The following is a 144,179-nucleotide window of genomic DNA, read 5'->3' on the forward strand; positions in this document are numbered from 1 at the left end:
TCTTCGGGTGGGCGGGAGTAGCTCAGATGGTAGAGCGCTCGCTTAGTATGCGAGAGGTACTGGGACCAATATCCAGTGCCTCCAGAATTTTTAACACACCTACATGCGCACCTTGCCATGCAAGTGGAATAATTCACAACCAGCAGATGTGTCTAGGAAGATACAAGCGAATGATTAGCATCCACAATTGACAAGCGTGCTGTTATTAGTGCGCAGGAAGCACCCTCCTCCCACGCCTACACTTAATTTAGAAACAGTACAAGTGTTCCCGTAAGATTCTCAAGCCTATGTCGGAAAGATCTGCCTTGCGCTGAGTTCACGTAAATCCCACTGCACATTCCTATTCTTTGCGTGCAGGCAGCTGCTACTGGTGTTGCTAGTTGTGACTGCTGATAACAGATGCCGTAGCAATCAATTCATGGAGTGAGTTGTATGTTTTGCGATAGTCTGTCTCTGACAAGCAAGCACAGGTGACATAGGTGCGAACACAGGAAGCTTGCAGACCCTCGCTGCCTGCAGACACCGAGCAGCCACACTAGGAGGGCGGCCTAAGCCGTAGGCGAAATGTGCTCATTCGCTTTGGCGCGACGTCGAACTATAAATAATGCTGTCACTAGCGTGAGCGTCGTGGAAAGTCGGAAAAGTCGGCTGCGAGGGTGAGTGCCAAGTTTGGGGAGCGATTCGTAGTATGTGCAGTGCAATGGAGACGCGGAAACTTGTTGTGGCCCAGTGTTTTGCAGTTGGACGACAAGATGGGTACACAGTAGTAAAGAGCGATGCACTGAGTCGGCATGAATAATGGAGTGCACAATGGGGCTCGAGATGTGTTTGTTACCTCAGGTGCTGTATGATTGTCGACAAGGAGTGAAAATGGAGCAATTTGTGACGGCTCTTTCAATTTAAGACGTTAAAAACAGACGGAATTTGCATTTGTAATACCAGAGCATCGAAACTACTTGGAACTTTTGTGTATATTAACGGGTCCGCGCCTTTGTACTCTGCTCCCTTCACCGCTACAAACCAATAACCATCGTGTCCGTGCGCATCTGAGTCGCAAAGAATGGGGAATAGCGCAGTTTGCTCGTGCATGGGGCGTAGCTCAGTTGGTAGAGCGTTCGCTTGGCATGTGAAAGGTCCAGGGTTCAAGCCGCGGCGCCTCCATTTTTTGTGGTCAGTGCATGGTAAGTGTTGGTCGCGGCGAACCTAAAGGCACGCAAGATGTTGCAAAGCCAGCGTCACAGACTGATATGATGTATACTGACGTAAGGAGAGCAAGATGTAAGTGTGGGGACCGGCTGTTATCGAGGTGTCATCGAGTGCAGATCTGTCTTAGGTATCGCGGCTTAACCTCATTGAAGTCTAGAGGGTGGACAACACGTTGGTCTTACTCAGAGCGGTGTCCGAATTCTATTTTCGACGTTATACGTGCCACTTTCATTGTGGCCAACTACGAGTCGATACAGAATGCACGAAACCTGAAAGACACCCTAACGGATACATAGAGAGTAGTGTTTGTCTGCTGAATAATGGGAGTGCAAGGGACTGTGTCGTCTATATGGCTGTATGTAGCACCATTTGTCTTCGGGGAGGCGGGCGTAGCTCAGATGGTAGAGCGCTCGCTTAGTATGCGAGAGGTACTGTGACCAATACCCAGTGCCTCCAGAATTTTTAACACACCTACATGCGCACCTTGCCATGCAAGTGGAATAATTCACAACCAGCAGATGTGTCTAGGAAGATACAAGCGAATGATTAGCATCCACAATTGACAAGCGTGCTGTGATTAGTGCGCAGGAAGCACCCTCCTCCCACGCCTACACTTAATTTAGAAACAGTACAAGTGATCCCGTAAGATTCTCAAGCCTATGTCGGAAAGATCTGCCTTGCGCTGAGTTCACGTAAATCCCACTGCACATTCCTATTCTTTGCGTGCAGTCAGCTGCTACTGGTGTTGCTAGTTGTGACTGCTGATAACAGATGCCGTAGCAATCAATTCATGGAGTGAGTTGTATGTTTTGCGATAGTCTGTCTCTGACAAGCAAGCACAGGTGACATAGGTGCGAACACAGGAAGCTTGCAGACCCTCGCTGCCTGCAGACACCGAGCAGCCACACTAGGAGGGCGGCCTAAGCCGTAGGCGAAATGTGCTCATTCGCTTTGGCGCGACGTCGAACTATAAATAATGCTGTCACTAGCGTGAGCGTCGTGGAAAGTCGGAAAAGTCGGCTGCGAGGGTGAGTGCCAAGTTTGGGGAGCGATTCGTAGTATGCGCAGTGCAATGGAGACGTGGAAACTTGTTGTGGCCCAGTGTTTTGCAGTTGGACGACAAGATTGGTACACAGTAGTAAAGAGCGAGGCACTGAGTTGGCATGAATAATGGAGTGCACAATGGGGCTCGAGATGTGTTTGTTACCTCAGGTGCTGTATGATTGTCGACAAGGAGTGAAAACGGAGCAATTTGTGACGGCTCTTTCAATTTAAGACGTTAAAAACAGACGGAATTTGCATTTGTAATACCAGAGCATCGAAACTACTTGGAAGTTTTGTGTATATTAACGGGTCCGCGCCTTTGTACTCTGCTCCCTTCACCGCTACAAACCAACCAACCATCGTGTCCGTGCGCATCTGAGTCGCAAAGAATGGGGAATAGCGCAGTTTGCTCGTGCATGGGGCGTAGATCAGTTGGTAGAACGTTCGCTTGGCATGTGACAGGTCCAGGGTTCAAGCCGTGGCGCCTCCATTTTTGTGGTCAGTGCATGGTAAGTGTTGGTCGCGGCGAACCTAAAGGCACGCAAGATGTTGCAAAGCCAGCGTCACAGACTGATATGATGTATACTGATGTAAGGAGAGCAAGATGTAAGTGTTATCGAGGTGTCATCGAGTGCAGATCTGTCTTAGGTATCGCGGCTTAACCTCATTGAAGTCTAGAGGGTGGACAACACGTTGGTCTTACTCAGAGCGGTGTCCGAATTCTATTTTCGACGTTATACGTGCCACTTTCATTGTGGCCAACTACGATTCGATACAGAATGCACGAAACCGGAAAGACACCCTAACGGATACATAGAGAGTAGTGTTTGTCTGCTGAATAATGGGAGTGCAAGGGTCTGTGTCGTCTATATGGCTGTATGTAGCACCATTAGTCTTCGGGGGGGCGGGCATAGCTCAGATGGTAGAGCGCTCGCTTAGTATGCGAGAGGTACTGGGATCAATACCCAGTGCCTCCAGAATTTTTAATACACCTACATGCGCACCTTGCCATGCAAGTGGAATAATTCACAACCAGCAGATGTGTCTAGGAAGATACAAGCGAATGATTAGCATCCACAATTGACAAGCGTGCTGTTATTAGTGCGCAGGAAGCACCCTCCTCCCACGCCTACACTTAATTTAGAAACAGTACAAGTGTTCCCGTAAGATTCTCAAGCCTATGTCGGAAAGATCTGCCTTGCGCTGAGTTCACGTAAATCCCACTGCACATTCCTATTCTTTGAGTGCAGTCAGCTGCTACTGGTGTTGCTAGTTGTGACTGCTGATAACAGATGCCGTAGCAATCAATTCATGGAGTGAGTTGTATGTTTTGCGATAGTCTGTCTCTGACAAGCAAGCACAGGTGACGTAGGTGCGAACACAGGAAGCTTGCAGACCCTCGCTGCCTGCAGACACCGAGCAGCCACACTAGGAGGGCGGCCTAAGCCGTAGGCGAAATGTGCTCATTCGCTTTGGCGGGACGTCGAACTATAAATAATGCTGTCACTAGCGTGAGCGTCGTGGAAAGTCGGAAAAGTCGGCTGCGAGGGTGAGTGCCAAGTTTGGGGAGCGATTCGTAGTATGCGCAGTGCAATGGAGACGCGGAAACTTGTTGTGGCCCAGTGATTTGCAGTTGGACGACAAGATTGGTACACAGTAGTAAAGAGCGATGCACTGAGTTGGCATGAATAATGGAGTGCACAATGGGACTCGAGATGTGTTTGTTACCTCAGGTGCTGTATGATTGTCGACAAGGAGGGAAAACGGAGCAATTTGTGACGGCTCTTTCAATTTAAGACGTTAAAAACAGACGGAATTTGCATTTGTAATACTAGAGCATCGAAACTACTTGGAACTTTTGTGTATATGAACGGGTCCGCGCCTTTGTACTCTGCTCCCTTCTCCGCTACAAACCAACAACCATCGTGTCCGTGCGCATCTGAGTCGCAAAGAATGGGGAATAGCGCAGTTTGCTCGTGCATGGGGCGTAGCTCAGTTGGTAGTGCGTTCGCTTGGCGTGTGAAAGGTGCAGGGTTCAAGCCGCGGCGCCTCCATTTTTTGTGGTCAGTGCATGGTAAGTGTTGGTCGCGGCGAACCTAAAGGCACGCAAGATGTTGCAAAGCCAGCGTCACAGACTGATATGATGTATACTGACGTAAGGAGAGCAAGATGTAAGTGTGGGAACCGGCTGTTATCGAGGTGTCATCGAGTGCAGATCTGTCTTAGGTATCGCGGCTTAACCTCATTGAAGTCTAGAGGGTGGACAACACGTTGGTCTTACTCAGAGCGGTGTCCGAATTCTATACTCGACGTTATACGTGCCACTTTCATTGTGGCCAACTACGATTCGATACAGAATGCACGAAACCTGAAAGACACCCTAACGGATACATAGAGAGTAGTGTTTGTCTGCTGAATAATGGGAGTGCAAGGGACTGTGTCGTCTATATGGCTGTATGTAGGACCATTTGTCTTCGGGTGGGCGGGAGTAGCTCAGATGGTAGAGCGCTCGCTTAGTATGCGAGAGGTACTGGGACCAATATCCAGTGCCTCCAGAATTTTTAACACACCTACATGCGCACCTTGCCATGCAAGTGGAATAATTCACAACCAGCAGATGTGTCTAGGAAGATACAAGCGAATGATTAGCATCCACAATTGACAAGCGTGCTGTTATTAGTGCGCAGGAAGCACCCTCCTCCCACGCCTACACTTAATTTAGAAACAGTACAAGTGTTCCCGTAAGATTCTCAAGCCTATGTCGGAAAGATCTGCCTTGCGCTGAGTTCACGTAAATCCCACTGCACATTCCTATTCTTTGCGTGCAGGCAGCTGCTACTGGTGTTGCTAGTTGTGACTGCTGATAACAGATGCCGTAGCAATCAATTCATGGAGTGAGTTGTATGTTTTGCGATAGTCTGTCTCTGACAAGCAAGCACAGGTGACATAGGTGCGAACACAGGAAGCTTGCAGACCCTCGCTGCCTGCAGACACCGAGCAGCCACACTAGGAGGGCGGCCTAAGCCGTAGGCGAAATGTGCTCATTCGCTTTGGCGCGACGTCGAACTATAAATAATGCTGTCACTAGCGTGAGCGTCGTGGAAAGTCGGAAAAGTCGGCTGCGAGGGTGAGTGCCAAGTTTGGGGAGCGATTCGTAGTATGCGCAGTGCAATGGAGACGCGGAAACTTGTTGTGGCCCAGTGTTTTGCAGTTGGACGACAAGATGGGTACACAGTAGTAAAGAGCGATGCACTGAGTCGGCATGAATAATGGAGTGCACAATGGGGCTCGAGATGTGTTTGTTACCTCAGGTGCTGTATGATTGTCGACAAGGAGTGAAAATGGAGCAATTTGTGACGGCTCTTTCAATTTAAGACGTTAAAAACAGACGGAATTTGCATTTGTAATACCAGAGCATCGAAACTACTTGGAACTTTTGTGTATATTAACGGGTCCGCGCCTTTGTACTCTGCTCCCTTCACCGCTACAAACCAATAACCATCGTGTCCGTGCGCATCTGAGTCGCAAAGAATGGGGAATAGCGCAGTTTGCTCGTGCATGGGGCGTAGCTCAGTTGGTAGAGCGTTCGCTTGGCATGTGAAAGGTCCAGGGTTCAAGCCGCGGCGCCTCCATTTTTTGTGGTCAGTGCATGGTAAGTGTTGGTCGCGGCGAACCTAAAGGCACGCAAGATGTTGCAAAGCCAGCGTCACAGACTGATATGATGTATACTGACGTAAGGAGAGCAAGATGTAAGTGTGGGGACCGGCTGTTATCGAGGTGTCATCGAGTGCAGATCTGTCTTAGGTATCGCGGCTTAACCTCATTGAAGTCTAGAGGGTGGACAACACGTTGGTCTTACTCAGAGCGGTGTCCGAATTCTATTTTCGACGTTATACGTGCCACTTTCATTGTGGCCAACTACGAGTCGATACAGAATGCACGAAACCTGAAAGACACCCTAACGGATACATAGAGAGTAGTGTTTGTCTGCTGAATAATGGGAGTGCAAGGGACTGTGTCGTCTATATGGCTGTATGTAGCACCATTTGTCTTCGGGGAGGCGGGCGTAGCTCAGATGGTAGAGCGCTCGCTTAGTATGCGAGAGGTACTGTGACCAATACCCAGTGCCTCCAGAATTTTTAACACACCTACATGCGCACCTTGCCATGCAAGTGGAATAATTCACAACCAGCAGATGTGTCTAGGAAGATACAAGCGAATGATTAGCATCCACAATTGACAAGCGTGCTGTTATTAGTGCGCAGGAAGCACCCTCCTCCCACGCCTACACTTAATTTAGAAACAGTACAAGTGATCCCGTAAGATTCTCAAGCCTATGTCGGAAAGATCTGCCTTGCGCTGAGTTCACGTAAATCCCACTGCACATTCCTATTCTTTGCGTGCAGTCAGCTGCTACTGGTGTTGCTAGTTGTGACTGCTGATAACAGATGCCGTAGCAATCAATTCATGGAGTGAGTTGTATGTTTTGCGATAGTCTGTCTCTGACAAGCAAGCACAGGTGACATAGGTGCGAACACAGGAAGCTTGCAGACCCTCGCTGCCTGCAGACACCGAGCAGCCACACTAGGAGGGCGGCCTAAGCCGTAGGCGAAATGTGCTCATTCGCTTTGGCGCGACGTCGAACTATAAATAATGCTGTCACTAGCGTGAGCGTCGTGGAAAGTCGGAAAAGTCGGCTGCGAGGGTGAGTGCCAAGTTTGGGGAGCGATTCGTAGTATGCGCAGTGCAATGGAGACGCGGAAACTTGTTGTGGCCCAGTGTTTTGCAGTTGGACGACAAGATTGGTACACAGTAGTAAAGAGCGAGGCACTGAGTTGGCATGAATAATGGAGTGCACAATGGGGCTCGAGATGTGTTTGTTACCTCAGGTGCTGTATGATTGTCGACAAGGAGTGAAAACGGAGCAATTTGTGACGGCTCTTTCAATTTAAGACGTTAAAAACAGACGGAATTTGCATTTGTAATACCAGAGCATCGAAACTACTTGGAACTTTTGTGTATATGAACGGGTCCGCGCCTTTGTACTCTGCTCCCTTCACCGCTACAAACCAACCAACCATCGTGTCCGTGCGCATCTGAGTCGCAAAGAATGGGGAATAGCGCAGTTTGCTCGTGCATGGGGCGTAGCTCAGTTGGTAGAGCGTTCGCTTGGCATGTGAAAGGTCCAGGGTTCAAGCCGCGGTGCCTCCATTTTTTGTGGTCAGTGCATGGTAAGTGTTGGTCGCGGCGAACCTAAAGGCACGCAAGATGTTGCAAAGCCAGCGTCACAGACTGATATGATGTATACTGACGTAAGGAGAGCAAGATGTAAGTGTGGGGACCGGCTGTTATCGAGGTGTCATCTGTCTTAGGTATCGCGGCTTAACCTCATTGAAGTCTAGAGGGTGGACAACACGTTGGTCTTACTCAGAGCGGTGTCCGAATTCTATTTTCGACGTTATACGTGCCACTTTCATTGTGGCCAACTACGATTCGATACAGAATGCACGAAACCTGAAAGACACCCTAACGGATACATAGAGAGTAGTGTTTGTCTGCTGAATAATGGGAGTGCAAGGGTCTGTGTCGTCTATATGGCTGTATGTAGCACCATTAGTCTTGGGGGGGGGGGGGGCGTAGCTCAGATTGTAGAGCGCTGGCTTAGTATGCGAGAGGTACTGGGATCTATACCCACTGCCTCCAGAATTTTTAACACACCAACATGCGCACCTTGCCATGCAAGTGGAATAATTCACAACCAGCAGATGTGTCTAGGAAGATACAAGGGAATGATTAGCATCCACAATTGACAAGCGTGCTGTTCTTAGTGCGCAGGAAGCACCCTCCTCCCACGCCTACACTTAATTTAGAAACAGTACAAGTGTTCCCGTAAGATTCTCAAGCCTATGTCGGAAAGATCTGCCTTGCTCTGAGATCATGTAAATCCCACTGCACATTCCTATTCTTTGCGTGCAGTCAGCTGCTACTGGTGTTGCTAGTTGTGACTGCTGATAACAGATGCCGTAGCAATCAATTCATGGAGTGAGTTGTATGTTTTGCGATAGTCTGTCTCTGACAAGCAAGCACAGGTGACATAGGTGCGAACACAGGAAGCTTGCAGACCCTCGCTGCCTGCAGACACCGAGCAGCCACACTAGGAGGGCGGCCTAAGCCCTAGGCGAAATGTGCTCATTCGATTTGGCGCGACGTCGAACTATAAATAATGCTGTCACTAGCGTGAGCGTCGTGGAAAGTCGGAAAAGTCGGCTGCGAGGGTGAGTGCCAATTTGGGGAGCGTTTCGTAGTATGCGCAGTGCAATGGAGACGTGGAAACTTGTTGTGGCCCAGTGTTTTGCAGTTGGACGACAAGATTGGTACACAGTAGTAAAGAGCGAGGCACTGAGTTGGCATGAATAATGGAGTGCACAATGGGGCTCGAGATGTGTTTGTTACCTCAGGTGCTGTATGATTGTCGACAAGGAGTGAAAACGGAGCAATTTGTGACGGCCCTTTCAATTTAAGACGTTAAAAACAGACGGAATTTGCATTTGTAATACCAGAGCATCGAAACTACTTGGAACTTTTGTGTATATGAACGGGTCCGCGCCTTTGTACTCTGCTCCCTTCACCGCTACAAACCAACAACCATCGTGTCCGTGCGCATCTGAGTCGCAAAGAATGGGGAATAGCGCAGTTTGCTCGTGCATGGGGCGTAGCTCAGTTGGTAGAGCGTTCGCTTGGCATGTGGAAGGTCCAGGGTTCAAGCCGCGGCGCCTCCATTTTTTGTGGTCAGTGCATGGTAAGTGTTGGTCGCGGCGACCCTAAAGGCACGCAAGATGTTGCAAAGCCAGCGTCACAGACTGATATGATGTATACTGACGTAAGGAGAGCAAGATGTAAGTGTTGGGACCGGCTGTTATCGAGGTGTCATCGAGTGCAGATCTGTCTTAGGTATCGCGGCTTAACCTCATTGAAGTCTAGAGGGTGGACAACACGTTGGTCTTACTCAGAGCGGTGTCCGAATTCTATATTCGACGTTATACATGCCACTTTCATTGTGGCCAACTACGATTCGATACAGAATGCACGAAACCTGAAAGACACCCTAACGGATACATAGAGAGTAATGTTTGTCTGCTGAATAATGGGAGTGCAAGGGTCTGTGTCTTCTATATGGCTGTATGTAGCACCATTAGTCTTCGGGAGGGCGGGCGTAGCTCAGATGGTAGAGCGCTCGCTTAGTATGCGAGAGGTACTGGGATCAATACCCAGTGCCTCCAGAATTTTTAACACACCTACATGCGCACATTGATATGCAAGTGGAATAATTCACAGCCAGCAGATGTGTCTAGGAAGATACAAGCTTGCGCCGAGTTCACGTAAATCCCACTGCACGTTCCTATTCTTTGCGTGCAGTCAGCTGCTACTGGTGTTGCTAGTTGTGACTGCTGATAACAGATGCCGTAGCAATCAATTCATGGAGTGAGTTGTATGTTTTGCGATAGTCTGTCTCTGACAAGCAAGCACAGGTGACATAGGTGCGAACACATGAAGCTTGCAGACCCTCGCTGCCTGCAGACACCGAGCAGCCACACTAGGAGGGCGGCCTAAGCCGTAGGCGAAATGTGCTCATTCGCTTTGGCGTGACGTCGAACTATAAATAATGCTGTCACTAGCGTGAGCGTCGTGGAAAGTCGGAAAAGTCGGCTGCGAGGGTGAGTGCCAAGTTTGGGGAGCGATTCGTAGTATGCGCAGTGCAATGGAGACGCGGAAACTTGTTGTGACCCAGTGATTTGCAGTTGGACGACAAGATTGGTACACAGTAGTAAAGAGCGATGCACTGAGTTGGCATGAATAATGGAGTGCACAATGGGACTCGAGATGTGTTTGTTACCTCAGGTGCTGTATGATTGTCGACAAGGAGGGAAAACGGAGCAATTTGTGACGGCTCTTTCAATTTAAGACGTTAAAAACAGACGGAATTTGCATTTGTAATACTAGAGCATCGAAACTACTTGGATCTTTTGTGTATATGAACGGGTCCGCGCCTTTGTACTCTGCTCCCTTCACCGCTACAAACCAACAACCATCGTGTCCGTGCGCATCTGAGTCGCAAAGAATCTGGAATAGCGCAGTTTGCTCGTGCATGGGGCGTAGCTCAGTTGGTAGAGCGTTCGCTTGGCATGTGAAAGGTGCAGGGTTCAAGCCGCGGCGCCTCCATTTTTTGTGGTCAGTGCATGGTAAGTGTTGGTCGCGGCGAACCTAAAGGCACGCAAGATGTTGCAAAGCCAGCGTCACAGACTGATATGATGTATACTGACGTAAGGAGAGCAAGATGTAAGTGTGGGGACCGGCTGTTATCGAGGTGTCATCGAGTGCAGATCTGTCTTAGGTATCGCGGCTTAACCTCATTGAAGTCTAGAGGGTGGACAACACGTTGGTCTTACTCAGAGCGGTGTCCGAATTCTATATTCGACGTTATACGTGCCACTTTCATTGTGGCCAACTACGATTCGATACAGAATGCACGAAACCTGAAAGACACCCTAACGGATACATACAGAGTAGTGTTTGTCTGCTGAATAATGGGAGTGCAAGGGACTGTGTCGTCTATATGGCTGTATGTAGGACCATTTGTCTTCGGGTGGGCGGGAGTAGCTCAGATGGTAGAGCGCTCGCTTAGTATGCGAGAGGTACTGGGACCAATACCCAGTGCCTCCAGAATTTTTAACACACCTACATGCGCACCTTGCCATGCAAGTGGAATAATTCACAACCAGCAGATGTGTCTAGGAAGATACAAGCGAATGATTAGCATCCACAATTGACAAGCGTGCTGTTATTAGTGCGCAGGAAGCACCCTCCTCCCACGCCTACACTTAATTTAGAAACAGTACAAGTGTTCCCGTAAGATTCTCAAGCCTATGTCGGAAAGATCTGACTTGCGCTGAGTTCACGTAAATCCCACTGCACATTCCTATTCTTTGCGTGCAGTCAGCTGCTACTGGTGTTGCTAGTTGTGACTGCTGATAACAGATGCCGTAGCAATCAATTCATGGAGTGAGTTGTATGTTTTGCGATAGTCTGTCTCTGACAAGCAAGCACAGGTGACATAGGTGCGAACACAGGAAGCTTGCAGACCCTCGCTGCCTGCAGACACCGAGCAGCCACACTAGGAGGGCGGCCTAAGCCGTAGGTGAAATGTGCTCATTCGCTTTGGCGCGACGTCGAACTATACATAATGCTGTCACTAGCGTGAGCGTCGTGGAAAGTCGGAAAAGTCGGCTGTGAGGGTGAGTGCCAAGTTTGGGGAGCGATTCGTAGTATGCGCAGTGCAATGGAGACGCGGAAACTTGTTGTGGCCCAGTGTTTTGCAGTTGGACGACAAGATGGGTACACAGTAGTAAAGAGCGATGCACTGAGTCGGCATGAATAATGGAGTGCACAATGGGGCTCGAGATGTGTTTGTTACCTCAGGTGCTGTATGATTGTCGACAAGGAGTGAAAACGGAGCAATTTGTGACGGCTCTTTCAATTTAAGACGTTAAAAAACAGACGGAATTTGCATTTGTAATACCAGAGCATCGAAACTACTTGGAACTTTTGTGTATATTAACGGGTCCGCGCCTTTGTACTCTGCTCCCTTCACCGCTACAAACCAATAACCATCGTGTCCGTGCGCATCTGAGTCGCAAAGAATGGGGAATAGCGCAGTTTGCTCGTGCATGGGGCGTAGCTCAGTTAGTAGAGCGTTCGCTTGGCATGTGAAAGGTGCAGGGTTCAAGCCGCGGCGCCTCCATTTCTTGTGGTCAGTGCATGGTAAGTGTTGGTCGCGGCGAACCTAAAGGCACGTAAGATGTTGCAAAGCCAGCGTCACAGACTGATATGATGTATACTGACGTAAGGAGAGCAAGATGTAAGTGTGGGGACCGGCTGTTATCGAGGTGTCATCGAGTGCAGATCTGTCTTAGGTATCGCGGCTTAACCTCATTGAAGTCTAGAGGGTGGACAACACGTTGGTCTTACTCAGAGCGGTGTCCGAATTCTATATTCGACGTTATACGTGCCACTTTCATTGTGGCCAACTACGATTCGATACAGAATGCACGAAACCTGAAAGACACCCTAACGGATACATAGAGAGTAGTGTTTGTCTGCTGAATAATGGGAGTGCAAGGGACTGTGTCGTCTATATAGCTGTATGTAGCACCATTAGTCTTTGGGGGGGCGGGCGTAGCTCAGATGGTAGAGCGCTCGCTAAGTATGCGAGAGGTACTGCGATCAATACCCAGTGCCTCCACAATTTTTAACACACCTACATGCGCACCTTGCCATGCAAGTGGAATAATTCACAACCAGCAGATGTCTCTAGGAAGATACAAGCGAATGATTAGCATCCACAATTGACAAGCGTGCTGTTATTAGTGCGCAGGAAGCACCCTCCTCCCACGCCTACACTTAATTTAGAAACAGTACAAGTGTTCCCGTAAGATTCTCAAGCCTATGTCGGAAAGATCTGCCTTGCGCTGAGTTCACGTAAATCCCACTGCACATTCCTATTCTTTGCGTGCAGTCAGCTGCTACTGGTGTTGCTAGTTGTTACTGCTGATAACAGATGCCGTAGCAATCAATTCATGGAGTGAGTTGTATGTTTTGCGATAGTCTGTCTCTGACAAGCAAGCACAGGTGACATAGGTGCGAACACAGGAAGCTTGCAGACCCTCGCTGCCTGCAGACACCTAGCAGCAACACTAGAAGGGCGGCCTAAGCCGTAGGCGAAATGTGCTCATTCGCTTTGGCGCGACGTCGAACTATAAATAATGCTGTCACTAGCGTGAGCGTCGTGGAAAGTCGGAAAAGTCGGCTGCGAGGGTGAGTGCCAAGTTTGGGGAGCGTTTCGTAGTATGCGCAGTGCAATGGAGACGCGGAAACGTGTTGTGGCCCAGTGTTTTGCAGTTGGACGACAAGATTGGTACACTGTAGTAAAGAGCGAGGCACTGAGTTGGCATGAATAATGGAGTGCACAATGGGGCTCGAGATGTGTTTGTTACCTCAGGTGCTGTATGATTGTCGACAAGAAGTGAAAACGGAGCAATTTGTGACGGCTCTTTCAATTTAAGACGTTAAAAACAGACGGAATTTGCCTTTGTAATACCAGAGCATCGAAACTACTTGGAACTTTTGTGTATATGAACGGGTCTGCGCCTTTGTACTCTGCTCCCTTCACCGCTACAAACCAACAACCATCGTGTCCGTGCGAATCTGAGTCGCAAAGAATGGGGAATAGCGCAGTTTGCTCGTGCATGGGGCGTAGCTCAGTTGGTAGAGCGTTCGCTTGGCATGTGAAAGGTCCAGGGTTCAAGCCGCGGCGCCTCCATTTCTTGTGGTCAGTGCATGGTAAGTGTTGGTCGCGGCGAACCTAAAGGCACGCAAGATGTTGCAAAGCCAGCGTCACAGACTGATATGATGTATACTGACGTAAGGAGAGCAAGATGTAAGTGTGGGGACCGGCTGTTATCGAGGTGTCATCGAGTGCAGATCTGTCTTAGGTATCGCGGCTTAACCTCATTGAAGTCTAGAGGGTGGACAACACGTTGGTCTTACTCAGAGCGGTGTCCGAATTCTATTTTCGACGTTATACGTGCCACTTTCATTGTGGCCAACTACGATTCGATACAGAATGCTCGAAACCTGAAAGACACCCTAACGGATACATAGAGAGTAGTGTTTGTCTGCTGAATAATGAGAGTGCAAGGGTCTGTGTCGTCTATATGGCTGTATGTAGCACCATTTGTCTTCGGGGAGGCGGGCGTAGCTCAGGTGGAAGAGCGCTCGCTTAGTATGCGAGAGGTACTGGGACCAATACCCAGTGCCTCCAGAATTTTTAACACACCTACATGCGCACCTTGCCATGCAAGTGGAATAATTCACAACCAGCAGATGTGTCTAGGAAGATACAAGCGAATGATTAGCATCCACAATTGACAAGCGTGCTGTTATTAGTGCGCAGGAAGCACCCTCCTCCCACGCCTACACTTAATTTAGAAACAGTACAAGTGTTCCCGTAAGATTCTCAAGCCTATGTCGGAAAGATCTGCCTTGCGCTGAGTTCACGTAAATCCCACTGCACATTCCTATTCTTTGCGTGCAGTCAGCTGCTACTGGTGTTGCTAGTTGTTACTGCTGATAACAGATGCCGTAGCAATCAATTCATGGAGTGAGTTGTATGTTTTGCGATAGTCTGTCTCTGACAAGCAAGCACAGGTGACATAGGTGCGAACACAGGAAGCTTGCAGACCCTCGCTGCCTGCAGACACCTAGCAGCAACACTAGCAGGGCGGCCTAAGCCGTAGGCGAAATGTGCTCATTCGCTTTGGCGCGACGTCGAACTATAAATAATGCTGTCACTAGCGTGAGCGTCGTGGAAAGTCGGAAAAGTCGGCTGCGAGGGTGAGTGCCAAGTTTGGGGAGCGTTTCGTAGTATGCGCAGTGCAATGGAGACGCTGAAACTTGTTGTGGCCCAGTGTTTTGCAGTTGGACGACAAGATTGGTACACAGTAGTAAAGAGCGAGGCACTAAGTTGGCATGAATAATGAAGTGCACAATGGGGCTCGAGAGGTGTTTGTTACCTCAGGTGCTCTATGATTGTCGACAAGGAGTGAAAACGGAGCAATTTGTGACGGCTCTTTCAATTTAAGACGTTAAAAACAGACGGAATTTTCATTTGTAATACCAGAGCATCGAAACTACTTGGAACTTTTGTGTATATGAACGGGTCCGCGCCTTTGTACTCTGCTCCCTTCACCGCTACAAACCAACAACCATCGTGTCCGTGCGCATCTGAGTCGCAAAGAATGGGGAATAGCGCAGTTTGCTCGTGCATGGGGCGTAGCTCAGTTGGTAGAGCGTTCGCTTGGCATGTGAAAGGTCCAGGGTTCAAGCCGCGGCGCCTCCATTTTTTGTGGTCAGTGCATGGTAAGTGTTGGTCGCGGCGAACGTAAAGGCACGCAAGATGTTGCAAAGCCAGTGTCACAGACTGATATGATGTATACTGACGTAAGGAGAGCAAGATGTAAGTGTGGGGACCGGCTGTTATCGAGGTGTCATCGAGTGCAGATCTGTCTTAGGTATCGCGGCTTAACCTCATTGAATTCTAGAGGGTGGACAACACGTTGGTCTTACTCAGAGCGGTGTCCGAATTCTATTTTCGACATTATACGTGCCACTTTCATTGTGGCCAACTACGATTCGATACAGAATGCACGAAACCTGAAAGACACCCTAACGGATACATAGAGAGTAGTGTTTGTCTGCTGAATAATGGGAGTGCAAGGGACTGTGTCGTCTATATGGCTGTATGTAGCACCATTAGTCTTCGGGGGGGCGGGCGTAGCTCAGATGGTAGAGCGCTTGCTTAGTATGCGAGAGGTACTGGGATCAATACCCAGTGCCTCCAGTGCTCAATACCCAGTGCTGATATAGCAGCTCCTACTTCTGTTTCTGCTTTAGTTCATTCTTCTACTCTTGTTACTGCTGGTGTTTGTTTATTAATTCGTTTTAGACCAATATTAGATACTTATAATTGTGGTTGATTTTTACTTTTAATTGGTTGTATAACTATATTTATGGCTGGATTGGGCGCTAATTTTGAATTTGATTTGAAGAAGGTTATTGCTCGTTCTACTTTAAGACAACTTGGTTTAATAATAAGAATTTTGGCTATGGTTTATCCAAAGCTTGCATTTTTTCATTTATTGGCTCATGCTTTATTTAAGGCATTATTATTTATATGTGCAGGTTCAATAATTCATAATTTGAAGGATTCTCAGGATATTCGTTTTATAGGGTTAATTGTTAATTTCATATCTTTAACTTCAGTTTGTTTTAATGTTTCTAGTTTATCTTTGTGTGGAATACCTTTTTTAGCGGGATTTTATTCAAAGGATTTAATTCTTGAGATGGTTTGTTTAAGATGAATTAATTGTTTAATTGTTTTTCTTTATTTTTTTTCTACTGGTTTAACTGCTTCTTATTCTTTTCGTTTGTTTTATTATTCAATATCTGGTGATAATAATTTTTATTCTAGATTTTCTTTTGATGATAAGGGTTATTATATTTCATTTGGAATAATTGGTCTATTGTTTGTTGCTGTTTTTGGTGGTAGTCTTTTATCTTGATTAATTTTTCCTATTCCTCATGTGATTGCTTTACCTTATTATTTAAAGTTTTTAACTATTACAGTTGTTATTTCAGGTGCTTATTTAGGTTACCTTATTTCTAATTTTGATTTTTCTCATAATTTATTTTCTTTAAGTATACTTTCTTTTGTCAGATTTGCTGGTTCTATATGTTTTATACCTTGTCTTTCAACTAAGTTTATTAGATATATTCCTTTAAAAATAGGTTATTATTCATCTAAGTCATTTGATTATGGTTGGGGTGAATTACTTGGTGGTCAAGGTTTATATAGATTATTTATTTATTTAATTGGTTATATCCAAGGTTGATATGATTCTAATTTCAAGATTTATCTTTTATCTTTTATTTTTTGAATATTTATTTTGGTAATATTATTTTTCGTTTACAAAATAGCTTATAATTAGAGCGTGACACTGAAGATGTTAAGGAAGTATTTTTACTTTTAGGTATTTATAAATATAGATATATTATTTTTACAGTGAAAATGTAATGTTTTATTTAAACTATATAAATTTTAGAAATGTTAATGGAGTTTAACCGCTAATATAAAAAGTTAGCAGCTTTCATATTGGCTTTACATTTCCTTAATTGGAACTATTATTGTTCAATTATATTATTAACAGTAATACGCCTCTTTTTGGCTTCAATTAATAAGAATAAGGGTAGTATATACCAATCTTCCAGGTCGAAACTGACTGCAATATTTCGCTTCTTATTCTATTTAAGGTTGATTGATATTATCAATACTTTTTGAATGCAACCCAAATGTTATGTTTAACTACAACCCTTTATTCTGCTCATTGTAATGCTCCTTGATTTCATTCATGGTATAGTCCACCTAGTAGAACTAGAATAAAAAATATTGATGATACTGTTCAGATTATAATGTCTGATGTTTTAAAAATAATTACAATTGGTAGAATTAGTGCAATTTCTACATCAAAAATTAAAAAGATTACTGCGATTAGGAAGATTCGTAGCGAGAATGGTATTCGTGCTGATCTTTTTGGATCAAACCCACATTCAAATGGTGATCTTTTTTCTCGATCATTAATTAATTTTTTTGATAGTGTTGTTGCCAGGATTATAACAATTATTGGAATAATAAATCTAATGAAAACTCTTGTGGATAGAATTAGAATTGTTTTTCTTGATTTATATCAAGCTTTCTGATTGGAAGTCAAATGTACTATTTATACTAGAAAAACAATTATCTACCTCATCAATAAATAGAGATATATAAGAATAATCATACTACGTCTACGAAGTGTCAGTATCATGCTGCTGCTTCAAATCCAAAGTGGTGTCATGGTGAGAATTGATTTATTGAGTGTCGAAGTAGACATGTTGATAAAAAGATTGTTCCAATAATTAAGTGTAAACCATGGAATCCTGTTGCAACAAAGAATGTTGACCCATAAACTGCATCTGCAATGGTAAAAGGGGCTTCTCAATATTCATATGCTTGGAGTATTGTAAAGTATAGTCCTAATAACACTGTGAAGAATAATGCTTGTAGTGCTTGAGTATGATTAGATTCCATTAAACTATGATGTGCTCATGTTACTGTTACTCCTGATGCTAAAAGAATAGCTGTATTAAGTAATGGAATTTGTATAGGGTTAAAGGGTTGAATTCCTATTGGAGGTCATAGTATTCCTAGTTCAATTGTTGGTGCTAATCTTCTTCTAAAGAATGCTCAAAAAATAGAAACGAAAAATAATACCTCTGATACAATAAATAAAATTATTCCTTATCGTAATCCAATTGATACAAATCCTGTATGTAATCCTTGATATGTTCCTTCTCGTACTACATCTCGTCATCATTGAATTATGGTTAGTAGGGTAATTCCAAATCCAATTATAAATAAGTTAATATTAAATAGGCGGAATCATTTTGCTAGTCCTGATACTAGGACTATTGCTCCAATTGCTCCTGTTAATGGTCAAGGTCTATAGTCTACTAAGTGGAATGGGTGGTTTGAGTGAGTTGTTAACATAGGTTTAATATACTTCTCTAGAATATAGAGTTCTTAGAATTGAGAAAACATAGGCTTGAATTATTGCTACTGCTCATTCTAGAATTAACAGAAGTATTTGTCCAATAATTCGTAATGAGATTAAGTTTATTGCTATAGATGGTCCTGTGTTTCCTAATAAGGTTAATAATAAGTGTCCTGCAATTATATTTGCTGCTAACCGTACTGCTAAATTACCTGGTCGAATAACATTACTAATTGTTTCAATTAGTACTATAAATGATATTAATGCGGGTGGTGTACCTTGTGGTACAAGGTGTGTAAATATATGATTAGTATGGTTAATTCATCCAAATAATATAAATCTTAGTCATATAGGTAGGGCAATTGCAAATGTTAATGCTAAATGTCTTGTTCTAGTAAAAATATAAGGGAATAATCCTATGAAATTGTTAAATAATATTATAATAAGAATTGAGATGAAAATGAATGTTGTTCCATTAAATGATTTTGGTCCAAGTAGTGTTTTAAATTCATTATGTAAGGTTAAATTTAGTTTATTTCAGATAATGTTAATTCGTGATGGTGTAAGTCAAAATAGTGATGGGATTAATAATAGTCCTAGAAATGTTCTAGTTCAATTTAATGATAAATTAAAGATGTTAGTTGATGGGTCAAATGTTGAGAATAGATTTGTTATCATTTTCAATTTAAGTTTTTTATTTCAATTGTTCCTTTTTCTGCTCTTTTAATAAGGTTAGGTTTAAATGAGAAGAAGTTTATTTGATTAAACAAGATTAATGTAGCTGAAAATATAATGAATAGTGAGAATCATATAAGAGGGGATATTTGAGGGATTTGGATATAATTTCCCCATCAGAAGTAGTCGTTAATTTACTATTATTTGGTTTAAGAGACCATTACTTACTTTCAGTCATCTGATGAATTTCAAGGTGTACTAATTTTTTTAGTTACTTTAGATTGACACTCTAATGTTATTTATTTTAACTAACTCCTTAAATTATCTTAGATAATCACTTAATAAATAAATTTACTGAAGTTCTTTCAATTACAATTGGTATAAATCTGTGGTTTGCTCCACAGATTTCTGAGCATTGTCCAGAGAATAATCCAGGTCGATTTATTGTGAATGTTCCTTGATTTAACCGACCTGGCGTTGCATCAATTTTAACCCCTAATGCAGGAACTGCTCATGAGTGTAGAACATCTGATGCTCTTGTTAATACTCGTACTTCTGTATTTATTGGTAGGATTGTTCGGTTATCTACATCTAGCAGTCGAAATCCATCATTTTCTAGGTCTTGTTCTGGTGTTATATAAGTGTCAAATTCTACGTCTATGAAGTCTGAATATTCATATCTTCAATATCATTGTCGTCCAATGGTTTTAATTGTGATTATTGCATCTACTGAATCATCAAGTAAATATAATAGTCGTAATGATGGAAGGGCATTAAAAATTAATGTAATTGCTGGTAAAGCTGTTCAGATTGTTTCAATTAAATGTCCATGAAGTATATTACGGTTAGTATAGGCAATAAATAATATATAACTTAAGGCATAACCTACAATTACTGTAATTAATAATAATATGACCATAGTATGATCATGAAAGAATGATAATTGTTCCATTAATGGTGAAGCTCCATCTTGAAGAGATAAATTTGATCATGTTGCCATTAATAAATATTTTCTAATAAAAGGTCAAACCTTTATTTGTAGAGCTTAAATCTACTGCACTAATCTGCCATATTAGAATCTAGAGATTAATGGTAATTCTGAGTAACTATGTTCTGCAGGAGGGTTATTTTGTAGTCATTCTGTTGATCTTCTTATGTTAGCTCTAAATATAATTGCTCGGTTTGTAACCATTCTTTCTCATATAATTACAATGAATATAATGATTCCTACAATAGAAATTGTAGACCCAATTCTTGATACTACGTTTCATGATGTATATGCGTCTGGGTAGTCTGAGTATCGTCGAGGTATTCCTGCTAATCCTAGGAAGTGTTGAGGAAAGAATGTTAAGTTTACTCCAATGAATATAATTGTAAATTGGATTTTTAATCATGTATTATTCATAGTTAATCCTGTAAATAGTGGATATCATTGAATGACACCTCCTATAATTGCAAATACTGCTCCTATAGATAATGCATAATGAAAGTGGGCTACTACATAATATGTATCATGTAATACAATATCGAGTGATGAATTTGCCAATACTAATCCTGTTAATCCACCAATTGTAAATAGGAAAATAAATCCTAGAGCTCATAATAATGGTGGATTGAACTTGAATTTAGTTCCATATAATGTAGCTAATCATCTAAATACCTTAATTCCTGTAGGTACAGCAATAATTATTGTTGCTGATGTAAAATATGCTCGTGTGTCAACATCCATTCCTACTGTAAATATATGATGTGCTCATACAATAAATCCTATTAGTCCAATTGATAGTATAGCATAAATTATACCTAATGTTCCAAATGATTCAATTTTTCCTCTTTCTTGACATACAATATGTGAAATATTTCCGAACCCCGGTAGAATTAAAATATAAACTTCTGGGTGTCCAAAGAATCAAAATAGATGTTGATACAGAATTGGGTCACCCCCTCCTGCAGGGTCAAAGAATGATGTATTTAAATTTCGATCTGTTAATAATATAGTAATAGCTCCTGCTAAAACTGGAAGTGAAAGAAGGAGAAGTAATGCTGTAATAGCTAGAGATCATACAAATAAAGGTGTTTGATCTAAAGTTATACTTTCTGATCGTATATTAATTGCTGTTGTAATGAAATTTACTGCACCAAGAATAGATGATACACCTGCTAAGTGTAGTGAAAAAATAGCTAGATCTACAGATGCACCCCCGTGTGCAATAGCTCCTGCTAGAGGAGGGTAAACTGTTCATCCTGTACCAGCACCATTATCTACTATAGAAGATGTAAGAAGAAGGGTTAGTGAAGGTGGTAGTAATCAAAAACTTATATTATTTATTCGTGGAAATGCTATATCTGGTGCACCAATTATTAGTGGAACAAGTCAATTACCAAATCCACCAATTATAATAGGTATTACTATAAAGAAAATTATTACGAATGCGTGAGCTGTAATAATAACATTATAAATCTGGTCATCCCCAATTAGAGATCCGGGTTGACCAAGTTCAGCACGAATAAGTATTCTTATTGATGTTCCTACTGTTCCTGCTCATGCTCCAAATAGAAAATATAAAGTACCAATGTCCTTATGGTTTGTTGAGAATAATCATTTTTGCGGTAAGATGGCTGAATTTTAGGTGGTAGACTGTAAATCTACTTATGAGATGTTTTCTCTCTTATCATATTTAGGTCTTATATTCAATTATGATTCTAGACTGCAATTCTAGAGGTGTAAAATTTTACTAAGGCCTAAAAGATTATTCTTTTAATTATAACTTTGAAGGTTATTAGTTTGATTAACTTAAGTCCTTAGTATAATGAAATTAAGGTTGATGTTGAAATCAATCCTGTTGTTGAAATTATTACTGTTATAGGAAGAATGATTCTTGATTTTTGGGACTTTATCTTTATAGATCACGAATTGTCTGTGTATGATATAATTAGAGCTGAGAACCTAATACGTATATACTAGTAGAGTGTAATTGTAGTTAATACAACTATAATAGTTATAATAGTTGTTATATTGTTTTCTATTAACGATTGTATTACAATTGATTTTGGTAAGAATCCAAGGAATGGTGGTAGTCCACCTAAAGATAATAAAGATAAGAATATTATGAATTTAATTTCGGTTTTTATATTTCTGGGTGAATAAATTTGATTTATGAGAAATAAATTTATTTGCTTTTTACGTTTTAAAAATAAAGGTTTGACCTTTTATTAGAAAATATTTATTAATGGCAACATGATCAAATTTATCACTTCAAGATGGAGCTTCACCATTAATGGAACAATTATCATTCTTTCATGATCATACTATGGTCGTATTATTATTAATTACAGTAATTGTAGGTTATGCCTTAAGTTATATATTATTTATTGCCTATACTAACCGTAATATACTTCATGGACATTTAATTGAAACAATCTGAACAGCTTTACCAGCAATTACATTAATTTTTATTGCCCTTCCATCGTTACGACTATTATATTTACTTGATGATTCAGTAGATGCAATAATCACAATTAAAACCATTGGACGACAATGATATTGAAGATATGAATATTCAGACTTCATAGACGTAGAATTTGACACTTATATAACACCAGAACAAGACCTAGAAAATGATGGATTTCGACTGCTAGATGTAGATAACCGAACAATCCTACCAATAAATACAGAAGTACGAGTATTAACAAGAGCATCAGATGTTCTACTCTCATGAGCAGTTCCTGCATTAGGGGTTAAAATTGATGCAACGCCAGGTCGGTTAAATCAAGGAACATTCACAATAAATCGACCTGGATTATTCTTTGGACAATGCTCAGAAATCTGTGGAGCAAACCACAGATTTATACCAATTGTAATTGAAAGAACTTCAGTAAATTTATTTATTAAGTGATTATCTAAGATAATTTAAGGAGTTAGTTAAAATAAATAACATTAGAGTGTCAATCTAAAGTAACTAAAAAAATTAGTACACCTTGAAATTCATCAGATGACTGAAAGTAAGTAATGGTCTCTTAAACCAAATAATAGTAAATTAACGACTACTTCTGATGGGGAAATTATATCCAAATCCCTCAAATATCCCCTCTTATATGATTCTCACTATTCATTATATTTTCAGCTACATTAATCTTGTTTAATCAAATAAACTTCTTCTCATTTAAACCTAACCTTATTAAAAGAGCAGAAAAAGGAACAATTGAAATAAAAAACTTAAATTGAAAATGATAACAAATCTATTCTCAACATTTGACCCATCAACTAACATCTTTAATTTATCATTAAATTGAACTAGAACATTTCTAGGACTATTATTAATCCCATCACTATTTTGACTTACACCATCACGAATTAACATTATCTGAAATAAACTAAATTTAACCTTACATAATGAATTTAAAACACTACTTGGACCAAAATCATTTAATGGAACAACATTCATTTTCATCTCAATTCTTATTATAATATTATTTAACAATTTCATAGGATTATTCCCTTATATTTTTACTAGAACAAGACATTTAGCATTAACATTTGCAATTGCCCTACCTATATGACTAAGATTTATATTATTTGGATGAATTAACCATACTAATCATATATTTACACACCTTGTACCACAAGGTACACCGCCCGCATTAATATCATTTATAGTACTAATTGAAACAATTAGTAATGTTATTCGACCAGGTACATTAGCAGTACGGTTAGCAGCAAATATAATCGTAGGACACTTATTATTAACCACATTAGGAAACACAGGACCATCTATAGCAATAAACTTAATCTCATTACTAATTATTGGACAAATACTTCTATTAATTCTAGAATCAGCAGTAGCAATAATTCAAGCCTATGTTTTCTCAATTCTAAGAACTCTATATTCTAGAGAAGTATATTAAACCTATGTTAACAACTCACTCAAACCACCCATTCCACTTAGTAGACTATAGACCTTGACCATTAACAGGAGCAATTGGAGCAATAGTCCTAGTATCAGGACTAGCAAAATGATTCCACCTATTTAATATTAACTTATTTATAATTGGATTTTAAATTACCCTACTAACCATAATTCAATGATGACGAGATGTAGTACATGAAGGAACATATCAAGGATTACATACAGGATTTGTATCAATTGGATTACGATGAGGAATAATTTTATTTATTGCATCAGAGGTATTATTTTTCGTTTCTTTATTTTGAGCATTCTTTAGAAGAAGATTAGCACCAACAATTGAACTAGGAATACTATGACCTCCAATAGGAATTCAACCCTTTAACCCTATACAAATTCCATTACTTAATACAGCTATTCTTTTAGCATCAGGAGTAACAGTAACATGAGCACATCATAGTTTAATGGAATCTAATCATACTCAAGCACTACAAGCATTATTCTTCACAGTGTTATTAGGACTATACTTTACAATACTCCAAGCATATGAATATTGAGAAGCACCTTTTACCATTGCAGATGCAGTTTATGGGTCAACATTCTTTGTTGCAACAGGATTCCATGGTTTACACGTAATTATTGGAACAATCTTTTTATCAACATGTCTACTTCGACACTCAATAAATCAATTCTCACCAAGACACCACTTTGGATTTGAAGCAGCAGCATGATACTGACACTTCGTAGACGTAGTATGATTATTCTTATATATCTCTATTTATTGATGAGGTAGATAATTGTTTTTCTAGTATAAATAGTACATTTGACTTCCAATCAGAAAGCTTGATATAAATCAAGAAAAACAATTCTAATTCTATCCACAAGAGTTTTCATTAGATTTATAATTCCAGTAATTGTTATAATCCTGGCAACAACACTATCAAAAAAATTAATTAATGATCGAGAAAAAAGATCACCATTTGAATGTGGGTTTGATCCAAAAAGATCAGCACGAATACCATTCTCACTACGATTCTTCCTAATCGCAGTAATCTTTTTAATTTTTGATGTAGAAATTGCACTAATTCTACCAATTGAAATTATTTTTAAAACATCAGACATTATAATCTGAACAGTATCATCAATATTTTTTATTCTAGTTCTACTAGGTGGACTATACCATGAATGAAATCAAGGAGCATTACAATGAGCAGAATAAAGGGTTGTAGTTAAACATAACATTTGGGTTGCATTCAAAAAGTATTGATAATATCAATCAACCTTAAATAGAATAAGAAGCGAAATATTGTAGTCAGTTTCGACCTGGAAGATTGGTATATACTACCCTTATTCTTATTAATTGAAGCCAAAAAGAGGCGCATTACTGTTAATAATATAATTGAACAATAATAGTTCCAATTAAGGAAATGTAAAGCCAATATGAAAGCTGCTAACTCTTTATATTAGCGGTTAAACTCTGTTAACATTTCTAAAATTTATATAGTTTAAATAAAACATTACATTTTCACTGTAAAAATAATATATCTATATTTATAAATACCTAAAAGTAAAAATACTTCCTTAACATCTTCAGTGTCACGCTCTAATTATAAGCTATTTAAGTAAACGAAAAATAATATTACCAAAATAAATATTCAAAAAATAAAAGATAAAAGATAAATCTTGAAATTAGAATCATATCAACCTTGAATATAACCAATTAAATAAATAAATAATCTATATAAACCTTGACCACCAAGTAATTCACCCCAACCATAATCAAATGACTTAGATGAATAATAACCTATTTTTAAAGGAATATATCTAATAAACTTAGTTGAAAGAAAAGGTATAAATCATATAGAACCAGCAAATCTGACAAAAGAAAGTATACTTGAAGAAAATAAATTATGAGAAAAATCAAAATTAGAAGTAAGATAACCTAAATAAGCACCTGAAATAACAACTGTAATAGTTAAAAACTTTAAATAATAAGGTAAAGCAATCACATGAGGAATAGGAAAAATTAATCAAGATAAAAGACTACCACCAAAAACAGCAACAAACAATAGACCAATTATTCCAAATGAAATATAATAACCCTTATCATCAAAAGAAAATCTAGAATAAAAATTATTATCACCAGATATTGAATAATAAAACAAACGAAAAGAATAAGAAGCAGTTAAACCAGTAGAAAAAAAATAAAGAAAAAAAATTAAACAATTAATTCATCATAAACAAACCATCTTAAGAATTAAATCCTTTGAATAAAATCCCGCTAAAAAAGTATTCCACACAAAGATAAACTAGAAACATTAAAACAAACTGAAGTTAAAGGTATGAAATTAACAATTGATCCTATAAAACGAATATCCTGAGAATCCTTCAAATTATGAATTATTGAACCTGCACATATAAATAATAATGCCTTAAATAAAGCATGAGCCAATAAATGAAAAAATGCAAGCTTTGGATAACCCATAGCCAAAATTCTTATTATTAAACCAAATTGTCTTAAAGTAGAAAGAGCAATAATCTTCTTCAAATCAAATTCAAAATTAGCGCTCAATACAGCCATAAATATAGTTATACAACCAATTAAAAGTAAAAATTAACCACAATTATAAGTATCTAATATTGGTCTAAAACGAATTAATAAATAAACACCAGCAGTAACAAGAGTAGAAGAATGAACTAAAGCAGAAACAGGAGTAGGAGCTGCTATAGCAGCAGGAAGTCATGAAGAGAAAGGAATCTGAGCTCTCTTAGTTATAGCTGCTAAAACAATTAATATAGTAATGAGCTTTATTTCAAAAGAATTAGAAATAAAATCATAATAATAAATATAATTTCAACCACCAAAATTTAACATTCATGCAATAGAAATTAAAATAGCAACATCGCCAATACGATTAGAAAGTGCAGTTAATATACCAGCACTATAAGATTTTACATTTTGATAATAAATAACTAAACAATAAGAAACTAAACCTAAACCATCTCAACCTAATAAAATTCTAATTAAATTAGGACTAATAATTAAAAAACCTATAGAAAGAATAAATATTAAAACAATAATAATTAAACAATTTATATTCTTTTCACCAGATATATAATCCTCTCTATAATAAATAACCAAAGAAGAAATATATATAACAAAAGATATAAAAATAAGAGATATTCAATCCAAAATTAAAGTTATAACAACTATAGAACCATTTAAATTGAAAAGCTCTCACTCAACAAAAACTCTATAATCAATTATTAAATAATAAATACCTAAAATAAAAATTATAGTTCTCGAAAAAAACAAAGATCAAATAGAAAATAAATTCACGGCCTAAGATGAAAAACTTCATATCATTGATTCCACAAAACAATATTTTTAATTAAAATACTTAAGCAAACTAAACAAAGAAATATTCACCCTTAAACAGAGAATATTTAAAGGCAATCAATGTAAAAGTAAAAGATAATATTCACGAAAATAACCAAGAGAACAAGTATAAACACCAGAATAATAATTTCCATGCTGAGAATAAGAGTATATATACAAAGTATAAACAGCTCTAAAAAAAGATAAAAAAATCAAAGCAAAGAATCTAAAAGAAGATCAAGATATAATTCTATTTAATAATCTAATTTCACCTACCAAATTTAAAGAAGGAGGAGCAGCCATATTTGATGATCTTAAAAGAAATCATCATAAAGCCATTCTTGTCATCAAATTAATTACACCCTTGTTAATTGATAATCTTCGTCTACCTAAACGTTCATAAATAATATTAGATAAACTAAATAAACCAGAACAACATAAACCATGACCAACCATTAGAGAAAGAGAACCTACACAACCTCATCAATTCATAGTCATCAATCCACCAATAACCATTCTTATATGAGCAACAGAAGAATATGCAATTAAAGACTTTAAATCAACCTGACGAAAACAAATAAATCTTACAATAACACCCCCAGATAAACCCAAAGATAATCAAAAATAATTAAACTTTAAACCCAAATAAGAAATAACATTTATAACACGAAAAATACCAGAACCACCTAACTTTAATAAAACACCAGCAAGAATCATTCTACCTGAAATAGGGGCCTCTACATGAGCCTTAGGAAGTCATAAATGAACCAAAAACATAGGTATCTTAACTAAAAAAGCCAAAATTATAAATACATAAAACATAAAATAATAAGAACCAAAATCATCTAATAAAGGAAAATATGAAGTATTAGAAAAATCATAAACCATAAATAAAACTAATAATAAAGGTAATCTAGCAACCAAAGTATAAAAAATTAAATAAACACCACCCTGCAAACGCTCAGGTTGATAACCCCAACCCAAAATTAAAAGTAAAGTAGGAACTAATCTAGCCTCAAAAAAATATAAATAGAAAGAAGACTTAATCTAGCAAATGAACAGTAAAGCATAATTATTAAAATCAAAACCATAAAAACAAAAAAATTAGAATGATATGAACTTAAATAAACTGAACCTCTAGCAGTGATTATTAAAGAACAAATCCAAAAACTAAGCAAAATAAAACTAAAAGAAAAATAATCAATACCAAAATAATATCTAATTATATTCAAATCAGCATATGAATAAACACAAATTATAAACACAAAACTCGACAGAAACATTAAAGAATGAACCAACCATCAACAATTATTTAATAAACAAAGAGGGATCAAAAAAATAGTTATAAATAAATATTTTAACATAAAGATAAACCAAAAGAATTAAAAAAATCATTACCATGAGAACGAATTATTGAAACTAAAATAGAAAGACCTAAAGCACCCTCACAAACAGAAAAACTAAAAAAATAACAGGAAAAAAATAATCATAATCAAACTCAATAAGAAAAACAATAACTAATATAAATAAAGATAGAACAACAATATTCTAATCTCAAAAGAACCATTAATAAATGTTTACGTTTAGAAGAAAAAACATAAACACCAGCAAAATAAATCAATAAAGAAGTAAAAATAGAGAATATAAACATTAGTTTTAATAGTTTAAAAAAAACGCTGGTCTTGTAAACCGGAAATAAGTCCAGCCCCCACTTTTAAAACTTCAGAGGTTGAAAAGCTTCCATCATCGGTCCCCAAAACCGATATTTTAAATAAACTAACCCCTGAAATGATCAAAATAATAATTATATCATTATCAAATGTAATAAATATTAATTTTATTAAATTAAGACACCCAATATCAATAATGCTTTTTATTATCCTTCAAAACTTCCTAGTTGGATTAATAACAGGAACACTAATAGAAAGATATTGATTATCATATATTTTATTTTTAACATTTCTTGGTGGTATACTAGTATTATTTATTTACATTACAAGAATTGCATCAAACGAAATATTTCAGCCTAAATCAATTACTATAATTATTACATTAATAATGTGAGTATTTATCATATCAATATTAATTATTCTAGATATATCTATATTTATAGACTTTTTCAAAAACACCAAAACTATAAAAATTGATAATTCAATCAATTATCAAGAAATAACAATATCTTTAGAAAAATTATATAACAGACCAACATTCATTATTACAATAATAATAATAATTTATTTATTTTTAGCACTACTAGCAGTTGTTAAAATCACTAATATTAATCAGGGACCTATTCGTAAAATAAGATAATTACTTATGAATAAACCCTTACGATTAAGACATCCTTTACTTAAAATTATTAATAACTCTTTAATTGACTTACTTGCCCCAACAAATATTTCATTTTGATGAAATTTTGGATCCCTAATAGGGTAATGTTTGGTAATTCAAATCGTAACTGGACTATTTTTAGCTATATATTATACATCAAATATTGAAATAGCATTCAGTAGTGTAGTACACATCTGCCGAGACGTAAATAATGGTTGAATTATCCGAACCTTACATGCAAATGGAGCATCTATATTTTTTATTTCTATTTACTTACATGTAGGATGGGGAATTTACTACGGATCTTATATATATATACATACCTGAATAATTGGTACAGTGATTTTATTTTTAGTTATAGCAACTGCATTTATAGGATATGTCTTACCCTGAGGCCAAATATCTTTTTGAGGTGCAACAGTAATTACTAGTTTATTATCAGCAATCCCATACTTAGGAACAGATTTAGTCCAATGAGTATGAGGAGGATTCGCTGTTGATAATGCAACATTAAATCGATTCTTCACATTCCATTTTGTATTACTATTTATTATTGCTGCTATAGCAGCAATTCATTTATTTTTTCTTCACCAAACAGTATCTAATAATCCTCTTGGACTAAATGGAGATATTGAAAAAATTCCATTCCATCCATACTTTACCTTTAAGGATTCTATTACATTTGTAATAATAACATCATTATTAATTATACTATGTTTAATCAATCCTTACCTATTAGGAGATCCAGATAACTTTGTACCTGCCAACCCATTAGTAACACCAGTTCACATTCAATATGCAATATGCAATTCTACGATCTATCTCTAATAAATTAGAACTTGTTATTGCATTATTATTATCAATTAGAATCTTAATAATTTTACCATTTTATAATAAAACACCATTCCGAGGCATTCAATTTTACCCTATTAATCAAATTTTATTCTGAATTATAGTAGTTGTTGTATGCTTACTAACGTGATTTGGTAAACGACCTGTTGAAGAACCTTATATTATAACAGGTCAAATCTTAACAATTATCTACTTTACATATTTCTTAATTAATGTCCATGTCGCAATCGCATGAGATAAATTAATTAAGGAATAAAGTTAATTAGTTTAGGAAAAGCATATGTTTTGAAAACATAAAATTAGAAGTTTAACTCTTCTATTAACATTTCTCAAAAAATTTCACTAAACAAATGAGATAAATAAAATCTTTAAACCAACAAAGAAAATAAAAAAATTCAAAGATAAAGGTAAAAAACTTTTTCAAGCTAAGTACATTAATTTATGATAACGAAACCTTGGTAATGTTCCACGAACCCAAATAAAACCAAAAGATATAATAGCAAGCTTAATAAAAAATATAAAAGAATAAAAATCACCACCTAAAAAAATTAAAGCCAATAATATTCTTATGAAGACTATTCTAGTATATTCAGCTAAAAAAATTAAAGTAAAACCACCCGCACCATACTCAATATTAAATCCTGAAACTAACTCAGATTCCCCTTCAGCAAAATCAAAAGGAGTACGATTAGTTTCAGCTAAACGAGAAGCAAATCAAGCTAAAGCTAAAGGAAAAGAAATAATAATAAATCAACAATAAAGCTGATAGTTTATAAAATCAAACATATTAAAACTACCAATTAAAATAATTAAAGACAATTAAATTAAAGCTAAACTAACTTCATAAGAAATTGTTTGAGCAACAGAACGAAGAGAACCTAATAATGAATAAATAGAATTAGAAGATCAAGCAGCAATTATAACAGTATAAACACCTAATCTAGTACAACATAAAAAAAAATAAATATCCATAAGAAAAAGAACACATATAAGTTAAATAAGGAAAAATTACTCAAACGGCTAAAGAAATCATTAAATTAAAAACAGGGGAAAATAATAAAGTAGGTAATTAGATATAATAGGAATTGGCTGCTCCTTACAAATTAACTTAATAGCATCTTTAAATGGCTGAGGAATTCCAACAAAACATACCTTATTTGGACCCTTTCGAATCTGAATATAACCTAAAACCTTACGCTCTAATAAAGTTAACAAGGCAACACTAATTAAAACACAAATAACCAATAAAAGAACATTCAAAATAAATATATATAAATCATAAAGTATCAATACTATTTGTAGAAAAAATCTACATAAATGAATTCTAAATTCAACACATTAATCTGTCAAAATAGTAAATAAATTAATATTAATCAATATAACAAAAAATATTTTAACCATATGGTCCTTTCGTACTAATATGGATTAATAATCTTAGGATAGAAACCGACCTGGCTCACGCCGGTCTGAACTCAGATCATGTAAGAATTTAAAGGTCGAACAGACCTAATCATTGGGCTCCTGCACCCAAAATTTTTCTTAATCCAACATCGAGGTCGCAATCTGCTTTGTCGATATGAGCTCTCAAAAACAATTACGCTGTTATCCCTAAGGTAACTTAATCTTATGATCATAAATTATGGATCAAAATAACAAACATAAATAAATGATTTAATAATGAAGAGTTTATCTATTCTTCATGTCACCCCAACAAAACATCATCATTAAATATAGAAAGACAAACAAAAAACTATATAAAAGTAAAATGTCAAGCTCTATAGGGTCTTCTCGTCCTAAAGAAGAATTTAAGCCTTTTGACTCAAAAGTTAAATTCAAAAATTTATTAAGAGACAGTTGATTTCTCGTCAAGCCATTCATTCCAGCCACTAATTAAGAGACTAATGGTTATGCTACCTTTGCACGGTCAAAATACCGCGGCTCTTTAAAAATACGCTCAGTGAGCAGGCCACACCTCAAAGTATAAACAAGAGGACATGTTTTTGATAAACAGGCAGAAATCAATTTTGCCTAGTTCCTTATAATAAGTTCACAAGGTAAAAATTTCATACAAATAAATATACTAATTGTATCATTATTACAATAATTTTAAAATTAAATTAATAATCTTAATAAAAAAAGCTAAAATATTTATAAAATCAAAATAAAAAATACTGAACTAAAACGTAATCTTAAAGATAGCTGGTTTAAAGCTTACTATTATATTTCTATAAAATAAATTATAGGTTATTAACTTCAAAGCTTATCCCTTAAAGAATAAATAAGTTAATATTTTTACTTAAAAAATTAAATAAAAACAAATAACTTTAAAAAATTAAATTTTTTCTTAAGAAACTAGATATCTTGGGAAACGATTAACATCTCTTTTCTATAAATAATTTAATAATAATTATGATACATTAACTATAAATTATTTATAAATCAACCCAAATCGAGACAAGTAAAATAAATACTAAAATTTTGATAAACCCTGTTACAAAAGGTACAATAAATAAAATCTACTTAAAAAAATTTAAAATAATATTTCATAAAACACTTACATTACCAATACACTATAATTTAAAAAATCAATTCTATAAAATACAATAAAATTATTTATATTAAATAATTAAATAAACAATAAATAAATATAATAAAATAAATAATCAAGATATCCTGATTTGCACAGAAAAATTTTCAGTGTAAATGAAACACTTTACTAATAAGTTATATCTTGAAACTCTTCCTAGATACACTTTCCAGTACATCTACTATGTTACCACTTATCTCATCTAAATTGAAGCTACTTTAAAATAGAATAGAATAATCAATAATGAGAGCGACGGGCGACGTGTACACATCTCAGAGCCAATATCAGTTAAAATAAATAAATTAAATTACTATCAAATCCACCTTCATTAACAGTATTTCACTATCAAATCCGTTATAAACAAAAATCTATTGTAACCCACCTCCTCTTAACTATAAGCTGCACCTTGACCTGAAATATTTTATAATTATAAATCTTGAGAATTATAACTCTTAAAAGATTCTCTGATAACGGAGATATACAAACAAATAAATTAAGTAGAGTAAATCGTGTATTATCAATCATGGGGTAGGTTCCTCTGAATGGAATGAGATACCGCCAAATTCTTTGGGTTTGAAGACCTTAACTAATAGTACCCTGGTAAATATAATTAACATTTAAAATAATAGGGTATCTAATCCTAGATTATTATTTAAATTTCACAGATTCATAAAAAGGGCCACAAATAAATTTTAACATTTCACCTTACAAATTTATATTTCAACCCTAATAGTATAAACAACTGTTTTAACCAATAATATTCACTTGTATCAATCGTATAACCGCGGCTGCTGGCACGAATTATGCCGATACTAAATCAAATGCTAAATCCAAAATCACTTGATAATTAAATCAAATTACTGCAAAAAGAACATTTAGTCTAACAAAACTTACATATAATACAAAGAAAAAGTGAATAAACAAGCAAGAATAAAACTTTTAAAAATAAAAAATTAGAAATTTTTAAATTTATTAAATATGGAAAAAGTTAAAGATTCAAATATTTAAAGAAAAAAAAAGAAAAAAACCACAAACATTAACAAAAAAAAAGAAACGCTCCCCTGTATGACCACAACTTCTCTATTATATATAAATAAAGATTAATATGGAACATGTATAGCAATAAATGTATTATATTCTTTCTTATTTAATCTTTCTTTTCACTATTAAATAAATAAACATTAAATAATATAATAAATATATTTTATACAATTATGTAATTTAATATAATATATTATTAATATGAATTCTTTTTTTATATTAAGTTAACTTATATATATATATTAGTTAAATAATCTAATTATAGATAATTTATGTTAATTATATTATTATAATTAATATAATTATTTATATTATTATAATACTTTATATTTAATATTAATAATTTTATTTATTATATCCAATTTTTATAATATTAAATATTAAATTACATATTATTATATATATTATATTATAATAACCTATTTTAAGCTAAAAACATAAGTAGCTATAATCCTAGGTAAATGAATGTATTATAATAATCAATTAATAATAATAAGATGAACTTATAATCTTTTAATTTTAATAAATGTAATATATTAATATAAATTATTTATTAAATATATATATATATATATAAATAAAAGGAGCAGGATAAATTAATTCTAATTAAACAAAATAATACATAAAAGAATTTAAAAAAAACTTTCGATTTATATATTAAATAAATGAAGTGCCTGATTAAAGGGTTACCTTGATAGGGTAAATAAAGTAAATAAAATTACCTTCATTAAAATTACATAAGATAAAATTAAACTACCTCCTTTAGTATCAAAAACTAACGTGCATCATACACCTTAATGTAAAAAGGTAAGCTAAACAAGCTAATGGGTTCATACCCCATTTATAGAGGTATCAATCCTCTCCTTTTTAATGACCAACAGCTCTACAAAACTTCACTTCCTATCAACATTAATGATAGGAACGATCCTGTCCATTTCATCAAATTCCTGATTTGGGGTTTGATTAGGACTCGAGATCAACTTACTTTCATTTCTTCCGCTCCTAACAATAAATAAAAATATAATAATAAACGAATCATCAATTAAATATTTTATTGTCCAAGCAATAGCATCGACAATATTATTATTTTCAATTTTGCTGATTCAAATAAAATATCCCATGGGATGGGAAACAGAATTTATCCCATCAATAATAATTAGATCTAGACTATTATTAAAGATTGGAGCTGCACCTTTCCATATCTGATTTCCAGAAGTTATAGGAGCATCAAGATGAAATAATTGTTTAACATAAATAAAAAATCGCCCCAATAATGGTCTTATCCTATTGTATTCAATTAAGAACTTTTATTTGAACAATTATTATCTTAAGAATTATTATTGGGGCAATAGGAGGTTTAAATCAAACATCCTTACGACAACTTTTAGCATATTCATCAATCAGACATCTAGTTTGAATAATTGAATCATTAACAGTCAGAGAAAAAATCTGAGAACTATACTTCATTATTTACTCACTATTAAGATTAATTATAGTTTTATTATTTAAGCAAATAAATTTATTTTTCATAAATCAAATTTATTCAGCCAGAAATATAAAAACCGAAATTAAATTCATAATATTCTTATCTTTATTATCTTTAGGTGGACTACCACCATTCCTTGGATTCTTACCAAAATCAATTGTAATACAATCGTTAATAGAAAACAATATAACAACTATTATAACTATTATAGCTGTATTAACTACAATTACACTCTACTACTATATACGTATTAGATTCTCAGCTCTAATTATATCATACACAGAAAATTCGTGATCTAGAAAGATAAAGTCCCAAAAATCAAGAATCATTCTTCCTATAACAGTAATAATTTCAACAATAGGATTGATTTCAACATCAACCTTAATTTCATTATACTAAGGACTTAAGTTAATCAAACTAATAACCTTCAAAGTTATAATTAAAAGAATAATCTTTTAGGCCTTAGTAAAATTTTACACCTCTAGAATTGCAGTCTAGAATCATAATTGAATATAAGACCTAAATATGATAAGAGAGAAAACATCTCATAAGTAGATTTACAGTCTACCACCTAAAATTCAGCCATCTTACCGCAAAAATGATTATTCTCAACAAACCATAAGGACATTGGTACTTTATGTTTTCTATTTGGAGCATGAGCAGGAATAGTAGGAACATCAATAAGAATACTTATTCGTGCTGAACTTGGTCAACCAGGATCTCTAATTGGGGATGACCAGATTTATAATGTTATTATTACAGCTCACGCATTCGTAATAATTTTCTTTATAGTAATACCTATTATAATTGGTGGATTTGGTAATTGACTTGTTCCACTAATAATTGGTGCACCAGATATAGCATTTCCACGAATAAATAATATAAGTTTTTGATTACTACCACCTTCACTAACCCTTCTTCTTACATCTTCTATAGTAGATAATGGTGCTGGTACAGGATGAACAGTTTACCCTCCTCTAGCAGGAGCTATTGCACACGGGGGTGCATCTGTAGATCTAGCTATTTTTTCACTACACTTAGCAGGTGTATCATCTATTCTTGGTGCAGTAAATTTCATTACAACAGCAATTAATATACGATCAGAAAGTATAACTTTAGATCAAACACCTTTATTTGTATGATCAGTAGCTATTACAGCATTACTTCTCCTTCTTTCACTTCCAGTTTTAGCAGGAGCTATTACTATATTATTAACAGATCGAAATTTAAATACATCATTCTTTGACCCTGCAGGAGGGGGTGACCCAATTCTATATCAACATCTATTTTGATTCTTTGGACACCCAGAAGTTTATATTTTAATTCTACCGGGGTTCGGAATTATTTCACATATTGTATGTCAAGAAAGAGGAAAAATTGAATCATTTGGAACATTAGGTATAATTTATGCTATACTATCAATTGGACTAATAGGATTTATTGTATGAGCACATCATATATTTACAGTAGGAATGGATGTTGACACACGAGCATATTTTACATCAGCAACAATAATTATTGCTGTACCTACAGGAATTAAGGTATTTAGATGATTAGCTACATTATATGGAACTAAATTCAAGTTCAATCCACCATTATTATGAGCTCTAGGATTTATTTTCCTATTTACAATTGGTGGATTAACAGGATTAGTATTAGCAAATTCATCACTTGATATTGTATTACATGATACATATTATGTAGTAGCCCACTTTCATTATGTATTATCTATAGGAGCAGTATTTGCAATTATAGGAGGTGTCATTCAATGATATCCACTATTTACAGTATTAACTATAAATAATACATGATTAAAATCCAATTTACAATTATATTCATTGGAGTAAACTTAACATTCTTTCCTCAACACTTCCTAGGATTAGCAGGAATACCTCGACGATACTCAGACTACCCAGACGCATATACATCATGAAACGTAGTATCAAGAATTGGGTCTACAATTTCTACTGTAGGAATCATTATATTCATTGTAAATATATATGAGAAAGAATGGTTACAAACCGAGCAATTATATTTAGAGCTAACATAAGAAGATCAACAGAATGACTACAAAATAACCCTCCTGCAGAACATAGTTACTCAGAATTACCATTAATCTCTAGATTCTAATAGTGCAGTAGATTTAAGCTCTACAAATAAAGGTTTGACCTTTTATTAGAAAATATTTATTAATGGCAACATGATCAAATTTATCTCTTCAAGATGGAGCTTCACCATTAATGGAACAATTATCATTCTTTCATAATCATACTATGGTCATATTATTATTAATTACAGTAATTGTAGGTTATGCCTTAAGTTATATATTATTTATTGCCTATACTAACCGTAATATACTTCATGGACATTTAATTGAAACAATCTGAACAGCTTTACCAGCAATTACATTAATTTTTATTGCCCTTCCATCATTACGACTATTATATTTACTTGATGATTCAGTAGATGCAATAATCACAATTAAAACCATTGGACGACAATGATATTGAAGATATGAATATTCAGACTTCATAGACGTAGAATTTGACACTTATATAACACCAGAACAAGACCTAGAAAATGATGGATTTCGACTAATAGATGTAGATAACCGAACAATCCTACCAATAAATACAGAAGTACGAGTATTAACAAGAGCATCAGATGTTCTACACTCATGAGCAGTTCCTGCATTGGGGGTTAGTTAAAATAAATGCAACGCCAGGTCGGTTAAATCAAGGAACATTCACAATAAATCGACCTGGATTATTCTTTGGACAATGCTCAGAAATCTGTGGAGCAAACCACAGATTTATACCAATTGTAATTGAAAGAACTTCAGTAAATTTATTTATTAAGTGATTATCTAAGATAATTTAAGGAGTTAGCTAAAATAAATAACATTAGAGTGTCAATCTAAAGTAACTAAAAAAATTAGTACACCTTGAAATTATCAGATGACTGAAAGTAAGTAATGGTCTCTTAAACCAAATAATAGTAAATTAACGACTACTTTTGATGGGGAAATTATATCCAAATCCCTCAAATATCCCCTCTTATATGATTCTCACTATTCATTATATTTTCAGCTACATTAATCTTGTTTAATCAAATAAACTTCTTCTCATTTAAACCTAACCTTATTAAAAGAGCAGAAAAAGGAACAATTGAAATAAAAAACTTAAATTGAAAATGATAACAAATCTATTCTCAACGTTTGATCCATCAACTAACATCTTTAATTTATCATTAAATTGAACTAGAACATTTCTAGGACTATTATTAATCCCATCACTATTGTGACTTACAGCATCACGAACTAACATTATCTGAGATAAACTAAATTTAACCTTACATAATGAATTTAAAACACTACTTGGACCAAAATCATTTAATGGAACAACATTCATTTTCATCTCAATTCTTATTATAATATTATTTAACAATTTCATAGGATTATTCCCTTATATTTTTACTAGAACAAGACATTTAGCATTAACATTTGCAATTGCCCTACCTATATGACTAAGATTTATATTATTTGGATGAATTAACCATACTAATCATATGTTTACACACCTTGTACCACAAGGTACACCGCCCGCATTAATATCATTTATAGTTCTAATTGAAACAATTAGTAATGTTATTCGACCAGGTACATTAGCAGTACGGTTAGCAGCAAATATAATTGCAGGACACTTATTATTAACCTTATTAGGAAACACAGGACCATCTATAGCAATAAACTTAATCTCATTACTAATTATTGGACAAATACTTTTATTAATTCTAGAATCAGCAGTAGCAATAATTCAAGTCTATGTTTTCTCAATTCTAAGAACTCTATATTCTAGAGAAGTATATTAAACCTATGTTAACAACTCACTCAAACCACCCATTCCACTTAGTAGACTATAGACCTTGACCATTAACAGGAGCAATTGGAGCAATAGTCCTAGTATCAGGACTAGCAAAATGATTCCACCTATTTAATATTAACTTATTTATAATTGGATTTGGAATTACCCTACTAACCATAATTCAATGATGACGAGATGTAGTACGAGAAGGAACATATCAAGGATTACATACAGGATTTGTATCAATTGGATTACGATGAGGAATAATTTTATTTATTGCATCAGACGTATTATTTTTCGTTTCTTTTTTTGAGCATTCTTTAGAAGAAGATTAGCACCAACAATTGAACTAGGAATACTATGACCTCCAATAGGAATTCAACCCTTTAACCCTATACAAATTCCATTACTTAATACAGCTATTCTTTTAGCATCAGGAGTAACAGTAACATGAGCACATCATAGTTTAATGGAATCTAATCATACTCAAGCACTACAAGGATTATTCTTCACAGTGTTATTAGGACTATACTTTACAATACTCCAAGCATATGAATATTGAGAAGCACCTTTTACCATTGCAGATGCAGTTTATGGGTCAACATTCTTTGTTGCAACAGGATTCCATGGTTTACACGTAATTATTGGAACAATCTTTTTATCAACATGTCTACTTCGACACTCAATAAATCAATTCTCACCAAGACACCACTTTGGATTTGAAGCAGCAGCATGATACTGACACTTCGTAGACATAGTATGATTATTCTTATATATCTCTATTTATTGATGAGGTAGATAGTTGTTTTTCTAGTATAAATAGTACATTTGACTTCCAATCAGAAAGCTTGATATAAATCAAGAAAAACAATTCTAATTCTATCCACAAGGGTTTTCATTAGATTTATTATTCCAATAATTGTTATAATCCTGGCAACAACACTATCAAAAAAATTAATTAATGATCAAGAAAAAATATCACCATTTGAATGTGGGTTTGATCCAAAAAGATCAGCACGAATACCATTCTCACTACGATTCTTCCTAATCGCAGTAATGTTTTTAATTTTTGATGTAGAAATTGCACTAATTCTTCCAATTGTAATTATTTTTAAAACATCAGACATTATAATCTGAACAGTATCAACAATATTTTTTATTCTAGTTCTACTAGGTGGACTATACCATGAATGAAATCAAGGAGCATTACAATGAGCAGAATAAAGGGTTGTAGTTAAACATAACATTTGGGTTGCATTCAAAAAGTATTGATAATATCAATCAACCTTAAATAGAATAAGAAGCGAAATATTGCAGTCAGTTTCGACCTGGAAGATTGGTATATACTACCCTTATTCTTATTAATTGAAGCCAAAAAGAGGCGTATTACTGTTAATAATATAATTGAACTATAATAGTTCCAATTAAGGAAATGTAAAGCCAATATGAAAGCTGCTAACTTTTTATATTAGCGGTTAAACTCCGTTAACATTTCTAAAATTTATATAGTTTAAATAAAACATTACATTTTCACTGTAAAAACACCTAAAAGTAAAAATACTTCCTTAACATCGTCAGTGTCACGCTCTAATTATAAGCTATTTAAGTAAACGAAAAATAATATTACCAATATAAATATTCAAAAAATAGAAGTTAAAAGATAAATCTTGAAATTAGAATCATATCAACCTTGAATATAACCAATTAAATAAATAAATAATCTATATAAACCTTGACCACCAAGTAATTCACCCCAACCATAATCAAATGACTTAGATGAATAATAACCTATTTTTAGAGGAATATATCTAATAAACTTAGTTGAAAGTAAAGGTATAAATCATATAGAACCAGCAAATCTGACAAAAGAAAGTATACTTAAAGAAAATAAATTATGAGAAAAATCAAAATTATAAATAAGATAACCTAAATAAGCACCTAAAATAACAACTGTAATAGTTAAAAACTTTAAATAATAAGGTAAAGCAATCACATGAGGAATAGGAAAAATTAATCAAGATAAAAGACTACCACCAAAAACAGCAACAAACAATAGACCAATTATTCCAAATGAAATATAATAACCTTTATCATCAAAAGAAAATCTAGAATAAAAATTAATATCACCAGATATTGAATAATAAAACAAACGAAAAGAATAAGAAGCAGTTAAACCAGTAGAAAAAAAATAAAGAAAAAAAATTTAACAATTAATTCATCTTAAACAAACCATCTCAAGAATTAAATCCTTTGAATAAAATCCCGCTAAAAAAGGTATTCCACACAAAGATAAACTAGAAACATTAAAACAAACTGAAGTTAAAGGTATGAAATTAACAATTGATCCTATAAAACGAATATCCTGAGAATCCTTCAAATTATGAATTATTGAACCTGCACATATAAATAATAATGCCTTAAATAAAGCATGAGCCAATAAATGAAAAAATGCAAGCTTTGGATAACCCATAGCCAAAATTCTTATTATTAAACCAAGTTGTCTTAAAGTAGAAAGAGCAATAATCTTCTTCAAATCAAATTCAAAATTAGCGCCCAATCCAGCCATAAATATAGTTATACAACCAATTAAAAGTAAAAATCAACCACAATTATAAGTATCTAATATTGGTCTAAAACGAATTAATAAATAAACACCAGCAGTAACAAGAGTAGAAGAATGAACTAAAGCAGAAACAGGAGTAGGAGCTGCTATAGCAGCAGGAAGTCATGAAGAGAAAGGAATCTGAGCTCTCTTAGTTATAGCTGCTAAAACAATTAATATAGTAATGAGCTTTATTTCAAAAGAATTAGAAATAAAATCATAATAATAAATATAATTTCAACCACCAAAATATAACATTCATGCAATAGAAATTAAAATAGCAACATCACCAATACGATTAGAAAGTGCAGTTAATATACCAGCACTATAAGATTTTACATTTTGATAATAAATAACTAAACAATAAGAAACTAAACCTAAACCATCTCAATCTAATAAAATTCTAATTAAATTAGGACTAATAATTAAAACACCTATAGAAAGAATAAATATTAAAACAATAATAATAAAACGATTTATATTCTTTTCACCAGATATATAATCCTCTCTTTAATAAATAATCAAAGAAGAAATATATATAACAAAAGAGATAAAAATAAGAGATATTCAATCCAAAATTAAAGTTATAACAACTATAGAACCATTTAAATTGAAAAGCTCTCACTCAACAAAAACTCTATAATCAATTATTAAATAATAAATACCTTAAATAAAAATTATAGTTCTCGAAAAAAACAAAGGAAAAAAACTCAAAGAACAAATAGAAAATAAATTCACGGCCTAAGATGAAAAACTTCATATCATTGATTCCACAAAACAATATCAAGATATAATTCTATTTAATAATCTAATTTCACCTACCAAATTTAAAGAAGGAGGAGCAGCCATATTTGATGATCTTAAAAGAAATCATCATAAAGCCATTCTTGGCATCAAATTAATTATACCCTTGTTAATTAATAATCTTCGTCTACCTAAACGTTCATAAATAATATTAGCTAAACAAAATAAACCAGAAGAACATAAACCATGACCAACCATTAGAGAAAGAGAACCAACACAACCTCATCAATTCGTAGTCATCAATCCACCAATAACCATTCTTATATGAGCAACAGAAGAATATGCAATTAAAGACTTTAAATCAACCTGACGAAAACAAATAAATCTTACAATAACACCCCCAGATAAACCCAAAGATAATCAAAAATAATTAAACTATAAACCCAAATACGAAATAAGCTTTATAACACGAAAAATACCATAACCACCTAACTTTAATAAAACACCAGCAAGAATCATTCTACCTGAAATAGGGGCCTCTACATGAGCCTTAGGAAGTCATAAATGAACCAAAAACATAGGTATCTTAACTAAAAAAGCCAATATTAGAAATACATAAAACATAAAATAATAAGAACCAAAATCAACTAATAAAGGAAAATATAAAGTATTAGAAAAATCATAAACCTCAAATAAAACTAATAATAAAGGTAATCTAGCAACCATAGTATAAAAAATTAAATAAACACCAGCCTGCAAACGCTCAGGTTGATAACCCCAACCAAAAATTAAAAGTAAAGTAGGAACTAATCTAGCCTCAAAAAAAAATATAAAAAGAAGACTTAATCTAGCAAATGAACAGTAAAGCATAATTATTAAAATCAAAAAAATTAGAATGATATGAACTTAAATAAACTGAACCTCTAGCAGTGATTATTAAAGAACAAATCCAAAAACTAAGCAAAATTAAACTAAAAGAAAAATAATCAATACCAAAATAATATCTAATTATATTCAAATCAGCATATGAATAAACACAAATTATAAACACAAAACTCGACAGAAACATTAAATAATGAACCAACCATCAACAATTATTTAATAAACAAAGAGGGATCAAAAAAATAGTTATAAATAAATACTTTAACATAAAGATAAACCAAAAGAATTAAAAAAATCATTACCATGAGAACGAATTATTGAAACTAAAATAGAAAGACCTAAAGCACCCTCACAAACAGAAAAAACTAAAAAAATAACAGGAAAAAAATAATCATAATCAAACTCAATAAGAAAAACAATAACTAATATAAATAAAGAAAGAACAATATATTCTAATCTCAAAAGAACCATTAATAAATGTTTACGTTTAGAAGAAAAAACATAAACACCAGCAAAATAAATCAATAAAGAAGTAAAAATAGAGAATATAAACATTAGTTTCAATGGTTTAAAAAAAACGCCGGTCTTGTAAACCGGAAATAAGTCCAGCCCCCACTTTTAAAACTTCAGAGGTGGAAAAGCTTCCATCATCGGTCCCCAAAACCGATATTTTAAATAAACTAACCCCTGAAATGATCAAAATAATAATTATATCATTATCAAATGTAATAAATATTAATTTTATTAAATGAAGACACCCAATATCAATAATGCTTTTTATTATCCTTCAAACCTTCCTAGTTGGATTAATAACAGGAACAATAATAGAAAGATATTGATTATCATATATTTTATTTTTAACATTTCTTGGTGGTATACTAGTATTATTTATTTACATTACAAGAATTGCATCAAACGAAATATTTCAGCCTAAATCAATTACTATAATTATTACATTAATAATGTGAGTATTTATCATATCAATATTAATTATTCTAGATATATCTATATTTATAGACTTTTTCAAAAACACTGAAACTATAAATATTGATAATTCAATCAATTATCAAGAAATAACAATATCTTTAGAAAAATTATATAACAGACCAACATTCATTATTACAATAATAATAATAATTTATTTATTTTTAGCACTACTAGCAGTTGTTAAAATCACTAATATTAATCAGGGACCTATTCGTAAAATAAGATAATTACTAATGAATAAACCCTTATGATTAAGACATCCTTTAATGAAAATTATTAATAACTCTTTAATTGACTTACCTGCCTCAACAAATATTTCATTTTGATTAAATTTTGGATCCCTATTAGGGTTATGTTTGGTACTATTTTTAGCTATACATTATACATCAAATATTGAAATAGCATTCAGTAGTGTTGTACACATCTGCCGAGACGTAAATAATGGTTGAATTATCCGAACCTTACATGCAAATGGAGCATCTATATTTTTTATTTGTATTTACTTACATGTAGGACAGGGAATTTACTACGGATCTTATATATATATACATACCTGAATAATTGGTACAGTGATTTTATTGGTAAACGACCTGTTGAAGAACCTTATATTATAACAGGTCAAATCTTAACAATTATCTACTTTACATATTTCTAAATTAATGTACATGTCACAAACGCATGAGATAAATTAATTAAGGAATAAAGTTAATTAGCTTAGGAAAAGCATATGTTTTGAAAACATAAAATTAGAAGTTTAACTCTTCTATTAACTTTTCTCAAAAAATTTCACTAAACAAATGAGATAAATAAAATCTTTAAACCAACAAAGAAAATAAAAAAATTCAAAGATAAAGGTAAAAAACTTTTTCAAGCTAAGTACATTAATTTATGATAACGAAACCTTGGTAATGTTCCACGAACCCAAATAAAACCAAAAGATATAATAGCAAGCTTAATAAAAAATATAAAAGAATAAAAATCACCACCTAAAAAAATTAAAGCCAATAATATTCTTATGAAGACAATTCTAGTATATTCAGCTAAAAAAATTAAAGTAAAACCACCCGCACCATACTCAATATTAAATCCTGAAACTAACTCAGATTCCCCTTCAGCAAAATCATAAGGAGTACGATTAGTTTCAGCTAAACGAGAAGCAAAACAAGCTAAAGCTAAAGGAAAAGAAATAATAATAAATCAACAATAAAGCTGATAGTTTATAAAATCAAACATATTAAAACTACCAATTAAAATAATTAAAGACCATAAAATTGAAGCTAAACTAACTTCATAAGAAATTGTTTGAGCAACAGAACGAAGTGAACCTAATAATGAATAATTTGAATTAGAAGATCAACCAGCAATTATAACAGTATAAACACCTAATCTAGTACAACATAAAAAAAATAAAAATCCATAAGAAAAAGAACATATATAAGTTAAATAAGGAAAAATTACTCAAACGGCTAAAGAAATCATTAAATTAAAAACAGGGGAAAAATAATAAAGTAGGTAATTAGATATAATAGGAATTGGCTGCTCCTTACAAATTCACTTAATAGCATCTCTAAATGGCTGAGGAATTCCAACAAAACCTACCTTATTTGGACCATTTCGAATCTGAATATAACATAAACATTACGCTCTAATAAAGTTAAAAAGGCAACACTAATTAAAACACAAATAACCAATAAAAGAAAGTTCAAAATAAATATAAATAAATCATAAAGTATCAATACTATTTGTAGAAAAAATCTACATAAATGAATTCTAAATTCAACACATTAATCTGTCAAAATAGTAAATAAATTAATATTAATCAATATTACAAAAAATATTTTAACCATATGGTCCTTTCGTACTAATATGGATTAATAATCTTAGGATAGAAACCGACCTGGCTCACGCCGGTCCGAACTCAGATCATGTAAGAATTTAAAGGTCGAACAGACCTAATCATTGGGCTCCTGCACTCAAAATTTTTCTTAATCCAACATCGAGGTCGCAATCTGCTTTGTCGATATGAGCTCTCAAAAACAATTACGCTGTTATCCCTAAGGTAACTTAATCTTATGATCATAAATTATGGATCAAAATAACAAACATAAATAAATGATATAATAATGAAGAGTTTATCTATTCTTCATGTCACCCCAACAAAACATCATCATTAAATATAGAAAGACAAACAAAAAACTATATAAAAGTAAAATGTCAAGCTCTATAGGGTCTTCTCGTCCTAAAGAAGAATTTAAGCCTTTTGACTCAAAAGTTAAATTCAAAAATTTATTAAGAGACAGTTGATTTCTCGTCAAGCCATTCATTCCAGCCACTAATTAAGAGACTAATGATTATGCTACATTTGCACGGTCAAAATACCGCGGCTCTTTAAAAATACGCTCAGTGAGCAGGCCAGACCTCAAAGTATAAACAAGAGGACATGTTTTTAATAAACAGGCGGAAATCAATTTTGCCTAGTTCCTCATAATAAGTTCACAAGGTAAAAATTTCATACAAATAAATATACTAATTGTATCATTATTACAAAAATTTTAAAATTAAATTAATAATCTTAATAAAAAACCTAAAATATTTATAAAATCAAAATAAAAAATAATGAACTGAAACGTAATCTTAAAGATAGCTGGTTTAAAGCTTACTATTATATTTCTATAAAATAAATTATAGGTTATTAACTTCAAAGCTTATCCCTTAAAGAATAAATAAGTTAATATTTTTACTTAAAAAAATTAAATAAAAACAAATAACTTTAAAAAATTAAATTTTTTCTTAAGAAACTAGATATCTTGGGAAACGATTAACATCTCATTTCTATAAATAATTTAATAATAATTATGATACATTAACTATAAATTACTATTACCAATACACTATAATTTAAAAAATCAATTCTATAAAATATACTAAGACAAAAATACAATAAAATTATTTATATTAAATAATTAAATAAACAAAAAATAAATATAATAAAATAAATAATCAAGATATCCTGATTTGCACAGAAAAATTTTCAGTGTAAATGAAACACTTTACTAATAAGTTATATCTTGAAACTCTTCCTAGATACACTTTCCAGTACATCTACTATGTTACCACTTATCTCATCTAAATTGAAGCTACTTTAAAATAGAATAGAATAATCAATAATGAGAGCGACGGGCGATGTGTACACATCACAGAGCAAATATCAGTTAAATTAAAAAAATTAAATTACTATCAAATCCACCTTCATTAACAGTATTTCACTATCAAATCCGTTATAAACAAAAATCTATTGTAACCCACCTCCTCTTAACTATAAGCTGCACCTTGACCTGAAATATTTTATAATTATAAACCACCCATTCCACTTAGTAGACTATAGACCTTGACCATTAACAGGAGCAATTGGAGCAATAGTCCTAGTATCAGGACTAGCAAAATGATTCCACCTATTTAATATTAACTTATTTATAATTGGATTTGGAATTACCCTACTAACCATAATTCAATGATGATGAGATGTAGTACGAGAAGGAACATATCAAGGATTACATACAGGATTTGTATCAATTGGATTACGATGAGGAATAATTTTATTTATTGCATCAGAGGTATTATTTTTCGTTTCTTTTTTTTGAGCATTCTTTAGAAGAAGATTAGCACCAATAATTGAACTAGGAATACTATGACCTCCAATAGGAATTCAACCCTTTAACCCTATACAAATTCCATTACTTAATACAGCTATTCTTTTAGCATCAGGAGTAACAGTAACATGAGCACATCATAGTTTAATGGAATCTAATCATACTCAAGCACTACAAGGATTATTCTTCACAGTGTTATTAGGACTATACTTTACAATACTCCAAGCATATGAATATTGAGAAACACCTTTTACCATTGCAGATGCAGTTTATGGGTCAACATTCTTTGTTGCAACAGGATTCCATGGTTTACACGTAATTATTGGGACAATCTTTTTATCAACATGTCTACTTCGACACTCAATAAATCAATTCTCACCAAGACACCACTTTGGATTTGAAGCAGCAGCATGATACTGACACTTCGTAGACGTAGTATGATTATTCTTATATATCTCTATTTATTGATGAGGTAGATAATTGTTTTTCCAGTATAAATAGTACATTTGACTTCCAATCAGAAAGCTTGATATAAATCAAGAAAAACAATTCTAATTCTATCCACAAGAGTTTTCATTAGATTTATTATTCCAATAATTGTTATAATCCTGGCAACAACACTATCAAAAAAATTAATTAATGATCGAGAAAAAAGATCACCATTTGTATGTGGGTTTGATCCAAAAAGATCAGCACGAATACCATTCTCACTACGATTCTTCCTAATCGCAGTAATCTTTTTAATTTTTGATGTAGAAATTGCACTAATTCTACCAATTGTAATTATTTTTAAAACATCAGACATTATAATCTGAACAGTATCAACAATATTTTTTATTCTAGTTCTACTAGGTGGACTATACCATGAATGAAATCAAGGAGCATTACATTGAGCAGAATAAAGGGTTGTAGTTAAACATAACATTTGGGTTGCATTCAAAAAGTATTGATAATATCAATCAACCTTAAATAGAATAAGAAGCGAAATATTGCAGTCAGTTTCGACCTGGAAGATTGGTATATACTACCCTTATTCTTATTAATTGAAGCCAAAAAGAGGCGTATTACTGTTAATAATATAATTGAACTATAATAGTTCCAATTAAGGAAATGTAAAGCCAATATGAAAGCTGCTAACTTTTTATATTAGCGGTTAAACTCCGTTAACATTTCTAAAATTTATATAGTTTAAATAAAACATTACATTTTCACTGTAAAAATAATATATCTATATTTATAAATACCTAAAAGTAAAAATACTTCCTTAACATCTTCAGTGTCACGCTCTAATTATAAGCTATTTAAGTAAACGAAAAATAATATTACCAAAATAAATATTCAAAAAATAAAAGGTAAAAGATAAATCTTGAAATTAGAATCATATCAACCTTGAATATAACCAATTAAATAAATAAATAATCTATATAAACCTTGACCACCAAGTAATTCACCCCAACCATAATCAAATGACTTAGATGAATAATAACCTAATTTTAAAGGAATATATCTAATAAACTTAGTTGAAAGAAAAGGTATAAATCATATAGTACCAGCAAATCTGACAAAAGAAAGTAAACTTAAAGAAAATAAATTATGAGAAAAATCAAAATTAGGAATAAGATAACCTAAATAAGCACCTAAAATAACAACTGTAATAGTTAAAAACTTTAAATAATAAGGTAAAGCAATCACATGAGGAATAGGAAAAATTAATCAAGATAAAAGACTACCACCAAAAACAGCAACAAACAATAGACCAATTATTCCAAATGAAATATAATAACCCTTATCATCAAAAGAAAATCTAGAATAAAAATTATTATCACCAGATATTGAATAATAAAACAAACGAAAAGAATAAGAAGCAGTTAAACCAGTAGAAAAAAAATAAAGAAAAAAAATTTAACAATTAATTCATCTTAAACAAACCATCTCAAGAATTAAATCCTTTGAATAAAATCCCGCTAAAAATGGTATTCCACACAAAGATAAACTAGAAACATTAAAACAAACTGAAGTTAAAGGTATGAAATTAACAATTGATCCTATAAAACGAATATCCTGAGAATCCTTCAAATTATGAATTATTGAACCTGCACATATAAATAATAATGCCTTAAATAAAGCATGAGCCAATAAATGAAAAAATGCAAGCTTTGGATAACCCATAGCCAAAATTCTTATTATTAAACCAAGTTGTCTTAAAGTAGAAAGAGCAATAATCTTCTTCAAATCAAATTCAAAATTAGCGCCCAATCCAGCCATAAATATAGTTATACAACCAATTAAAAGTAAAAATCAACCAAAATTATAAGTATCTAATATTGGTCTAAAACGAATTAATAAATAAACACCAGCAGTAACAAGAGTAGAAGAATGAACTAAAGCAGAAACAGGAGTAGGAGCTGCTATAGCAGCAGGAAGTCATGAAGAGAAAGGAATCTGAGCTCTCTTAGTTATAGCTGCTAAAACAATTAATATAGTAATGAGCTTTATTTCAAAAGAATTAGAAATAAAATCATAATAATAAATATAATTTCAACCACCAAAATATAACATTCATGCAATAAAAATTAAAATAGCAACATCACCAATACGATTAGAAAGTGCAGTTAATTTACCAGCACTATAAGATTTTACATTTTGATAGTACATAACTAAACAATAAGAAACTAAACCTAAACCATCTCAACCTAATAAAATTCTAATTAAATTAGGACTAATAATTAAAACACCTATAGAAAGACTAATATTAAAACAATAATAATAAAACGATTTATATTCTTTTCACCAGATATATAATCCTCTCTTTAATAAATAACCAAAGAAGAAATATATATAACAAAAGAGATAAAAATAAGAGATATTCAATCCAAAAATAAAGTTATAACAACTATAGAACCATTTAAATTGAAAAGCTCTCACTCAACAAAAACTCTATAATCAATTATTAAATAATAAATACCTAAAATAAAAATTATAGTTCTCGAAAAAAACAAAGAAAAAAACTCAAAGAACAAATAGAAAATAAATTCACGGCCTAAGATGAAAAACTTCATATCATTGATTCCACAAAACAATATTTTCAATTAAAATACTTAAGCAAACTAAACAAAGAAATATTCACCCTTTAAACAGAGAATATTTAAAGGCAATCAATGTAAAAGTAAAAGATGATATTCACGAAAATAACCAAGAGAACAAGTATAAACACCAGAATAATAATTTCCATGCTTAGAATAAGAATATATATACAAAGTATAAACAGCTCTATAAAAAGATAAAAAAATCAAAGCAAAGAATCTAAAAGAAGATCAAGATATAATTCTATTTAATAATCTAATTTCACCTACCAAATTTAAAGAAGGAGGAGCAGCCATATTTGATGATCTTAAAAGAAATCATCATAAAGCCATTCTTGGCATCAAATTAATTATACCCTTGTTAATTAATAATCTTCGTCTACCTAAACGTTCATAAATAATATTAGATAAACAAAATAAACCAGAACAACATAAACCATGACCAACCATTAGAGAAAGAGAACCTACACAACCTCATCAATTCATAGTCATCAATCCACCAATAACCATTCTTATATGAGCAACAGAAGAATATGCAATTAAAGACTTTAAATCAACCTGACGAAAACAAATAAATCTTACAATAACACCCCCAGATAAACCCAAAGATAATCAAAAATAATTAAACTTTAAACCCAAATAAGAAATAACCTTTATAACACGAAAAATACCATAACCACCTAACTTTAATAAAACACCAGCAAGAATCATTCTACCTGAAATAGGGGCCTCTACATGAGCCTTAGGAAGTCATAAATGAACCAAAAACATAGGTATCTTAACTAAAAAAGCCAATATTATAAATACATAAAACATAAAATAATAAGAACCAAAATCAACTAATAAAGGAAAATATAAAGTATTAGAAAAATCATAAACCTCAAATAAAACTAATAATAAAGGTAATCTAGCAACCAAAGTATAAAAAATTAAATAAACACCACCCTGCAAACGCTCAGGTTGATAACCCCAACCCAAAATTAAAAGTAAAGTAGGAACTAATCTAGCCTCAAAAAAATATAAAAAGAAGACTTAATCTAGCAAATGAACAGTAAAGCATAATTATTAAAATCAAAAAAATTAGAATGATATGAACTTAAATAAACTGAACCTCTAGCAGTGATTATTAAAGAACAAATCCAAAAACTAAGCAAAATTAAACTAAAAGAAAAATAATCAATACCAAAATAATATCTAATTATATTCAAATCAGCATATGAATCAACACAAATTATAAACACAAAACTCGACAGAAACATTAAAGAATGAACCAACCATCAACAATTATTTAATAAACAAAGACGGATAAAAAAAATAGTTATAAATAAATACTTTAACATAAAGATAAACCAAAAGAATTAAAAAAATCATTACCATGAGAACGAATTATTGAAACTAAAATAGAAAGACCTAAAGCACCCTCACAAACAGAAAAAACTAAAAAAATAACAGGAAAAAATAATCATAATCAAACTCAATAAGAAAAACAATAACTAATATAAATAAAGAAAGAACAATATATTCTAATCTCAAAAGAACCATTAATAAATGTTTACGTTTAGAACAAAAAACATAAACACCAGCAAAATAAATCAATAAAGAAGTAAAAATAGAGAATATAAACATTAGTTTTAATAGTTTAAAAAAAACGCCGGTCTTGTAAACCGGAAATAAGTCCAGCCCCCACTTTTAAAACTTCAGAGGTGGAAAAGCTTCCATCATCGGTCCCGGAAACCGATATTTTAAATAAACTAACCACTGAAATGATCAAAATAATAATTATATCATTATCAAATGTAATAAATATTAATTTTATTAAATTAAGACACCCAATATCAATAATGCTTTTTATTATCCTTCAAACCTTCCTAGTTGGATTAATAACAGGAACAATAATAGAAAGATATTGATTATCATATATTTTATTTTTAACATTTCTTGGTGGTATACTAGTATTATTTATTTACATTACAAGAATTGCATCAAACGAAATATTTCAGCCTACATCAATTACTATAATTATTACATTAATAATGTGAGTATTTATCATATCAATATTAATTATTCTAGATATATCTATATTTATAGACTTTTTCAAAAACACCAAAACTATAATTATTGATAATTTAATCTATTATCAAGAAATAACAATATCGTTAGAAAAATTATATAACAGACCAACATTCATTATTACAATAATAATAATAATTTATTTATTTTTAGCACTACTAGCAGTTGTTAAAATCACTAATATTAATCAGGGACCTATTCGTAAAATAAGATAATTACTAATGAATAAACCCTTACGATTAAGACATCCTTTAATGAAAATTATTAATAACTCTATAATTGACTTACCTGCCTCAACAAATATTTCATTTTGATTAAATTTTGGATCCCTATTAGGGTTATGTTTGGTAATTCAAATCGTAACTGGACTATTTTTAGCTATACATTATACATCAAATATTGAAATAGCATTCAGTAGTGTAGTACACATCTGTCGAGACGTAAATAATGGTTGAATTATCCGAACCTTACATGCAAATGGAGCATCTATATTTTTTATTTGTATTTACTTACATGTAGGACAGGGAATTTACTACGGATATTATATATATGTACATACCTGAATAATTGGTACAGTGATTTTATTGGTAAACGACCTGTTGAAGAACCTTATATTATAACAGGTCAAATCTTAACAATTATCTACTTTACATATTTCTAAATTAATGTACATGTCGCAAACGCATGAGATAAATTAATTAAGGAATAAAGTTAATTAGCTTAGGAAAAGCATATGTTTTGAAAACATAAAATTAGAAGTTTAACTCTTCTATTAACTTTTCTCAAAAAATATCACTAAACAAATGAGATAAATAAAATCTTTAAACCAACAAAGAAAATAAAAAAATTCAAAGATAAAGGTAAAAAACTTTTTCAAGCTAAGTAGGTTAATTTATGATAACGAAACCCTGGTAATGTTCCACAAACCCAAATAAAACCAAAAGATATAATAGCAAGCTTAATAAAAAATATAAAAGAATAAAAATCACCACCTAAAAAAATTAAAGCCAATAATATTCTTATGAAGACAATTCTAGTATATTCAGCTAAAAAAATTAAAGTAAAACCACCCGCACCATACTCAATATTAAATCCTGAAACTAACTCAGATTCCCCTTCAGCAAAATCAAAAGGAGTACGATTAGTTTCAGCTAAACGAGAAGCAAAACAAGCTAAAGCTAAAGGAAAAGAAATAATAATAAATCAACAATAAAGCTGATAGTTTATAAAATCAAACATATTAAAACTACCAATTAAAATAATTAAAGACCATAAAATTGAAGCTAAACTAACTTCATAAGAAATTGTTTGAGCAACAGAACGAAGAGAACCTAATAATGAATAATTTGAATTAGAAGATCAACCAGCAATTATAACAGTATAAACACCTAATCTAGTACAACATAAAAAAAATAAAAATCCATAAGAAAAAGAACATATATAAGTTAAATAAGGAAAAATTACTCAAACGGCTAAAGAAATCATTAAATTAAAAACAGGGGAAAAATAATAAAGTAGGTAATTAGATATAATAGGAATTGGCTGCTCCTTACAAATTAACTTAATAGCATCTCTAAATGGCTGAGGAATTCCAACAAAACCTACCTTATTTGGACACTTTCGAATCAGAATATAACCTAAAACCTTACGCTCTAATAAAGTTAAAAAGGCAACACTAATTAAAACACAAATAACCAATAAAAGAAAGTTCAAAATAAATATAAATAAATCATAAAGTATCAATACTATTTGTAGAAAAAAATCTACATAAATGAATTCTAAATTCAACACATTAATCTGTCAAAATAGTAAATAAATTAATATTAATCAATATAACAAAAAATATTTTAACCATATGGTCCTTTCGTACTAATATGGATTAATAATCTTAGGATAGAAATCGACCTGGCTCACGCCAGTCCGAACTCAGATCATGTAAGTATTTAAAGGTCGAACAGACCTAATCATTGGGCTCCTGCACCCAAAATTTTTCTTTATCCAACATCGAGGTCGCAATCTGCTTTGTCGATATGAGCTCTCAAAAACAATTACGCTGTTATCCCTAAGGTAACTTAATCTTATGATCATAAATTATGGATCAAAATAACAAACATAAATAAATGATATAATAATGAAGAGTTTATCTATTCTTCATGTCACCCCAACAAAACATCATCATTAAATATAGAAAGACAAACAAAAAACTATATAAAAGTAAAATGTCAAGCTCTATAGGGTCTTCTCGTCCTAAAGAAGAATTTAAGCCTTTTGACTCAAAAGTTAAATTCAAAAATTTATTAAGAGACAGTTGATTTCTCGTCAAGCCATTCATTCCAGCCACTAATTAAGAGACTAATGATTATGCTACCTTTGCACGGTCAAAATACCGCGGCTCTTTAAAAATACGCTCAGTGAGCAGGCCAGACCTCAAAGTATAAACAAGAGGACATGTTTTTAATAAACAGGCGGAAATCAATTTTGCCTAGTTCCTCATAATAAGTTCACAAGGTAAAAATTTCATACAAATAAATATACTAATTGTATCATTATTACAAAAATTTTAAAATTAAATTAATAATCTTAATAAAAAACCTAAAATATTTATAAAATCAAAATAAAAAATAATGAACTAATACGTAATCTTAAAGATAGCTGGTTTAAAGCTTACTATTATGTTTCTATAAAATAAATTATAGGTTATTAACTTCAAAGCTTATCCCTTAAAGAATAAATAAGTTAATATTTTTACTTAAAAAAATTAAATAAAATCAAATAACTTTAAAAAATTAAATTTTTTCTTAAGAAACTAGATATCTTGGGAAACGATTAACATCTCATTTCTATAAATAATTTAATAATAATTATGATACATTAACTATAAATTACTATTACCAATACACTATAATTTAAAAAATCAATTCTATAAAATATACTAAGACAAAAATACAATAAAATTATTTATATTAAATAATTAAATAAACAAAAAATAAATATAATAAAATAAATAATCAAGATATCCTGATTTGCACAGAAAAATATTCAGTGTAAATGAAACACTTTACTAATAAGTTATATCTTGAAACTCTTCCTAGATACACTTTCCAGTACATCTACTATGTTACCACTTATCTCATCTAAATTGAAGCTACTTTAAAATAGAATAGAATAATCAATAATGAGAGCGACGGGCGATGTGTACACATCTCAGAGCCAATATCAGTTAAATTAAAAAAATTAAATTACTATCAAATCCACCTTCATTAACAGTATTTCACTATCAAATCCGTTATAAACAAAAATCTATTGTAACCCACCTCCTCTTAACTATAAGCTGCACCTTGACCTGAAATATTTTATAATTATAAACCACCCATTCCACTTAGTAGACTATAGACCTTGACCATTAACAGGAGCAATTGGAGCAATAGTCCTAGTATCAGGACTAGCAAAATGATTCCACCTATTTAATATTAACTTATTTATAATTGGATTTGGAATTACCCTACTAACCATAATTCAATGATGACGAGATGTAGTACGAGAAGGAACATATCAAGGATTACATACAGGATTTGTATCAATTGGATTACGATGAGGAATAATTTTATTTATTGCATCAGAGGTATTATTTTTCGTTTCTTTTTTTTGAGCATTCTTTAGAAGAAGATTAGCACCAACAATTGAACTAGGAATACTATGACCTCCAATAGGAATTCAACCCTTTAACCCTATACAAATTCCATTACTTAATACAGCTATTCTTTTAGCATCAGGAGTAACAGTAACATGAGCACATCATAGTTTAATGGAATCTAATCATACTCAAGCACTACAAGGATTATTCTTCACAGTGTTATTAGGACTATACTTTACAATACTCCAAGCATATGAATATTGAGAAGCACCTTTTACCATTGCAGATGCAGTTTATGGGTCAACATTCTTTGTTGCAACAGGATTCCATGGTTTACACGTAATTATTGGGACAATCTTTTTATCAACATGTCTACTTCGACACTCAATAAATCAATTCTCACCAAGACACCACTTTGGATTTGAAGCAGCAGCATGATACTGACACTTCGTAGACGTAGTATGATTATTCTTATATATCTCTATTTATTGATGAGGTAGATAATTGTTTTTCCAGTATAAATAGTACATTTGACTTCCAATCAGAAAGCTTGATATAAATCAAGAAAAACAATTCTAATTCTATCCACAAGAGTTTTCATTAGATTTATTATTCCAATAATTGTTATAATCCTGGCAACAACACTATCAAAAAAATTAATTAATGATCGAGAAAAAAGATCACCATTTGTATGTGGGTTTGATCCAAAAAGATCAGCACGAATACCATTCTCACTACGATTCTTCCTAATCGCAGTAATCTTTTTAATTTTTGATGTAGAAATTGCACTAATTCTACCAATTGTAATTATTTTTAAAACATCAGACATTATAATCTGAACAGTATCAACAATATTTTTTATTCTAGTTCTACTAGGTGGACTATACCATGAATGAAATCAAGGAGCATTACATTGAGCAGAATAAAGGGTTGTAGTTAAACATAACATTTGGGTTGCATTCAAAAAGTATTGATAATATCAATCAACCTTAAATAGAATAAGAAGCGAAATATTGCAGTCAGTTTCGACCTGGAAGATTGGTATATACTACCCTTATTCTTATTAATTGAAGCCAAAAAGAGGCATATTACTGTTAATAATATAATTGAACTATAATAGTTCCAATTAAGGAAATGTAAAGCCAATATGAAAGCTGCTAACTTTTTATATTAGCGGTTAAACTCCGTTAACATTTCTAAAATTTATATAGTTTAAATAAAACATTACATTTTCACTGTAAAAATAATATATCTATATTTATAAATACCTAAAAGTAAAAATACTTCCTTAACATCTTCAGTGTCACGCTCTAATTATAAGCTATTTAAGTAAATGAAAAATAATATTACCAAAATAAATATTCAAAAAATAAAAGTTAAAAGATAAATCTTGAAATTAGAATCATATCAACCTCGAATATAACCAATTAAATAAATAAATAATCTATATAAACCTTGACCACCAAGTAATTCACCCCAACCATAATCAAATGACTTAGATGAATAATAACCTATTTTTAAAGGAATATATCTAGTAAACTTAGTTGAAAGACAAGGTATAAATCATATAGTACCAGCAAATCTGACAAAAGAAAGTATACTTAAAGAAAATAAATTATGAGAAAAATCAAAATTAGAAATATGATAACCTAAATAAGCACCTAAAATAACAACTGTAATAGTTAAAAACTTTAAATAATAAGGTAAAGCAATCACATGAGGAATAGGAAAAATTAATCAAGATAAAAGACTACCACCAAAAACAGCAACAAACAATAGACCAATTATTCCAAATGAAATATAATAACCCTTATCATCAAAAGAAAATCTAGAATAAAAATTATTATCACCAGATATTGAATAATAAAACAAACGAAAAGAATAAGAAGCAGTTAAACCAGTAGAAAAAAAATAAAGAAAAAAAATTTAACAAAAGCAAAATAAATCAATAAAGAAGTAAAAATAGAGAATATAAACATTAGTTTTAATAGTTTAAAAAAAACGCCGGTCTTGTAAACCGGAAATAAGACCAGCCCCCACTTTTAAAACTTCAGAGGTGGAAAAGCTTCCATCATCGGTCCCCAAAACCGATATTTTAAATAAACTAACCCCTGAAATGATCAAAATAATAATTATATCATTATCAAATGTAATAAATATTAATTTTATTAAATTAAGACACCCAATAACAATAATGCTTTTTATTATCCTTCAAAACTTCCTAGTTGGATTAATAACAGGAACAATAATAGAAAGATATTGATTATCATATATTTTATTTTTAACATTTCTTGGTGGTATACTAGTATTATTTATTTACAGTACAAGAATTGCATCAAACGAAATATTTCAGCCTACATCAATTACTATAATTATTACATTAATAATGTGAGTATTTATCATATCAATATTAATTATTCTAGATATATCTATATTTATAGACTTTTTCAAAAACACCGAAACTATAAATATTGATAATTCAATCTATTATCAAGAAATAACAATATCTTTAGAAAAATTATATAACAGACCAACATTCATTATTACAATAATAATAATAATTTATTTATTTTTAGCACTACTAGCAGTTGTTAAAATCACTAATATTAATCTGGGACTTTCCGTAAAATAAGATAATTACTAATGAATAAACCCTTACGATTAAGACATCCTTTAATTAAAATTATTAATAACTCTTTAATTGACTTACCTGCCCCAACAAATATTTAATTTTGATGAAATTTTTGATATCTATTAGGGTTATGTTTGGTAATTCAAATCGTAACTGGACTATTTTTAGCTATACATTATACATCAAATATTGAAATAGCATTCAGTAGTGTAGTACACATCTGCCGAGACGTAAATAATGGTTGTATTATCCGAACCTTACATGCAAATGGAGCATCTATATTTTTTATTTGTATTTACTTACATGTAGGACGGGGAATTTACTACGGATCTTATATATATATATACATACCTGAATAATTGGTACAGTGATTTTATTTTTAGTTATAGCAACTGCATTTATAGGATATGTCTTACCCTGAGGCCAAATATCTTTTTGAGGTGCAACAGTAATTACTAATTTATTATCAGCAATCCCATACTTAGGAACAGATATAGTCCAATGCGTATGAGGAGGATTCGCTGTTGATAATGCAACATTAAATCGATTCTTCACATTCCATTTTGTATTACCATTTATTATTGCTGCTATAGCAGCAATTCACTTATTTTTTCTTCACCAAACAGGATCTAATAATCCTCTTGGACTAAATGGAGATATTGAAAAAATTCAATTCCATCCATACTTTCTTTTAAGGATTCTATTACATTTGTAATAATAACATCATTATTAATTATACTATGTTTAATCAATCCTTACCTATTAGGAGATCCAGATAACTTTGTACCTGCCAACCCATTAGTAACACCAGTTCACATTCAACCAGAGTGATATTTCCTATTTGCATATGCAATTCTAAGATCAATCCCTAATAAATTAGGAGGTGTTATTGCATTATTTTTATCAATTAGAATCTTAATAATTTTACCATTTTATAATAAAACACCATTCAGAGGCATTCAATTTTACCCTATTAATCAAATTTTATTCTGAATTATAGTAGTTGTTGTATGCTTACTAACGTGAATTGGTAAACGACCTGTTGAAGAACCTTATATTATAACAGGTCAAATCTTAACAATTATCTACTTTACATATTTCTTAATTAATGTCCATGTCGCAAACGCATGAGATGAATAAATTAAGGAATGAAGTTAATTAGCTTAGGTAAAGTATATGTTTTGAAAGCATAAAATTAGAAGTTTAACTCTTCTATTAACTTTTCTCAAAAAATTTCACTAAACAAATGAGATAAATAAAATCTTTAAACCAACAAAGAAAATAAAAAAATTCAAAGATAAAGGTAAAAAACTTTTTCAAGCTAAGTACATTAATTTATCATAACGAAACCGTGGTAATGTTCCACGAACCCAAATAAAACCAAAAGATATAATAGCAAGCTTAATAAAAAATATAAAAGAATAAAAATCACCACCTAAAAAAATTAAAGGCAATAATATTCTTATGAAGACAATTCTAGTATATTCAGCTAAAAAAATTAAAGTAAAAACACCCGCATCATAGTCAATATTAAATCCTGAAACTAACTCAGATTCCCCTTCAGCAAAATCAAAAGGAGTACGATTAGTTTCAGCTAAACAAGAAGCAAAACAAGCTAAAGCTAAAGGAAAAGAAATAATAATAAATCAACAATAAAGCTGATAGTTTATAAAATCAAACATATTAAAACTACCAATTAAAATAATTAAAGACAATAAAATTAAAGCTAAACTAACTTCATAAGAAATTGTTTGAGCAACAGAACGAAGAGAACCTAATAATGAATAATTTGAATTAGAAGATCAACCAGCAATTATAACAGTATAAACACCTAATCTAGTACAACATAAAAAAAATAAAAATCCATAAGAAAAAAAACACATATAAGTTAAATAAGGAAAAATTACTCAAACGGCTAAAGAAATCATTAAATTAAAAACAGGGGAAAAATAATAAAGTAGGTAATTAGATATAATAGGAATTGGCTGCTCCTTACAAATTAACTTAATAGCATCTCTAAATGGCTGAGGAATTCCAACAAAACCTACCTTATTTGGACCCTTTCAAATCTGAATATAACCTAAAATTTTACGCTCTAATAAAGTTAAAAAGGCAACACTAATTAAAACACAATAACCAATAAAAGAAAATTCAAAATAAATATAAATTAATCATAAAGTATCAATACTATTTGTAGAAAAACATAAATGAATTCTAAATTCAACACATTAATCTGTCAAAATAGTAAATAAATTAATATTAATCAATATAACAAAAAATATTTTAACCATAAGTCCTTTCGTACTAATATGGATTAATAATCTTAGGATAGAAATCGAGGTCGCAATCTGCTTTGTCGATATGAGCTCTCAAAAACAATTACGCTGTTATCCCTAAGGTAACTTAATCTTATGATTATAAATTATGGATCAAAATAACAAACATAAATAAATGATGTAATAATGAAGAGTTTATCTATTCTTCATGTCACCCCAACAAAACATCATCATTAAATATAGAAAGACAAACAAAAAACTATATAAAAGTAAAATGTCAAGCTCTATAGGGTCTTCTCGTCCTAAAGAAGAATTTAAGCCTTTTGACTCAAAAGTTAAATTCAAAAATTTATTAAGAGACAGTTGATTTCTCGTCAAGCCATTCATTCCAGCCACTAATTAAGAGACTAATGATTATGCTACCTTTGCACGGTCAAAATACCGCAGCTCTTTAAAAATACGCTCAGTGAGCAGGCCAGACCTCAAAGTATAAACAAGAGGACATGTTTTTGATAAACAGGCGGAAATCAATTTTGCCTAGTTCCTTATAATAAGTTCACAAGGTAAAAATTTCATACAAATAAATATACTAATTGTATCATTATTACAAAAATTTTAAAATTAAATTAATAATCTTAATAAAAAACCTAAAATATTTATAAAATCAAAATAAAAAATAATGAACTAAAACGTAATCTTAAAGATAGCTGGTTTAAAGCTTACTATTATATGTCTATAAAATAAATTATAGGTTATTAACTTCAAAGCTTATCCCTTAAAGAATAAATAAGTTAATTTTTTTACTTAAAAAATTAAATAAAAACAAATAACTTTAAAAATTAAATTTTTTCTTAAGAAACTAGATATCTTGGGAAACGATTAACATCTCATTTCTATAAATAATTTAATAATAATTATGATACATTAACTATAAATTATTTATAAATCAACCCAAATCGAGACAAGTAAAATAAATTCTAAAATTGTGATAAACCCTGATACAAAAGGTACAATAAATAAAATCTACTTAAAAAAATTTAAAATAATATTTCATAAAACACTTACATTACCAATACACTATAATTTATAAAATCAATTCTATAAAATATACTAAGACAAAAATACAATAAAATTATTTATATTAAATAATTAAATAAACAAAAAATAAATATAATAAAATAAATAATCAAGATATCCTGATTTGCACAGAAATATTTTCAGTGTAAATGAAACACTTTACTAATAAGTTATATCTTGAAACTCTTCCTAGATACACTTTCCAGTACATCTACTATGTTACGACTTATCTCATCTAAATTGAAGCTACTTTAAAATAGAATAGAATAATCAATAATGAGAGCACGGGCGATGTGTACACATCTCAGAGCCAATATCAGTTAAATTAAATAAATTAAATTACTATCAAATCCACCTTCATTAACAGTATTTCACTATCAAATCCGTTATAAACAAAAATCTATTGTAACACACCTCCTCTTAACTATAAGCTGCACCTTGACCTGAAATATTTTATAATTATAAATCTTGAGAATTATAACGCTAAAAAGATTCTCTGATAACGGAGATATACAAACAAATAAATTAAGTAGAGTAAATCGTGTATTATCAATCATGGGGTAGGTTCCCCTGAATGGAATGAGATACCGCCAAATTCTTTGGGTTTAAAGACCTTAACTAATAGTACCCTGGTAACTATAATTAACATTTAAAATAATAGGGTATCTAATCCTAGTTTATTATTTAAATTTCACAGATTCATAAAAAGGGCCACAAATAAATTTTAACATTTCACCTTACAAATTTATATTTCAACCCTAATAGTATAAACAACTGTTTTAACCAATAATATTCACTTGTATCAATCGTATAACCGCGGCTGCTGGCGCGAATTATGCCGATACTAAATCAATTGCTAAATCCAAAATCACTTGATAATTAAATCAAATTACTGCAAAAAGAACATTTAGTCTAACAAAACTTACATATAATACAAAGAAAAAGTGAATAAGTAAGCAAGAATAAAACTTCTAAAAATAAAAAATAAGAAATTTTTAAATTTTTTTTTAAATCAGGAAAAACAAAAGATTCAAATATTTAGAGAAAAAAAAGAAAAAACCACAACCATTAACAAAAAAAAAGAAATGCTCCCCTGTATGACCACAACAACTTCTCTATTATATATAATTAAAGATTAATATGGAACATGTATAGCAATCTTTCTTTTCACTAATAAATAAAGAAAGATTAAATAATATAATAAATATATTTTATACAATTATGTAATTTAATATAATATGTTATTAATATGAATTCTTTTTTTTTAAATTAAGTTAACTTATATATATATTAGTTAAATAATCTAATTGTTGATAATTTAGGTTAATAATAATATTATAATTAATATAATTATTTATATTATTATAATATTTTATATTTAAAATTAATAATTTTATTTATTATATCCAATTATAATAATATTAAATATTAAATAACATATTATTATATATATTATATTATAATAACCTATTTTAAGCTAGAAACATAAGTAGTTATAATCCTAGGTAAATGAATGTATTATAATAATCAATTAATAATAATAAGATGAACTTATAATCTTTTAATTTTAATTAAATGTAATATATTAATTTACATTATTATATATATATATATATATATATATATATATATATATATATATATATATATATATATATATATATAAAAGGAGAAGGATAAATTAATTCTAATTAAACAAAATAATACATAAAAGAATATGAAAAAAAACTTTCGATTTATATATTAAATAAATGAAGTGCCTGATTAAAGGCTTACCTTGATAGGGTAAATAAAGTAAATAAAATTACCTTCATTAAAATTACATAAGATAGAATTAAACTACCTCCTTTAGTATCAAAAACCAACGTGCATCATACACCTTAATGTAAAAAGGTAAGCTAAACAAGCTAATGGGTTCATACCCCATTTATAGAGGTATCAATCCTCTCCTTTTTAATGACCAACAACTCTACAAAACTTCTCTTCCTATCAACATTAATGATAGGAACGCTCCTGTCCATTTCATTAAAAACTCCTGATTTGGGGTTTGAATAGGACTTGAGATCAACTTACTTTCATTTATTCCGCTCCTAACAAGAAATAAAAATATAATAATAAACGAATCATCAATTAAATATTTTATTGTCCAAGCAATAGCATCGACAATATTATTATTTTCAATTTTGCTGATTCAAATAAAATATCCCATGGGATGGGAAACAGAATTTATCCCATCAATAATAATTAGATCTAGACTATTATTAAAGATTGGAGCTGCACCTTTCCATTTCGATTTCCAGAAGTTATAGGAGCATCAAGATGAAATAATTGTTTAACACTAATAACATGACAAAAAATCGCCCCAATAATGGTCTTATCCTATTGTATTCAATTAAGAACTTTTATTTGAACAATTATTATCTTAAGAATTATTATTGGGGCAATAGGAGGTTTAAATCAAACATCCTTACGACAACTTTTAGCATATTCATCAATCAGACATCTAGGTTGAATAATTAGATCATTAACAGTCAGAGAAAACATCTGAGAACTATACTTCATTATTTACTCACTATTAAGATTAATTATAGTTTTATTATTTAAGCAAATAAATTTATTTTTCATAAATCAAATTTATTCAGCCAGAAATATAAAAACCGAAATTAAATTCATAATATTCTTATCTTTATTATCTTTAGGTGGACTACCACCATTCCTTGGATTCTTACCAAAATGAATTGTAATACAATCGTTAATAGAAAACAATATAACAACTATTATAACTATTATAGTTGTATTAACTACAATTACACTCTACTACTATATATGTATTAGATTCTCAGCTCTAATTATATCATACACAGAAAATTCGTGATCTATAAAGATAAAGTCCCAAAATCAAGAATCATTCTTCCTATAACAGTAATAATTTCAACAATAGGATTGATTTCAACATCAACCTTAATTTCATTATACTAAGGACTTAAGTTAATCAAACTAATAACCTTCAAAGTTATAATTAAAAGAATAATCTTTTAGGCCTTAGTAAAATTTTACACCTCTAGAATTGCAGTCTAGAATCATAATTGAATATAAGACCTAAATATGATAAGAGAGAAAACATCTCATAAGTAGATTTACAGTCTACCACCTAAAATTCAGCCATCTTACCGCAAAAATGATTATTCTCAACAAACCATAAGGACGTTGGTACTTTATATTTTCTATTTGGAGCATGAGCAGGAATAGTAGGAACATCAATAAGAATACTTATTCGTGCTGAACTTGGTCAACCCGGATCTCTAATTGGGGATGACCAGATTTATAATGTTATTATTACAGCTCACGCATTTGTAATAATTTTCTTTATAGTAATGCCCATTATAATTGGTGGATTTGGTAATTGACTTGTTCCACTAATAATTGGTGCACCAGATATAGCATTTCCACGAATAAATAATATAAGTTTTTGATTACTACCACCTTCACTAACCCTTCTTCTTACATCTTCTATAGTAGATAATGGTGCTGGTACAGGATGAACAGTTTACCCTCCTCTAGCAGGAGCTATTGCACATGGGGGTGCATCTGTAGATCTAGCTATTTTTTCACTACACTTAGCAGGTGTATCATCTATTCTTGGTGCAGTAAATTTCATTACAACAGCAATTAATATACGATCAGAAAGTACAACTTTAGATCAAACACCTTTATTTGTATGATCAGTAGCTATTACAGCATTACTTCTCCTTCTTTCACTTCCAGTTTTAGCAGGAGCTATTACTATATTATTAACAGATTGAAATTTAAATACATCATTCTTTGACCCTGCAGGAGGGGGTGACCCAATTCTATATCAACATCTATTTTGATTCTTTGGACACCCAGAAGTTTATATTTTAATTCTACCGGGGTTCGGAATTATTTCACATATTGTATGTCAAGAAAGAGGAAAAATTGAATCATTTGGAACATTAGGTATAATTTATGCTATACTATCAATTGGACTAATAGGATTTATTGTATGAGCACATCATATATTTACAGTAGGAATGGATGTTGACACACGAGCATATTTTACATCAGCAACAATAATTATTGCTGTACCTACAGGAATTAAGGTATTTAGATGATTAGCTACATTATATGGAACTAAATTCAAGTTCAATCCACCATTATTATGAGCTCTAGGATTTATTTTCCTATTTACAATTGGTGGATTAACAGGATTAGTATTAGCAAATTCATCACTTGATATTGTATTACATGATACATATTATGTAGTAGCCCACTTTCATTATGTATTATCTATAGGAGCAGTATTTGCAATTATAGGAGGTGTCATTCAATGATAGCCACTATTTACAGGATTAACTATAAATAATACATGATTAAAAATCCAATTTACAATTATATTCATTGGAGTAAACTTAACATTTTTTCCTCAACACTTCCTAGGATTAGCAGGAATACCTCGACGATACTCAGACTACCCAGACACATATACATTATGAAATGTAGTATCAAGAATTGGGTCTACAATTTCTATTGTAGGAATCTTTATATTCATTGTAATTATATGAGAAAGAATGGTTACAAACCGAGCAATTATATTTAGAGCTAACATAAGAAGATCAACAGAATGACTACAAAATAACCCTCCTGCAGAACATAGTTACTCAGAATTACCATTAATCTCTAGATTCTAATATGGCAGATAAGTGCAGTAGATTTAAGCTCTACAAATAAAGGTTTGACCTTTTATTAGAAAATATTTATTAATGGCAACATGATCAAATTTATCTCTTCAAGATGGAGCTTCACCATTAATGGAACAATTATCATTCTTTCATGAGGATACTATGGTCATATTATTATTAATTACAGTAATTGTAGGTTATGCCTTAAGTTATATATTATTTATTGCCTATACTAACCGTAATATACTTCATGGACATTTAATTGAAACAATCTGAACAGCTTTACCAGCAATTACATTAATTTTTATTGCCCTTCCATCATTACGACTATTATATTTACTTGATGATTCAGTAGATGCAATACTCACAATTAAAACCATTGGACGACAATGTTATTGAAGATATGAATATTCAGACTTCATAGACGTAGAATTTGACACTTATATAACACCAGAACAAGACCTAGAAAATGATGGATTTCGACTGCTAGATGTAGATAACCGAACAATCCTACCTATAAATACAGAAGTACGAGTATTAACAAGAGCATCAGATGTTCTACACTCATGAGCAGTTCCTGCATTAGGGGTTAAAATTGATGCAACGCCAGGTCGGTTAAATCAAGGAACATTCACAATAATTCGACCTGGATTATTCTTTGGACAATGCTCAGAAATCTGTGGAGCAAACCACAGATTTATACCAATTGTAATTGAAAGAACTTCAGTAAATTTATTTATTAAGTGATTATCTAAGATAATTTAAGGAGTTAGTTAAAATAAATAACATTAGAGTGTCAATCTAAAGTAACTAAAAAAATAGTACACCTTGAAATTCATCAGATGGCTGAAAGTAAGTAATGGTCTCTTAAACCAAATAATAGTAAATTAACGACTACTTCTGATGGTGAAATTATATCCAAATTAGTAATGTTATTCGACCAGGTACATTAGCAGTACGGTTAGCAGCAAATATAATTGCAGGACACTTATTATTAACCTTATTAGGAAACACAGGACCATCTATAGCAATAAACTTAAACTCATTACTAATTATTGGACAAATACTTCTATTAATTCTAGAATCAGCAGTAGCAATAATTCAAGCCTATGTTTTCTCAATTCTAAGAACTCTATATTCTAGAGATGTATATTAAACCTATGTTAACAACTCACTCAAACCACCCATTCCACTTAGTAGACTATAGACCTTGACCATTAACAGGAGCAATTGGAGCAATAGTCCTAGTATCAGGACTAGCAAAATGATTCCACCTATTTAATATTAACTTATTTATAATTGGATTTGGAATTACCCTACTAACCATAATTCAATGATGACGAGATGTAGTACAAGAAAGAACATATCAAGGATTACATACAGGATTTGTATCAATTGGATTACGATGAGGAATAATTTTATTTATTGCATCAGAGGTATTATTTTTCGTTTCTTTTTTTTGAGCATTTTTAGAAGAAGATTAGCACCAACAATTGAACTAGGAATACTATGACCTCCAATAGGAATTCAACCCTTTATCCCTATACAAATTCCATTACTTAATACAGCTATTCTTTTAGCATCAGGAGTAACAGTAACATGAGCACCTCATAGTTTAATGGAATCTAATCATACTCAAGCACTACAAGGATTATTCTTCACAGTGTTATTAGGACTATACTTTACAATACTCCAAGCATATGAATATTGAGAAGCACCTTTTACCATTGCAGATGCAGTTTATGGGTCAACATTCTTTGTTGCAACAGGATTCCATGGTTTACACGTAATTATTGGGACAATCTTTTTATCAACATGTCTACTTCGACACTCAATAAATCAATTCTCACCAAGACACCACTTTGGATTTGAAGCAGCAGCATGATACTGACACTTCGTAGACGTAGTATGATTATTCTTATATATCTCTATTTATTGATGAGGTAGATAACTGTTTTTCTAGTATAAATAGTACATTTGACTTCCAATCAGAAAGCTTGATATAAATCAAGAAAAACAATTCTAATTCTATCCACAAGAGTTTTCATTACATTTATTATTCCAATAATTGTTATAATCCTGGCAACAACACTATCAAAAAAATTAATTAATGATCGAGAAAAAAGATCACCATTTGAATGTGGGTTTGATCCAAAAAGATCAGCACGAATACCATTCTCACTACGATTCTTCCTAATCGCAGTAATCTTTTTAATTTTTGATGTAGAAATTGCACTAATTCTACCAATAGTAATTATTTTTAAAACATCAGACACTATAATCTGAACAGTATCAACAATATTTTTTATTCTAGTTCTACTAGGTGGACTATACCATGAATGAAATCAAGGAGCATTACAATGAGCAGAATAAAGGGTTGTAGTTAAACATAACATTTGGGTTGCATTCAAAAAGTATTGATAATATCAATCAACCTTAAATAGAATAAGAAGCGAAATATTGCAGTCAGTTTCGACCTGGAAGATTGGTATATACTACCCTTATTCTTATTAATTGAAGCCAAAAACAGACGTATTACTGTTAATAATAAAATTGAACTATAATAGTTCCAATTAAGGAAATGTAAAGCCAATATGAAAGCTGCTAACTTTTTATATTAGCGGTTAAACTCCGTTAACATTTCTAAAATTTATATAGTTTAAATAAAACATTACATTTTCACTGTAAACATAAAATATCTATATTTATAAATACCTAAAAGTAAAAATACTTCCTTAACATCTTCAGTGTCACGCTCTAATTATAAGCTATTTAAGTAAACGAAAAATAATATAACCAAAATAAATATTCAAAAAATAAAAGTTAAAAGATAAATCTTGAAATTAGAATCATATCAACCTTGAATATAACCAATTAAATAAATAAATAATCTATATAAACCTTGACCACCAAGTAATTCACCCCAACCATAATCAAATGACTTAGATGAATAATAACCTATTTTTAAAGGAATATATCTAATAAAATTAGTTGAAAGAAAAGGTATAAATCATATAGAACCAGCAAATCTGACAAAAGAAAGTATACTTGAAGAAAATAAATTATGAGAAAAATCAAAATTAGAAATAAGATAACCTAAATAAGCACCTGAAATAACAACTGTAATAGTTAAAAACTTTAAATAATAAGGTAAAGCAATCACATGAGGAATAGGAAAAATTAATCAAGATAAAAGACTACCACCAAAAACAGCAACAAACAATAGACCAATTATTCCAAATGAAATATAATAACCCTTATCATCAAAAGAAAATCTAGAATATAAATTATTATCACCAGATATTGAATAATAAAACAAACGAAAAGAATAAGAAGCAGTTAAACCAGTAGAAAAAAAATAAAGAAAAAAAATTAAACAATTAATTCATCATAAACAAACCATCTTAAGAATTAAATCCTTTGAATAAAATCCCGCTAAAAAAGTATTCCACACAAAGATAAACTAGAAACATTAAAACAAACTGAAGTTAAAGGTATGAAATTAACAATTGATCCTATAAAACGAATATCCTGAGAATCCTTCAAATTATGAATTATTGAACCTGCACATATAAATAATAATGCCTTAAATAAAGCATGAGCCAATAAATGAAAAAATGCAAGCTTTGGATAACCCATAGCCAAAATTCTTATTATTAAACCAAGTTGTCTTAAAGTAGAAAGAGCAATAATCTTCTTCAAATCAAATTCAAAATTAGCGCCCAATCCAGCCATAAATATAGTTATACAACCAATTAAAAGTAAAAATCAACCACAATTATAAGTATCTAATATTGGTCTAAAACGAATTAATAAATAAACACCAGCAGTAACAAGAGTAGAAGAATGAACTAAAGCAGAAACAGGAGTAGGAGCTGCTATAGCAGCAGGAAGTCATGAAGAGAAAGGAATCTGAGCTCTCTTAGTTATAGCTGCTAAAACAATTAATATAGTAATGAGCTTTATTTCAAAAGAATTAGAAATAAAATCATAATAATAAATATAATTTCAACCACCAAAATTTAACATTCATGCAATAGAAATTAAAATAGCAACATCACCAAAACGATTAGAAAGTGCAGTTAATATACCAGCACTATAAGATTTTACATTTTGATAATAAATAACTAAACAATAAGAAACTAAACCTAAACCATCTCAACCTAATAAAATTCTAATTAAATTAGGACTAATAATTAAAACACCTATAGAAAGAATAAATATTAAAACAATAATAATAAAACGATTTATATTCTTTTCACAAGATATATAATCCTCTCTATAATAAATAACCAAAGAAGAAATATATATAACAAAAGATATAAAAATAAGAGATATTCAATCCAAAATTAAAGTTATAACAACTATAGAACCATTTAAATTGAAAAGCTCTCACTCAACAAAAACTCTATAATCAATTATTAAATAATAAATACCTAAAATAAAAATTATAGTTCTCGAAAAAAACAAAGAAAAAAACTCAAAGAACAAATAGAAAATAAATTCACGGCCTAAGATGAAAAACTTCATATCATTGATTCCACAAAACAATATTTTCAATTAAAATACTTAAGCAAACTAAACAAAGAAATATTCACCCTTTAAACAGAGAATTTTTAAAGGCAATCAATGTAAAAGTAAAAGATGATATTCACGAAAATAACCAAGAGAACAAGTATAAACACCAGAATAATAATTTCCATGCTGAGAATAAGAATATATATACAAAGTATAAACAGCGCTAAAAAAAGATAAAAAAATCAAAGCAAAGAATCTAAAAGAAGATCAAGATATAATTCTATTTAATAATCTAATTTCACCTACCAAATTTAAAGAAGGAGGAGCAGCCATATTTGATGATCTTAAAAGAAATCATCATAAAGCCATTCTTGGCATCAAATTAATTATACCCTTGTTAATTAATAATCTTCGTCTACCTAAACGTTCATAAATAATATTAGATAAACAAAATAAACCAGAAGAACATAAATCATGACCAACCATTAGAGAAAGAGAACCTACACAACCTCATCAATTCATAGTCATCAATCCACCAATAACCATTCTTATATGAGCAACAGAAGAATATGCAATTAAAGACTTTAAATCAACCTGACGAAAACAAATAAATCTTACAATAACACCCCGAGATAAACCCAAAGATAATCAAAAATAATTAAACTTTAAACCCAAATAAGAAATAACCTTTATAACACAAAAAATACCATAACCACCTAACTTTAATAAAACACCAGCAAGAATCATTCTACCTGAAATAGGGGCCTCTACATGAGCCTTAGGAAGTCATAAATGAACCAAAAACATAGGTATCTTAACTAAAAAACCCAAAATTATAAATACATAAAACATAAAATAATAAGAACCAAAATCAACTAATAAAGGAAAATATAGAGTATTAGAAAAATCATAAACCTTAAATAAAACTAATAATAAAGGTAATCTAGCAACCAAAGTATAAAAAATTAAATAAACACCAGCCTGCAAACGCTCAGGTTGATAACCCCAACCCAAAATTAAAAGTAAAGTAGGAACTAATCTAGCCTCAAAAAAATATAAAAAGAAGACTTAATCTAGCAAATGAACAGTAAAGCATAATTATTAAAATCAAAACCATAAAAACAAAAAAATTAGAATGATATGAACTTAAATAAACTGAACCTCTAGCAGTGATTATTAAAGAACAAATCCAAAAACTAAGCAAAATTAAACTAAAAGAAAAATAATTAATACCAAAATAATATCTAATTATATTCAAATCAGCATGTGAATAAACACAAATTATAAACACAAAACTCGACAGAAACATTAAAGAATGAACCAACCATCAACAATTATTTAATAAACAAAGAGGGATCAAAAAAATAGTTATAAATAAATACTTTAACATTAAGATAAACCAAAAGAATTAAAAAAATCATTACCATGAGAACGAATTATTGAAACTAAAATAGAAAGACCTAAAGCACCCTCACAAACAGAAAAAACTAAAAAAAATAACAGGAAAAAAATAATCATAATCAAACTCAATAAGAAAAACAATAACTAATATAAATAAAGAAAGAACAATATATTCTAATCTCAAAAGAACCATTAATAAATGTTTACGTTTAGAAGAAAAAACATAAACACCAGCAAAATAAATCAATAAAGAAGTAAAAATAGAGAATATAAACATTAGTTTTAATAGTTTAAAAAAACGCCGGTCTTGTAAACCGGAAATAAGTCCAGCCCCCACTTTTAAAACTTCAGAGGTGGAAAAGCTTCCATCATCGATCCCCAAAACCGATATTTTAAATAAACTAACCCCTGAAATGATCAAAATAATAATTATATCATTATCAAATGTAATAAATATTAATTTTATTAAATTAAGACACCCAATATCAATAACGCTTTTTATTATCCTTCAAACCTTCCTAGTTGGATTAATAACAGGAACAATAATAGAAAGATATTGATTATCATATATTTTATTTTTAACATTTCTCGGTGGTATACTGGTATTATTTATTTACATTACAAGAATTGCATCAAATGAAATATTTCAGCCTAAATCAATTACTATAATTATTACATTAATAATGTGAGTATTTATCATATCAATATTAATCATTCTAGATATATCTATATTTATAGACTTTTTAAAAAACACCGAAATTATAAATATTGATAATTCAATCAATTATCAAGAAATAACAATATCTTTAGAAAAATTATATAACAGACCATCATTCATTATTACAATAATAATAATAATTTATTTATTTTTAGCACTACTAGCAGTTGTTAAAATCACTAATATTAATCAGGGACCTATTCGTAAAATAAGATAAATACTAATGAATAAACCCTTATGATTAAGACATCCTTTAATTAAAATTATTAATAACTCTTTAATTGACTTACCTGCCCCAACAAATATTTCATTTTGATGAAATTTTTGATCCCTATTAGGGTTATGTTTGGTAATTCAAATCGTAACTGGACTATTTTTAGCTATACATTATACATCAAATATTGAAATAGCATTCAATAGTGTAGTACACATCTGCCGAGACGTAAATAATGGTTGAATTATCCGAACCTTACATGCAAATGGAGCATCTATATTTTTTATTTGTATTTACTTACATGTAGGACGGGGAATTTACTACGGATCTTATATATATATACATACCTGAATAATTGGTACAGTGATTTTATTTTTAGTTATAGCAACTGCATTTATAGGATATGTCTTACCCTGAGGCCAAATATCTTTTTGAGGTGCAACAGTAATTACTAATTTATTATCAGCAATCCCATACTTAGGAACAGATTTAGTCCAATGAGTATGAGGAGGATTCGCTGTTGATAATGCAACATTAAATCGATTCTTCACATTCCATTTTGTATTACCATTTATTATTGCTGCTATAGCAGCAATTCATTTATTTTTTCTTCACCAAACAGGATCTAATAATCCTCTTGGACTAAATGGAGATATTGAAAAAATTCCATTCCATCCATACTTTACCTTTAAGGATTCTATTACATTTGTAATAATAACATCATTATTATTGATACTATGTTTAATCAATCCTTACCTGTTAGGAGATCCAGATAACTTTGTACCTGCCAACCCATTAGTAACACCAGTTCACATTCAACCAGAGTGATATTTCCTATTTGCATATGCAATTCTATGATCTATCCCTAATAAATTAGGAGGTGTTATTGCATTATTTTTATCAATTAGAATCTTAGTAAATTTACCATTTTATAATAAAACACCATTCTGAGGCATTCAATTTGACCCTATTAATCAAATTTTATTCTGAATTATAGTAGTTGTTGTATGCTTACTAACGTGAATTGGTAAACGACCTGTTGAAGAACCTTATATTATAACAGGTCAAATCTTAACAACTATCTACTTTACATATTTCTTAATTAATGTCCATGTCGCAAACGCATGAGATGAATAAATTAAGGAATGAAGTTAATTAGCTTAGGTAAAGTATATGTTTTGAAAACATAAAATTAGAAGTTTAACTCTTCTATTAACTTTTCTCAAAAAATTTCACTAAACAAATGAGATAAATAAAATCTTTAAACCAAAAAAGAAAATAAAAAATTCAAAGATAAAGGTAAAAAACTTTTTCAAGCTAAGTACATAAATTTATCATAACGAAACCATGGTAATGTTCCACGAACCCAAATAAAACCAAAAGATATAATTTGATTTAGAAGATCAAAGAGCAATTATAACAGTATAAACACCAAATCTAGTACAACATAAAAAAATGAAAATCCATAAGAAAAAGAACACATATAAGTTAAATAAGGAAAAATTACTCAAACGGCTAAAGAAATCATTAAATTAAAAACAGGGGGAAAATAATAAAGTAGGTAATTAGATATAATAGGAATTGGCTGCTCCTTACAAATTAACTTAATAGCATCTCTAAATGGCTGAGGAATTCCAACAAAATCTACCTTATTTAGACCCTTTCGAATCTGAATATAACCTAAAACCTTACGCTCTAATAAAGTTAAAAAGGCAACACTAATTAAAACACAAATAACCAATAAAAGAAAATTCAAAATAAATATAAATAAATCATAAAGTATCAATACTATTTGTAGAAAAAAATCTACATAAATGAATTCTAAATTCAACACATTAATCTGTCAAAATAGTAAATAAATTAATATTAATCAATATAAAAAGATATTTTAACCATATGGTCCTTTCGTACTAATATGGATTAATAATCATAGGATAGAAACCGACCTGGCTCACGCCGGTCTGAACTCAGATCATGTAAGAATTTTAAGGTCGAACAGACCTAATCATTGGGCTCCTGCACCCAAAATTTTTCTTAATCCAACATCGAGGTCGCAATCTGCTTTGTCGATATGAGCTCCCAAAAACAATTACGCTGTTATCCCTAAGGTAACTTAATCTTATGATCATAAATTATGGATCAAAATAACAAACATAAATAAATGATGTAATAATGAAGAGTTTATCTATTCTTCATGTCACCCCAACAAAACATCATCATTAAATATAGAAAGACAAACAAAAAACTATATAAAAGTAAAATTTCACGCTCTATAGGGTCTTCTTGTCCTAAAGAAGAATTTAAGCCTTTTGACTCAAAAGTTAAATTCAAAAATTTATTAAGAGACATTTGATTTCTCGTCAAGCCATTCATTCCAGCCACTAATTAAGAGACTAATGATTATGCTGCCTTTGCACGGTCAAAATACCGCGGCTCTTTAAAAATACGCTCAGTGAGCAGGCCAGACCTCAAAGTATAAACAAGAGGACATGTTTTTGATAAACAGGCGGAAATCAATTTTGCCTAGTTCCTCATAATAAGTTCACAAGGTAAAAATTTCATACAAATAAATATACTAATTCTATCATTATTACAAAAATTTTAAAATTAAATTAATAATCTTAATAAAAAACATAAAATATTTATAAAATCAAAATAATAATAATGAACTAAAACGTAATCTTAAAGATAGCTGGTTTAAAGCTTACTATTATATTTCTATAAAATAAATTATAGGTTATTAACTTCAATGCTTATCCCTTAAAGAATAAATAAGTTAATTTTTTTACTTAAAAAGTTAAATAATTAAATTTTTTCTTAAGAAACTAGATATCTTGGGAAACGATTAACATCTCATTTCTATAAATAATTTAATAATAATTATGATACATTAACTATAAATTATTTATAAATCAACCCAAATCGAGACAAGTAAAATAAATACTAAAATTTTGATAAACCCTGATACAAAAGGTACAATAAATAAAATCTACTTAAAAAAATTTAAAATAATATTTCATAAAACACTTACATTACCAATACACTATAATTAAAAAAATCAATTCTATAAAATATACTAAGACAAAAATACAATAAAATTATATATATTAAATAATTAAATTAACAAAAAATAAATATAATAAAATAAATAATCAAGATATCCTGATTTGCACAGAAAAATTTTCAGTGTAAATGAAACACTTTACTAATAAGTTATATCTTGAAACTCTTCCTAGATACACTTTCCAGTACATCTACTATGTTACGACTTATCTCATCTAAATTGAAGCTACTTTAAAATAGAATAGAATAATCAATAATGAGAGCACGGGCGATGTGTACACATCTCAGAGCCAATATCAGTTAAATTAAATAAATTAAATTACTATCAAATCCACCTTCATTAACAGTATTTCACTATCAAATCCGTTATAAACAAAAATCTATTGTAACACACCTCCAATTAACTATAAGCTGCACCTTGACCTGAAATATTTTATAATTATAAATCTTGAGAATTATAACTCTAAAAAGATTCTCTGATAACGGAGATATACAAACAAATAAATTAAGTAGAGTAAATCGTGTATTATCAATCATGGGGTAGGTTCCCCTGAATGGAATGAGATACCGCCAAATTCTTTGGGTTTAAAGACCTTAACTAATAGTACCCTGGTAACTATAATTAACATTTAAAATAATAGGGTATCTAATCCTAGTTTATTATTTAAATTTCACAGATTCATAAAAAGGGCCACAAATAAATTTTAACATTTCACCTTACAAATTTATATTTCAACCCTAATAGTATAAACAACTGTTTTAACCAATAATATTCACTTGTATCAATCGTATAACCGCGGCTGCTGGCGCGAATTATGCCGATACTAAATCAATTGCTAAATCCAAAATCACTTGATAATTAAATCAAATTACTGCAAAAAGAACATTTAGTCTAACAAAACTTACATATAATACAAAGAAAAAGTGAATAAGTAAGCAAGAATAAAACTTCTAAAAATAAAAAATAAGAAATTTTTAAATTTTTTTTTAAATCAGGAAAAACAAAAGATTCAAATATTTAGAGAAAAAAAAAGAAAAAACCACAACCATTAACAAAAAAAAGAAATGCTCCCCTGTATGACCACAACAACTTCTCTATTATATATAATTAAAGATTAATATGGAACATGTATAGCAATCTTTCTTTTCACTAATAAATAAAGAAAGATTAAATAATATAATAAATATATTTTATACAATTATGTAATTTAATATAATATGTTATTAATATGAATTCTTTTTTTTAAATTAAGTTAACTTATATATATATTAGTTAAATAATCTAATTGTTGATAATTTATGTTAATAATAATATTATAATTAATATAATTATTTATATTATTATAATATTTTATATTTAAAATTAATAATTTTATTTATTATATCCAATTATAATAATATTAAATATTAAATAACATATTATTATATATATTATATTATAATAACCTATTTTAAGCTAGAAACATAAGTAGTTATAATCCTAGGTAAATGAATGTATTATAATAATCAATTAATAATAATAAGATGAACTTATAATCTTTTAATTTTAATTAAATGTAATATATTAAAATAAATTATTTATTATATATATATATAAAAAAAATAAAAGGAGCAGGATAAATTAATTCTAATTAAACAAAATGATACATAAAATAACTTCAAAAAAAAACTTTCGATTTATATATTAAATAAATGAAGTGCCTGATTAAAGGGTTACCTTGATTTATCAAATTACTGCAAAAAGAACATTTAGTCTAACAAAACTTACATATAACACAAAGAAAAAGTGAATAAACAAGCAAGAATAAAACTTTTAACAATAAAAAATAAGAAATTTTTAAATTTATTAAATCAGGAAAAAATATAAGATTCAAATATATAAAGAAAAAAAAGAAAAAACCACAAACATTAACAAAAAAAAAAAAGATCGCTCGCCTGTATGACCACAACAACGTCTCTATTATATATAATGAAAGATTAATTGGAACATGTATAGCAATAAATGTATTATATTCTTTCTTATTTAATCTTTCTTTTCACTAATAAATAAAGAAAGATAAAATAATATAATAAATATATTTTATACAATTATGTAATTTAGTATAATATGTTATTAATATGAATTCTTTTTTTTATATTAGGTTAACTTATATATATAATAGTTAAATAATCTAATTATAGATAATTTATGTTAATTATATCATTATAATTAACATAATAATTTATATTATTATTATATTTTATATTTAAAATTAATAATTTTTTTTATTATATCCAATTATAATAATATTAAATATTAAATTACATATTATTATATATATTAAATTATAATAACCTATTTTAAGCTAAAAACATAAGTAGCTATAATCCTAGGTAAATGAATGTATTATAATAATCAATTAATAATAATAAGATGAACTTATAATCTTTTAATTTTAATTAAATGTATTATATTAAAATAAATTATTTATTATATATATATAAAAAAAATAAAAGGAGCAGGATAAATTAATTCTAATTAAACAAAATATACATAAAAGAATTTCAAAAAAAAACTTTCGATTTATATATTAAATAAATGAAGTGCCTGATTAAAGGGTTACCTTGATAGGGTAAATAAAGTAAATAAAATTACCTTCATTAAAATTACATAAGATAGAATTAAACTACCTCCTTTAGTATCAAAAACTAACGTGCATCATACTCCTTAATGTAAAAAGGTGGGCTAAACAAGCTAATGAGTTCATACCCCATTTATAGAGGTATCAATCCTCTCCTTTTTAATGACCAACAACTCTACAAAACTTCTCTTCCTATCAACATTAATGATAGGAACGATCCTGTCCATTTCATCAAATTCCTGATTTGTGGTTTGAATAGGACTTGAGATCAACTTACTTTCATTTATTCTGCTCCTAACAAGAAATAAAAATATCATAATAAACGAATCATCAATTAAATATTTTATTGTCCAAGCAATAGCATCGACAATATTATTATTTTCAATTTTAATGATTCAAATAAAATATCCCATGGGATGGGAAACAGAATTTATCCCATCAATAATAATTAGATCTAGACTATTATTAAAGATTGGAGCTGCACCTTTCCATTTCTGGTTTCCATAAGTTATAGGAGCATCAAGATGAAATAATTGTTTAACATTAATAACATGACAAAATATCGCCCCAATAATGGTCTTATCCTATTGTATTCAATTAAGAACTTTTATTTGAACAATTATTATCTTAAGAATTATTATTGGGGCAATAGGAGGTTTAAATCAAACATCCTTACGACAACTTTTAGCATTTCATCAATCTGACATCTAGGTCGAATAATTAGATCATTAACAGTCAGAGAAAACATCTGAGAACTATACTTCATTATTTACTCACTATTAAGATTAATTATAGTTTTATTATTTAAGCAAATAAATTTATTTTTCATAAATCAAATTTATTCAGCCAGAAATATAAAAACCGAAATTAAATTCATAATATTCTTATCTTTATTATCTTTAGGTAGACTACCACCATTCCTTGGATTCTTACCAAAATGAATTGTAATACAATCGTTAATAGAAAACAATATAACAACTATTATAACTATTATAGTTGTATTAACTACAATTACACTCTACTACTATATACGTATTAGATTCTCAGCTCTAATTATATCATACACAGAAAATTCGTGATCTATAAAGATAAAGTCCCAAAAATCAAGAGTCATTCTTCCTATAACAGTAATAATTTCAACAATAGGATTGATTTCAACATCAACCTTAATTTCATTATACTAAGGACTTAAGTTAATCAAACTAATAACCTTAAAAGTTATAATTAAAAGAATAGTCTTTTAGGCCTTAGTAAAATTTTACACCTCTAGAATTGCAGTCTAGAATCATAATTGAATATAAGACCTAAATATGATAAGAGAGAAAACATCTCATAAGTAGATTTACAGTCTACCACCTAAAATTCAGCCATCTTACCGCAAAAATGATTATTCTCAACAAACCATAAGGACATTGGTACTTTATATTTTCTATTTGGAGCATGAGCAGGAATAGTAGGAACATCAATAAGAATACTTATTCGTGCTGAACTTGGTCAACCCGGATCTCTAATTGGGGATGACCAGATTTATAATGTTATTATTACAGCTCACGCATTTGTAATAATTTTCTTTATAGTAATGCCCATTATAATTGGTGGATTTGGTAATTGACTTGTTCCACTAATAATTGGTGCACCAGATATAGCATTTCCACGAATAAATAATATAAGTTTTTGATTACTACCACCTTCACTAACCCTTCTTCTTACATCTTCTATAGTAGATAATGGTGCTGGTACAGGATGAACAGTTTACCCTCCTCTAGCAGGAGCTATTGCACACGGGGGTGCATCTGTAGATCTAGCTATTTTTTCACTACACTTAGCAGGTGTATCATCTATTCTTGGTGCAGTAAATTTCATTACAACAGCAATTAATATACGATCAGAAAGTATAACTTTAGATCAAACACCTTTATTTGTATGATCAGTAGCTATTACAGCATTACTTCTCCTTCTTTCACTTCCAGTTTTAGCAGGAGCTATTACTATATTATTAACAGATCGAAATTTAAATACATCAGTCTTTGACCCTGCAGGAGGGGGTGACCCAATTCTATATCAACATCTATTTTGATTCTTTGGACACCCAGAAGTTTATATTTTAATTCTACCGGGGTTCGGAATTATTTCACATATTGTATGTCAAGAAAGAGGAAAAATTGAATCATTTGGAACATTAGGTATAATTTATGCTATACTATCAATTGGACTAATAGGATTTATTGTATGAGCACATCATATATTTACAGTAGGAAGGGATGTTGACACACGAGCATATTTTACATCAGCAACAATAATTATTGCTGTACCTACAGGAATTAAGGTATTTAGATGATTAGCTACATTATATGGAACTAAATTCAAGTTCAATCCACCATTATTATGAGCTCTAGGATTTATTTTCCTATTTACAATTGGTGGATTAACAGGATTAGTATTAGCAAATTCATCACTTGATATTGTATTACATGATACATATTATGTAGTAGCCCACTTTCATTATGTATTATCTATAGGAGCAGTATTTGCAATTATAGGAGGTGTCATTCAATGATATCCACTATTTACAGGATTAACTATAAATAATACATGATTAAAAATCCAATTTACAATTATATTCATTGGAGTAAACTTAACATTCTTTCCTCAACACTTCCTAGGATTAGCAGGAATACCTCGACGATACTCAGACTACCCAGACACATATACATCATGAAACGTAGTATCAAGAATTGGGTCTACAATTTCTATTGTAGGAATCTTTATATTCATTGTAATTATATGAGAAAGAATGGTTACAAACCGAGCAATTATATTTAGAGCTAACATAAGAAGATCAACAGAATGACTACAAAATAACCCTCCTGCAGAACATAGTTACTCAGAATTACCATTAATCTCTAGATTCTAATATGGCAGATTAGTGCAGTAGATTTAAGCTCTACAAATAAAGGTTTGACCTTTTATTAGAAAATATTTATTAATGGCAACATGATCAAATTTATCTCTTCAAGATGGAGCTTCACCATTAATGGAACAATTATCATTCTTTCATGATCATACTATGGTCATATTATTATTAATTACAGTAATTGTAGGTTATGCCTTAAGTTATATAATATTTATTGCCTATACTAACCGTAATATACTTCATGGACATTTAATTGAAACAATCTGAACAGCTTTACCAGCAATTACATTAATTTTTATTGCCCTTCCATCATTACGACTATTATATTTACTTGATGATTCAGTAGATGCAATAATCACAATTAAAACCATTGGACGACAATGATATTGAAGATATGAATATTCAGACTTCATAGACGTAGAATTTGACACTTATATAACACCAGAACAAGACCTAGAAAATGATGGATTTCGACTGCTAGATGTAGATAACCGAACAATCCTACCAATAAATACAGAAGTACGAGTATTAACAAGAGCATCAGATGTTCTACACTCATGAGCAGTTCCTGCATTAGGGGTTAAAATTGATGCAATGCAGGTCGGTTAAATCAAGGAACATTCACAATAAATCGACCTGGATTATTCTTTGGACAATGCTCAGAAATCTGTGGAGCAAACCACAGATTTATACCAATTGTAATTGAAAGAACTTCAGTAAATTTATTTATTAAGTGATTATCTAAGATAATTTAAGGAGTTAGTTAAAATAAATAACATTAGAGTGTCAATCTAAAGTAACTAAAAAATTAGTACACCTTGAAATTCATCACATGACCGAAAGTAAGTAATGGTCTCTTAAACCAAATAATAGTAAATTAACGACTACTTCTGATGGGGAAATTATATCCAAATTCCTCAAATATCCCCTCTTATATGATTCTCACTATTCATTATATTTTCAGCTACATTAATCTTGTTTAATCAAATAAACTTCTTCTCATTTAAACCTAACCTTATTAAAAGAGCAGAAAAAGGAACAATTGAAATAAAAAACTTAAATTGAAAATGATAACAAATCTATTCTCAACATTTGATCCTATCAACTAACATCTTTAATTTATCATTAAATTGAACTAGAACATTTCTAGGACTATTATTAATCCCATCACTATTTTGACTTACACCATCACGAATTAACATTATCTGAAATAAACTAAATTTAACCTTACATAATGAATTTAAAACACTACTTGGACCAAAATCATTTAATGGAACAACATTCATTTTCATCTCAATTCTTATTATAATATTATTTAACAATTTCATAGGATTATTCCCTTATATTTTTACTAGAACAAGACATTTAGCATTAACATTTGCAATTGCCCTACCTATATGACTAAGATTTATATTATTTGGATGAATTAACCATACTAATCATATATTTACACACCTTGTACCACAAGGTACACCGCCCGCATTAATATCATTTATAGTACTAATTGAACCAATTAGTAATGTTATTCGACCAGGTACATTAGCAGTACGGTTAGCAGCAAATACAATTGCAGGACACTTATTATTAACATTATTAGGAAACACAGGACCATCTATAGCAATAAACTTAATCTCATTACTAATTATTGGACAAATACTACTATTAATTCTAGAATCAGCAGTAGCAATAATTCAAGCCTATGTTTTCTCAATTCTAAGAACTCTATATTCTAGAGAAGTATATTAAACCTATGTTAACAACTCACTCAAACCACCCATTCCACTTAGTAGACTATAGACCTTGACCATTAACAGGAGCAATTGGAGCAATAGTCCTAGTATCAGGACTAGCAAAATGATTCCACCTATTTAATATTAACTTATTTATAATTGTATTTGGAACTACCCTACTAACCATAATTCAATGATGACGAGATGTAGTACGAGAAGGAACATATCAAGGATTACATACAGGATTTGTATCAATTGGATTACGATGAGGAATAATTTTATTTATTGCATCAGAGGTATTATTTTTCGTTTCTTTTTTTGAGCATTCTTTAGAAGAAGATTAGCACCAACAATTGAACTAGGAATACTATGACCTCCAATAGGAATTCAACCCTTTAACCCTATACAAATTCCATTACTTAATACAGCTATTCTTTTAGCATCAGGAGTAACAGTAACACGAGCACATCATAGTTTAATGGAATCTAATCATTCTCAAGCACTACAAGGATTATTCTTCACAGTGTTATTAGGACTATACTTTACAATACTCCAAGCATATGAATATTGAGAAGCACCTTTTACGATTGCAGATGCAGTTTATGGGTCAACATTCTTTGTTGCAACAAGATTCCATGGTTTACACGTAATTATTGGAACAATCTTTTTATCAACATGTCTACTTCGACACTCAATAAATCAATTCTCACCAAGACACCACTTTGGATTTGAAGCAGCAGCATGATACTGACACTTCGTAGACGTAGTATGATTATTCTTATATATCTCTATTTATTGATGAGGTAGATAGTTGTTTTTCTAGTATAAATAGTACATTTGACTTCCAATCAGAAAGCTTGATATAAATCAAGAAAAACAATTCTAATTCTATCCACAAGAGTTTTCATTAGATTTATTATTCCAATAATTGTTATAATCCTGGCAACAACACTATCAAAAAAATTAATTAATGATCGAGAAAAAAGATCACCATTTGAATGTGGGTTTGATCCAAAAAGATCAGCACGAATACCATTCTCACTACGATTCTTCCTAATCGCAGTATCTAATAAACTTAGTTGAAAGAAAAGGTATAAATCATATAGAACCAGCAAATCTGACAAAAGAAAGTATACTTAAAGAAAATAAATTATGAGAAAAATCAAAATTAGAAATAAGATAACCTAAATAAGCACCTGAAATAACAACTATAATAGTTAAAAACTTTAAATAATAAGGTAAAGCAATCACATGAGGAATAGGAAAAATTAATCAAGATAAAAGACTACCACCAAAAACAGCAACAAACAATAGACCAATTATTCCAAATGAAATATAATAACCCTTATCATCAAAAGAAAATCTAGAATAAAAATTATTATCACCAGATATTGAATAATAAAACAAACGAAAAGAATAAGAAGCAGTTAAACCAGTAGAAAAAAAAATAAAGAAAAAAAATTAAACAATTAATTCATCTTAAACAAACCATCTCAAGAATTAAATCCTTTGAATAAAATCCCGCTAAAAAAGGTATTCCACACAAAGATAAACTAGAAACATTAAAACAAACTGAAGTTAAAGGTATGAAATTAACAATTGATCCTATAAAACGAATATCCTGAGAATCCTTCAAATTATGAATTATTGAACCTGCACATATAAATAATAATGCCTTAAATAAAGCATGAGCCAATAAATGAAAAAATGCAAGCTTTGGATAACCCATAGCCAAAATTCTTATTATTAAACCAAGTTGTCTTAAAGTAGAAAGAGCAATAATCTTCTTCAAACCAAATTCAAATTTAGCGCCCAATCCAGCCATAAATATAGTTATACAACCAATTAAAAGTAAAAATCAACCACAATTATAAGTATCTAATATTGGTCTAAAACGAATTAATAAATAAACACCAGCAGTAACAAGAGTAGAAGAATGAACTAAAGCAGAAACAGGAGTAGGAGCTGCTATAGCAGCAGGAAGTCATGAAGAGAAAGGAATCTGAGCTCTCTTAGTTATAGCTGCTAAAACAATTAATATAGTAATGAGCTTTATTTCAAAAGAATTAGAAATAAAATCATAATAATAAATATAATTTCAACCACCAAAATTTAACATTCATGCAATAGAAATTAAAATAGCAACATCACCAATACGATTAGAAAGTGCAGTTAATATACCAGCACTATAAGTTTTTACATTTTGATAATAAATAACTAAACAATAAGAAACTAAACCTAAACCATCTCAACCTAATAAAATTCTAATTAAATTAGGACTAATAATTAAAAAACCTATAGAAAGAATAAATATTAAAACAATAATAATAAAACGATTTATATTCTTTTCACCAGATATATAATCCTCTCTATAATAAATAACCAAAGAAGAAATATATATAACAAAAGATATAAAAATAAGAGATATTCAATCCAAAATTAAAGTTATAACAACTATAGAACCATTTAAATTGAAAAGCTCTCACTCAACAAAAACTCTATAATCAATTATTAAATAATAAATACCTAAAATAAAAATTATAGTTCTCGAAAAAAACAAAGGAAAAAACTCAAAGAACAAATAGAAAATAAATTCACAGCCTAAGATGAAAAACTTCATATCATTGATTCCACAAAACAATATTTTTAATTAAAATACTTAAGCAAACTAAACAAAGAAATATTCACCCTTCAAACAGAGAATATTTAAAGGCAATCAATGTAAAAGTAAAAGATGATATTCACGAAAATAACCAAGAGAACAAGTATAAATACCAGAATAATAATTTCCATGCTGAGAATAAGAATATATATACAAAGTATAAACAGCTCTAAAAAAAGATAAAAAAATCAAAGCAAAGAATCTAAAAGAAGATCAAGATATAATTCTATTTAATAATCTAATTTCACCTACCAAATTTAAAGAAGGAGGAGCAGCCATATTTGATGATCTTAAAAGAAATCATCATAAAGCCATTCTTGGCATCAAATTAATTATACCCTTGTTAATTAATAATCATCGTCTACCTAAACGTTCATAAATAATATTAGATAAACAAAATAAACCAGAAGAACATAAACCATGACCAACCATTAGAGAAAGAGAACCTACACAACCTCATCAATTCATAGTCATCAATCCACCAATAACCATTCTTATCATAATAAACGAACAATTAGTAATGTTATTCGACCAGGTACATTAGCAGTACGGTTAGCAGCAAATATAATTGCAGGACACTTATTATTAACCTTGTTAGGAAACACAGGACCATCTATAGCAATAAACTTAATCTCATTACTAATTATTGGACAAATACTTCTATTAATTCTAGAATCAGCAGTAGCAATAATTCAAGCCTATGTTTTCTCAATTCTAAGAACTCTATATTCTAGAGAAGTATATTAAACCTATGATAACAACTCACTCAAACCACCCATTCCACTTAGTAGACTACAGACCTTGACCATTAACAGGAGCAATTGGAGCAATAGTCCTAGTATCAGGACTAGCAAAATGATTCCACCTATTTAATATTAATTATTCAACCTAGATGTCTGATTGATGAATATGCTAAAAGTTGTCGTAAGGATGTTTGATTTAAACCTCCTATTGCCCCAATAATAATTCTTAAGATAATAATTGTTCAAATAAATGTTCTTAATTGAATACAATAGGATAAGACCATTATTGGGGCGATTTTTTGTCATGTTATTAATGTTAAACAATTATTTCATCTTGATGCTCCTATAACTTCTGGAAATCAGAAATGGAAAGGTGCAGCTCCAATCTTTAATAATAGTCTAGATGTAATTATTATTGATGGGATAAATTCTGTTTCCAATCCCATGGGATATTTTATTTGAATCAGCAAAATTGAAAATAATAATATTGTCGATGCTATTGCTTGGACAATAAAATATTTAATTGATGATTCGTTTATTATGATATTTTTATTTCTTGTTAGGAGCGGAATAAATGAAAGTAAGTTGATCTCAAGTCCTATTCAAACCCCAAATCAGGAATTTGATGAAATGGACAGGATCGTTCCTATCATTAATGTTGATAGGAAGAGAAGTTTTGTAGAGTTGTTGGTCATTAAAAAGGAGAGGATTGATACCTCTATAAATGGGGTATGAACCCATTAGCTTGTTTAGCTTACCTTTTTACATTAAGGTGTATGATGCACGTTAGTTTTTGATACTAAAGGAGGTAGTTTAATTCTATCTTATGTAATTTTAATGAAGGTAATTTTATTTACTTTATTTACCCTTTCAAGGTAACCCTTTAATCAGGCACTTCATTTATTTAATATATAAATCAAAGTTTTTTTTTTGAAATTCTTTTATGTATTATTTTGTTTAATTAGAATTAATATATCCTGCTCCTTTTATTTTTTATATATATATATATATATATAAAATAAATAATGTATATTAATATATTACATTTAATTAAAATTAAAAGATTATAAGTTCATCTTATTATTATTAATTGATTATTATAATACATTCATTTACCTAGGATTATAGCTACATATGTTTTTAGCTTAAAATAGGTTATTATAATTTAATATATATAATAATATGTAATTTAATATTTAATATTATTATAATTGGATATAATAAATAAAATTATTAATTTTAAATATAAAATATAATAATAATATAAATAATTTTGTTAATTAAAATGATATAATTAACATAAATTATCTATAATTAGATTATTTAACTAATATATATATATATAAGTTAACTTAATATAAAAAAAAGAATTCATATTAATAACATATTATATTAAATTACATAATTATATAAAATATATTTATTATATTATTTTATCTTTCTTTATTTATTAGTGAAAAGGAAGATTAAATAAGAAAGAATATAATACATTTATAGCTATACATGTTCCATATTAATCTTTAATTATATATAATAGAGAAGTTGTTGTGGTCATACAGGGGAGCGTTTCATTTTTTTTGTTAATGTTTGTGGTTTTTTTCTTTTTTTTCTTTAAATATTTGAATCTTTTATTTTTTCCTGATTTAATAAATTTAAAAATTTCTTATTTTTTATTATTAAAAGTTTTATTCTTGCTTGTTTATTCACTTTTTCTTTGTAGTATATGTAAGTTTTGTTAGACTAAATGTTCTTTTTGCAGTAATTTGATTTAATTATCAAGTGAATTTGGATTTAGCAATTGATTTTGTATCGGCATAAGTCGTGCCAGCAGCCGCAGTTATACGATTGATACAAGTGAATATTATTGTTTAAAACAGTTGTTTATACTATTAGGGTTGAAATATAAATTTGTAAGGTGAAATGTAAAAATTTATTTGTGGCCCTTTTTATGAATCTGTGAAATTTAAATAATAAACTAGGATTAGATACCCTATTATTTTAAATGTTAATTATAGTTACCAGGGTACTATTAGTTAAGGTCTTTAAACCCAAAGAATTTGGCGGTATCTCATTCCATTCAGATGAACCTACCCCATGATTGATAATACACGATTTACTCTACTTAATTTATTTGTTTGTATATCTCCGTTATCAGAGTATCTTTTTAGAGTTATAATTCTCAAGATTTATAATTATAAAATATTTCAGGTCAAGGTGCAGCTTATAGTTAAGAGGAGGTGGGTTACAATAGATTTTTGTTGATAACGGATTTGATAGTGAAATACTGTTAATGAAGGTGGATTTGATAGTAATTTAATTTATTTAATTTAACTGATATTGGCTCTGAGATGTGTACACATCGCCCGTCGCTCTCATTATTGATTATTCTATTCTATTTTAAAGTAGCTTCAATTTAGATGAGATAAGTCGTAACATAGTAGATGTACTGGAAAGTGTATCTAGGAAGAGTTTCAAGATATAACTTATTAGTAAAGTGTTTCATTTACACTGAAAATTTTTCTGTGCAAATCAGGATATCTTGATTATTTATTTTATTATATTTATTTTTTGTTAATTTAATTATTTAATATAAATAATTTTATTGTATTTTTGTCTTAGTATATTTTATAGAATTGGTTTTTTAGATTATAGTGTATTGGTAATGTAAGTGTTTTATGAAATATTATTTTAAATTTTTTTAAGTAGATTTTATTTATTGTACCTTTTGTATCAGGGTTTATCAAAATTTTAGTATTTATTTTACTTGTCTCGATTTGGGTTGATTTATAAATAATTTATAGTTAATGTATCATAATTATTATTAAATTATTTATAGAAATGAGATGTTAATCGTTTCCCAAGATATCTAGTTTCTTAAGAAAAAATTTAATTATTTAATTTTTTAAGTAAAAATATTAACTTATTTATTCTTTAAGGGATAAGCTTTGAAGTTAATAACCTATAATTTATTTTATAGAAATATAATAGTAAGCTTTAAACCAGCTATCTTTAAGATTACGTTTTAGTTCATTATTTTTTATTTTGATTTTATAAATATTTTATGTTTTTTATTAAGATTATTAATTTAATTTTAAAATTTTTGTAATAATGATAGAATTAGTATATTTATTTGTATGAAATTTTTTCCTTGTGAACTTATTATAAGGAACTAGGCAAAATTGATTTCCGCCTGTTTATCAAAAACATGTCCTCTTGTTTATACTTTGAGGTCTGGCCTGCTCACTGAGCCTATTTTTAAAGAGCCGCGGTATTTTGACCGTGCAAAGGTAGCATAATCATTAGTCTCTTAATTAGTGGCTGGAATGAATGGCTTGACGAGAAATCAACTGTCTCTTAATAAATTTTTGAATTTAACTTTTGAGTCAAAAGGCTTAAATTCTTCTTTAGGACGAGAAGACCCTATAGAGCTTGACATTTTACTTTTATATAGTTTTTTGTTTGTCTTTCTATATTTAATGATGATGTTTTGTTGGGGTGACATGAAGAATAGATAAACTCTTCATTATTATATCATTTATTTATGTTTGTTATTTTGATCCATAATTTATGATCATAAGATTAAGTTACCTTAGGGATAACAGCGTAATTTTTTTTGAGAGCTCATATCGACAAAGCAGATTGCGACCTCGATGTTGGATTACGAAAAATTTTGGGTGCAGGAGCCCAATGATTAGGTCTGTTCGACCTTTAAATTCTTACATGATCTGAGTTCAGACCGGCGTGAGCCAGGTCGGTTTCTATCCTAAGATTATTAATCCATATTAGTACGAAAGGACCATATGGTTAAAATATTTGTTGTTATATTGATTAATATTAATTTATTTACTATTTTGACAGATTAATGTGTTGAATTTAGAATTCATTTATGTAGATTTTTTTCTACAAATAATATTGATACTTTATGATTTATTTATATTTATTTTGAATTTTCTTTTATTGGTTATTTGTGTTTTAATTAGTGTTGCCTTTTTAAGGTTTTAGGTTATATTCAGATTCGAAAGGGTCCAAATAAGGTAGGTTTTGTTGGAATTCCTCAGCCATTTAGAGATGCTATTAAGTTAATTTGTAAGGAGCAGCCAATTCGTATTATATCTAATTACCTACTTTATTATTTTTCCCCTGTTTTTAATTTAATGATTTCTTTAGCCGTTTGAGTAATTTTTCCTTATTTAACTTATATGTGTTCTTTTTCTTATGGATTTTTATTTTTTTTATGTTGTACTACATTAGGTGTTTATACTGTTATAATTGCTGGTTGATCTTCTAATTCAAATTATTCATATTAGGTTCTCTTCGCTCTGTTGCTCAAACAATTTCTTATGAAGTTAGTTTAGCTTTAATTTTATTGTCTTTAATTATTTTAATTGGTAGTTTTAATATGTTTGATTTTATAAACTATCAGCTTTATTGTTGATTTATTATTATTTCTTTTCCTTTAGCTTTAGCTTGTTTTGCTTCTCGTTTAGCTGAAACTAATCGTACTCCTTTTGATTTTGCTGAAGGGGAATCTGAGTTAGTTTCAGGATTTAATATTGAGTATGGTGCGGGTGGTTTTACTTTAATTCTTTTAGCTGAATATACTAGAATTGTCTTCATAAGAATATTATTGGCTTTAATTTTTTTATGTGGTGATTTTTATTCTTTTATATTTTTTATTAAGCTTGCTATTATATCTTTTGGTTTTATTTGGGTTCGTGGAACATTACCACGGTTTCGTTATGATCAATTAATGTACTTAGCTTGAAAAAGTTTATTACCTTTATCTTTGAATTTTTTTATTTCCTTTGTTGGTTTAAAGATTTTATTTACATCATTTGTTTAGTGAAATTTTTAGAGAAAAGTTAATAGAAGAGTTAAACTTCTAATTTTATGTTTTCAAAACATATGCTTTTCCTAAGCTAATTAACTTTATTCCTTAATTAATTTATCTCATGCGTTTGCGACATGGACATTAATTAAGAAATATGTAAAGTAGATAGTTGTTAAGATTTGACCTGTTATAATATAAGGTTCTTCAACAGGTCGTTTACCAATTCACGTTAGTAAGCATACAACAACTACTATAATTCAGAATAAAATTTGATTAATAGGGTCAAATTGAATGCCTCGGAATGGTGTTTTATTATAAAATGGTAAAATTATTAAGATTCTAATTGATAAAAATAATGCAATAACACCTCCTAATTTATTAGGGATAGATCGTAGAATTGCATATGCAAATAGGAAATATCACTCTGGTTGAATGTGAACTGGTGTTACTAATGGGTTGGCAGGTACAAAGTTATCTGGATCTCCTAATAGGTAAGGATTGATTAAACATAGTATAATTAATAATGATGTTATTATTACAAATGTAATAGAATCCTTAAAGGTAAAGTATGGATGGAATGGAATTTTTTCAATATCTCCATTTAGTCCAAGAGGATTATTAGATCCTGTTTGGTGAAGAAAAAATAAATGAATTGCTGCTATAGCAGCAATAATAAATGGTAATACAAAATGGAATGTGAAGAATCGATTTAATGTTGCATTATCAACAGCGAATCCTCCTCATACTCATTGGACTAAATCTGTTCCTAAGTATGGGATTGCTGATAATAAATTAGTAATTACTGTTGCACCTCAAAAAGATATTTGGCCTCAGGGTAAGACATATCCTATAAATGCAGTTGCTATAACTAAAAATAAAATCACTGTACCAATTATTCAGGTATGTATATATATATAAGATCCGTAGTAAATTCCCCGTCCTACATGTAAGTAAATACAAATAAAAAATATAGATGCTCCATTTGCATGTAAGGTTCGGATAATTCAACCATTATTTACGTCTCGGCAGATGTGTACTACACTACTGAATGCTATTTCAATATTTGATGTATAATGTATAGCTAAAAATAGTCCAGTTACGATTTGAATTACCAAACATAACCCTAATAGATATCAAAAATTTCATCAAAATTAAATATTTGTTGGGGCAGGTAAGTCAATTAAAGAGTTATTAATAATTTTAATTAAAGGATGTCTTAATCGTAAGGGTTTATTCATTAGTAATTATCTTATTTTACGAATAGGTCCCTGATTAATATTAGTGATTTTAACAACTGCTAGTAGTGCTAAAAATAAATAAATTATTATTATTATTGTAATAATGAATGTTGGTCTGTTATATAATTTTTCTAAAGATATTGTTATTTCTTGATAATTGATTGAATTATCAATATTTATAGTTTCGGTGTTTTTGAAAAAGTCTATAAATATAGATATATCTAGAATAATGAATATTGATATGATAAATACTCACATTATTAATGTAATAATTATAGTAATTGATTTAGGCTGAAATATTTCGTTTGATGCAATTCTTGTAATGTAAATAAATAATACTAGTATACCACCAAGAAATGTTAAAAATAAAATATATGATAATCAATATCTTTCTATTATTGTTCCTGTTATTAATCCAACTAGGAAGGTTTGAAGGATAATAAAAAGCATTATTGATATTGGGTGTCATAATTTAATAAAATTAATATTTATTACATTTGATAATAATATAATTATTATTTTGATCATTTCAGGGGTTAGTTTATTTAAAATATCGGTTTTGGGGACCGATGATGGAAGCTTTTCCACCTCTGAAGTTTTAAAAGTGGGGGCTGGACTTATTTCCGGTTTACAAGATCGGCGTTTTTTTTAAACTATTAAAACTAATGTTTATATTCTCTATTTTTACTTCTTTATTGATTTATTTTGCTGGTGTTTATGTTTTCTCTTCTAACGTAAACATTTATTAATGGTTCTTTTGAGATTAGAATATATTGTTCTTTCTTTATTTATATTAGTTATTGTTTTTCTTATTGAGTTTGATTATGATTATTTTTTTCCTGTTATTTTTTTAGTTTTTTCTGTTTCTGAGGGTGCTTTAGGTCTTTCTATTTTAGTTTCAATAATTCGTTCTCATGGTAATGATTTTATTAATTCTTTTGGTTTATATTTATGTTAAAGTATTTATTTATAACTATTTTTTTGATCCCTCTTTGTTTATTAAATAATTGTTGATGGTTGGTTCATTCTTTAATGTTTCTGTCGAGTTTTGTGTTTATAATTTGTGTTTATTCATATGCTGATTTGAATATAATTAGATATTATTTTGGTATTGATTATTTTTCTTTTAGTTTTATTTTGCTTAGTTTTTGGATTTGTTCTTTAATAATCACTGCTAGAGGTTCAGTTTATTTAAGTTCATATCATTTTAATTATTTTGTTTTTATGGTTTTGATTTTAATAATTATGCTTTACTGTTCATTTGCTAGATTAAGTCTTCTTTCTTTTTATATTTTTTTTGAGGCTAGATTAGTTCCTACTTTACTTTTAATTTTGGGTTGGGGTTATCAACCTGAGCGTTTGCAGGCTGGTGTTTATTTAAATTTTTATACTTTGGTTGCTAGATTACCTTTATTATTAGTTTTATTTAAGGTTTATGATTTTTCTAATACTTTATATTTTCCTTTATTAGTTGATTTTGGTTCTTATTATTTTATGTTTTATGTATTTATAATTTTGGCTTTTTTAGTTAAGATACCTATGTTTTTGGTTCATTTATGACTTCCTAAGGCTCATGTAGAGGCCCCTATTTCAGGTAGAATGATTCTTGCTGGTGTTTTATTAAAGTTAGGTGGTTATGGTATTTTTCGTGTTATAAAGGTTATTTCTTATTTGGGTTTAAAGTTTAATTATTTTTGATTATCTTTGGGTTTATTTGGGGTGTTATTGTAAGATTTATTTGTTTTCGTCAGGTTGATTTAAAGTCTTTAATTGCATATTCTTCTGTTGCTCATATAAGAATGGTTATTGGTGGATTGATGACTATGAATTGATGAGGTTGTGTAGGTTCTCTTTCTCTAATGGTTGGTCATGGTTTATGTTGTTCTGGTTTATTTTGTTTATCTAATATTATTTATGAACGTTTAGGTAGACGAAGATTATTAATTAACAAGGGTATAATTAATTTGATGCCAAGAATGGCTTTATGATGATTTCTTTTAAGATCATCAAATATGGCTGCTCCTCCTTCTTTAAATTTGGTAGGTGAAATTAGATTATTAAATAGAATTATATCTTGATCTTCTTTTAGATTCTTTGCTTTGATTTTTTTATCTTTTTTTAGAGCTGTTTATACTTTGTATATATATTCTTATTCTCAGCATGGAAATTATTATTCTGGTGTTTATACCTGTTCTCTTGGTTATTTTCGTGAATATCATCTTTTACTTTTACATTGATTGCCTTTAAATATTCTCTGTTTAAAGGGTGAATATTTCTTTGTTTAGTTTGCTTAAGTATTTTAATTAAAAATATTGTTTTGTGGAATCAATGATATGAAGTTTTTCATCTTAGGCCGTGAATTTATTTTCTATTTGTTCTTTGAGTTTTTTTTCTTTGTTTTTTTCGAGAACTATAATTTTTATTTTAGGAATTTATTATTTAATAATTGATTATAGAGTTTTTGTTGAGTGAGAGCTTTTCAATTTAAATGGTTCTATAGTTGTTATAACTATAATTTTGGATTGAATATCTCTTATTTTTATATCTTTTGTTATATATATTTCTTCTTTGGTTATTTATTATAGAGAGGATTATATATCTGGTGAAAAGAATATAAATCGTTTTATTATTATTGTTTTAATATTTATTCTTTCTATAGGTTTTTTAATTATTAGTCCTAATTTAATTAGAATTTTATTAGGTTGAGATGGTTTAGGTTTAGTTTCTTATTGTTTAGTTATTTATTATCAAAATGTAAAATCTTATAGTGCTGGTATATTAACTGCACTTTCTAATCGTATTGGTGATGTTGCTATTTTAATTTCTATTGCATGAATGTTAAATTTTGGTGGTTGAAATTATATTTATTATTATGATTTTATTTCTAATTCTTTTGAAATAAAGCTCATTACTATATTAATTGTTTTAGCAGCTATAACTAAGAGAGCTCAGATTCCTTTCTCTTCATGACTTCCTGCTGCTATAGCAGCTCCTACTCCTGTTTCTGCTTTAGTTCATTCTTCTAATCTTGTTACTGCTGGTGTTTATTTATTAATTCGTTTCAGACCAATATTAGATACTTATAATTGTGGTTGATTTTTACTTATAATTGTTTGTATAACTATATTTATGGCTGGATTGGGCGCTAATTTTGAATTTGATTTGAAGAAGATTATTGCTCTTTCTACTTTAAGACAACTTGGTTTAATAATAAGAATTTTGGCTATGGGTTATCCAAATAACAATTTGGTAGAGCGCTCGCTTAGTATGCGAGAGGTACTGGGATCAATACCCAGTGCCTCCAGAATTTTTAACACACCTACATGAGCACCTTGCCATGCAAGTGGAATAATTCACAACCAGCAGATGTGTCTAGGAAGATACAAGCGAATGATTAGCATCCACAATTGACAAGCGTGCTGTTATTAGTGGGCAGGAAGCACCCTCCTCCCACGCCTACACTTAATTTAGAAACAGTACAAGTGTTCCCGTAAGATTCTCAAGCCTATGTCGGAAAGATCTGCCTTGCGCTGAGTTCACGTAAATCCCACTGCACATTCCTATTCTTTGCGTGCAGTCAGCTGCTACTGGTGTTGCTAGTTGTGACTGCTGATAACAGATGCCGTAGCAATCAATTCATGGAGTGAGTTGTATGTTTTGCGATAGTCTGTCTCTGACAAGCAAGCACAGGTGACATAGGTGCGAACACAGGAAGCTTGCAGACCCTCGCTGCCTGTAGACACCTAGCAGCCACACTAGGAGGGCGGCCTAAGCCGTAGGCGAAATGTGCTCATTCGCTTTGGCGCGACGTCGAACTATAAATAATGCTGTCACTAGCGTGAGCGTCGTGGAAAGTCGGAAAAGTCGGCTGCGAGGGTGAGTGCCAAGTTTGGGGAGCGTTTCGTAGTATGCGCAGTGCAATGGAGACGCGGAAACTTGTTGTGGCACAGTGTTTTGCAGTTGGACGACAAGATTGGTACACAGTAGTAAAGAGCGAGGCACTGAGTTGGCATGAATAATGGAGTGCACAATGGGGCTCGAGATGTGTTTGTTACCTCAGGTGCTGTATGATTGTCGACAAGGAGTGAAAACGGAGCAATTTGTGATGGCTCTTTCAATTTAAGACGTTAAAAACAGACGGAATTTGCATTTGTAATACCAGAGCATCGAAACTACTTGGAACTTTTGTGTATATGAACGGGTCCGCGCCTTTGTACTCTGCTCCCTTCACCGCTACAAACCAACCAACCATCGTGTCCGTGCGCATCTGAGTCGCAAAGAATGGGGAATAGCGCAGTTTGCTCGTGCATGGGGCGTAGCTCAGTTGCTAGAGCGTTCGCTTGGCATGTGAAAGGTCCAGCGTTCAAGCCGCGGCGCCTCAATTTTTTGTGGTCAGTGCATGGTAAGTGTTGGTCGCGGCGAACCTAAAGGCACGCAAGATGTTGTAAAGCCAGCGTCACAGACTGATATGATGTATACTGACGTAAGGAGAGCAAGATGTAAGTGTGGGGACCGGCTGTTATCGAGGTGTCATCTGTCTTAGCTATCGCGGCTTAACCTCATTGAAGTCTAGAGGGTGGACAACACGTTGGTCTTACTCAGAGCGGTGTCCGAATTCTATTTTCGACGTTATACGTGCCACTTTCATTGTGGCCAACTGCGATTCGATACAGAATGCACTAAACCTGAAAGACACCCTAACGGATACATAGAGAGTAGTGTTCGTCTGCTGAATAATGGGAGTGAAGGGTCTGTGTCGTCTATAGGGCTGTATGTAGCACCATTAGTCTTTGGGGGTGCGGGCGTAGCTCAGATGGTATAGAGCTCGTTTAGTATGCGAGAGGTACTGGGATCAATACTCAGTGCCTCCAGAATTTTTAACACACCTACATGCGCACCTTGCCATGCAACTGGAATAATTCACAACCAGCAGATGTGTCTAGGAAGATACAAGCGAATGATTAGCATCCACAATTGACAAGCGTGCAGTTATTAGTGCGCAGGAAGCACCCTCCTCCCACGCCTACACTTAATTTAGAAACAGTACTAGTGTTCCCGTAGGATTCTCAAGCCTATGTCGGAAAGATCTGCCTTGCGCTGAGTTTACGTAAATCCCACTGCACATTCCTATTCTTTGCGTGCAGTCGGCTGCTACTGGTGTTGCTAGTTGTGACTGCTGAAAACAGATGCCGTAGCAATCAATTCATGGAGTGAGTTGTATGTTTTGCGATAGTCTGTCTCTGACAAGCAAGCACAGGTGACATAGGTGCGAACACAGGAAGCTTGCAGACCCTCGCTGCCTGCAGACACCGAGCAGCCACACTAGGAGGGCGGCCTAAGCCGTAGGCGAAATGTGCTCATTCGCTTTGGCGCGACGTCGAACTATAAATAATGCTGTCACTAGCGTGAGCGTTGTGTGAGCGTCGTGGAAAGTCGGAAAAGTCGGCTGCGAGGGTGAGTGCCAAGTTTGGGGAGCGTTTCGTAGTATGCGCAGTGCAATGGAGACGCGGAAACTTGTTGTGGCCCAGTGTTTTGCAGTTGGACGACAAGATTGGTACACAGTAGTAAAGAGCGAGGCACTGAGTTGCCATGAATAATGGAGTGCACAATGGGGCTCGAGATGTGTTTGTTACCTCAGGTGCTGTATGATTGTCGACAAGGAGTGAAAACGGAGCAATTTGTGACGGCTCTTTCAATTTAAGACGTTAAAAACAGACGGAATTTGCATTTGTAATACCAGAGCATCGAAACTACTTGGAACTTTTGTGTATATGAACGGGTCCGCCCCTTTGTACTCTGCTCCCTTCACCGCTACAAACCAACCAACCATCGTGTCCGTGCGCATCTGAGTCGCAAAGAATGGGGAATAGCGCAGTTTGCTCGTGCATAGGGCGTAGATCAGTTGGTAGAGCGTTCGCTTGGCATGTGAAAGGTCCAGCGTTCAAGCCGCGGCGCCTCCATTTTTGTGGTCAGACTGATATGATGTATACTGACGTAAGGAGAGCAAGATATAAGTGTGGGGACCGGCTGTTATTGAGGTGTCATCTGTCTTAGGTATCGCGGCTTAACCTCATTGAAGTCTAGAGGGTGGACAACACGTTGGTCTTACTCAGAGCGGTGTCCGAATTCTATTTTCGACGTTATACGTGCCACATTCATTGTGGCCAACTACGATTCGATACAGAATGCACGAAACCTAAAAGACACCCTAACGGATACATAGAGAGTAGTGTTTGTCTGCTGAATAATGGGAGTGCAAGGGTCTGTGTCGTCTATATGGCTGTATGTAGCACCATTAGTCTTCGGGGGGGAGTGCGTAGCTCAGATGGTAGAGCGCTTGCTTAGTATGCGAGAGGTACTGGGATCAATACCCAGTGCCTCCAGAATTTTTAACACACCTACATGCGCACCTTGCCATGCAAGTGGAAGAATTCACAACCAGCAGATGTGTCTAGGAAGATACAAGCGAATGATTAGCATCCACAATTGACAAGCGTGCTGTTATTAGTGCGCAGGAAGCACCCTCCTCCCACGCCTACACTTAATTTAGAAACAGTACAAGTGTTCCCGTAAGATTCTCAAGCCTATGTCGGAAAGATCTGCCTTGCGCTGAGTTCACGTAAATCCCACTGCACATTCCTATTCTTTGCGTGCAGTCAGCTGCTACTGGTGTTGCTAGTTGTGACTGCTGATAACAGATGCCGTAGCAATCAATTCATGGAGTGAGTTGTATGTTTTGCGATAGTCTGTCTCTGACAAGCAAGCACAGGTGACATAGGTGCGAACACAGGAAGCTTGCAGACCCTCGCTGCCTGCAGACACCGAGCAGCCACACTAGGAGGGCGGCCTAAGCCGTAGGCGAAATGTGCTCATTCGCTTTGGCGCGACGTCGAACTATAAATAATGCTGACATTAGCGTGAGCGTTGTGTGAGCGTCGTGGAAAGTCGGGAAAGTCGGCTGCGAGGGTGAGTGCCAAGTTTGGGGAGCGTTTCGTAGTATGCGCAGTGCAATGGAGACGCGGAAACTTGTTGTGGCCCAGTGTTTTGCAGTTGGACGACAAGATTGGTACACAGTAGTAAAGAGCGAGGCACTGAGTTGGCATGAATAATGGAGTGCACAATGGGGCTCGAGAAGTGTTTGTTACCTCAGGTGCTGTATGATTGTCGACAAGGAGTGAAAACGGAGCAATTTGTGACGGCTCATTCAATTTAAGACGTTAAAAACAGACGGAATTTGCATTTGTAATACCAGAGCATCGAAACTACTTGGAAATTTTGTGTATATGAACGGGTCCGCCCCTTTGTACTCTGCTCCCTTCACCGCTACAAACCAACCAACCATCGTGTCCGTGCGCATCTGAGTCGCAAAGAATGGGGAATAGCGCAGTTTGCTCGTGCATAGGGCGTAGATCAGTTGGTAGAGCGTTCGCTTGGCATGTGAAAGGTCCAGCGTTCAAGCCGCGGCGCCTCCATTTTTGTGGTCAGTGCATGGTAAGTGTTGGTCGAGGCGAACATAAAGGCACGCAAGATGTTGCAAAGAAAGCGTCACAGACTGATATGATGTATACTGACGTAAGGAGAGCAAGATGTAAGTGTGGGGACCGGCTGTTATCGAGGTGTCATCTGTCTTAGGTATCGCGGCTTAACCTAATTGAAGTCTAGAGGGTGGACAACACGTTGGTCTTACTCAGAGCGGTGTCCGAATTCTATTTTCGACGTTATACGTGCCACTTTCATTGTGGCCAACTGCGATTCGATACAGAATGCACGAAACCTGAAAGACACCCTAACGGATACATAGAGAGTAGTGTTTGTCTGCTGAATAATGGGAGTGCAAGGGTCTGTGTCGTCTATATGGCTGTATGTAGCACCATCAGTCTTTGGGAGGGCGGGCGTAGCTCAGATGGTAGAGCGCTCGTTTAGTATGCGAGAGGTACTGGGATCAATACCCAGTGCCTCCAGAATTTTTAACACACCTACATGCGCACCTTGCCATGCAAGTGGAATAATTCACAACCAGCAGATGTGTCTAGGAAGATACAAGCGAATGATTAGCATCCACAATTGACAAGCGTGCTGTTATTAGTGCGCAGGAAGCACCCTCCTCCCACGCCTACACTTAATTTAGAAACAGTACAAGTGTTCCCGTAAGATTCTCAAGCCTATGTCGGAAAGATCTGCCTTCCGCTGAGTTCACGTAAATCGCACTGCACATTCCTATTCTTTGCGTGCAGTCAGCTGCTACTGGTGTTGCTAGTTGTGACTGCTGATAACAGATGCCGTAGCAATCAATTCATGGAGTGAGTTGTATGTTTTGCGATAGTCTGTCTCTGACAAGCAAGCACAGGTGACATAGGTGCGAACACAGGAAGCTTGCAGACCCTCGCTGCCTGCAGACACCTAGCAGCCACACTAGGAGGGCGGCCTAAGCCGTAGGCGAAATGTGCTCATTCGCTTTGGCGCGACGTCGAACCATAAATAATGCTGTCACTAGCGTGAGCGTCGTGGAAAGTCGGAAAAGTCGGCTGCGAGGGTGAGTGCCAAGTTTGGGGAGCGTTTCGTAGTATGCGCAGTGCAATGGAGACGCGGAAACTTGTTGTGGCCCAGTGTTTTGGAGCTGGACGACAAGATTGGTACACAGTAGTAAAGAGCGAGGCACTGAGTTGGCATGAATAATGGAGTGCACAATGGGGCTCGAGATGTGTTTGTTACCTCAGGTGCTGTATGATTGTCGACAAGGAGTGAAAACGGAGCAATTTGTGACGGCTCTTTCAATTTAAGACGTTAAAAACAGACGGAATTTGCATTTGTAATACCAGAGCATCGAAACTACTTGGAACTTTTGTGTATATGAACGGGTCCGCCCCTTTGTACTCTGCTCCCTTCACCGCTACAAACCAACCAACCATCGTGTCCGTGCGCATCTGAGTCGCAAAGAATGGGGAATAGCGCAGTTTGCTCGTGCATAGGGCGTAGATCAGTTGGTAGAGCGTTCGCTTGGCATGTGAAAGGTCCAGGTTTCAAGCCGCGGCGCCTCCATTTTTGTGGTCAGTGCATGGTAAGTGTTGGTCGCGGCGAACATAAAGGCACGCAAGATGTTGCAAAGAAAGCGTCACAGACTGATATGATGTATACTGACGTAAGGAGAGCAAGATGTAAGTGTGGGGACCGGCTGTTATCGAGGTGTCATCTGTCTTAGGTATCGCGGCTTAACCTAATTGAAGTCTAGAGGGTGGACAACACGTTGGTCTTACTCAGAGCGGTGTCCGAATTCTATTTTCGACGTTATACGTGCCACTTTCATTGTGGCCAACTGCGATTCGATACAGAATGCACGAAACCTGAAAGACACCCTAACGGATACATAGAGAGTAGTGTTTGTCTGCTGAATAATGGGAGTGCAAGGGTGTGTGTCGTCTATATGGCTGTATGTAGCACCATTAGTCTTTGGGAGGGCGGGCGTAGCTCAGATGGTAGAGCGCTCGTTTAGTATGCGAGAGGTACTGGGATCAATACCCAGTGCCTCCAGAATTTTTAACACACCTACATGCGCACCTTGCCATGCAAGTGGAATAATTCACAACCAGCAGATGTGTCTAGGAAGATACAAGCGAATGATTAGCATCCACAATTGACAAGCGTGCTGTTATTAGTGCGCAGGAAGCACCCTCCTCCCACGCCTACACTTAATTTAGAAACAGTACAAGTGTTCCCGTAAGATTCTCAAGCCTATGTCGGAAAGATCTGCCTTCCGCTGAGTTCACGTAAATCGCACTGCACATTCCTATTCTTTGCGTGCAGTCAGCTGCTACTGGTGTTGCTAGTTGTGACTGCTGATAACAGATGCCGTAGCAATCAATTCATGGAGTGAGTTGTATGTTTTGCGATAGTCTGTCTCTGACAAGCAAGCACAGGTGACATGGGTGCGAACACAGGAAGCTTGCAGACCCTCGCTGCCTGCAGACACCTAGCAGCCACACTAGGAGGGCGGCCTAAGCCGTAGGCGAAATGTGCTCATTCGCTTTGGCGCGACGTCGAACCATAAATAATGCTGTCACTAGCGTGAGCGTCGTAGAAAGTCGGAAAAGTCGGCTGCGAGGGTGAGTGCCAAGTTTGGGGAGCGTTTCGTAGTATGCGCAGTGCAATGGAGACGCGGAAACTTGTTGTGGCCCAGTGTTTTGGAGTTGGACGACAAGATTGGTACACAGTAGTAAAGAGCGAGGCACTGAGTTGGCATGAATAATGGAGTGCACAATGGGGCTCGAGATGTGTTTGTTACCTCAGGTGCTGTATGATTGTCGACAAGGAGTGAAAACGGAGCAATTTGTGACGGCTCTTTCAATTTAAGACGTTAAAAACAGACGGAATTTGCATTTGTAATACCAGAGCATCGAAACTACTTGGAACTTTTGTGTATATGAACGGGTCCGCCCCTTTGTACTCTGCTCCCTTCACCGCTACAAACCAACCAACCATCGTGTCCGTGCGCATCTGAGTCGCAAAGAATGGGGAATAGCACAGTTTGCTCGTGCATAGGGCGTAGATCAGTTGGTAGAGCGTTCGCTTGGCATGTGAAAGGTCCAGCGTTCAAGCCGCGGCGCCTCCATTTTTGTGGTCAGTGCATGGTAAGTGTTGGTCGCGGCGAACATAAAGGCACGCAAGATGTTGCAAAGAAAGCGTCACAGACTGATATGAAGTATACTGACGTAAGGAGAGCAAGATGTAAGTGTGGGGACCGGCTTTTATCGAGGTGTCATCTGTCTTAGGTATCGCGGCTTAACCTAATTGAAGTCTAGAGGGTGGACAACACGTTGGTCTTACTCAGAGCGGTGTCCGAATTCTATTTTCGACGTTATACGTGCCACTTTCATTGTGGCCAACTGCGATTCGATACAGAATGCACGAAACCTGAAAGACACCCTAACGGATACATAGAGAGTAGTGTTTGTCTGCTGAATAATGGGAGTGCAAGGGTGTGTGTTGTCTATATGGCTGTATGTAGCACCATTAGTCTTTGGGAGGGCGGGCGTAGCTCAGATGGTAGAGCGCTCGTTTAGTATGCGAGAGTTACTGGGATCCATACCCAGTGCCTCCAGAATTTTTAACACACCTACATGCGCACCTTGCCATGCAAGTGGAATAATTCACAACCAGCAGATGTGTCTAGGAAGATACAAGCGAATGATTAGCATCCACAATTGACAAGCGTGCTGTTATTAGTGCGCAGGAAGCACCCTCCTCCCACGCCTACACTTAATTTAGAAACAGTACAAGTGTTCCCGTAAGATTCTCAAGCCTATGTCGGAAAGATCTGCCTTGCGCTGAGTTCACGTAAATCCCACTGCACATTCCTATTCTTTGCGTGCAGCCAGCTGCTACTGGTGTTGCTAGTTGTGACTGCTGATAACAGATGCCGTAGCAATCAATTCATGGAGTGAGTTGTATGTTTTGGGATAGTCTGTCTCTGACAAGCAAGCACAGGTGACATAGGTGCGAACACAGGAAGCTTGCAGACCCTCGCTGCCTGCAGACACCTAGCAGCCAAACTAGGAGGGCGGCCTAAGCCGTAGGCGAAATGTGCTCATTCGCTTTGGCGCGACGTCGAACTATAAATAATGCTGTCACTAGCGTGAGCGTCGTGGAAAGTCGGAAAAGTCGGCTGCGAGGGTGAGTGCCAAGTTTGGGGAGCGTTTCGTAGTATGCGCAGTGCAATGGAGACGCGGAAACTTGTTGTGGCCCAGTGTTTTGCAGTTGGACGACAAGATTGGTACACAGTAGTAAAGAGCGAGGCACTGAGTTGGCATGAATAATGGAGTGCACAATGGGGCTCGAGATGTGTTTGTTACCTCAGGTGCTGTATGATTGTCGACAAGGAGTGACAACGGAGCAATTTGTGACGGCTCTTTCAATTTAAGACGTTAAAAACAGACGGAATTTGCATTTGTAATACCAGAGCATCGAAACTACTTAGAACTTTTGTGTAAATGAACGGGTCCGCCCCTTTATACTCTGCTCCCTTCACCGCTACAAACCAACCAACCATCGTGTCCGTGTGCATCTGAGTCGCAAAGAATGGGGAATAGCGCAGTTTGCTCGTGCATGGGGCGTAGCTCAGTTGCTAGAGCGTTCGCTTGGCATGTGAAAGGTCCAGGGTTCAACCCGAGGCGCCTCAATTTTTTGTGGTCAGTGCATGGTAAGGGTTGGTCGCGGCGAACCTAAAGGCACGCAAGATGTTGCAAAGCCAGCGTCACAGACTGATATGTTGTATACTGACGTAAGGAGAGCGAGATGTAAGTGTGGGGACCGGCTGTTATCGAGGTGTCATCTGTCTTAGGTATCGCGGCTTAACCTCATTGAAGTCTAGAGGGTGGACAACACGTTGGTCTTACTCAGAGCGGTGTCCGAATTTTATTTTCGACGTTATACGTGCCTCTTTCATTGTGGCCAACTGCGATTCGATACAGAATGCACGAAACCTGAAAGACACCCTAACGGATACATAGAGAGTAGTGTTTGTCTGCTGAATAATGGGAGTGCAAGGGTCTGTGTCGTCTATATGGCTGTATGTAGCACCATTAGTCTTTGGGGGGGCGGGCGTAGCTCAGATGGTAGAGCGCTCGTTTAGTATGCGAGAGGTACTGGGATCAATACCCAGTGCCTTCAGAATTTTTAACACACCTACATGCGCACCTTGCCATGCAAGTGGAATAATTCACAACCAGCAGATGTGTCTAGGAAGATACAAGCGAATGATTAGCATCCACAATTGACAAGCGTGCTGTTATTAGTGCGCAGGAAGCACCCTCCTCCCACGCCTACACTTAATTTAGAAACAGTACAAGTGTTCCCGTAAGATTCTCAAGCCTATGTCGGAAAGATCTGCCTTCCGCTGAGTTCACGTAAATCCCACTGCACATTCCCATTCTTTGCGTGCAGTCAGCTGCTACTGGTGTTGCTAGTTGTGACTGCTGATAACAGATGCCGTAGCAATCAATTCATGGAGTGAGTTGTATGTTTTGCGATAGTCTTTCTCTGACAAGCAAGCACAGGTGACATAGGTGCGAACACAGGAAGCTTGCAGACCCTCGCTGCCTGCAGACACCTAGCAGCCACACTAGGAGGGCGGCCTAAGCCGTAGGCGAAATGTGCTCATTCGCTTTGGCGCGACGTCGAACTATAAATAATGCTGTCACTAGCGTGAGCGTCGTGGAAAGTCGGAAAAGACGGCTGCGAGGGTGAGTGCCAAGTTTGGGGAGCGTTTCGTAGTATGCGCAGTGCAATGGAGACGCGGAAACTTTTTGTGGCCCAGTGTTTTGCAGTTGGACGACAAGATTGGTACACAGTAGTAAAGAGCGAGGCACTGAGTTGGCATGAATAATGGAGTGCACAATGGGGCTCGAGATGTGTTTGTTACCTCAGGTGCTGTATGATTGTCGACAAGGAGTGAAAACGGAGCAATTTGTGACGGCTCTTTCAATTTAAGACGTTAAAAACAGACGGAATTTGCATTTGTAATACCAGAGCATCGAAACTACTTAGAACTTTTGTGTAAATGAACGGGTCCGCCCCTTTATACTCTGCTCCCTTCACCGCTACAAACCAACCAACCATCGTGTCCGTGCGCATCTGAGTCGCAAAGAATGGGGAATAGCGCAGTTTGCTCGTGCATGGGGCGTAGCTCAGTTGGCAGAGCGTTCGCTTGGCATATGAAAGGTCCAGGGTTCAACCCGAGGCGCCTCAATTTTTTGTGGTCAGTGCATGGTAAGGGTTGGTCGCGGCGAACCTAAAGGCACGCAAGATGTTGCAAAGCCAGCGTCACAGACTGATATGATGTATACTGACGTAAGGAGAGCAAGATGTAAGTGTGGGGACCGGCTGTTATCGAGGTGTCATCTGTCTTAGGTATCGCGGCTTAACCTCATTGAAGTCTAGAGGGTGGACAACACGTTGGTCTTACTCAGAGCGGTGTCCGAATTTTATTTTCGACGTTATACGTGCCTCTTTCATTGTGGCCAACTGCGATTCGATACAGAATGCACGAAACCTGAAAGACACCCTAACGGATACATAGAGAGTAGTGTTTGTCTGCTGAATAATGGGAGTGCAAGGGTCTGTGTCGTCTATATGGCTGTATGTAGCACCATTAGTCTTTGGGGGGGCGGGCGTAGCTCAGATGGTAGAGCGCTCGTTTAGTATGCGAGAGGTACTGGGATCAATACTCAGTGCCTTCAGAATTTTTAACACACCTACATGCGCACCTTGCCATGCAAGTGGAATAATTCACAACCAGCAGATGTGTCTAGGAAGATACAAGCGAATGATTAGCATCCACAATTGACAAGCGTGCTGTTATTAGTGCGCAGAAAGCACCCCCCTCCCACGCCTACACTTACTTTAGAAACAGTACAAGTGTTCCCGTAAGATTCTCAAGCCTATGTCGGAAAGATCTGCCTTGCGCTGAGTTCACGTAAATCCCACTGCACATTCCCATTCTTTGCGTGCAGTCAGCTGCTACTGGTGTTGCTAGTTGTGACTGCTGATAACAGATGCCGTAGCAATCAATTCATGGAGTGAGTTGTATGTTTTGCGATAGTCTGTCTCTGACAAGCAAGCACAGGTGACATAGGTGCGAACACAGGAAGCTTGCAGACCCTCGCTGCCTGCAGACACCGAGCAGCCACACTAGGAGGGCGGCCTAAGCCGTAGGCGAAATGTGCTCATTTGCTTTGGCGCGACGTCGAACTATCAATAAGGCTGTCACTAGCGTGAGCGTCGTGGAAAGTCGGAAAAGTCGGCTGCGAGGGTGAGTGCCAAGTTTGGGGAGCGTTTCGTAGTATGCGCAGTGCAATGGAGACGCAGAAACTTGTTGTGGCCCAGTGTTTTGCAGTTGGACGACAAGATTGGTACACAGTAGTAAAGAGCGAGGCACTGAGTTGGCATGAATAATGGAGTGCACAATGGGGCTCGAGATGTGTTTGTTACCTCAGGTGCTGTATGATTGTCGACAAGGAGTGAAAACGGAGCAATTTGTGACGTCTCTTTCAATTTAAGACGTTAAAAACAGACGGAATTTGCATTTGTAATACCAGAGCATCACAAACTACTTGGAAGTTTTGTGTATATGAACGGGTCCGCGCCTTTGTACTCTGCTCCCTTCACCGCTACAAACCAACCAACCATCGTGTCCGTGCGCATCTGAGTCGCAAAGAATGGGGAATAGCGCAGTTTGCTCGTGCATGGGGCGTAGCTCAGTTGCTAGAGCGTTCGCTTGGCATGTGAAAGGTCCAGGGTTCAAGCCGCGGCGCCTCCATCTTTTGTGGGCAGTGCATGGTAAGTGTTGGTCGCGGCGAACCTAAAGGCACGCAAGATGTTGCAAAAGCCAGCGTCACAGACTGATATGATGTATACTGACGTAAGGAGAGCAAGATGTAAGTGTGGGGACCGGCTGTTATCGAGGTGTCATCGAGTGCAGATCTGTCTTAGGTATCGCGGCTTAACCTCATTGAAGTCTAGAGGGTGGACAACACGTTGGTCTTACTCACAGCGGTGTTCGAATTCTATTTTCGACGTTATATGTGCCACTTTCATTGTGGCCAACTACGATTCGATACAGAATGCACGAAACCTGAAAGACACCCTAACGGATACATAGAGAGCAGTGTTTGTCTGCTGAATAATGGGAGTGCAAGGGTCTGTGTCGTCTATATGGCTGTATGTAGCACCAGTATTTTTCGGGGGGGCGGGCGTAGCTCAGATGGTAGAGCGCTCGCTTAGTGTGCGAGAGGTACTGGGATCAATACCCAGTGCCTCCAGAATTTTTAACACACCTACATGCGCACCTTGCCATGCAAGTGGAATAATTCACAGCCAGCAGATGTGTCTAGGAAGATACAAGCGAATGATAAGCATCCACAATTGACAAGCGTGCTGTTATTAGTGCGCAGGAAGCACCCTCCTCCCACACCTACACTTAATTTAGAAACAGTACAAGTGTTCCAGTAAGATTCTCAAGCCTATGTCGGAAAGATCTGCCTTGCGCCGAGTTCACGTAAATCCCACTGCACATTCCTATTCTTTGCGTGCAGTCAGCTGCTACTGGTGTTGCTAGTTGTGACTGCTGATAACAGATGCCGTAGCAATCAATTCATGGAGTGAGTTGTATGTTTTGCGATAGTCTGTCTCTGACAAGCAAGCACAGGTGACATAGGTGCGAACACAGGAAGCTTGCAGACCCTCGCTGCCTGCAGACACCGAGCAGCCACACTAGGAGGGCGGCCTAAGCCGTAGGCGAAATGTGCTCATTCGCTTTGGCGCGACGTCGAACTATAAATAATGCTGTCACTAGCGTGAGCGTCGTGGAAAGTCGGAAAAGTCGGCTGCGAGGGTGAGTGCCAAGTTTGGGGAGCGTTTCGTAGTATGCGCAGTGCAATGGAGACGCGGAAACTTGTTGTGGCCCAGTGTTTTGCAGTTGGACGACAAGATTGGTACACAGTAGTAAAGAGCGAGGCACTGAGTTGGCATGAATAATGGAGTGCACAATGGGGCTCGAGATGTGTTTGTTACCTCAGGTGCTGTATGATTGTCGACAAGGAGTGAAAACGGAGCAATTTGTGACGGCTCTTTCAATTTAAGACGTTAAAAACAGACGGAATTTGCATTTGTAATACCAGAGCATCACAAACTACTTGGAAGTTTTGTGTATATGAACGGGTCCGCGCCTTTGTACTCTGCTCCCTTCACCGCTACAAACCAACCAACCATCGTGTCCGTGCGCATCTGAGTCGCAAAGAATGGGGAATAGCGCAGTTTGCTCGTGCATGGGGCGTAGCTCAGTTGCTAGAGCGTTCGCTTGGCATGTGAAAGGTCCAGGGTTCAAGCCTCGGCGCCTCCATTTTTTGTGGGCAGTGCATGGTAAGTGTTGGTCGCGGCGAACCTAAAGGCATGCAAGATGTTGCAAAGCCAGCGTCACAGACTGATATGATGTATACTGACGTAAGGAGAGCAACATGTAAGTGTGGGGACCGGCTGTTATCGAGGTGTCATCGAGTGCAGATCTGTCTTAGGTATCGCGGCTTAACCTCATTGAAGTCTAGAGGGTGGACAACACGTTGGTCTTACTCAGAGCGGTGTCCGAATTTTATTTTCGACGTTATATGTGCCACTTTCATTGTGGCCAAGTGCGATTCGATACAGAATGCACGAAACCTGAAAGACACCCTAACAGATACCTAGAGAGTAGTGTTTGTCTGCTGAATAATTGGGAGTGCAAGGGTCTGTGTCGTCTATATGGCTGTATGTAGCACCATTAGTCTTCGGTGGGGCGGGCGTAGCTCAGATGGTAGAGCGCTCGCTTAGTATGCGAGAGGTTCTGGGATCAATACCCAGTGCCTCCAGAATTTTTAACACACCTACATGCGCACCTTGCCATGCAAGTGGAAGAATTCACAACCAGCAGATGTGTCTAGGAAGATACAAGCGAATGATTAGCATCCACAATTGACAAGCGTGCTGTTATTAGTGTGCAGGAAGCACCCTCCTCCCACGCCTACACTTAATTTAGAAACAGTACAAGTGTTCCCGTAAGATTCTCAAGCCTATGTCGGAAAGATCTGCCTTGCGCTGAGTTCACGTAAATCCCACTGCACATTCCTATTCTTTGCGTGCAGTCAGCTGCTACTGGTGTTGCTAGTTGTGACTGCTGATAACAGATGCCGTAGCAATCAATTCATGGAGTGAGTTGTATGTTTTGCGATAGTCTGTCTCTGACAAGCAAGCACAGGTGACATAGGTGTGAACACAGGAACCTTGCAGACCCTCGCTGCCTGCAGACACCGAGCAGCCACACTAGGAGGGCGGCCTAAGCCGTAGGCGAAATGTGATCATTCGCTTTGGCGCGACGTCGAACTATAAATAATGCTGTCACTAGCGTAAGCGTCGTGGAAAGTCGGAAAAGTCGGCTGCGAGGGTGAGTGCCAAGTTTGGGGAGCGTTTCGTAGTATGCGCAGTGCAATGGAGACGCGGAAACTTGTTGTGGCCCAGTGTTTTGCAGTTGGACGACAAGATTGGTACACAGTAGTAAAGAGCGAGGCACTGAGTTGGCATGAATAATGGAGTGCACAATGGGGCTCGAGATGTGTTTGTTACCTCAGGTGCTGTATGATTGTCGACAAGGAGTGAAAACGGAGCAATTTGTGACGGCTCATTCAATTTAAGACGTTAAAAACAGACGGAATTTGCATTTGTAATACCAGAGCATCACAAACTACTTGGAAGTTTTGTGTATATGAACGGGTCCGCGCCTCTGTACTCTGCTCCCTTCACCGCTACAAACCAACCAACCATCGTGTCCGTGCGCATCTGAGTCGCAAAGAATGGGGAATAGCGCAGTTTGCTCGTGCATGGGGCGTAGCTCAGTTGCTAGAGCGTTCGCTTCGCATGTGAAAGGTCCAGGGTTCAAGCCTCGTCGCCTCGATTTTTTGTGGGCAGTGCATGGTAAGTGTTGGTCGCGGCGAACCTAAAGGCACGCAAGATGTTGCAAAGCCAGCGTCACAGACTGACATGATGTATACTGACATAAGGAGAGCAAGATGTAAGTGTGGGGACCGGCTGTTATCGAGGTGTCATCTGTCTTAGGTATCGCGGCTAAACCTCATTGAAGTCTAGAGGGTGGACAACACGTTGGTCTTACTCAGAGCGGTGTCCGAATTTTATTTTCGACGTTATACGTGCCACTTTCATTGTGGCCAACTGCGATTCGATACAGAATGCACGAAACCTGAAAGACACCCTAACAGATACATAGAGAGTAGTGTTTGTCTACTGAATAATGGGAGTGCAAGGGTCTGTGTCGTCTATATGGCTGTATGTAGCACCATTAGTCTTCGGGGGGGCGGGCGTAGCTCAGATGGTAGAGCAGTCGCTTAGTATGCGAGAGGTACTGGGATCAACACCCAGTGCCTCCCGAATTTTTAACACACCTACATGCGCACCTTGCCATGCAAGTTGAATAATTCACAACCAGCAGATGTGTCTAGGAAGATACAAGCGAATGATTAGCATCCACAATTGACAAGCGTGCTGTTATTAGTGCGCAGGAAGCACCCTCCTCCCTCGCCTACACTTAATTTAGAAACAGTACAAGTGTTCCCGTAAGATTCTCAAGCCTATGTCGGAAAGATCTGCCTTGCGCTGAGTTCACGTAAATCCCACTGCACATTCCTATTCTTTGCGTGCAGTCAGCTGCTACTGGTGTTGCTAGTTGTGACTCCTGAAAACAGATGCCGTAGCAATCAATTCATGGAGTGAGTTGTATGTTTGCGATAGTCTGTCTCTGACAAGCAAGCACAGGTGACATAGGTGCGAACACAGGAAGCTTGCAGACCCTCGCTGCCTGCAGACACCGAGCAGCCACACTAGGAGGGCGGCCTAAGCCGTAGGCGAAATGTGCTCATTCGCTTTGGCGCGACGTCGAACTATAAATAATGCTGTCACTAGCGTGAGCGTCGTGGAAAGTCGGAAAAGTCGGCTGCGAGGGTGAGTGCCAAGTTTGGGGAGCGTTTCGTAGTATGCGCAGTGCAATGGAGACGCGGAAACTTGTTGTGGCCCAGTGTTTTGCAGTTGGACGACAAGATTGGTACACAGTAGTAAAGAGCGAGGCACTGAGTTGCCATGAATAATGGAGTGCACAATGGGGCTCGAGAAGTGTTTGTTACCTCAGGTGCTGTATGATTGTCGACAAGGAGTGAAAACGGAGCAATTTGTGACGGCTCATTCAATTTAAGACGTTAAAAACAGACGGAATTTGCATTTGTAATACCAGAGCATCACAAACTACTTGGAAGTTTTGTGTATATGAACGGGTCCGCGCCTCTGTACTCTGCTCCCTTCACCGCTACAAACCAACCAACCATCGTGTCCGTGCGCATCTGAGTCGCAAAAAATGGGGAATAGCGCAGTTTGCTCGTGCATGGGGCGTAGCTCAGTTGCTAGAGCGTTCGCTTGGCATGTGAAAGGTCCAGGGTTCAAGCCGCGGCGCCTCCATCTTTTGTGGTCAGTGCATGGTAAGTGTTGGTCGCGGCGAACCTAAAGGCACGCAAGATGTTGCAAAAGCCAGCGTCACAGACTGATATGATGTATACTGACGTAAGGAGAGCAAGATGTAAGTGTGGGGACCGGCTGTTATCGAGGTGTCATCGAGTGCAGATCTGTCTTAGGTATCGCGGCTTAACCTCATTGAAGTCTAGAGGGTGGACAACACGTTGGTCTTACTCACAGCGGTGTTCGAATTCTATTTTCGACGTTATATGTGCCACTTTCATTGTGGCCAACTACGATTCGATACAGAATGCACGAAACCTGAAAGACACCCTAACGGATACATAGAGAGCAGTGTTTGTCTGCTGAATAATGGGAGTGCAAGGGTCTGTGTCGTCTATATGGCTGTATGTAGCACCAGTATTTTTCGGGGGGGCGGGCGTAGCTCAGATGGTAGAGCGCTCGCTTAGTGTGCGAGAGGTACTGGGATCAATACCCAGTGCCTCCAGAATTTTTAACACACCTACATGCGCACCTTGCCATGCAAGTGGAATAATTCACAGCCAGCAGATGTGTCTAGGAAGATACAAGCGAATGATAAGCATCCACAATTGACAAGCGTGCTGTTATTAGTGCGCAGGAAGCACCCTCCTCCCACACCTACACTTAATTTAGAAACAGTACAAGTGTTCCAGTAAGATTCTCAAGCCTATGTCGGAAAGATCTGCCTTGCGCCGAGTTCACGTAAATCCCACTGCACATTCCTATTCTTTGCGTGCAGTCAGCTGCTACTGGTGTTGCTAGTTGTGACTGCTGATAACAGATGCCGTAGCAATCAATTCATGGAGTGAGTTGTATGTTTTGCGATAGTCTGTCTCTGACAAGCAAGCACAGGTGACATAGGTGCGAACACAGGAAGCTTGCAGACCCTCGCTGCCTGCAGACACCGAGCAGCCACACTAGGAGGGCGGCCTAAGCCGTAGGCGAAATGTGCTCATTTGCTTTGGCGCGACGTCGAACTATCAATAAGGCTGTCACTAGCGTGAGCGTCGTGGAAAGTCGGAAAAGTCGGCTGCGAGGGTGGGTGCCAAGTTTGGGGAGCGTTTCGTAGTATGCGCAGTGCAATGGAGACGCGGAAACTTGTTGTGGCCCAGTGTTTTGCACTTGGACGACAAGATTGGTACACAGTAGTAAAGAGCGAGGCACTGAGTTGGCATGAATAATGGAGTGCACAATGGGGCTCGAGATGTGTTTGTTACCTCAGGTGCTGTATGATTGTCGACAAGGAGTGAAAACGGAGCAATTTGTGACGGCTCTTTCAATTTAAGACGTTAAAAACAGACGGAATTTGCATTTGCAATACCAGAGCATCGAAACTACTTGGAACTTTTGTGTATATGAACGGGTCCGCGCCTTTGTACTCTGCTCCCTTCACCGCTACAAACCAACCAACCATCGTGTCCGTGCGCATCTGAGTCGCAAAGAATGGGGAATAGCGCAGTTTGCTCGTGCATGGGGCGTAGCTCAGTTGGCACAGTCAGCCAGCGGCTGCGCTGGAGGTCGGACGTGCCGTGCTGTGTGCTGTGCTGCGTTAGCTCCGCGTGGTAAGTCTCTGCTCTTGCTGCAACGCGTCGCTGTCCATAGTATTTGTGTAGACATGAAAATGAATTAAGAGATGTCGCAACCGCAACGAAAAGATACTTTGAAATTCACGTTTGATCGCAACTTTGTCCGACCGAGGTCATTTGATGTTGAACAGTGGTTAGAGGATGATGTTAAAATAGGACTTGATGATATTATCGGCATACATTTCTCGATTATGAACAGTGTGGTTTTCGTGAAACTTGCCAGTCCAGAATTGTGTGAAAGGATAGTTCGATCTTGTGGTGGCATTCTGAAATTTAAACATGCTGACGGAAATGTTGGGGAGGTTACCTTTGCCCATGCTGGTCTAGGTATTCGGACCGTGCGAGTCTTTCAACTTCCCTTTGAAATTACAAGTGACCAGATAAATGCTGTTATTGCTCCATACGGGAAAGTTTTGAGTAATATTGCCGAACGGTGGTCTGCTGCACACAAATTCCCTGTTTTGAATGGTGTGCGCCAATTAAAAGTCGAATTGCAGAAGCACATTCCGTCGTTTATAAACGTCTGCGGATATAGAGCTGTTGTGATGTATGATGACCAACCGAAAACGTGTGCTGTCTGCAATTTACCAGGCCACGTTCGTGCAGACTGTGTTCAAAGGCGAGTGGCGCAACTACCTGCTGGCGATGCCGTCAGGCCCCCTGCTATGTCAACGCTGCCCGTGACATATGTCGCCGTAGCGCGCGGTTTTGCAAGTGCCACTGCGCCCCCCGAAGTTACTACGAATACCGACCCACAAGCGACCGACCAACCGACCGACTCAGGTGTAGCATCTGTAGACACTCAACCCTCCTGCGAAGACATATCTGCTCCTGCCCTTGTCGCCGTGGAATCGCCCAATGAGGCAATGGATACGGAGGCGACCTCAGTCGCTTCGGGTAGTGCTCCTCTGCATCCTGGAGCTTCTTTAGGAGGTATCAAAAGCGTATCAGGTGCACAGAAAACGGACTCGCAACCAGTCGTTTCTAGTGGTGCTCTTCCGAATCCTGCAGCTGCCTTAGGCACTGACCACAGCCCGTCAAGTGCAATGAAATCAGACCTGGCGTCAGTCACTTCGAGTAGTGCTACTTTGCAACCTGAGGCTTCTTCAGGTACCGTCCAAAGTCCACCACGAGACGCATCTCCCAAGAAATCTAAAAAACGGAGGATCGCGCGTCAAGGTGCAGAGCAGACTGCACCACAACTGCGTGAACAGGCGAAGCAAATAGGGGGCAAAATACGTCAATCTGCATCTGAGAACTTGCAGTGCAATCAGCAGTCATCTAACGAAGACCCTGTGTCCTTGGATAGTACCTCCGGTTCTGCCAGTTTGCCCTCCGATGACGTAGCAATTACCCGAACCGAAGATAAAAATCACCAGCAAACACCTGAATATAGTGCACCACTTAATGACGAACCGATGACAGGGCTGTCGAATCCGTGGGCAGACGATGTCGACGACACTACAAAGGAGGACGAAATTATGGACACCACAGGAACCGTTACAGTCACCACGATGGCCACACCACGCGATGACGTCGTCTTGAATGTCATCGCCGCGACGGATACTGTCCCAGACACGGAGAAGCCGACTGATCCCTTCCCAAGTCATGAATATTTCTAGTCTGAACGGTTTTACTGACTTGTGTCCACATGTCTCTCGGGTCAGATTTCTTAATGTTTTTTCGACATGATATGTTGCCAGAGTTTTTCCTAATTACACTCCCGTCTTGGCTAACGTAGTTCCGTTGCAGGCCTATAAGATCGCTACGCTGAACATCAATAAAATTTGTAGCCCATTTAATTTACAAAATTTAAAAGATTTCCTGTATGCAGCTGATGTGGACATTTTGTTTTTACAAGAAGTAACAAACATCGAACTTGACTTCATACAGGGGTATAATGCGATAGTCAATCCTGGAATTGGATGTGATTTGGGTACCGCATTTCTTTTCAAAGAGGGCGTCGTCATTACAGACGTAACAAAACTGCCTAACGGCAGAGGCATTGCCGGCACGCTTTATAACACCAGGATTATTAATGTCTATGCCCCATCTGGTTCTACCAATCGGTGCCAACGAGCACAGTTTTTTAAGGAGGGAATTGTTCCTTTGTTTGGTGTACACTGCACCCATACCATCCTTGGAGGCGACTTTAACAGTGTCATACATGCCAAAGACCAAACTCCGAACTACAACAAATCGCCGGACCTGGAACGTATCGTCACCGACCTCCGTTTAACTGATTCGTGGGAGCAAAAGCACGGCGCGGCACCCGGCTTTACCCACCTCACTAATCATTCAGCGAGCCGGTTGGATCGAATATATGTCTCGCCCAATCTGAAACACCGCATCCTGCAGTCTGAAGTTTGGCCAACCGTTTTTTCGGACCACGCTGCATATATATGCACATTAAATTTGGAACGACAAGGAACCTGTCGATATAAAGGGCCATGGAAACTTAATGTTTCACACTTAAAAGATCCTGCCTGTCGAGAAGCCTTTCTCACCACTTGGAGAGCCTGCGAGACCAAACTCAGCTCTTACCAGTCGACCTTGGATTGGTGGCTCAAATGCGCCAAACCTCAGATCCGGAGATGTTTCATCAACTACTCCCGGGAGAAGAGCTTTTGGCGGAAAAGAACGATAGAATTTTACTTTCATTGTCTCCGAGAACTCTACCTGCAAGGTGCTACAGCTATTGGGAACCATGGGAGAATTAAAAAAATCCAGGCAAAAATACTGACATTAAGGCGACAACAGCTTGAAGGATACCAAATAAGGTCAAGAGCAGAGACTGTGGCGCAAAAAGAAGCCACTTCGATATATCATGTGATTCGTGAAACTAAACGAGGATTCCGCAAAATACTGACGGAGCTTAAAACTGATAATGGAACCACCTTGACAATGCACAACGACATAAAAGCAGAAATACTAACCCATTTCGACAACTTGTTTTCACATAAAGAGGTAGACGAAAAAGCACAGGACGATTTACTGACCCACCTGCAAGGACGCGTTGGTAACGCGTACGCGGAAGCTCTAATAGCGGAGGCGACCGAAGACGATGTACACTATGCTGTCTATCAAAGTGCAAAAAATAAATCCCCTGGAGCTGACGGCATACCAGCAGAATTTTATCAAGTCTTCTGGGAACATATAAAACATAGAATTACATGCATCTGTAATGAACTTCTGAACCTCAATAAGGAGATACCGAAAGATTTTCGTGAAGGTATGATAGTGTTAATCGCAAAAAAATCGGCTGGCAAGAAAATTGGAAATTTGAGACCAATCACTCTGCTGAACAGTGACTATAAAATTTTTTCGCGGCTCTTAGCCCACAGACTTAAAAATGTAATGGCCAGCGTCACCGGCCCATATCAGTCTAGCGTGGGCAAAGATAGGAAAATTCAGCAGACGCTGTCCGACTACCGCGACATAATTTCAATAGCAGAAGTATGTCGACTAAAATGTGCCATCGTGTCGTTAGATTTCGATAAAGCCTTCGACAGGATCAGCCACTCCTACCTCCTGAAAACGATGGGCGCAATGGGTTTTCCGCCGAGATTCGTCGACCTCATACGACGTTTGGTAACGAATAACTCCTCCAGAATCATCATAAATGGACAGCCTAGCCGGCCAGTCGAGATCGCATGTTCCGTCAGGCAAGGTTGTCCGTTGTCCATGGCACTTTTTGCCATGGCCATCGAACCTTTGCTCGCTACCTTGACTCAGCGGTTACAAGGATTGCAAATACGAGGAAACAAAATAATATGTAAAGCTTATGCGGACGATGTTGGGTTTCTCGTTATGAATGTAGTGGAAGTCGAGACGGCAATGCACATAATAGACAAATACGAACGAGCGTCAGCCGCGAGGTTAAACAAAACCAAGTCCGGCATATTCAATATCGGATGTGGCATTGGCATGCGCACACACGGTCAGTTACGTGAGCTAACAGCCTTGAAGTGTCTCGGCATTGATTTCCGAAAAAATATACGTCAAACTATTGCGGCCAACTATAGACAAGTACTAACTACCATACGAGCTAGTGTACGGACACATAGTATTCGACAATTAAATGAAATTCAGAGAGTGTCTTTAGCGAACGTCTCTATTACTTCCAAAGTCAATTATGTCGCCCAGATACTGCCAATACCCGCCGGCATCGCCAAACAAATTATGTCAGCAATAGGCTATTTTGTGAGCCGTGGCCACATATTTAAAATCCAGTATGACACTCTGACGCTCGCCACTAATAATGGCGGCTTAAACTTAACGAATGTTACTAAAAAGTCGCAGGCTCTGTACATCTCCAATACGTTTCAACAATGGAGACAATCCGGCAGCTGTATCGCCGCGCACTTGCTATCTGAAATAGCTCCAGATGACCTCTCTCCACCCATTAATGTGCAGCACATACCGAGCGGACTTTACCATTTACGATGGTTTTTAATAGAATATAGCTACCTACGTTCAAGAATTCCGGAAAAAGACATGACAAACGTAAAAGAAATATATGGCAAATTGATGGGAGAAAAGAAGAACAACAAAATAGAACAAAACTATCCATGTTCTAACTGGAAAGTGATATGGGCAAATATTCATAACCGTAACTTAGCTACTCATCTGAAAGCAACATGGTACTTTATTGTAAATAGGAAAGTTGCAACAAACTCGAAACTTCATTCGATCCACTTAGCGGATTCGCCTTTGTGTGCAACGTGTAGTTTAATTGATAACGAAGAACATCGTTTCGTGTGCGACAAGGTTAAAGATATCTGGCTGAATGTCCGACGAAAGCTGGCACTCATCCTTCGAACGTCACCTAACGCTATAACGCCTGCGGACTTTTTGACACCGGATGATGTACCCTTTCCTAACACGAAACGCAACGCAGTCAATTGGCTGAAAGCGGCAACGGTCCATTACCTCTTCACGAAGGAAGAGAAAAGCCAAGAGGATTTTTGGATCTCTCTGCTAACTGAGCATCACATGTTACTGAAGACTAGTAAATATAAAGAAACATACGCAAATTTTTTAATCAAGACCTTGATGTAAAAGAATTAACAAGAAATATCTGCGGACACAGAAGACAAACGTAAGAGAGTGTTCACCACTACTAACCTACTTAACAATCGTGAAAAAAAAAAAAAAAAAAAAAAAATTAGCTTTTACCGGAATTGCCGTTCTTTGAGTTCAACGTTTATTAATTTATTTTTCAAGAAGCCATTATAAATAGTTGCTTCTCACCGAATATGGTTTGTTTTTTAAGCATTTTCAGAGAGAAGAGGCAGTTTCGAAATGCCCTCTGACGTTTCTTTGTCAAGGAAGACTATTTGCTTTAAGTGTGACAACAAAAAACAGCGATGAAGAAGGAAACAAACTGAACATAACTTCTGTTTCTACCTACTGCAGACTTCATTCTTTTTTCACATTATCAATAAGCCCAAAGAAGGGGTACATTAGTTTCTCCACGATAAAGGGATTAACTTCGTCTCATCAGTTTATGGTAATGTACATGGCGTGAGAAGCCGACGCCGATGAAGGCGAATTATGGAGAGCGCAAGGATGGGCTAAAATGGGTGATGGGAGGCCCAAAAAAAAAAAAAAAAAAAAAAAAAATAAGTTGGTAGAGCGTTCGCTTGGCATGTGAAAGGTCCAGGGTTCAAGCCGCGGCGCCTCCATTTTTTGTGGTCAGTGCATGGTAAGTGTTGGTCGCGGCGAACCTAAAGGCACGCAAGATGTTGCAAAGCCAGCGTCACAGACTGATATGATGTATACTGACGTAAGGAGAGCAAGATGTAAGTGTGGAGACCGGCTGTTATCGAGGTGTCATCTGTCTTAGGTATCGCGGCTTAACCTCATTGAAGTCTAGAGGGTGGACAACACCTTGGTCTTACTCAGAGCGGTGTCCGAATTCTATTTTCGACGTTATACGTGCCACTTTCATTGTGGCCAACTACGATTCGATACAGAATGTACGAAACCTAAAAGACACACTAACGGATACATAGAGAGTAGTGTTTGTCTGCTGAATAATGGGAGTGCAAGGGTCTGTGTCGTCTATATGGCTGTATGTAGCACCATTAGTCTTCGGGGAGGCGGGCGTAGCTCAGATGGTAGAGCGCTTGCTTAGTATGTGAGAGGTACTGGGATCAATACCCAGTGCCTCCAGAATTTTTAACACACCTACATGCGCACCTTGCCATGCAAGTGGAATAATTCACAACCAGCAGATGTGTCTAGGAAGATACAAGCGAATGATTAGCATCCACAATTGACAAGCGTGCCGTTATTAGTGTGCAGGAAGCACTCTCCTCCCACGCCTACACTTAATTTAGAAACAGTACAAGTGTTCCCGTAAGTTTCTCAAGCCTATGTCGGAAAGATCTGCCGTGCGCTGAGTTCACTTAAATCGCACTGCACATTCCTATTCTTTGCGTGCAGTCAGCTGCTACTGGTGTTGCTAGTTGTGACTGCTGATAACAGATGCCGTAGCAATCAATTCATGGAGTGAGTTGTATGTTTTGCGATAGTCTGTCTCTGACAAGCAAGCACAGGTGACATAGGTGCGAACACAGGAAGCTTTCAGACCCTCGCTGCCTGCAGACACCGAGCAGCAACACTAGGAGGGCGGCCTAAGCCGTAGGCGAAATGTGCTCATTCGCTTTGGCGCGACGTCGAACTATAAATAATGCTGTCACTAGCGTGAGCGTCGTGGAAAGTCGGAAAAGTCGGCTGCGAGGGTGAGTGCCAAGTTTGGGGAGCGTTTCGTAGTATACGCAGTGCAATGGAGACGCGGAAACTTGTTGTGGCCCAGTGTTTTGCAGTTGGACGACAAGACTGGTACACAGTAGTAAAGAGCGAGGCACTGAGTTGGCATGAATAATGGAGTGCACAATGGGGCTCGAGATGTGTTTGTTACCTCAGGTGCTGTATGATTGTCGACAAGGAGTGAAAACGGAGCAATTTGTGACGGCTCTTTCAATTTAAGACGTTAAAAACAGACGGAATTTGCATTTGTAATACCAGAGCATCGAAACTACTTGGAACTTTTGTGTATATGAACGGGTCCGCGCCTTTGTACTCTGCTCCCTTCACCGCTACAAACCAACAACCATCGTGTCCGTGCGCATCTGAGTCGCAAAGAATGGTCAATAGCGCAGTTCGCTCGTGCATGGGGCGTAGCTCAGTTGGTAGAGCGTTTGCTTGGCATGTGAAAGGTCCAGGGTTCAAGCCGCGGCGCCTACATTTTTTGTGGTCAGTGCATGGTAAGTGTTGGTCGCGGCGAACCTAAAGGCACGCAAGATGTTGCAAAGACAGCGTCACAGACTGATGTGATGTATACTGACGTAAGGAGAGCAAGATGTAAGTGTGGGGACCGGCTGTTATCGAGGTGTCATCTGTCTTAGGTATCGCGGCTAAACCTCATTGAAGTCTAAACTGTGGACAACACGTTGGTCTTACTCAGAGCGGTGTCCGAATTCTATTTTCGACGTTATACGTGCCACTTTCATTGTGGCCAACTACGATTCGATACAGAATGCACGAAACGTGAAAGACACACTAACGGATACATAGAGAGTAGTGTTTGTCTGCTGAATAATGGGAGTGCAAGGGTCTGTGTCGTCTATATGGCTGTATGTAGCACCATTAGTCTTCGGGGAGGCGGGCGTAGCTCAGACGGTAGAGCGCTCTCTTAGTATGCGAGAGGTCCTGGGATCAATACCCAGTGCCTCTAGAATTTTTAACACACCTACATGCGCACCTTGCCATGCAAGTGGAATAATTCACAACCAGCAGATGTGTCTAGGAAGATACAAGCGAATGATTAGCATCCACAATTGACAAGTGTGCTGTTATTAGTGCGCAGGAAGCACCCTCCTCCCACGCCTACACTTAATTTAGAAACAGTACAAGTGTTCCCGTAAGATTCTCAAGCCTATGTCGGAAAGATCTGCCTTGCGCTGAGTTCACGTAAATCCCACTGCATATTCCTATTCTTTGCGTGCAGTCAGCTGCTACTGGTGTTGCTAGTTGTGACTGCTGATAACAGATGCCGTAGCAATCAATTCATGGAGTGAGTTGTATGTTTTGCGATAGTCTGTCTCTGACAAGCAAGCACAGGTGACATAGGTGCGATTACAGGAAGCTTGCAGACCCTCGCTGCCTGCAGACACCGAGCAGCCACACTAGGAGGGCGGCCTAAGCCGTAGGCGAAATGTGCTCATTCGCTTTGGCGCGACGTCGAACTATAAATAATGCTGTCACTAGCGTGAGCGTCGTGGAAAGTCGGAAAAGTCGGCTGCGAGGGTGTGTGCCATGTTTGGGGAGCGTTTCGTAGTATGCGCAGTGCAATGGAGACGCGGAAACTTGTTGTGGCCCAGTGTTTTGCAGTTGGACGACAAGATTGGTACACAGTAGTAAAGAGCGAGGCACTGAGTTGGCATGAATAATGGAGTGCACAATGGGGCTCGAGATGTGTTTGTTACCTCAGGTGCTGTATGATTGTCGACAAGGAGTGAAAACGGAGCAATTTGTGACGGCTCTTTCAATTTAAGACGTTAAAAACAGACGGAATTTGCATTTGTAATACCAGAGCATCGAAACTACTTGGAACTTTTGTGTATATGAACGGGTCCGCGCCTTTGTACTCTGCTCCCTTCACCGCTACAAACCAACAACCATCGTGTCCGTGCGCATCTGAGTCGCAAAGAATGGTCAATAGCGCAGTTCGCTCGTGCATGGGGCGTAGCTCAGTTGGTAGAGCGTTCGCTTGGCATGTGAAAGGTCCAGGGTTCAAGCCGCGGCGCCTACATTTTTTGTGGTCAGTGCATGGTAAGTGTTGGTCGCGGCGAACCTAAAGGCACGCAAGATGTTGCAAAGACAGCGTCACAGACTGATGTGATGTATACTGACGTAAGGAGAGCAAGATGTAAGTGTGGGGACCGGCTGTTATCGAGGTGTCATCTGTCTTAGGTATCGCGGCTAAACCTCATTGAAGTCTAAACTGTGGACAACACGTTGGTCTTACTCAGAGCGGTGTCCGAATTCTATTTTCGACGTTATATGTGCCACTTTCATTGTGGCCAACTACGATTCGATACAGAATGCACGAAACGTGAAAGACACACTAACGGATACATAGAGAGTAGTGTTTGTCTGCTGAATAATGGGAGTGCAAGGGTCTGTGTCGTCTATATGGCTGTATGTAGCACCATTAGTCTTCGGGGAGGCGGGCGTAGCTCAGACGGTAGAGCGCTCTCTTAGTATGCGAGAGGTCCTGGGATCAATACCCAGTGCCTCTAGAATTTTTAACACACCTACATGCGCACCTTGCCATGCAAGTGGAATAATTCACAACCAGCAGATGTGTCTAGGAAGATACAAGCGAATGATTAGCATCCACAATTGACAAGTGTGCTGTTATTAGTGCGCAGGAAGCACCCTCCTCCCACGCCTACACTTAATTTAGAAACAGTACAAGTGTTCCCGTAAGATTCTCAAGCCTATGTCGGAAAGATCTGCCTTGCGCTGAGTTCACGTAAATCCCACTGCATATTCCTATTCTTTGCGTGCAGTCAGCTGCTACCGGTGTTGCTAGTTGTGACTGCTGATAACAGATGCCGTAGCAATCAATTCATGGAGTGAGTTGTATGTTTTGCGATAGTCTGTCTCTGACAAGCAAGCACAGGTGACATAGGTGCGATTACAGGAAGCTTGCAGACCCTCGCTGCCTGCAGACACCGAGCAGCCACACTAGGAGGGCGGCCTAAGCCGTAGGCGAAATGTGCTCATTCGCTTTGGCGCGACGTCGAACTATAAATAATGCTGTCACTAGCGTGAGCGTCGTGGAAAGTCGGAAAAGTCGGCTGCGAGGGTGTGTGCCATGTTTGGGGAGCGTTTCGTAGTATGCGCAGTGCAATGGAGACGCGGAAACTTGTTGTGGCCCAGTGTTTTGCAGTTGGACGACAAGATTGGTACACAGTAGTAAAGAGCGAGGCACTGAGTTGGCATGAATAATGGAGTGCACAATGGGGCTCGAGATGTGTTTGTTACCTCAGGTGCTGTATGATTGTCGACAAGGAGTGAAAACGGAGCAATTTGTGACGGCTCTTTCAATTTAAGACGTTAAAAACAGACGGAATTTGCATTTGTAATACCAGAGCATCGAAACTACTTAGAACTTTTGTGTAAATGAACGGGTCCGCCCCTTTATACTCTGCTCCCTTCACCGCTACAAACCAACCAACCATCGTGTCCGTGCGCATCTGAGTCGCAAAGAATGGGGAGTAGCGCAGCTTGCTCGTGCATAGGGCGTAGATCAGTTGGTAGAGCGTTCGCTTGGCATGTGAAAGTTCCAGGGTTCAAGCCTCGTCGCCTCCATTTTTGTGGTCAGTGCATGGTAAGTGTTGGTCGCGGCGAACCTAAAGGCACGCAAGATGTTGCAAAGCCAGCGTCACAGACTGATATGATGTATACTGACGTAAGGAGAGCAAGATGTAAGTGTGGGGACCGGCTGTTATCGAGGTGTCATCTGTCTTAGGTATCGCGGCTTAACCTCATTAAAGTCTAGAGGATGGACAACACGTTGGTCTTACTCAGAGTGGTGTCCGAATTCTATTTTCGACGTTATACGTGCCACTTTCATTGTGGCCAACTGCGATTCGATACAGAATGCACGAAACCTGAAAGACACCCTAACGGATACATAGAGTAGTGTTTGTCTGCTGAATAATGGGAGTGCAAGGGTGTGTGTCGTCTATATGGCTGTATGTAGCACCATTAGTCTTCGGGGGGGCGGGCGTAGCTCAGATGGTAGAGCGCTCGTTTAGTATGCGAGAGGTACTGGGATCAATACCCAGTGCCTCCAGAATTTTTAACACACCTACATGCGCACCTTGCCATGCAAGTGGAATAATTCACAACCAGCAGATGTGTCTAGGAAGATACAAGCGAATGATTAGCATCCACAATTGACAAGCGTGCTGTTATTAGTGCGCAGGAAGCACCCTCCTCCCACGCCTACACTTAATTTAGAAACAGTACAAGTGTTCCCGTAAGATTCTCAAGCCTATGTCGGAAAGATCTGCCTTGCGCTGAGTTCACGTAAATCCCACTGCACATTCCTATTCTTTGCGTGCAGTCAGCTGCTACTGGTGTTGCTAGTTGTGACTGCTGATAACAGATGCCGTAGCAATCAATTCATGGAGTGAGTTGTATGTTTTGCGATAGTCTGTCTCTGACAAGCAAGCACAGGTGACATAGGTGCGAACACAGGAAGCTTGCAGACCCTCGCTACCTGCAGACTCCTAGCAGCCACACTAGGAGGGCGGCCTAAGCCGTAGGCGAAATGTGCTCATTCGCTTTGGCGCGACGTCGAACTATAAATAATGCTGTCACTAGCGTGAGCGTCGTGGAAAGTCGGAAAAGTCGGCTGCGAGGGTGAGTGCCAAGTTTGGGGAGCGTTTCGTAGTATGCGCAGTGCAATGGAGACGCGGAAACTTGTTGTGGCCCAGTGTTTTGCAGTTGGACGACAAGATTGGTACACAGTAGTAAAGAGCGAGGCACTGAGTTGGCATGAATAATGGAGTGCACAATGGGGCTCGAGATGTGTTTGTTACCTCAGGTGCTGTATGATTGTCGACAAGGAGTGAAAACGGAGCAATTTGTGACGGCTCTTTCAATTTAAGACGTTAAAAACAGACGGAATTTGCATTTGTAATACCAGAGCATCACAAACTACTTGGAACTTTTGTGTATATGAACGGGTCCGCGCCTTTGTACTCTGCTCCCTTCACCGCTACAAACCAACCAACCATCGTGTCCGTGCGCATCTGAGTCGCAAAGAATGGGGAATAGCGCAGTTTGCTCGTGCATGGGGCGTAGAACAGTTGCTAGAGCGTTCGCTTGGCATGTGAAAGGTCCAGGGTTCAAGCCTCGGCGCCTCCATTTTTTGTGGTCAGTGCATGGTAAGTGTTGGTCGCGGCGAACCTAAAGGCACGCAAGATGTTGCAAAGCCAGCGTCACAGACTGATATGATGTATACTGACGTAAGGAGAGCAAGATGTAAGTGTGGGGACCGGCTGTTATCGAGGTGTCATCGAGTGCAGATCTGTCTTAGGTATCGCGGCTTAACCTCATTGAAGTCTAGAGGGTGGACAACACGTTGGTCTTACTCAGAGCGGTGTCCGAATTTTATTTTCGACGTTATATGTGCCACTTTCATTGTGGCCAACTGCGATTCGATACAGAATGCACGAAACCTGAAAGACACCCTAACAGATACATAGAGAGTAGTGTTTGTCTGCTGAATAATGGGAGTGCAAGGGTCTGTGTCGTCTATATGGCTGTATGTAGCACCATTAGTCTTCGGGGGGGGGGGGGGGGGGGACGGGCGTAGCTCAGATGGTAGAGCGCTTGCTTAGTATGCGAGAGGTACTGGGATCAATACCCAGTGCCTCCAGAATTTTTAACACACCTACATGCGCACCTTGCCATGCAAGCGGAATAATTCACAGCCAGCAGATGTGTCTAGGAAGATACAAGCGAATGATAAGCATCCACAATTGACAAGCGTGCTGTTATTAGTGCGCAGGAAGCACCCTCCTCCCACGCCTACACTTAATTTAGAAACAGTACAAGTGTTCCAGTAAGATTCTCAAGCCTATGTCGGAAAGATCTGCCTTGCGCTGAGTTCACGTAAATCCCACTGCACATTCCTATTCTTTGCGTGCAGTCATCTGCTACTGGTGTTGCTAGTTGTGACTGCTGATAACAGATGCCGTAGCAATCAATTCATGGAGTGAGTTGTATGTTTTGCGATAGTCTGTCTCTGACAAGCAAGCACAGGTGACATAGGTGCGAACACAGGAAGCTTGCAGACCCTCGCTGCCTGCAGACACCGAGCAGCCACACTAGGAGGGCGGCCTAAGCCGTAGGCGAAATGTGCTCATTCGCTTTGGCGCGACGTCGAACTATAAATAATGCTGTCACTAGCGTGAGCGTCGTGGAAAGTCGGAAAAGTCGGCTGCGAGGGTGAGTGCCAAGTTTGGGGAGCGTTTCGTAGTATGCGCAGTGCAATGGAGACGCGGAAACTTGTTGTGGCCCAGTGTTTTGCAGTTGGACGACAAGATTGGTACACAGTAGTAAAGAGCGAGGCACTGAGTTGGCATGAATAATGGAGTGCACAATGGGGCTCGAGATGTGTTTGTTACCTCAGGTGCTGTATGATTGTCGACAAGGAGTGAAAACGGAGCAATTTGTGACGGCTCTTTCAATTTAAGACGTTAAAAACAGACGGAATTTGCATTTGCAATACCAGAGCATCACAAACTACTTGGAACTTTTGTGTATATGAACGGGTCCGCCCCTTTGTACTCTGCTCCCTTCACCGCTACAAACCAACCAACCATCGTGTCCGTCCGCATCTGAGTCGCAAAGAATGGGGAATAGCGCAGTTTGCTCGTGCATGGGGCGTAGCTCAGTTAGTAGAGCGTTCGCTTGGCATGTGAAAGGTCCAGGGTTCAAGCCGCGGCGTCTCCATTTTTTGTGGTCAGTGCATGGTAAGTGTTGGTCGCGGCGAACCTAAAGGCACGCAAGATGTTGCAAAGCCAGCGTCACAGACTGATATGATGTATACTGACGTAAGGAGAGCAAGATGTAAGTGTGGAGACCGGCTGTTATCGAGGTGTCATCTGTCTTAGGTATCGCGGCTTAACCTCATTGAAGTCTAGAGGGTGGACGACACGTTGGTCTTACTCAGAGCGGTGTCCGAATTCTATTTTCGACGTTATACGTGCCACTTTCATTGTGGCCAACTACGATTCGATACAGAATGTACGAAACCTGAAAGACACACTAACGGATACATAGAGAGTAGTGTTTGTCTGCTGAATAATGGGAGTGCAAGGGTCTGTGTCGTCTATATGGCTGTATGTAGCACCATTAGTCTTCGGGGAGGCGGGCGTAGCTCAGATGGTAGAGCGCTCGCTTAGTATGCGAGAGGTACTGGGATCAATACCCAGTGCCTCCAGAATTTTTAACACACCTACATGCGCACCTTGCCATGCAAGTGGAATAATTCACAACCACCAGATGTGTCTAGGAAGATACAAGCGAATGATTAGCATCCACAATTGACAAGCGTGCTGTTATTAGTGTGCAGAAGCACCCTCCTCCCACGCCTACACTTAATTTAGAAACAGTACAAGTGTTCCCGTAAGATTCTCAAGCCTATGTCGGAAAGATCTGCCTTGCGCTGAGTTCACTTAAATCCCACTGCACATTCCTATTCTTTGCGTGCAGTCAGCTGCTACTGGTGTTGCTAGTTGTCTGCTGATAACAGATGCCGTAGCAATCAATTCATGGAGTGAGTTGTATGTTTTGCGATAGTCTGTCTCTGACAAGCAAGCACAGGTGACATGGGTGCGAACACAGGAAGCTTTCAGAGCATCGCTGCCTGCAGACACCGAGCAGCAACACTAGGAGGGCGGCCTAAGCCGTAGGCGAAATGTGCTCATTCGCTTTGGCGCGACGTCGAACTATAAATAATGCTGTCACTAGCGTGAGCGTCGTGGAAAGTCGGAAAAGTCGGCTGCGAGAGTGAGTGCCAAGTTTGGGGAGCGTTTCGTAGTATGTGCAGTGCAATGGAGACGCGGAAACTTGTTGTGGCCCAGTGTTTTGCAGTTGGACGACAAGATTGGTACACAGTAGTAAGGAGCGAAGCACTGAGTTGGCATGAATAATGGAGTGCACAATGGGGCTCGAGATGTGTTTGTTACCTCAGGTGCTGTATGATTGTCGACAAGGACTAAAAACGGAGCAATTTGTGACGGCTCTTTCAATTTAAGACGTTAAAAACAGACGGAATTTGCATTTGTAATACCAGAGCATCGAAACTACTTGGAACTTTTGTGTATATGAACGGGTCCGCGCCTTTGTACTCTGCTCCCTTCACCGCTACAAACCAACCAACCATCGTGTCCGTGCGCATCTGAGTAGCAAAGAATGGTGAATAGCGCAGTTTGCTCGTGCATTTGGCGTAGCTCAGTTGGTAGAGCGTTCGCTTGGCATGTGAAAGGTCCAGGATTCAAGCTGCGGCGCCTCCATTTTTTGTAGTCAGTGCATGGTAAGTGTTGGTCGCGGCGAACCTAAAGGCACGCAAGATGTTGCAAAGCCAGCGTCACAGACTAATATGATGTATACTGACGTAAGGAGAGCAAGGTGTAAGTGTGGGGACTGGTTGTTATCGAGGTGTCATCTGTCTTAGGTATCGCGGCTTAACGTCATTGAAGTCTAGAGGGTGGACAACACGTTGGTCTTACTCAGAGCGGTGTCCGAATTCTATTTTCGACGTTATACGTGCCACTTTCATTGTGGCCAACTACGATTCGATACAGAATGCACGAAACGTGAAAGACACCCTAACGGATACATAAAGAGTAGTGTTTGTCTGCTGAATAATGGGAGTGCAAGGGTCTGTGTTGTCTATATGGCTGTATGTAGCACCATTAGTCTTCGGGGGGGCGGGCGTAGCTCAGATGGTAGAGCGCTCGCTTAGTATGCGATAGGTACTGGGATCAATACCCAGTGCCTCCAGAATTTTTAACACACCTACATGCGCACCTTGCCATGCAAGTGGAATAATTCACAACCAGCAGATGTGTCTAGGAAGATACAAGCGAATGATTAGCATCCACAATTGACAAGCGTGTTGTTATTAGTGTGCAGGAAGCACCCTCCTCCCACGCCTACACTTGATTTAGAAACAGTACAAGTGTTCCCGTAAGATTCTCAAGCCTATGTCGGAAAGATCTGCCTTGCGCTGAGTTCACTTAAATCCCACTGCACATTCCTATTCTTTGCGTGCAGTCAGCTGCTACTGGTGTTGCTAGTTGTGACTGCTGATAACAGATGCCGTAGCAATCAATTCATGGAGTGAGTTGTATGTTTTGCGATAGTTTGTCTCTGACAAGCAAGCACAGGTGACATAGGTGCGAACACAGGAAGCTTTCAGACCCTCGCTGCCTGCAGACACCGAGCAGCAACACTAGGAGGGCGGCCTAAGCCGTAGGCGAAATGTGCTCATTCGCTTTGGCGCGACGTCGAACTATAAATAATGCTGTCACTAGCGTGAGCGTCGTGGAAAGTCGGAAAAGTCGGCTGCGAGGGTGAGTGCCAAGTTTGGGGAGCGTTTCGTAGTATGTGCAGTGCAATGGAGACGCGGAAACTTGTTGTGGCCCAGTGTTTTGCAGTTGGACGACAAGATTGGTACACAGTAGTAAAGAGCGAGGCACTGAGTTGGCATGAATAATGGAGTGCACAATGGGGCTCGAGATGTGTTTGTTACCTCAGGTGCTGTATGATTGTCGACAAGGAGTGAAAACGGAGCAATTTGTGACGGCTCTTTCAATTTAAGACGTTAAAAACAGACGGAATTTGCCTTTGTAATACCAGAGCATCGAAACTACTTGGAACTTTTGTGTATATGAACGGGTCCGCGCCTTTGTACTCTGCTCCCTTCACCGCTACAAACCAACAACCATCGTGTCCGTGCTCATCTGAGTCGCAAAGAATGGTCAATAGCGCAGTTCGCTCTTGCATGGGGCGTAGCTCAATTGGTAGAGCGTTCGCTTGGCATGTGGAAGGTCCAGCGTTCAAGCCGCGGCGCCTCCATTTTTTGTGGTCAGTGCATGGTAAGTGTTGGTCGCGGCGAACCTAAAGGCACGCAAGATGTTGCAAAGCCAGCGTCACAGACTGATGTGATGTATACTGACGTAAGGAGAGCAAGATGTAAGTGTGGGGACCGGCTGTTATCGAGGTGTCATCTGTCTTAGGTATCGCGGCTAAACCTCATTGAAGTCTAGAGGGTGGACAACACGTTGGTCTTACTCAGAGCGGTGTCCGAATTCTATTTTCGACGTTATACGTGCCACTTACATTGTGGCCAACTACGATTCGATACAGAATGCACGAAACCTAAAAGACACACTAACGGATACATAGAGAGTAGTGTTTGTCTGCTGAATAATGGGAGTGCAAGGGTCTGTGTCGTCTATATGGCTGTATGTAGCACGATTAGTCTTCGTGGGGGCTTGCGTAGCTCAGATGGTAGAGTGCTCGATTAGTATGCGAGAGGTACTGGGATCAATACCCAGTGCCTCCAGAATTTTTAACACACCTAAATGCGCACCTTGCCATGCATGTGGATTAATTCACAACCAGCAGATGTGTCTAGGAAGATACAAGCGAATGATTAGCATCCACAATTGACAAGTGTGCTGTTATTAGTGCGCAGGAAGCACCCTCCTCCCACGCCTACACTTAATTTAGAAACAGTACAAGTGTTCCCGTAAGATTCTCAAGCCTATGTCGGAAAGATCTGCCTTGCACTGAGTTCACGTAAATCCCACTGCACATTCCTATTCTTTGCGTGCAGTCAGCTGCTACTGGTGTTGCTAGTTGTGACTGCTGATAACAGATGCCGTAGCAATCAATTCATGGAGTGAGTTGTATGTTTTGCGATAGTCTGTCTCTGACAAGCAAGCACAGGTGACATAGGTGCGATTACAGGAAGCTTGCAGACCCTCGCTGCCTGCAGACACCGAGCAGCCACACTAGGAGGGCGGCCTAAGCCGTTAAGCCGTAGGCGAAATGTGCTCATTCGCTTTGGCGCGACGTCGAACTATAAATAATGCTGTCACTAGCGTGAGCGTCGTGGAAAGTCGGAAAAGTCGGCTGCGAGGGTGTGTGCCATTTTTGGGGAGCGTTTCGTAGTATGCGCAGTGCAATGGAGACGCGGAAACTTGTTGTGGCCCAGTGTTTTGCAGTTGGACGACAAGATTGGTACACAGTAGTAAAGAGCGAGGCACTGAGTTGGCATGAATAATGGAGTGCACAATGGGGTTCGAGATGTGTTTGTTACCTCAGGTGCTGTATGATTGTCGACAAGGAGTGAAAACGGAGCAATTTGTGACGGCTCTTTCAATTTAAGACGTTAAAAACAGACGGAATTTGCATTTGTAATACCAGAGCATCGAAACTACTTGGAACTTTTGTGTATATGAACGGGTCCGCGCCTTTGTACTCTGCTCCCTTCACCGCTACAAACCAACAAACATCGTGTCCGTGCGTATCTGAGTCGCAAAGAATGGTCAATAGCGCAGTTCGCTCGTGCATGGGTCGTAGCTCAGTTGGTAGAGCGTTCGCTTGGCATGTGAAAGGTCCAGGGCTGATGTCGCGGCGCCTCGATTTTTTTATGGTCAGTGCATGGTAAGTGTTGGTCGCGGCGAACCTAAAGGCACGCAAGATGTTGCAAAGCCAGCGTCACAGACTGATATGATGTATACTGACGTAAGGAGAGCAAGATGTAAGTGTGGGGACCGGTTGTTATCGAGGTGTCATCTGTCTTAGGTATCGCGGCTTAACCTCATTGAAGTCTAGAGGGTGGACAACACGTTGGTCTTACTCAGAGCGGTGTCCGAATTCTATTTTCGACGTTATACGTGCCACTTTCATTGTGGCCAACTACGATTCGATACAGAATGTGCGAAACCTAAAAGACACACTAACGGATACATAGAGAGTAGTGTTTGTCTGCTGAATAATGGGAGTGCAAGGGTCTGTGACGTCTATATGGCTGTATGTAGCACCATTAGTCTTCAGGGGGGCCTGCGTAGCTCAGATGGTAGAGTGCTCGCTTAGTATGCGAGATGTACTGGGATCAGTACCCAGTGCCTCCATAATTTTTAACACACCTACATGCGCACCTTGCCATGCAAGTGGAATAATTCACAACCAGCAGATGTGTCTAGGAAGATACAAGCGAATGATTAGCATCCACAATTGACGAGCGTGCTGTCATTAGTGCGCAGGAAGCACCCTACTCCCACGCCTACACTTAATTTAGAAACAGTACAAGTGTTCCCGTAAGATTCTCAAGCCTATGTCGGAAAGATCTGCCTTGCGCTGAGTTCACGTAAATCCCACTGCACATTCCTATTCTTTGCGTGCAGTCAGCTGCTACTGGTGTTGCTAGTTGTGACTGCTGATAACAGATGCCGTAGCAATCAATTCATGGAGTGAGTTGTATGTTTTGCGATAGTCTGTCTCTGACAAGCAAGCACAGGTGACATAGGTGCGAACACAGGAAGCTTGCAGACCCTCGCTGCCTGCAGACACCGAGCAGCCACACTAGGAGGGCGGCCTAAGCCGTAGGCGAAATGTGCTCATTCGCTTTGGCGCGACGTCGAACTATAAATAATGCTGTCACTAGCGTGAGCGTAGTGGAAAGTCGGAAAAGTCGGCTGCGAGGGTGAGTGCCAAGTTTGGGGAGCGTTTCGTAGTATGCGCAGTGCAATGGAGACACGGAAACTTGTTGTGGCCCAGTGTTTTGCAGTTGGACGACAAGATTGGTACACAGTAGTAAAGAGCGAGGCACTGAGTTGGCATGAATAATGGAGTGCACAACGGGGCTCGAGATGTGTTTGTTACCTCAGGTGCTGTATGATTGTCGACAAGGAGTGAAAACGGAGCAATTTGTGACGGCTCTTTCAATTTAAGACGTTAAAAACAGATGGAATTTGCATTTGTAATACCAGAGCATGGAAACTACTTGGAACTTTTGTGTATATGAACGGGTCCGCGCCTTTGTACTCTGCTCCCTTCACCGCTACAAACCAACCAACCATCGTGTCCGTGCGCATCTGAGTCGCAAAGAATGGGGAATAGGGCAGTTTGCTCGTGCATGGGGCGTAGCTCATTTGGTAGAGCGTTCGATTGGCATGTTAAAGGTCCAGGTTTCAAGCCGCGGCGCCTCTATTTTTTGTAGTCAGTGCATGGTAAGTGTTGGTCGCGGCGAACCTAAAGGCACGCAAGATGTTGCACAGCCAGCGTCACAGACTAATATGATGTATACTGACGTAAGGAGAGCAAGATGTAAGTGTGGGGACCGGTTGTTATCGAGGTGTCATCTGTCTTAGGTATCGCGGCTTAACCTCATTGAAGTCTAGAGGGTGGACAACACGTTGGTCTTACTCAGAGCGGTGTCCGAATTCTATTTTCGACGTTATACGTGCCACTTTCATTGTGGCCAACTACGATTCGATACAGAATGCACGAAACCTGAAAGACACCCTAACGGATACATAGAGAGTAGTGTTTGTCTGCTGAATAATGGGAGTGCAAGGGTCTGTGTCGTCTATATGGCTGTATGTAGCACCATTAGTCTTCGGGGGGGTGGGCGTAGCTCAGATGGTCGAGCGCTCGCTTAGTATGCGAGAGGTACTGGGATCAATACCCAGTGTCTCCAGAATTTTTAACACACCTACATGCAATCCTTGCCATGCAAGTGGAATAATTCACAACCAGCAGATGTGTGTAGGAAGATACAAGCGAATGATTAGCATCCACAATTGACAAGCGTGCTGTTATTAGTGCGCAGGAAGCACCCTCCTCCCACGCCTACACTTAATTTAGAAACAGTACAAGTGTTCCCGTAAGATTCTCAAGCCTATGTCGGAAAGATCTGCCTTGCGCTGAGTTCACTTAAATCCCACTGCACATTCCTATTCTTTGCGTGCAGTCAGCTGCTACTGGTGTTGCTAGTTGTGACTGCTGATAACAGATGCCGTAGCAATCAATTCATGGAGTGAGTTGTATGTTTTGCGATAGTCTGTCTCTGACAAGCAAGCACAGGTGACATAGGTGCGAACACAGGAAGCTTGCAGAGCCTCGCTGCCTGCAGACACCGAGCAGCCACACTAGGAGGGCGGCCTAAGCCGTAGGCGAAATGTGCTCATTCGCTTTGGCGCGACGTCGAACTATAAATAATGCTGTCACTAGCGTGAGCGTCGTGGAAAGTCGGAAAAGTCGGCTGCGAGGGTGAGTGCCTAGTTTGGGGAGCGTTTCGTAGTATGCGCAGTGCAATGGAGACGCGGAAACTTGTTGTGGCCCAGTGTTTTGCAGTTGGACGACAAGATTGGTACACAGTAGTAAAGAGCGAGGCACTGAGTTGGTATGAATAATGGAGTGCACAATGGGGCTCGAGATGTGTTTGTTACCTCAGGTGCTGTATGATTGTCGACAAGGAGTGAAAACGGAGCAATTTGTGACGGCTCTTTCAATTTAAGAGGTTAAAAACAGACGGAATTTGCATTTGTAATACCAGAGCATGGAAACTACTTGGAACTTTTGTGTATATGAACGGGTCCGCGCCTTTGTACTCTGCCCCCTTCACCGCTACAAACCAACCAACCATCGTGTCCGTGCGCATCTGAGTCGCAAAGAATGGGGAATCGCGCAGTTTGCTCGTGCATGGGGCGTAGCTCAGTTGGTAGAGCGTTCGCTTGGCATGTGAAAGGTCCAGGGTTCAAGCCGGGGCACCTCCATTTTTTTGTGGTCAGTGCATGGTAAGTGTTGGTCGCGGCGAACCTAAAGGCACGCAAGATGTTGCAAAGCCAGCGTCACAGACTGATATGATGTATACTGACGTAAGGAGAGCAAGATGTAAGTGTGGGGACCGGCTGTTATCGAGGTGTTATCTGTCTTAGGTATCGCGGCTTAACGTCATTGAAGTCTAGAGGGTGGACAACACGTTGGTCTTACTCAGAGCGGAGTCCGAATTCTATTTTCGACGTTATACGTGCCACTTTCATTGTGGCCAACTACGATTCGATACAGAATGCACTAAACCTGAAAGACACCCTAACGGATACATAGAGAGTAGTGTTTGTCTGCTGAATAATGGGAGTGCAAGGGTCTGTGTCGTCTATATGGCTGTATGTAGCACCATTAGTCTTCGGGTGGGCTTGCGAAGCTCAGATGGTAGAGTGCTCGCTTAGTATGCGAGAGGTACTGGGATCAATACCCAGTGCCTCCAGAATTTTTAACACACCTACATGCGCACCTTGCCATGCAAGTGGAATAATTCACAACCAGCAGATGTGTCTAGGAAGATATAAGCGAATGATTAGCATCCACAATTGACAAGCGTGCTGTTATTAGTGCGCAGGAAGCACCCTCCTCCCACGCCTACACTTAATTTAGAAACAGTACAAGTGTTCCCGTAAGATTCTCAAGCCCATGTCGGAAAGATCTGCCTTGCGCTGAGTTCACGTAAATCCCACTGCACATTCCTATTCTTTGCGTGCAGTCAGCTGCTACTGGTGTTGCTAGTTGTGACTGCTGATAACAGATGCCGTAGCAATCAATTCATGGAGTGAGTTGTATGTTTTGCGATAGTCTGTCTCTGACAAGCAAGCACAGGTGACATAGGTGCGAACACAGGAAGCTTGCAGACCCTCGCTGCCTGCAGACACCGAGCAGCCACACTAGGAGGGCGGCCTAAGCCGTAGGCGAAATGTGCTCATTCGCTTTGGCGCGACGTCGAACTATAAATAATGCTGTCACTAGCGTGAGCGTCGTGGAAAGTCGGAAAAGTCGGCTGCGAGGGTGAGTGCCAAGTTTGGGGAGCGTTTCGTAGTATGCGCAGTGCAATGGAGACGCGGAAACTTGTTGTGGCCCAGTGTTTTGCAGTTGGACGACAAGATTGGTACACAGTAGTAAAGAGCGAGGCACTGAGTTGGCATGAATAATGGAGTGCACAATGGGGCTCGAGATGTGTTTGTTACCTCAGGTGCTGTATGATTGTCGACAAGGAGTGAAAACGGAGCAATTTGTGACGGCTCTTTCAATTTAAGACGTTAAAAACAGACGGAATTTGCATTTGTAATACCAGAGCATGGAAACTACTTGGAACTTTTGTGTATATGAACGGGTCCGCGCCTTTGTACTCTGCTCCCTTCACCGCTACAAACCAACCAACCATCGTGTCCGTGCGCATCTGGGTCGCAAAGAATGGGGAATAGCGCAGTCTGCTCGTGCATGGGGCGTAGCTCAGTTGGTAGGGCGTTCGCTTGGCATGTGAAAGGTCCAGGGTTCAAGCCGCGGCGCCTCCACTTTTGTGGTCAGTGCATGGTAAGTGTTGGTCGCGGCGAACCTAAAGGCACGCAAGATGTTGGAAAGCCAGCGTCACAGACTGATATGATGTATACTGACGTAAGGAGAGCAAGATGTAAGTGTGGGGACCGGCTGTTATCGAGGTGTCATCTGTCTTAGGTATCGCGGCTTAACCTCATTGAAGTCTAGAGGGTGGACAACACGTTGGTCTTACTCAGAGAGGTGTCCGAATTCTATTTTCGACGTTATACGTGCCACTTTCATTGTGGCCAACTACGATTCGATACAGAATGCACGAAACGTGAAAGACACCCTAACGGATACATAGAGAGTAGTGTTTGTCTGCTGAATAATGGGAGTGGAAGGGTCTGTGTCGTCTATATGGCTGTATGTAGCACGATTAATCTTCGTGGGGGCTTGCGTAGCTCAGATGGTAGAGTGCTCGCTTAGTATGCGAGAGGTACTGGGATCAATACCCAGTGCCTCCAGAATTTTTAACACACCTAAATGCGCACCTTGCCATGCATGTGGATTAATTCACAACCACCAGATGTGTCTAGGAAGATACAAGCGAATGATTAGCATCCACAATTGACAAGCGTGCTGTTATTAGTGCGCAGGAAGCACCCTCCTCCCACGCCTACACTTAATTTAGAAACAGTACAAGTGTTCCCGTAAGATTCTCAAGCCTATGTCGGAAAGATCTGCCTTGCGCTGAGTTCACGTAAATCCCACTGCACATTCCTATTCTTTGCGTGCAGTCAGCTGCTACTGGTGTTGCTAGTTGTGACTACTGATAACAGATGCCGTAGCAATCAATTCATGGAGTGAGTTGTATGTTTTGCGATAGTCTGTCTCTGACAAGCAAGCACAGGTGACATAGGTGCGAACACAGGAAGCTTGCAGAGCCTCGCTGCATGCAGACACCGAGCAGACACACTAGGAGGGCGGCCTAAGCCGTAGGCGAAATGTGCTCATTCGCTTTGGCGCGACGTCGAACTATAAATAATGCTGTCACTAGCGTGAGCGTCGTGGAAAGTCGGAAAAGTCGGCTGCGAGGGTGAGTGCCAAGTTTGGGGAGCGTTTCGTAGTATGTGCAGTGCAATGGAGACGCGGAAACTTTTTGTGGCCCAGTGTTTTGCAGTTGGACGACAAGATTGGTACACAGTAGTAAAGAGCGAGGCACTGAGTTGTCATGAATAATGGAGTGCACAACGAGGCTCGAGATGTGTTTGTTACCTCAGGTGCTGTATGATTGTCGACAAGGAGTGAAAACGGAGCAATTTGTGACGGCTCTTTCAATTTAAGACGTTAAAAACAGACGGAATTTGCATTTGTAATACCAGCGCATGGAAACTACTTGGAACTTTTGTGTATATGAACGGGTCCGCGCTTTTGTACTCTGCTCCCTTCACCGCTACAAACCAACCAACCATCGTGTCCGTGCGCATCTGAGTCGCAAAGAATGGGGAATAGCGCAGTTTGCTCGTGCATGGGGCGTAGCTCATTTGGTAGAGCGTTCGCTTGGCATGTGAAAGGTCCAGGTTTCAAGCCGCGGCGCCTCCATATTTTGTAGTCAGTGCATGGTAAGTGTTGGTCGCGGCGAAGCTAAAGGCACGCAAGATGTTGCAAAGCCAGCGTCACAGAGTAATATGATGTATACTGACGTAAGGTGAGCAAGATGTAAGTGTGGGGACCGGTTGTTATCGAGGTGTCATCTGTCTTAGGTATCGCGGCTTAACCTCATTGAAGTCTAGAGGGTGGACAACACGTTGGTCTTACTCAGAGCGGTGTCCGAATTCTATTTTCGACGTTATACGTGCCACTTTCATTGTGGCCAACTACGATTCGATACAGAATGCACGAAACGTGAAAGACACCCTAACGGATACATAGAGAGTAGTGTTTGTCTGCTGAATAATGGGAGTGCAAGGGTCTGTGTCGTCTATATGACTGTATGTAGCACCATTAGTCTTCGGGGGGGCGGGCGTAGCTCAGATGGTAGAGCGCTCGCTTAGTATGCGAGAGGTACTGGGATCAATACCCAGTCCCTCCAGAATTTTTAACACACCTACATGCGCACCTTGCCATGCAAGTGGAATAATTCACAACCAGCAGATGTGTGTAGGAAGATACAAGCGAATGATTAGCATCCACAATTGACAAGCGTGCTGTTATTAGTGCGCAGGAAGCACCCTCCTCCCACGCCTACACTTAATTTAGAAACAGTACAAGTGTTCCCGTAAGATTCTCAAGCCTATGTCGGAAAGATCTGCCTTGCGCTGAGTTCACGTAAATCCCACTGCACATTCCTATTCTTTGCGTGCAGTCAGCTGCTACTGGTGTTGCTAGTTGTGACTGCTGATAACAGATGCCGTAGCAATCAATTCATGGAGTGAGTTGTATGTTTTGCGATAGTCTGTCTCTGACAAGCAAGCACAGGTGACATAGGTGCGAACACAGGAAGCTTTCAGACCCTCGCTGCCTGCAGACACCGAGCAGCCACACTAGGAGGGCGGCCTAAGCCGTAGGCGAAATGTGCTCATTCGCTTTGGCGCGACGTCGAACTATAAATAATGCTGTCACTAGCGTGAGCGTCGTGGAAAGTCGGAAAAGTCGGCTGCGAGGGTGAGTGCCTAGTTTGGGGAGCGTTTCGTAGTATGCGCAGTGCAATGGAGACGCGGAAACTTGTTGTGGCCCAGTGTTTTGCAGTTGGACGACAAGATTGGTACACAGTAGTAAAGAGCGAGGCACTGAGTTGGCATGAATAATGGAGTGCACAATGGGGCTCGAGATGTGTTTGTTACCTCAGGTGCTGTATGATTGTCGACAAGGAGTGAAAACGGAGCAATTTGTGACGGCTCTTTCAATTTTAAGACGTTAAAAACAGACGGAATTTGCATTTGTAATACCAGAGCATGGAAACTACTTGGAACTTTTGTGTATATGAACGGGTCCGCGCCTTTGTACTCTGCTCCCTTCACCGCTACAAACCAACCAACCATCGTGTCCGTGCGCATCTGAGTCGCAAAGAATGGGAAATAGCGCAGTTTGCTCGTGCATGGGGCGTAGCTCAGTTGGTAGAGCGTTCGCTTGGCATGTGAAAGGTCCAGGGTTCAAGCCGCGGCACCTCCATTTTTTTGTGGTCAGTGCATGGTAAGTGTTGGTCGCGGCGAACCTAAAGGCACGCAAGATGTTGCAAAGCCAGCGTCACAGACTGATATGATGTATACTGACGTAAGGAGAGCAAGATGTAAGTGTGGGGACCGGCTGTTGTGGAGGTGTCATCTGTCTTAGGTATCGCGGCTTAACCTCATTGAAGTCTAGAGGGTGGACAACACGTTGGTCTTACTCAGAGCGGTGTCCGAATTCTATTTTCGACGTTATACGTGCCACTTTCATTGTGGCCAACTACGATTCGATACAGAATGCACGAAACGTGAAAGACACCCTAACGGATACATAGAGAGTAGTGTTTGTCTGCTGAATAATGGGAGTGCAAGGGTCTGTGTCGTCTATATGGCTGTATGTAGCACCATTAGTCTTCGGGGGGGCTTGCGTAGCTCAGATGGTAGAGTGCTCCCTTAGTATGCGAGAGGTACTGGGATCAATACCCAGTGCCTATAGAATTTTTAACACACCTACATGCGCACCTTGCCATGCAAGTGGAATAATTCACAACCAGCAGATGTGTGTAGGAAGATACAAGCGAATGATTAGCATCCACAATTGACAAGCGTGCTGTTATTAGTGCGCAGGAAGCACCCTCCTCCCACGCCTACACTTAATTTAGAAACAGTACAAGTGTTCCCGTAAGATTCTCAAGCCTATGTCGGAAAGATCTGCCTTGCGCCGAGTTCACGTAAATCCCACTGCACATTCCTATTCTTTGCGTGCAGTCAGCTGCTACTGGTGTTGCTAGTTGTGACTGCTGATAACAGATGCCGTAGCAATCAATTCATGGAGTGAGTTGTATGTTTTGCGATAGTCTGTCTCTGACAAGCAAGCACAGGTGACATAGGTGCGAACACAGGAAGCTTGCAGACCCTCGCTGCCTGCAGACACCGAGCAGCCACACTAGGAGGGCGGCCTAAGCCCTAGGCGAAATGTGCTCATTCGCTTTGGCGCGACGTCGAACTATAAATAATGCTGTCACTAGCATGAGCGTTGCGTGAGCGTCGTGGAAAGTCGGAAAAGTCGGCTACGAGGGTGAGTGCCTAGTTTGGGGAGCGTTTCGTAGTATGCGCAGTGCAATGGAGACGCGGAAACTTGTTGTGGCCCAGTGTTTTGCAGTTGGACGACAAGATTGGTACACAGTAGTAAAGAGCGAGGCACTGAGTTGGCATGAATAATGGAGTGCACAATGGGGCTCGAGATGTGTTTGTTACCTCAGGTGCTGTATGATTGTCGACAAGGAGTGAAAACGGAGCAATTTGTGACGGCTCTTTCAATTTAAGACGTTAAAAACAGACGGAATTTGCATTTGTAATACCAGAGCATGGAAACTACTTGGAACTTTTGTGTATGTGAACGGGTCCGCGCCTTTGTACTCTGCTCCCTTCACCGCTACAAACCAACCAACCATCGTGTCCGTGCGCATCTGAGTCGCAAAGAATGGGGAATAGCGCAGTTTCCTCGTGCATGGGGCGTAGCTCAGTTGGTAGAGCGTTCGCTTGGCATGTGAAAGGTCCAGGGTTCAAGCCGCGGCACCTCCATTTTTTTGTGGTCAGTGCATGGTAAGTGTTGGTCGCGGCGAACCTAAAGGCACGCAAGATGTTGCAAAGCCAGCGTCACAGACTGATATGATGTATACTGACGTAAGGAGAGCAAGATGTAAGTGTGGGGACCGGCTGTTATCGAGGTGTCATCTGTCTTAGGTATCGCGGCTTAACCTCATTGAAGTCTAGAGGGTGGACAACACGTTGGTCTTACTCAGAGCGGTGTCGGAATTCTATTTTCGACGTTATACGTGCCACTTTCATTTTGGCCAAC

At 36.1% G+C, this 144,179-nt stretch overlaps 5 long non-coding RNA genes and 2 other non-coding genes across 8 annotated transcripts; 5 read left to right on the forward strand and 2 right to left on the reverse strand.

Moving 5' to 3' along the window:
* Positions 1–22,960: 22,960 nt before the first annotated feature.
* On the reverse strand, positions 22,961–40,369 carry LOC126293171 (uncharacterized). The gene is made up of 2 exons (XR_007552246.1): positions 39,290–40,369; positions 22,961–23,744 (listed from the first exon to the last, which is right to left on the reverse strand). It is a non-coding gene; the product is annotated as an uncharacterized LOC126293171 (long non-coding RNA).
* Positions 23,738–85,110, forward strand: LOC126293173 (uncharacterized). The gene is made up of 2 exons (XR_007552248.1): positions 23,738–23,823; positions 84,894–85,110. It is a non-coding gene; the product is annotated as an uncharacterized LOC126293173 (long non-coding RNA).
* Positions 31,890–63,080, forward strand: LOC126293170 (uncharacterized). Of its 2 annotated transcripts, XR_007552245.1 has the most exons (3): positions 31,940–32,650; positions 47,289–47,476; positions 62,885–63,080. It is a non-coding gene; the product is annotated as an uncharacterized LOC126293170 (long non-coding RNA). The 2 variants fall into 2 exon arrangements; XR_007552244.1 differs by lacking the exon at positions 47,289–47,476 and having other exon boundaries at positions 31,890–32,839.
* On the reverse strand, positions 55,809–62,891 carry LOC126293169 (uncharacterized). Its single transcript, XR_007552243.1, has 2 exons — positions 62,615–62,891; positions 55,809–56,017 (listed from the first exon to the last, which is right to left on the reverse strand). It is a non-coding gene; the product is annotated as an uncharacterized LOC126293169 (long non-coding RNA).
* LOC126293172 (uncharacterized) lies at positions 67,947–84,114 on the forward strand. Its single transcript, XR_007552247.1, has 2 exons — positions 67,947–68,520; positions 83,960–84,114. It is a non-coding gene; the product is annotated as an uncharacterized LOC126293172 (long non-coding RNA).
* A 13,762-nt stretch (positions 85,111–98,872) lies between the features above and the next one.
* Positions 98,873–98,945, forward strand: Trnaa-ggc (transfer RNA alanine (anticodon GGC)). The gene has a single exon. It is a non-coding gene; the product is annotated as a tRNA-Ala (tRNA).
* A 12,937-nt stretch (positions 98,946–111,882) lies between these two features.
* Trnat-agu (transfer RNA threonine (anticodon AGU)) lies at positions 111,883–111,956 on the forward strand. The gene has a single exon. It is a non-coding gene; the product is annotated as a tRNA-Thr (tRNA).
* Positions 111,957–144,179: the final 32,223 nt, after the last annotated feature.

Source organism: Schistocerca gregaria, chromosome 10 (genome assembly GCF_023897955.1).
Source record: "Schistocerca gregaria isolate iqSchGreg1 chromosome 10, iqSchGreg1.2, whole genome shotgun sequence".
Taxonomy (NCBI): Eukaryota; Metazoa; Arthropoda; class Insecta; order Orthoptera; family Acrididae; genus Schistocerca; species Schistocerca gregaria.